The sequence below is a fragment of the Thermothelomyces thermophilus genome, chromosome 4 (genome assembly GCF_000226095.1).
Source record: "Thermothelomyces thermophilus ATCC 42464 chromosome 4, complete sequence".
NCBI lineage: Eukaryota > Fungi > Ascomycota > Sordariomycetes > Sordariales > Chaetomiaceae > Thermothelomyces > Thermothelomyces thermophilus.
Genome location: NC_016475.1, coordinates 4,283,713 through 4,419,094, shown reverse-complemented (window position 1 = coordinate 4,419,094; position 135,382 = coordinate 4,283,713). Strand labels below are relative to the sequence as shown.

The window sequence follows — 135,382 nt, the reverse complement described above, 5'->3', positions numbered from 1 at the left end:
GCCCGACCAGGAAACTCGTCTCCGAGTCCTCAAAGATACCTTCGAGGCCGAGACCTCCATTTTTTGGAACGCCGAGGTACTCCACGGAGACCTGTCACCGCGCAACGTTATGGTTCAGCCTGACGGTAGCGTAGTTATAATCGATTTCAACCAAGCCCGCGTTTACCCGTTCTACTATCGGCCGCACCCAAAGTACGACGAGGGCGCCCATCCACTCCCCCCCTCACCCATCAAGCGCTACTGGCCCTTTGCCCCTGGCGCAGGTACCTTCGCAGATCCGGGGAACCAGTGGGCAAGTTGGGTCCCCCAGAGCTGGCTCGAGAACCCAGAATTGGCCGCTGAGTGGCTACTGAAAACATGGGGAAGCCCTACGCCAGGCAAATATGCACCCTTGTCCGATTATTTCCTCAACCACCCGGCCCATGCTGAGAGGAGCAAGAAACTACAGGCAGCTTTGGAGAAGCTGGGTCGCAAACCAGCAAAGAAGTAAATATAGGCACACCGCTAGTCACAATGACACAATATATAGATCACAACCTCTTGTTCGACTGCTTGGAGGATAGGAGCTAGTTAGTTATTTGGAGGTGGAGAACCGATTTCGTTCTTATCGTGTTCTTCGTCTGTTTTTCCTCACGTCGCTTCCGAGGGCTCTTCTAGCGTCTACTAGGTTGCGGACCGCAAGTGAATTCGTTATCACTAGTCAACAATATTGGATGATCTAGGGACCAGCCAGGAGGAATGATTGGTGATTGAGATATAATTATTAGGAATTAGAAGACGTTGGTGGGATCGGAAGCAGTACGAAGTCTTAGCAAGGAGAAAGGTCGTCCTTTTATACCGCCGCCGAGAGGCCCCCGCCTGCTTGCCACCCAGCATGCCGCCCAACCGCATGGCATGCGCGGCGCGGCCGCGGGACGTGATCTTCCTCACCCGACGCCCTCAGCCCCTTTTCAGCTCGACAGGGTATCAACATGAACACCAGCATAGGGGTCAAGGGGCACCTGTTCGCTGGCTGCAGCATCCACCCCAAACACCCCACCTTGTGTGGGCGTTGCACCAGGTCAAGGCAAACACACGACGTGATCGAGCACTAGGTGTTACTCTATTGCTATATATCAGTTCTGCTAGGATCAGTCCGTCCTCCCTCGCCTCCCCTACCCCCCTTCTTCACCTCCCCCCTTCACTATCTAGCCAGGCTTCTTCAAGCCCCTTCTCGGGGCTATTTGTCAACCTCGTCCGTATAGACAACCTCGTTATCGGTCAGGGCGTCCACGGCGGAGACATCGGATTCGGATAGGCAAGGCCCGTCGCAGGACTGGTACAATGGCCATACCATCGTCGGGTACGCCGCCTTGTCCTCGGAAGTCGGGCACATCTCGGTGCTCTTAGGGGCAGGGCTCGTCCTTAGAGACGAGGGTCTTTCTGAATTGATCGAGACAGCAATGGAGATCACGAGCTTGCTGTCGCAGCGCTTCGTTGTTCTCGGTTCAGAAATCAAGGGCATGGTCGAGGCAGCAGCGAAGGTCATGAATTTGTGTCCGAAGCGCGTCATTGTCTGCCGAGAGCAGTCGTATCTCTATATCCTTCTAGTTTGTCATGGTCATTCCAGAATAGTGCCCAACTTTTCCAGTACATCGCAGGCATGTCGCCCAGCACGGGTCACTGCCGAGGTGCATGCCCAGGCGTAGCCTAGAGAGCTCGTCCACTCCCGAGACTTGAAGTCCGGTGACCCCTGCGTGGGCACGATGTAATCGTTGACGAAGTCCTCGAGCACGCGAGCAGTCGTGGACATCTTGACGGTTGTTTCGGTGGATGGATGGTCGGTAGATGGTGAATTTTGATGGTTGGGCTGCAAATGTTCGTGGTATATGTGTGTAAAGCTTCTCATGTTTTATATTTAATTATATGACCGTCAAGCTCTGAAGTCAGCCGCGCTACGCCGAGTCCAGTTGACCGCGCCGCGCCGAATCGAATCGTCCAAAGTCCGTTGCCACTGCGCCACGCCGAGTCGAACTTAGCCGCGCCGCTGGTTCAGTCGTTACGCGAGAAACCTATTCCGCCCGTTTTTCGCTCCGCCGAACTAGTACTCAGGTCGGTGACGACTGGGGAGTCCTCGGTGTTATATGTATGTTTTTGATTCCGTTTCTTTTTACTTTCGCCTTGTGCATTATATATTTACACAGCTTTCGCTTTCCATCGGCGCTAGCGGGCCAGGTTTACACCGAAGGTGCTAGTGAGTGAGCGGTTGGGTGGTCATGTATATATAGGATGGTGCCGAGGCGGCTCGCTTACCGATTACATTAGACCACACAAGTGTGGTCAACGCGTTTTAAGAGTAGAACGAGTTTGATTCTATATACCCTTTTCTCGGGAGGTCCAGTAAATAGGCGACCATGCCGCTGTGGAAAGTTGTACTATATGTGTGCGTATCACAGCCATCGGTCATTGACTATGAAATGAATAGTACTGCCTCTGGCCAAATAGGCGTCTCCCAGCACATGCACGAAAAGCTTGAAGCCATCACTATTGAGGACGAAAGCGGCTATTAATTAGCCCCACGCCTCTACATTGCCCTTGATTATCATTATGGTAGTTCTACTTTGGTGTGGACGTTCGTCAAAGAGATCAGCATTTAGCAACAACAGCGCCCACGTTTGAATCAGTTGGCAAGCGCTATAGAAACGACTCTGAATGGCATCATCGCAGTTCCTACGCTCTGCGTGGCAGTTTGCTCCTCAGCTGAAACTGGCTCTAGCTTGTGTTCTGTCAGGTCGGTAACAATGTCAGAGAATTTCTTAAGGGGTCCCAGATTACCAAACGCAGTGATGAGCTTCTAGGAGCGTTAAAAGCAGTGTCTATAGTAGGTAGCTATACAAAGGAAAGAGTGCCTTATTAAACTATCTACAAAGGAGACAAAAACGACTAATATTTATAGACAAAGGAACTGGCCAATGCGTTAAATAGCCTTATACAGCTATGGCATATATATAGCTAATACGTTTAGAAGCTCTATAGCTTCCGACACACCCCCTAGTTAAACGCGGTAGTCGTTTAACTACGCTTTGTAGTAATACTATTCTTGGTGTTATATCCTTTGTCGCTCCTACCTTGATAGCTCCTTTAGGGGGCCTGCCTTCCGTATTCGGAAGCCTAAAAGAGTCGAGTATAGTAGAGCGATTCCTTTAAAGCTATAGATCAAATATAGCCATTATAACCGTAGTAGTAATAGTATTACTAGTTTTAATCGCTATAATAATAAGATAGCGCCTCTTATGCTTAAATCAATAGATGACTTATTAGGTATGCCTGTCGCGAATACTATAACTGCAAGTAGGTCGACTCCTACTCCTGTAATGCCTTGAAAGTATAAGCGTGCTAAAGCATCTAAACCGTAAGTGTTCCTATTATCTCTGTTCGATTGACTTTATTGCTAGTCTTATAGTTTTCTAGCGCTTTGCTAGTCGCGTCAAGATCGTTCGAGCTGACTAAATATAGTGACATTATAGCTGGCGAGCTTTGTAAGGTGCCCTATAGAATATATATATAGTTAGCTCTAGTAGGACGTTCTTTTAGCGAATGTCGTGATCATTCTAGCGCTAGCTCTTACTACTACTATTATACCTATAGTTCCTATAAGTATAGGGATATATACGTTAATCGCCTATACGTCTGATAGCTCTTACGATGCTTATACTAACTATAATGGTAGTCTTGCTTCTTATGTTAGGTCGGCAAAGGATTTGACAAAGGCTTTACTAGATAGAGCTAAGGCTTCTATAAGTCCCTAGATCCTAAACCTCTACCCCTAACGTATAGGCAAATCGCTAATAGTTATATATAGGATTTTAAGAAGTTACGTATAGTTTTTCGGAATGACCTTAAACGTGCTAGTATAGATAATATAGAGGAGTATAAGCTTGATAAGGCTAAACTTACGTGTTTTATAAAGATCGCCTACTCTATATATAATATCTTCTATTAGTTAGGTAAGATCAAAGAAGAATGTAAAGCTCGTATTAGCGCGTCTAATGATATATTAGGCGTTATATCGTCGCCTAGCTAGGATAAAGGCAAGGGTAAGGCTGTTAATCCTAGTAATAGCTAATAGTAGTAGATAGGGAGTATTAGGCAGTATTTTATTTAGCGAATTTGACTTATTTTCTACCCCCCCAGTTATATAAGCCTATAACTAATATCTTAAAGATTAAGGAGAGCCCTCTAGCGCTTAAAGGCTTATTAACTAAGTTGTTTAATAAGCCTATCTACTAATATCTAACTAGTTAATAGATATATAGCTTTAAACATTCCTTTCGCTATTTCCTAGTATAACTATATATTATAGATATCTATATACTATAGGCAAGTATTAATACGTTTGTTCTTAGCTATCACTAGTCTGATCGTTTGCTAATTATCGTAGTAGATGTTCTAGGGTTCCCTAAGCTTAAGATTGATGTCTATAAATAGCCTTTTAAGTGCTATAGCCTCTCTTACTATAAGGGAGAGCATTAGAAGTTCTGCTTTAGTACTCGATGTTGTAATAGTATCCTGGCATGACGCCTTCTATATAATAGGACCTCCGAATAGGAAGAAGATATATCCTTACGACAAATACTATATATCCAGATCATCTACGTACGAAGTGTCCCTAGTGATCATAAGCGTCGGACTTTCTAGCGCTTGCTCGCCTCTATACTAGATTAATAGGCAAGAGCTCCTAAATAGATATCTTACTACTTGCCACGCCTCTAACAAGTAGTCTAGTCCTAGGTTGGTTAGGTATTAAGAGAGTACTAAACAGGTATATACGACGTCTAGATATAGTATAACTATATAGTATAGGATTAATCTAACGAGCTCCTAATACTCCTTGATTTATATACTAGTAATGCTCCCTTCGAACTTCTTAAGTTCTTTATAGCTTAAGGGAGTTAGCTCGTATACGCTAGGTACGTCTAGTCTATATCTTCTCGTTATCTTTCTAATATATTAGTTATAGACTAACTATATCTTATATATAGGTCGGTCTCGAATCACCCTAATGCCAAGGAACTAACTAATATTACCCTGCTTGTAGATATCGTATCAAGCTTTAATTCCTTCTATTACCTACTCGGCCGCTATAGCGTTACTTTTATAGAAGAAGACTAAGAAGTCGTCGATATAGAAGATTAGGATAACACGTTTATTATAGCTTAGGAAGAGGTACTTTTCTTTGCCTAATGGTTCTATACCTAGATCTAATAACGTTTTATAGAACTCCTTATACTATAAGAGTAGCGAGTCTCTTAAGCTATATAGAGCTCTTTATAGCTCTATATATTGCCCTAGCTACTTAAATCCTTCTAGTAATTCGCAGATAATAAGATTATCTTCCGGTCATTTGGTGTTAAGGAACGCTTATACTACATTGAACTACTTAACTTCTAAGTCGAAGTATATAGCGATTGCCATTATTATATAGAATGACTATACTATTAGAGTAGCTATATATGTACTTTCTACTAAGCCAATATCTTATAGATCTCCTCGTACGTAGATCCTTGCCTTATACTTCTCTAAGAAACCGTCCTTGTCAAACTTATACGTAAAGACCCATTTTAAAGGGATAGGTCGCGCTTTCGCCTACTTACACGGTACGATCTTCCACGTTCCCCTGCTCTCCAAGTTACGTATCTCCTCATAAGCCGTATCTTTGAACTATTATCCTAACGGGTGGTTATATAGGTCTCGCTAGTTATTAGGAACACGAGCAAGATCGTCGATATACTAATACGGCTTATTCGGGGCTGCTCTAAGGCGTATAGTATCCTTCTATTATATCGCGGTAGCGAACACTATATATATCATTCTTATACTCTAGTCCTCTAGGTAAGCTTCCTATTAATTAGGTAAGTAAGTCTCATAGAACTATCGCTAGAGTTCCTTAGTTATATAGATAAAGGAATAGTAGTAATTAACCTTCTCTTTATTTTATAGCCGTTCGCTTGACTAGACAGGGTCCCTAGGTATATAAGCCCTCCTCCTACCTCTGCCTCTCCTCGTAGGAGGTTACTAAATAGCTTCTCCTTTACTTCTACCTTTTAGAGGATACGTTAGCTAATCTAGACTTTGCTTAATGCTCTACTCCTCTAGCCTAGCTAGGTATAATATATTGGTAGTACTATCTCTAGCTCCTAGCTCTTCTATTGATATACTATATATATTTAACTCTTCTATAGAAGGCATTTCTCCGTTAGATTCGACGGCTCCCCTACTCTCCCTAGCATCTGATTAGCCAGCTAGTAACTAGGAAGGCCCTAATTCAAACCCTCCTACTTCCTAGTAGATATCCCCTTTATTAGCTAGTATAAGGTAAGTTACTAAGGGCTTAGGCGTATATTTAGGGGTTAAGAGTCTTCTAAAGCTCTCTATCCATTTAGTAAGTTCGTCTATTACTTATATCTCTACTATAGGAGTCTCTAGAACTGATTGCTTACTTATAGGCTACGTATCGGAGAGCTCTCTTACCCCTAAGTCTTGACCCTATTAGAGAGGTTAGTCTATCGCCGGATTCTCTTATAATAGAGGTAGCTAAGCTACTATAATAGAGTCTTCTACTAGTTGTTAGGTCTATTGTAACGCTTCCTAGAGAAAGTCGGTATCCTAGGAATCTTTGCTAAGATCGAATTAATTAACTTCCTAGCTTGCTACTACTAGCGACGACTCTATCGGCTGCTCTTTGCCTAGATAGTAGAAAGTCTTCTTATCGAAGCGAACGTTACAAGTTATAATGACCCTATCGAGCTTAGGTATCTAAATGTAATAGATATTAGATACGCGATATCCTATAAGATACCCTATTAGCCTATATAGTAGTACCTTAAAGTCCTTTATACGCTACTTAGCTTCCCTATCCTTATAGAGGATATATACCTAGTATCTATATATAAAGATACTACTCTAGTCTAGGTATAAGTTACTAATTAACGTAATTATCAAGCTAGGTTTGTACTAGCAAAAATACTATTTAAACTAGCTATAGAGTACTTTGTTAGGAGTTCGGAACAAGTAAGTATAGCTCGGGCTTATTACGTATAGGTACGCTGCTACTTGTACACTTTCTAACTAGAGCTTTATAGGGAGATTCGCGCCGTTAAGCATCTTAATCGAGCATTAGATCAGTTCTTACCCTATTTGCTCTACCAGTCTATTAGGCTTATGGGTATACGAAGATAAGAGTTTAAAATTAATACTACTTTCTATAGCCTAAGTCTAGTAACGTATTAGTATATACCTTACTAAACTAATTGTTATAGTATCATTATTCTGCTTAATCTTATAGATAGTAAGCCTATATTAGCGTCTTACCTAGCTCTCGAAATTCTAGATGACTTCTATAATCTAGTCTAGTAACTTCGTCGTCAAGAGGAAAGGGAAGAGCTTCTTACTATACTTATTAATAATTATAAGTAGTTATCGCGATCTATTAATCGCTTTGGGATAGTCAAATAGATCCTAGGCTACTTGCTAGAACGGGCATATAGACTTCTACTTAGGTAGTGTTTTCCTAGAGATGACCTTACTAGCGTAAGTACAAGTGTAGCTCTCGTACTTAATATATACCGTCCCCTTGATACGGACATTTCTAACGTTATTAACAAGTGCTTTTAATGCTTCTAGTCCGAGGTAGCTAGCTCTCAAGTGCTAAAGATCCTCGGTATTCTCTCTTATAGTAGGTAACGCTCGCATCTAGGACCTTCTACTATATATAGCGAACACATTCTATAAGGATATACGAACGTTTATAATACCTGCTTTACTAATTAAGACGTAGTCTAGGAAGCTCGAGTAGTAGGAAAGTAGCTTATATTCGAGGAAAGTAAGATTATACTTACATTTTAACTTATAAAGGATGACGTTGTTTTCTAGTATTCTAAAACGTAGTAAGTAGTCTAAGCTATAGTATTAAGCGCCTACCTTAAGTAATAGAGCTTCTAAGATAATATTAATATAGAATCCTTTGACGATAGCGATATCCTTAAATGTTAGGTTCTTGGTATATAGTCTATATAGTCTATCTAGAACGTTCTTGATTACCTAAGTGCCCTTCCTACTAATAGGAAAGGTTATTATACCTGCTTTAACAAACTTAGGATCTTCTACCTTAACGAACGTCCTAGGTAAAAGGAACTTCTTGTCGTTAACTAAATAGGTTATACTATATAAGTCTAATAGAGTGCTTTCCGAAAGAGGATAGTATTATAGAGCGACTATACTAAATGCCCTATAGTAAGTCAAGAGCTTGCTAAGTAGTTAAGGGCTAATAATTAATATAATAAGGGAACTAGGGTATCCTACCCCTGACTACCTAGAATAGGATAGCTCCCCTTACTTAGTAATAAGTTGATTTTTCAGTCTAGCCTACTTTGGCTTATTAAGCTCCTAGCAAATCCTTTTATACTCCTTATCGGAAAGGTATAAGCGTTACTTGTTACTATAGACGGTTTACTTAAGCGTGTAATAGTCTACTAGATCCTATAAATATCCTAGACGCTTATAAGGATATCTTATATTACGCCGCTAACCGCTATAAGAGTCTCTATACGAGTCTCTACCTCCCTCCTTACTGCTTTTCTAAGCTATAGGAAGTATTAGTATATAAGTTATTGAGAAGATTCTATACTTCTAAGAGACTCTAGGTTATACGTTATTATTAATTAGGATCTTAGCTATTGTAACGAGGGTACTAAGCTCTAGGAGTGGCTATCCTATGCTATTAACGAGCTTAATTTCTATCTTCTTATTCACTATTTAGGTTAGTAGGATATATATAGTAATAGCATTAAGAAAGGTATAAAGTCCTTATATACCTTATACTTCTAAGATGTCGTATTAGATGGCTTGCTAGAAGGCGACATTAAAGTTACAAATCTAGCATTATAGGTTAACTCCGAAATGCTTAGCTATATCAAGACTAGCTATATATTATATAGTAACTATTATATAGAATATTACGATAGATAGTATAAGTATAGTATAAAGCGCCTAGATAATCCCCTTAATAAGGTTAATATCCTTCTTCCTTTATACTTTTATAGCTTTATGAAGTTTAGGATCTATAGTATATACTAGCTAGCATTATAGCTATCCTATATACTTACTAATGTCTATAGTATATATAATGTCTTTATAAAAGGAGTCTTATAGTTACGTAAATTCGGCTACGACGGCTATATCAGAAGGTATTAAATCTCTAGACATCAAAGGCAATAATTCTTCTAGGAGTTGCTCCTAGGAAGCCAGGATAAGGTTGTTTCTAGCTTGCTTACAGGTTAGGCGCTATAGAACTTCCAGATCTAGCTCGCGGTTGCCGTCAGGGTCGACAAATCCCTATATACTGGCAAATTTAGCCTACGACTACAGTTTAATATACCACGAGTTCCAGGAACTAGGCCCTATAAGGCGTATAGAAGTCTCGACTAGGATCTTAGATATAATAGATGTATTGTCAAAAGCGTATTAAAGCAGGGTAAGAGAGTTTATAATAGAAGAAGCTACCACTAATATTGAAGATACATCGGCAGAGGAGTAGTTAAGGCGCCGGGCTTATAACTGCCGAACGTAGTAATAAGCTTCTAGGAGCGTTAAAAGCAGTGTTTGTAGTAGGTGGCTATACGAAGGAAAGAGTGCCTTGTTGAACTATCTACAAAGGAGACAAAAATGACTGATATTTATAGACAAAGGAACTGGCTAATGCGTTAAACAGCCTTATATAGCTGTGGCATATATGTGGCTAATACGTTTGGAAGCTCTACAGCTTCCGACACAGATTGATGGATAGGTAGGTACCTAATTATAGGAGTTGGAGGTTGAGAAGCGGGTCTGGACTAATTAAGGTATAATTACTAGGTTCATCCCACCCGTTAAGACCGCATTTCGAGAGATACGGATTTAGAAGCGCATGGCTTTTTCGACCGCAAGGGCTGCAGGAGTTGACCTGACCAGTGCGTAAAGCTCGGGTGTAATTAGTCAGATTACTTCCCGTGATGATCGCTTCAGAGATGGGTTTAATCAAGCCAAACCAGTTAAGGTCCGTCAAAGCCACCGAGACCTGCCTCAGTCGAAGTCATCGACAAGTCCCTCCACTTCGTACCCCCTTCCTACCTGCTTATTCGATCCCTTTCGGAGCATGAAGTGGTAGATACACAGATAACCCCACGGAAGAGCGTTGTGATGTGGCTTTTTTGTCAGGTGAGAAAGTTAAGGTATTGGTCAATATCCCACACTTCACGTCATGACTTTGATTCTGAATTATGATCTGCAGACATGTAGCTAATATTACCTAATTAAGGTAAATACATCAAAAGCAGGCGGGAAGCAAGGGCTCGGCCGTAGCATTTGTCATGAATAGGTAATCTACAGAAGTGAGTTCCGGTGTGAACAGATGGTGATATGGAAATTTTTACTGTTCTTGCCAAGTGAAAGGAGGATGCAAGGTTGTATAAAAAAGGGTAGGAAGTTTATGGGAATGTCCCATTTCCTATTTTTAGGAAGGTAGGTGCACAGTTAGGATTCTTAGTAAGCTCATTTGAATAATTGGACTCTCCACCAGAGAGATATCTCATTCTGGAAGTAGTCCAGTTTCTGGGAGTCGTCAGATTGGCGACAAAAGCGGCAGGGGAACCATGCCTAGAGTGGAGCAGATCTGAGGTCGGAGGAACGAAAACAAAGTGAGGAAACGAAAGTGACCGAAAAAGTGCAGCGACCAAGTTGCTTGTGAAGAAGTCTGTCGTCTTCAGACATTGCAAAGTCCGATGCTAGCTAAAGACCAAGGATAACGTTACAAGCGGAGTTAGCGGACAGACATCGGACGTCACCTTTTGATTCTTTTTCAAGTGCCGTTTGTTGACAAGTCTCCGGCCGCCTCTTGTTTGAATTTGCCATAGCGCCATCTTATCAACGGATGAGCAATCGCGGCCTCGTATATTCTGGATGTCCCATGATTTGTTTTTTCCATTTCCGTGGACAACATATTGGCTAATCTGTTTTGCTAAGCGTCCATGCCCAACGTGGGTGACGCTGACTGAATCCTTTGGGGCTTTGTCGCCAGACACGCCGACACAGAGGACAAGCGTATCGAGCTGTTCTGATTCTGACGTTCCATTGCACGGTTCAGGAGACCCCGTCAGGAGCGTAGCAATGCATGTCTGATTCGTAAAGGATATTGGCATCCATCCCGCGGGCCCTGATGGTGGTATGCTTCTCGTGAATGCAGGCGTATATTAAACTCGTCGGCATTTTTGGTGGCAGCCGAGAGCTCAAGGCGAGAGCCGAGATCCGGGTAACAACCCCAACTGCTGCGCTGCTCTTCAGGCTGAATGAGAAGCGACCCAGCACCGCGGTCCCCCGTTATAACCATCTGTAGCTTATATTCATGAGGCTACGACCCAAGAACCGGGGGACACGAAGAGACTTAAATAAACCGCACCAACATCTTTTTTTTCTTCTTTGACAACCAAGGTTTTCGTTCAAGCTAGTTCTTGTATGGGGGGTCAGATACGATCATCCCACTGCCGCCGTATCACGCCAGAGCCATCGGACCAGCTCCCCGCATAGGATCGAGCGGTGTCCCAGCTAGGAAGGTGAGCATGACGACCACCCTGTCAACCAGAGGTCCAGGCTTGGCGCATGTGCGATAGCCCGGTAATGGGCATTCGGCAGTCTGCGGGATACCCCGTCACACGCCGCCGACAGTCCCCCTTGCTCACGCACCTGCAGTTTCCTCCCCACGCACGCCAACTCCTTTCGACTGAGAAACAAAACCCTCAAACCACCCCCTCCCCCCATGTCCCCCTACGCTATGCACCTGCGGAGTACCACTTTCTGTTCCTGTTGGTGTAACGGTGCCAAAAACGGCTTGTGCATGTGTCCCCTAAACCGGATCCTATGACTGCCATAGCGACACCGTAGTGGACCTCACTCACGTAGACCAATGCTGCCCGTCCATGACGTATTGCGTACATTCCTACCGTACTTACGTTTCTGCGCGTGAGGCATGTGTGTATGTACATACACGTACATACATACGCATATACATACATACATACAAGCTGCGGCTCGCTTCCGACGCCAGACCGCCGCGGTATTGTGCTGCCGCCCTTGCCACCACCGCTTTGTTTTACGCGCTGACTGCCCGCGGGGGGGGGGGGGGGGGGTTATCGTCTCCGAACGCCAACAGCATGCCAACCAAACCTAGCGAAAGGTCCGAGGACTGTGACGGCTACGACGGCGTCAAAGTTCCATGCTTTCTGGCTTATACGCAGTCAAGCTGGCTTACATATCACCAATGGCGCCCCCCTGCGCTGAAGCAACCATCCCCATGCATTCATCTCTTGTCGTCCTCGACGGGGTGGCTGGCGCGCGCGGGATGCTGCATTGGACCGCCTGCGGGCTGCATCACGGAATGGTCGAATCAAGCACGCAACATCCAACGGCCCAAACCAAGCCCAAACCAAGCCAATCTCGGTAGGTGAGATTCGTCCAAAGCTCCAGTTCTGTTGAGCAAGTGTGTGTGTGTGTGCAATATATGCGAATGGAGGTCCCGAGGGGCTCTATCGGTCGCGCAGGAACATCACCTTCCCTGTCGTATTCGAAATATCGAGGTGATGTAGGGCAGCATGCGCTCTCCAAAGGGGAAGGTAGCGATAACCATCAAGGTCCCTCTCGAGCCGCTACCTCTTCTCCTCCTAGGGGGTGAGGGATGAATCGAAATAAATAGATGTCTCATCACCCTCAGTCGGGCTGCCAGAGGGAATCTCTCACCATCCAGACACTTGACAATTTTCCATATCAACATCTATTCAACGACATAATTACAAACAACACATAGTAAGGCACATACATACACGCCTCGCCATGCAGCTCCTTAGTCTCGCCGCTCTCCTCCCCCTTGCCCTTGCGGCACCGGTGATCAAGCCTCAGGGGCTCCAGCTGATTCCGGGCGACTACATCGTGAAGCTGAAGGACGGTGCGTCCGAGAGCACTCTCCAGGACACCATCCGGCACCTCCAGGCAGGCGAGGCCAAGCATGTCTACCGCGCACGCCGGTTCAAGGGCTTCGCGGCCAAGCTGAGCCCGCAGGTGGTCGATACCCTGAGCAAGCTGCCCGAGGTTCGTTCGTCGTCTCATGTGTAATTATGTCACAAAAAGGGATATGTAGGATGCTAATTCAGACCCGCAGGTCGAATACATTGAGCAGGACGCCGTCGTCACCATCCAGGCGCTGGTCACCCAGGAGGACGTGCCCTGGGGTCTGGCCCGCATCTCGCACCACGAACTGGGTCCCACGTCGTACGTATACGACGACAGCGCCGGCGAGGGTACCTGCGCCTATGTCATCGACACGGGCATCTATGTGGCCCACTCTGTAAGTCTGGCCGTCAATTCACCCACTCTCCCGCTGCTGCCACCGAATCTCTATTAGTATCTTGACGACTTTGTTGCGGAGACAACGACGCTGACTCTTTTGACTCCAGCAGTTCGAAGGCCGCGCGACGTGGCTGGCCAACTTTATCGACAGCAGCGATAGCGAGTCAGTTTAGCATCCCCCACCCCCTGGTTGTTGCACTTGAATGAGCTGACCTTTCATAAATAAACAGCGGCGCGGGCCACGGCACGCACGTGTCGGGCACGATCGGCGGCGTGACGTACGGCGTGGCCAAGAAGACCAAGCTGTTCGCGGTCAAGGTGCTCAACGCGAGCGGGTCGGGGACGGTGTCGTCGGTGCTGGCGGGGCTCGAGTTCGTCGCGTCGGACGCGCCGGCGCGCGTCGCCTCGGGCGAGTGCGCCAACGGCGCGGTCGCCAACCTGAGCCTCGGCGGCGGCCGGTCCACCGCCATCAACGCCGCCGCCGCCGCCGCCGTCGACGCGGGCGTCTTCGTCGCCGTCGCGGCCGGCAACAGCAACACCGACGCCCAGTCCACCTCCCCCGCCAGCGAGCCCAGCGTCTGCACCGTCGGCGCCACCGACGACAGCGACGCCCGCGCCTACTTCTCCAACTACGGCAGCGTCGTCGACGTCTTTGCTCCCGGCGTCGACGTCCTCAGCAGCTGGATCGGCGGTGTCGATGCCACTGTGAGTTTTTTTTTTTCCTTTTCCCGTTTCTTTTTGCTTCTTGTTTTCTCCCCATTTTGATGTTTTACATTACTTTCCTTCTTCGTTGGCCGGATTCGTTTTCATCCTTTTTTTCTTCTTTCTTCTGTCAAAAGGCGATAACAAGGGATGATGCGGAAAGAGAGAAGAGGAATAAAAACGGGGAACCAGAACAAGAACATACCAGGCTGACTGGAAAACAAACAGAACACCATCTCGGGCACCTCGATGGCGACCCCGCATATCGCCGGCCTCGGGGCCTATCTCCTCGCTCTGCTGGGCCCCAGGTCGCCCGAGGAACTGTGCGAGTACATCAAGCAGACGGCCACCATCGGCACCATCACCAGCCTCCCCAGCGGCACCATCAACGCCATTGCCTACAACGGTGCTACAGCCTAAATATTCCGTAGTCTGCCGTTTGCCATTCTGTTGGCTCGCGATAGTGGCGTGGGAAGTGTTGCGCATTCTTGCCGGGTGCGATTGACGGGGCGGGGAGGAGCGAATGTAATTAGTGATGAGGTGCGAAGGAAGGTGGCAAATGTCGACCTTATTACTTCCGAGTTCGCTCCAGTGTGCTTTCCCTGGACCGTTTCGAAGGCTTACCTGCTTGGCTACCTACCTACCTACCTACCTACCTACCTACCTAGTGTTTAGTTCAGAATCTGGATACTCGTTTACTTGGTGGGCCTTGCCACTCACAAACATCAAAGATTCAAGGGGTAGTCGCCTGAGCATGCACCTTTGTAACGTCGTTGTGTTTAAAGCAACAGCATCATATGCCAGAGCTTAATAATTATTTAACTCCTTGGAAAGCCAAGAAAACTGATAGAAGATGGTTTCCAATTGATGGAAGATGGTGGTTCCAATTGATGGAAAAGTTGGTAAGTTATAAATAGTTTAAAAGAGCGATGTCTTCTTCCTACGTTTGCTAGCCCTATAGCTCTGGTATAAGTAGAGGATTAGGAACAAAGAACCCTCCGTTTGCCAGCCCGTTTACCAGATCTATAGGTCTTATCTTATCTAACCTTATATAATGGACATGTCTATAGATAATGTACAGTGGGGTCAGAAAAGTGTTTGCCCACCTACTTTTTCCACCCTCCAACTTCAAAGACATACAGAACACGCAAAACAGGGCCAAACTACTACCAAATTGATATTACAACTACGGCTATTTTAGTACTTGATTAGGCTACCTTATAATTAAGCCAAAAGATCTATTCTTTTCCCTATACCTATAGTCAAATTGACCAGGAATTTAACAGGTATTTGGCTCTAGACTTCCTATAGTGCTATAGTCATCTAAGCCACTATCTTAATCTAATGCCGCCTTTCAGAGATTTTTACCTTTATCTAGTGCCAGATATTTTCAATTAGACTAAGGTCTAGGCTCTATAGTAGCTATTAGAGTAGCCAAACCTTAGTAGCCCTCTTTAATAGTTAAACAAACCCCTTATAGTAATATATTACCTTATCCTCTTATAATTATACCCTAAAGCTATATATTAACCTTATCTTATTATAAAAAGGAAGGAAATATAGTATAAAGATCTAATTAGTATATTCGAGTTAGTTTAACTAAGTACCCTAGGGTAGGATAATAAGAGGTCCCTTATATAGCCTATAAAAACAGCCCTAAACGCTAACTTTAGTTCGGCCACTCTTAAAGGTAGGGAGCAGATAATTAGGGTAGTATTCCTCTTATAGGCTTTATATAATATAGACCATATAGCTCTCCTAGCTAATTTTAATGTAGGTCTTATCTGACTAGTAAACTAGGGCCTAGGGAGTTTATTTATTCTGTTTAGCGAAGAGGAGCCGTTTTTTTATATTGATAGCTGAAATGTACGGCTTTTTCCGTACCTTATAATAGGCTTTTCTAAACTTCTTAAGGATAGCTCGAATAGTAAAGTTACTAATCTGCTGGCTAGATTTAGAAGGCATTATAAGTGATTTAAGGGTGTCTATTTGGTAGATTATTATATATTATAAAAGGTGCCAGATAGCTTAGTTATCTAACTTAGAAGGTCTTCTAGATCTAGGCTTTGATTAGAATGGCTTGTTAGCTCTATTAGTAAGGTTATATTTAACTTTCGAGATGGTGTAGTTAATAGTCTGTTTTGACAAGCTAGTACGGGCTATAATGGTACCTCCTTCTAATCTGGCTAAATAGAGGCTGTAAATTAGGGATCTTTAGGCTTCTATAAGTTCCCTGCGAGTAGTCTTTAGTCTAGGAGCCATCTTATAGTATTAAAGAGGAGGTTAAAGATAGAAAAGTCGGTGTAACTGTCGTTAAAGTTAATGAGGAGGTAGTTGGTTAACCTGATTTAGAAGTCGCTTACTAGGGTTAAAGTGGGCAAACACTTTTCTAACCCTACTATACTATATCAAGTCCCCTGCCTAGAAGGAAAAACGTAATGCCTATACTATAGCTCTAAATAGCTCTTAAATATGCCTTCTTTCTATAGCAATATTGTAGTGGAAAGTAGTGGCGTTATCTTACTATTATAGTATCCTATATGTCTTCCTCTTAGCTACCTATAGCTAGGCTTAGAACTAGAATCGGGTCCCTCCTATTTGATAATACCTTCTTATAAGGGTGTCTATATAGGCATTTGCCCTACGTTACTTAAGCCGCTATAGGTTAACCTCCTTAACATGCCTAGTATTTGTTAACTAACTTATATATATAATATAGTTAGAAGTCGGTCTTTTAGATGTTATATTTATAGCTAAGTCCTTTCTATTTAATTAGATACTTATACTTACTATATATAAGCTTATAATTCTAGATACGTTTGAGTTTATACTTGTCTCTAGATTCTAAGCTACTATTAGTATAGCTATCCTTAATAAGGTTAGGAGGTAGTATAGTATAGTTATATAGGTCGGTTCTAGGAAGAGTAGGTAATAACTATACTATAGATATTACTAGGTAGATATCTATATTTAGTAGTAGTTAAAGACAGTATACTAGGTAGCTAATACATTTAATAAGGACCTACCCTAAGGACTACGCTTCTCTTGCATCCTTACGAAAACCCCACCAAAACACACGAAACTACCGTCGCTAGAAAGCTCTCGAAAAACGCTATCTAACGGTACCACTTTCAACTACACGCGAGCCGTTGCGGTTATACAACAGGCATCGCAAGCGCGGGAGTGTCACGGAAATATACATACAGATGCCGCCTAAGCCACTGGCACAAATAGGCCAATCAAGTCGAAGGAACGAAAGGACTAATTATAGCATAGGAAGCATAGTGATCACTACGCTCACCAGTGATCAGGGTAATCACTACCATACGATCACTTACAATCACCGTGATTAGGAATGATCACTAGGATTATATATACATATAGATAGTTACTCGTTATAGTAGACTCTAGGAGTTTACCAGTGGTAACAATCATAATCATAGTACTTATACCAAGCATTGCTAATTACTATAAGAGGTAACTCTAATGTTATTATAAACCCTTTAGCTTCACCAAATCCCTTAGACGACCTGCCTACTTGTCCTGCTCAATCTACCTTCGTCTGAACCCTTTTAGAAGAAGTCTAAGCTGGGTTCGTTATATGTTGTTATTACTCCCTTTATTCTATCATGGTTTAGAACAGAGGTAACTTTGACCTCGATATCGACATGGCTATTAACGTTATAGCCGAACAGCTGCTTGCTTAGCTTAGTTAACTCTAGCAGCAGATCTAGGAGTTAGACTAGAGAGACAAGGCTGCTTAAGCTCGAATTAAGGAACTCGAGAACCGTGAAAAGTACTTGTAGAAGTTAGTTAACAAGGCCTATACTAAAATTAAAGCACTCGAGGGCACCAAAGCGAAGCGTATTAAGATCGAATTACCTGGCAAATATAGGGGAACTAAGGAAGATCTTATAGGGTTCCTAACAAACCTCTGATCCTACTTCTGGCTTAATGACGACAAGTTTCCGGACGATAAAGCTAAAGTCCTCTATATAGCTACAAGACTAGAGGGCAAGGTACTTAGATGGTTTGAGCCTACGTAGAACGACTATCTTACTAAGGAAGATAAAGATAACCGAGACGCGTTTACGTAAGTAGTCTTCCGATCTTACGACCGTTTCGAAGAAGAGCTTTAGAAAGTTTTTGGTAATAAAGATAAGAAGATTTATATATAAGAAAGACTTACTAATCTCTGATAGACCAAGTTAATAGCCTCTTACGCTATATAGTTTAGATAGGATATACTTAAGTCTTAGCTTAATGATAAGGCGTTAATATAATTATTTTATAATAGCTTAAAGGAAAAGGTTAAGGACAAGCTATATAAGTACAATCGGCCTAAGACCCTAGACAAATATATTGTATAGGCTATTAGGATCGATGATCGACTCTATATATAAGAGTAGCAAAAACGAGGTCAAATAAATAGAACTACGGTTAAGGCTAACGATAAGAAAAAGCGAGCATACGTTAGTACCTTGTACAGGATATACCCTAGAGCTATAGATATAGACATAATATAGAAGTAAGACTAGAAGAAGACGACTAAAGACAAGTCTAATATTACTTATTATAACTATAGAAAGAAAGGGCACTATAAGCGAGAATGTCGAAGCCTAAAGAAAGAGTAGAAGATAGTCCCTAGAAAGGAAATTATAGCTATTGACGAAACTACTAAGGATATTATCGAAGTAGCGGCTACAAGCTACGAAGATAGGGATAGTAACACGGACAGTCTTAGACACGACGGTGACGGTAAAGACGAACAAGCACTATACTCCGAACTAGTCACTATAGACCTAGAGACAGGTCTTGCCGAATGGGATATAGTAGGAGAATATATACCGCTAGTTTCGATTCTCCTAGCCTTAAGGTAGTAGGGTTTTATAGTTATGTAGAGGTGGGATAGATTGTAGATAACTAATACCTAAGGAATCGAAAGACCTAGACCTAATGTTCTATTCCTCTAGGAACAAATCGAATAGTATTATAACAAAGTTTTTTAGCTTAATATAGAACTACACGAACGGGATAGACGCTTAATTTGACTTGCCTACTAGAGTAATAGAATAAGGGACGAAATGAAGGAACTCCGACGTATTGTAAAAACTATTAAAGGAGAACAGCCTGTAACATATAATAGGCCCGATAGCTACGCTAAGTACCTTAACGATTAGCAACTTAGTAACGACGTATAGAACCTAGAATACCAGTTTATACGAGCAAACCGCAGGAAAAACAAGCATATATAGGAAAGCTACTAGAAGAAACACTCTTATCTTAGCATTAGAGTACCTACGGCCTATATATAGTGGGAAGGATTTGGGAAAGAATTCTAATACCTCCTAAGCGACGCTATACGACTATACCCTTGACACAAGGCATATACGCAAGTGCCCTAGTTCTAGTGTGTAGTATACAAATGCCAATATTACTTCTATAACAAACTCGAAAATAATCATTAGCCAACCCGACAGGAAAACAGGGACGGAAGCTTATACCCTGTGGAATAGGTCTATAATATAGGAAACAGAGCGGCCGAATTGCTCTAGAAGATCGAAACTCGTAATCTAGAAGGCATTACAGTAGTTCCAAAACGAGCCTGGCCTAGGTACTACGGAACTAGATAAGATATATAGGACTCGTGCTAAAGCAACGATTGCCTCTATTACGCGGACGAAAAGAAATTGCGAATTCGGGAGCTTTAGATGAAGCTATGGCACGTACGACGGAAAGTAGAACGGACCTAATGGTAGGAAGCTGCAAGCACTTAATGGCTTACAGAAATGAGCACGATCGACGAAGCCGCTATTAGCCAAATAACCGAAGAGGTTAATACTAACCTAGGAAACGGGTCAGGGCCCTTCGAGGGGCCTAGAAACTATTAACGCCTGTGTAGTAGCGAGTGGTAGCATAGTATAGGAGGAACTAGCATAAGAGACTACTATATTAAGACCTCCTAGCAGAAACATAGGAAATCGCTATAATCTTTAGACGACGGCGGCAAGACAAGCGACTATAGATAATAGCACAATAGAAATAGTATAAAATGCTCGTACTAGTGGATAGTGGAGCAGAGATAAACCTAATATCGCCGACACTTGTAAATTAGCTATAGATACCTTAGAGAATGAAGCGAAAGTATAGTATAGTCAAAGGGCTATTTCTAATGTAATAGGTATATAGGGAGACCGAACCGATTAATATCACTATAGTAAGGAAGACTATAGTAGTCGTATTTAGCATCGTAGATATAGGTAATGATAAAGATATAATATTAGGATTACTATAGTATAAAGATTATAACCTAGACATTAGCTAGAAGAATAGTAGCTACCTACGACCCTAGATAGAGTTATATTTAACTAGCAAGATAAGGAGCGTATAAGGATCGCAAGCAGACAATGCTTAGAGAAAGGTATATCCTACAGATCTACTATAAGAGACAGATAATAGTAGGCAGACTACTATAGACTCTAGAAGAGGTAGTATAACGACATCGATATTACGATAAGAGGAACGAGCTAAACCGCTAATAGCTGTTCTCTCCGTTAACGAATGTAGAGCACTGCAATTGGAGCAGTAGGTTAAGATAAGAGAAATCACTAGTATTGCTATAGACAGAACCAAGTTCGTATACTATTAGAAAACCGAGAAACGGGACAAGACTAGGGAAGTACCGAAGGAATATAAAGGACACCTAGCATTCGAACCAAAGTATCTAGAAGGATTACTAGAATATGGCCTATAGGATTACGAGATCAAGCTTAAGGAAAGAGCACGACTAAAGTTCTTTAAGATTTACTATACGAGTTAGATATAGAACGAAGAACTTAAGTGATATTTAGAGGAGAACCTTCGAAGAGGATATATCTGCCTGTCGACATTGCTAGCAGGCTACCTAATCCTATTTATACCTAAGAAGGACGGAAAGCTGCGATTATATGTCGACTATCGGTAACTTAACGAATAGACTATAAAAAATCGATACCTATTATTACTAATCTCACGGCTCCGAGATCAGTTAGCAGGAGCCTAATATTTTACGTGTCTTGACTTGCTATCGGCCTATAACTATATACAGATCAAAGAAGGCAACGAGTGGAAAATGGCCTTTAGGACACCCTATAGCTACTACAAGTACCTCGTTATGCTATTTGGACTTACGAACGCGCTAGTAACGTTCTAAACCCTAATTAATTAAGCTATCTAACCCTTTCTCGACAAATTTACGGTATATTATCTCGACGATATACTTATCTTCTCTAAGACAATAGACGAACACCGGAAGTATATAAAAGTAGTACTAGACGCGCTATACGTGTATAAGCTATTAGTTAACAAGGAAAAGAGTAAGTTCTATATTAGGAAAACGGTATTTCCAGGATATAAAATATCCCTAGGATAAATCCGGATAGAACCTTTAAAGGTTAAAGCTATTAAGAATTGGCCACGACCGACGTTAGTCATGGAAGTACGAAGCTTTATCGGATTTATAAACTTCTACCGAATGTTTATTAGGAACTTTAGAGCGATCGCACGACCTTTACACGAACTTACTAAGAAGAATGCTAAATTCTAATAGGAAGAGCGACATAAGCAAGTATTTATATAGATTTGTAACGCTATTACTAAAGATCTAGTACTAGTACTACTAGACCCTAAGAAGCCATTTGAAGTGGAAACGGACGCTTTAGACTATGCTATCGGAGGACAATTGGGACAACAAGACAAACAAGGGAAGCTACATCCTATAGCTTTCTTTTTAAAGAAGCTCGACAGACTACGTCTCAATTATCTAATCTATAATAAGGAACTACTTGCGATTGTCGAAGCTTTCAAGGAATAGCGACTATACCTTAATAGTATAATTAAACTAGTATAAGTATATACAGATTATAAGAACCTATGGTACTTTACGATGACAAAAGAACTTAACGGACGACAAATACGATAGGCAGAATTCTTCACGGAATTTAACTTTGAGATCCGCTATAAAAAGGGCAAAGAGAACGTATAAGCAGACATCTTAAGCCGACGAACGGATCATATAGAAGGACAAACAGGAATAATACTACCGTTATTTAAGGAACGAACAGACGGAACGCTATACTACGAAACATAGACACCCGTAGAAGATGATCTACTCGACTCGTTCCTCGAATGCTACGTAATCTTTCAAGAGGAAAGGATCAACGAGGTATAGTATCAAGCAGCACCCGGACTAGTAGTACCTGACGGAGTAGAAGAAAAAGATAGAAAACTCTAGTACCGAGGCAAAGCGTATATCTACGACAAAGACTAATAGCTACGAATGATTCGAGAACTCTACGAGTCAAAACTTGGAGGACATAAGGGAGTTATAAAGACTATCGCACAAGTTAAGAGACATTACGACTTTCCATAGTTAATGGCACGGGTTAAGAAAGTTATATAGAGCTACGACATCTATAATCGAAGCAAAACGGTATAATATAAGCCATATAGGCTACTTTAGCCACTGCTAATAGCTGACAAACTATAGAGTTTAGTTATAATAGACTTTATTATAAAGCTACTAGAATCTAAGGATATAGCTACAGGAGTGACCTATAATAGTATTCTTACTATAGTAGATTGCCTAACTAAATAGGCATACTTCTTTCCCTATAAGGAGTCCTAGATAGCTAAATAGCTAACAGATGTAATCTATTAGCAAGTTACATTAGTATATGCTTAGCCGTAAGAATAGATCACCGACAGAGACACCAAGTTCGTATCAAAGTTCTAGTAAGTATTAATGTAACGATTAGGCGTCAATAGTAAGCTGTTAACAGCATATTACCTACAGACCGACAGATAAACAGAGCGACTAAACCAAGTTATTAAGCAGTACCTCCGCTCTTACGTCAACTACTAGCAAGACAACTAGGTTATACTATTACTAATAGCGTAACTCGCTTATAACACAACGCCAACGGAAACAACTAAAGTTACACCATTCTTTACAAACTACAGATATAAAGCAGACCTTAGGCAAGGACTAGAGGTCATAGTGCCAAGAGCAGCAGTCAAAGTAGAACAAATGTACGTATTATATAAAAAGCTTAAAAAGGAACTCGAGTTTGTCAGGACTAGAATGAAAAACTACTACGATAAATATAGGCTCAAGGGACCTTACCTAGAGAGGGGAGATAAAGTCTACCTAATCGTATAAAACTTACAAACCAAACGACCAAGCGCGAAGCTAGACTTTAAGAAGGTTAGACCCTTTGTTATCAAAGAACGAATTTCGACATCTAACTACCGACTATCGTTACCATTATCTATACAACTACAGACAGATGTTTTTTATATTTCGCTTCTCAAACTAGCACCGAAAAACGCTAAGGTTGCTACGTATATTAAAGCAAAAGACGAAGAAGAAGAATAAGACGTCAAAGAAATTCTAGATTTATGTATTATTAATAGGGAACTATAGTACTTGGTCAAATGGCTTGATTTCAGACTAGAAGATAACTTATAGGAACCTGTTAAGAATTTAAACTGCCCTAAGAAACTAGAACAGTTCTATTGGCAGAACCTGGATTAGCCAAAGGCAAATCTAGGATAGAACCGAAAATAGTGCCCTAGTTAATAACGTCGATACTACTATTAAGCTATATAACGGCCCCTGATTCCTACTATTCTACTGCCTCTAATTCGTCTAGATTCGACAAACCCCGTGTAACTATATCTGCCCCCTTCTCTACTAGGAACTCTCGTTATTTACGGACCCGAGTTAGACAGGCTAACGCCTTGGAAGCTTTGCGTTAATATTCTCGTAGCAAGGCTTCGGCCTCTTTCTCTTTAGCCTTTAAACGACGTTGCTCGTGTATAATACGATCTACTATATTACGATCAGAGATATGCTCTTATAAGGAAACGGGAACTTATAAGAAGAAACTAGAACGCTAGAACTATCGTAAGCACGACCCTAATATACGTAAGCCTTGTAGCGACGAGATTTTTTAATCATTTTATACACTTGGTTATACTCTACGTAATGAGAACACGCTATTACTACAAACCCGTGATCAGAAATAAACTAAGCTAAACGCTTACAATAAATAGATGCTAGGGATCTATACACGTTAGATAGTATAACTAATAGTACAAAGGGCAACAAGAGGCTAAGGAGAAAAACACATATAAGGAATACAAGGGATGTTAGTACTATTTGAGACGGCCTAAAGAGGGCTTTTAGGTCGAAAGCCTCGGAGGGAGGGCATTATGTCACGGAAATATACATATAGATGCTGCCTAAGCCACTAGTACGAATGGGCTAATCAAGTCAAAGGAACGAAAGGACCAATTACAGCATAGGAAGCATAGTAATCACTATGCTCACCAGTGATCAGGGTAATCACCACTATACGATCACTTACGATCACCGTGATCAGGAATGATCACTAGGATTATATATACATGTAGATAGTCACTCGTTATAATGGACTCTGGGAGTTCACTAGTGGTAATAATCACAATTATAGTACTTATACCAAGCATTGCCGATTACTATAAGAGGTAACTCTAGTGTTGTTGTGAACCCTTTGGCTTCACCGAATCCCTCAGACGACCTGCCCGCTTGTCCCGCTTAATCTACCTTCGTCTGAACCCTTTCAGAAGAAGTCTGAGCTGGGTTCGTCACAGGGAGCCAGACCTGACCGCATTCCAACCGCACCTCGTACGCCTGTCAAAATTTGCACCGTACGGACCACCTAGAGCCCCTAAACGCCCCTAAACGCGACGTCGATTTAAAGCTTACCGCTAAGCCACCAAGTAGGGAGGCCTATAGCTTCGAACTAATCAAAGGGAGGCCTACTATAGGCCTACCCTACCCTAGATATTAAGGAGCTAAGGGGTCTTATCGTATAACTAGTTAACCTCGTACTAAGCCCTAAATAGGGCAGGGTGTAGGACCTTGTTAATAGGCTCTTATAGGGCCTTATAACTATTATTATAGGCCTAGTTCTAAACCTATAGGAACTTGTAGCTAAGGAAGTCAAAAAGGGGCTTAAAGAAGCCCTTAAGGCTACCCCCTGCCCTACCTAGGTATAGGTAGCTGTAGGGCCGTAATAGGGGGTAATAGCCCCCTAAGGAGGCCTACCGTCGGCCAAGGCAGTGCCATTATAGGCCTTATAGGAGGTCACGATACGGAATATAAGCCTATAGGAGGACCTTAAAGCCTAGACCCTAGCCGAGATAGTCTAAGCAGTTAATAGGGCTTCTAGCCGCTAAGGAGCCATTATAGCTAGGAAGCTCCTAAGTAGGGATATAGTAATGGTCTTTAAGGATAAGGCTACTAAGGATTAGTATTTGGCTAATAAGCGATAGGTGGCTATAGCCTTCGGAGAGGAGGCTAGGGAGGTTAGTAGGGCCTATATAGTCCTAGCTAAAGGAGTCTAGAAGGAAGAGCTATAGGGGGTTAGTAAACAAGACTTCAAGGGGGCTATAGGCCTATACTTATTCGAAACGGTCAAGTTCCGGCTGCCAAAGAGCCTGTAAAGGAAGTAGGCTATAATACCCCTAGGCCTATAGGACCTCGAAGAGGCCTAGAAGGCCTATAATAAGGGCGTAGTCTAGGATGCCTAGGTGCTAGACTATAAGCCTTACTAGGATGCTCTAAAGCTAAGGCAGTGCTATAGGTGCTAGAGCTTTAGCTATACCTAATGGTACTACTAGCGGCCAGCCTGTTATGGCTATTATGGTATAAAGGCCTATAGGGAGGGAGGGAAGACTAGGGAGGCCTAGTACTTTACCTACTCTAACCAACTCCCTTATAGGTATACGGCCTATAAGGGCCCCTATACGGCTTAGTATAGGGGCTACCTGAAGAAAGTCAAAGCCTAGGAACAGGCTAGGGAGGCCTACTAGTATAGACCCTAAACCTTCTAACCATTAGAGTAACTATATTAGAAGATAGCCTTTAAGTTTAATAGCTAACCGGAAGACGACAACTACTACTAAACTAGGGCTAAACGCCCCTATAGGAGGCCTACCCTAGCTTAGTAGGCGGCTAGGGGTGTCCTATTCGACGTCCGATAGACCTATATTTCCTTTCTATAGCTCGGAACCCCCTCCTTTTTATAACCGGCCGAGGGGGTAATGGCTATAGAGCCTACTACTATACCTTCGGCCTCTGCCCTAGCTACCTCGGATACAAATTAAGATCCTTTAATGGAATACCTAAGGTAATAAATAGGCCTTTAAGGTCCTACTAGAAGAGGCTAAGTACGACCTACTAGCTATCTAGGAGCTATAGATTAACCGGTTTATAAGGTTAATATACTGCTCCTAGGCTTCGAAATACTACCTAGTTTATAAGCCTAAGGGTAAAGCGGTAATTCTAGTAGCTAAGCGCTTCCTAGTTGGCTAGTAGGACTATTTAGTAGAGGAGAACTAGTATAAGGTGACCTTTCCGGCCCTAGGAGAGAGGGGGTTTAAGCTCTAATTAGTCTATAATAATAAGGGAGAGCAGGCCCTCTTATAGGACCTATTAGCCCTACCTTGGCCAACCTACCCCCTAGTTCTTATAGGTAACTTTAACCTATATTACCTAGTCTAGGACCTATTCGATAGGCTTAGCCTAAGGGCTAGGGACCTCCTTAGCCTTGTAGACTAGTAGGACCTTAACCTATATACGCCCTATAGCTAGGTCACTAGGGCCCCCTAGGGGGACTAATGTAGCTAGCCCTCTATGATAGACCTATTCTAGGCCTCGGCCGGACTAGAAGTAACCTATAGAGATATCGTAGAATAGGAGAAGTCCGACCACTACCTATAGGCCCTATATGTCTCCTTCTAAGAGACTAGCAGACCTATACTGGCTAGCAAAGGGTAGGACTAGAATAGCCTAGATAGGGAGGTCGTACGGGCCGAAGCGGCCTACCTCCTACTCTGGCTTGGTAGATAGGTATCGGCCCTAGCCGGGCGGCCTATCTTCTAGGGCCTAGAGGGGCTTCTATAGGCCTTCGACAGGCTTATAAAGGCCCTTAAGGAGATAGCTATAGTCTCGGCCCTGGCAAAGAAGGCTAGTATAGATAGTAAGCAAGCTTAATAGTAGACGAAGGAGGTTCGAGAGGCCTAGAAGAGGGCTAAGGAGGTAGAGAGAGCCTATAGGGGCACCCCGAACCCTTATATATAGGAGGCACTTCGGCAGGCCCTACAGGACTAGGCCAAGACTATTACGGCTACGAAGACCAAGAGCTAGAGAGCCACATTATGGGAGGCAACTAACTAGCCAGACCTGCTATAGAGGCTAGAGCGATGGGTAAGGCTGTAAAGCTACCTACCGGTCGACCTCCTAAAGCTCCCGGCCTTCGAAGGAAGGCTTATAACCTACTAGTAGAAGGCTAGAGTACTAGCCGATAAGTTCTTTCTGAACCCGGAAGCAGACCTCTTAGATATCGACGACCTAGAACTAAATAGTTACTAGGAGCCGAAGTTTAAGATGAGCTAGAGGGTTATAATAGGCGAAGTTAGAGTAGTACTAGCTAGAACGGCCTTATAGAAGGCCCTAGGGGAGGACCTCCTCCCTATAGGCCTACTAAAGGCCTGTAGGCGGCCGCTCTACCGGATATTAGCTATACTAGCCTTAGAGAGCCTACGGCTCGGCTGCTTTCCGGCCTAGTTTAAAAGGGCTAAGATAGTAGTCCTCTATAAGTCTAGCAAACCCCTATAGGCCTACTTTACCCTAGGTAGCTATAGGCCTATAGCATTCCTACTAATAGTAGGCAAGGTGCTGGAAGCTATAGTCGCCCGGAAGGTAACGGCTATCGTAGAGACCTATAGGCTCCTCCTAGCCGAATAGATAGGTAACTAGGAATATAGGTCTACGGAACTAGCTATTCGGCTTGTTACGGCATAGGTCTAGGAGGCCTAGAGGCATAGGGCGGCTACCTCCCTCCTATAGCTCGATATCTTAGGGGCTTTCGACACTATTAACTATACCCGGCTACTAGCCACTTTACAGAGCCAGGGCTTCCCGAAGTAGGTAGTAGTCTAGGTCAGGGAGTGGCTATAGGATAGGGTGGCTATCCTTTACTTCGACGGCCAGGAAACGGAGGATATAGTAGTAAGGGCTAGGGTCCTATAGGGGTTACCCCTCTCCCTTATACTATTTATCCTCTATATAGCCTCCCTCTACTAGGCTATTCGCTAGGCTAGCCCTACGGTTAGTTTGATAGGCTTTGCCGACGATACTAACCTTCTAGCCTTTAGGAGGGCTAAGGAGGCCTATAATGGTTAGCTACAGAGGGCCTAGAAGGCCTATCTATAGTAAGCAAAAACCCAGGGTATAGCTTTCGCCCTAGAAAAGTGTAAACTTATCTACTTTAACAGGGGCCGGGAATAGTGGTCACAGCCGCTAGAGCTCCTACGGCCTAGAGGGGGTACTACTACTATAGCCCCTTCAAAGTCGGCTAGATTCCTCGGGGTCTGGCTAGATTAGAGGCTATAGTAGGAGCCCTATTATATAAAGGTAGCTAAGAAGCTAGAAACCTAGGAGTTCGCCCTAACCAGGCTTGCCACAAAGACCTAGGGCCCTGGCCTCCTATAGGCCTACAAGGTCTATACTAAGTATATCTATAGCGCTCTAGCTTATAGGGCCTCAAACTTCTATAAGCCTACTAAGCCAGGGGCAAGCTAGAAGGCCTTGCTAGGGAACTATCAAAGGCCTAATATAGGGCCCTTTAAGTAGTTACTAGGGCCTATAAGGCTACCCCTATCTAGTACCTCGAAACGGAAGCCTAGGTACTACCCCTTAACCTCTACCTTAATAAGAGGCTAGCCAACTTCGAAGCCAGACTTGACTAGCTACTCCTATAGACCGGGACAGGCCTGGGGGCCCCCTAAGTCCCTACAAGGGCTCTTATCTAACAGGCCTACAATAGGCTAAGCCAGAGGTTCCGGAAGAGAAGGGCTAGGGCAAAGGGCTAGGAGCCAAGGCCTATAGCCCTAGAAGTAGCAAGATCGACAGTCCGGCAATAGGTTTAGAAGGGCTATAGAGAGGGTCGACCCCCCCTATAGACCCTACAAAGAAGGCTACAGGCTATAGAACTGGCCGTAGTAGTAAGCTAGAGCAACCGCTAGAGGGCCGACCAAGCCGGTAGGAGGATATAGCGTATATCGGACAAGGACCCCCTGCGCCTAGTTTTTACAGGGGAAGGCCTACAAAGGTACCAGGGCCTAACGAAGGCCTAAAGCTCCTTACTAGTACAGGCCTACATAGGGGCTATTAGCCTCCGGGACTTCCTATTTAGGGTTTAAGTCCCGGGGGTTAGTACCCCTTACTATACCTACAGCCAGGGGAGGGAGACTGTCGAGCACCTAGTCGTATAGTGCCCGAACCTACCAAGAAGCCGAACATGGGAATCCTAGGAAATACGGTCGCAAAGGGACCTAGACCTCGTTCTATAGGGTATAGGGGCCTGTAACTATCGTTTGGCAAGGAGGGTTCTATAGTGGCTAATAGACCTAGGGAGGCTTCCGGAATACCGCCTTGCGAGGAGGCTAGACTGGGAGGCAAGGCCTCTATAGGGCTGTTTTAGCCACTTCTCCTTTTCTTTGTAGTATATTAGTATTCTGGATTAGGCGTTAAAAGTGGGATAGAGGTTTTTATCTGGCCTATTAGGTATGGTTTTCTTTGTATATAACTAGAGAGGCTCTAGCATGCTTGTTAGTATAGTGGTGTAGGACTAATAATAATAATAATAATAATAATACATTTAATAACTTTAAAAGGTCTAGTATGCTATTAGGATAGTTTATATAATAGCTGTCTAGGTAAGTAGTAACTATAGTAGAGGTATAGATATACTTAGTCCCCTGGCTTAAATTCGATATTATGGTAGCTAGTATTGTATCTATGTTTAGTATAGGCTGCTATAAAGTCTATTGCTATCTAGGCGTCTTAGCGTAAATATTCGTATAAGACTAGAATATCCTATACCATTTTTAATAGCACCGTTAGCACTTCTAGCAGTCTGGCTGGTTTAAAACTATAGAGTAGCTCGTATAGAGATATACTAATAGAGGCGGTATATATGCTATTTAAATGCTACTAAAGCTATAGGAGTATAGTAATCTAATTATTATCTAGTTTCTTATAGATAAAAAAGCGTAAAGCGATTTCTACCGTCTAGTTCTTTCGCTCTATAAGACTATCTCCCTATAGATAGTATATAGTAGTTATTAATAGCTTTATATCCAGCGCTTTCTATATACTAGTCTATAGCTCGGATATAAATTTATAGTTATAGTTAGATATAACGGTAGTTAGTACTCCCTAGTTAGATAAGAATAGTTATTATATTAATATATAGCCCTAGTCTATAATAGTATAGTTAGAGTGGTTAGGTATAAGGAGCATTTATTTAGACAATTTACAAGATACGGTCATTATTAAATCGAACTTATTATACCTATTTAAATGCTATAGCGTTTCGGCTAATAGAACTAATAATAATATTACTATAAAGTCGATAGTAATTACTTGTATAGGTAGCGTATTAGATAGGCAAATTAGCTAGTAGTTATCTATAGGAAGATTATAATCGGTAGCATTAACTTGATAGACAAGGTAGTACTTTATATAGTCCTATATATACCTAGTTTTTCTATCGATCGCGATACTATATAAGTTATATATCATTCTATTAGTTCCAAAGTAATGCTTTTTATCGTAGGCCAAGCTTAGGATATATTATACAAGGCTCAACGGAACGTATAGCATATATATATTATTTAGGCAGATATAATAGAGGAGCTTGTTAATTAGGACAAATAGTAGCCTATAGCGCGAAAAAATAGCAATACCCTTATCATCAATAGTCCTATCTATACGCTTATTTTTAATAAGATCCCTAATAATAGGGGTATACTTAGTATTAGCCTTGTAACCGTTAACGAACTTTACCTTAAGATTAGAATCTATCTATGCCTTAGCGAAAGCGAACTAAATATCGTTAAGTACGGCTAATCTATTTAGTCGTTTAGAAGGTTTAGGGTCTCCTAAGGTGCTTAATCTGCTTAATATGTCTGGTATAAAGTTAAGTCTTCTAGGAAGATGGTAGACTTTGAGGTTATATTACACATTAAGTCGAGAACTTGCTGTTCTGGCCGCCGGATTTGGCAGGGCAGCGCCGCCATTTTCGGGTGCCTCAACAGTGCGGGGCGCCGGGTCACAGCCAGGTACTCGGTACCTCACCACCTGCGCAAGCCCCGACTCCCCTCCCTGTCCTGCTCCACTTAACCCCTGCCGCAGGGCCGCAAAGCCACCCTTCCGATTCTCCACCGCGGTCCTCTGGTCGGTTGGTTTCCGACAAGCAGTCCGCCCAAGAGTCCAGGAATCCGTTTTCTTGAACCTGGCATCCATCTTCGGCGCCCGGCGCAGCAAGCCCTCAAAATGACGACCCTCGCGCTTTCCGTCATGCCCGGCTCGTCGATTTTCTGTCACTGGAGTCGGCGGCTCTGCGCACGACAGTCGACGCCGTCGCCATGGCACCACGTCGCCCGCCGCAGCCGCTCGCAGGAGACCGGCGTTACAATACGGATTTTGTCCAGCGCTTCACGCAACGAGAGGAGGAGAGGCGGGTTGCGAAGCGACCGAAGGCGCTCACGGCCGGGCAGCACGCAGCGCTTCGCGAACAGCTCAAGAACTTCCAGTTCCTCAAGCCTGACTATGCCGACAACACCAAGATCAGCATTGCCGGTATACTACGAAAATGGAAGAGGTAACGAGAAGGCACCCTCGCGTTTTGTATCCGAGTTTTGGCTAATGAAGCTACGCAGTTATTGCAAAGACGCGGAGCGCTGGGGTTCCTGGCAAAATGTGATCAGGAATGCCGACCGGACGGAGGCGATGGATTTCCTCGAATATCTCTGCCAGTCCTACAGGATCAAATCATGGGGCACATCGTGGGAGTATTTCCGCCAGTACAAGCAGCTCTACGCCAGTGTCAGCAGCCGCTATATGGATAGGAACGACAGCAGAGAAGTTCAGAAGGTACGTCCGCATTTCCGGACGCTGGCCCTCCGCCTCTTCTCCCGGCCCGGAAAGTCCGCAATCATGGAGTGGACTACGCTGCTATAGGGCAATGGCTGAGACTTTGCTCGGCTCGCCACGGCGACACATACCACCCCCCAACATCCTCGTTGCTGCCCAGGATCAAACTCATCGACGTCAACGCTCGAGAGGTGGTCCGACATCCCGGCGGCAATATCCCGTACCCCGCTCTCAGTTATATCTGGGGCGGCGCCTCGCAGGTCAGTGTCGGTATCGGCCCGCTGCCTCCCGTGCTTCCCGCCACCATCAACGATGCCATCACGTTTACCAAGGAGCTGGGGTTCGGCTATCTCTGGGTCGATTATATATATGTCGATCAGGAGGACCCAGCAGAGAAAGCAGAATAGAACCAGATTATAGATATTATCCACCGCTGCTCGTATATAACTATCGGTAGCCTAGACTGTGACGGAGAATGCGCCCGGTGCCTTATGCATTCGGATCAGGGGTTAGGATTGGATGCGCATTCCTGGTCATGCACTTGTTGAAAACAGTGGCCTGTGCGCTCACCACACTTATTCCACGGCCCACGCCTGTATTTTGATCTTTTCCCTCTCTTTTCCTCAGCTTACGATTAACGGAATAGGTGGTATTTGCAGTGCCATCGAGCCTCGCGACCCATATCGCTCATCTCTCACATAGACGGTACGAGCGCCGACGCTGGACTACCGCTCGTTGGCGGCTCGGAAGCTTCTCCGCGGCAGTAGGTCGAGTATATTGGCCGCTCTCGGGTACTATCTATACTCCCCAATCTCGACGACCTCTTCATCAATTCTTTGTGGAATACTCGCGGCTAGACCTTTCAGGAGGGCTGTGAGAAATGCGGCACCACGTGCCACCTCCACAGTGTTGTTAGGATGTGGGTTTCGCCCCACTTATCTCTGACATTAACCCCTCATCGCGAGAGCTCTTCCAGCTTCTCTTCCTTTTCTCCCCATCTTGTGATTTTAGAGAATGGAGTAGTATCAGCAGCGAATGTAACGGTCCCAGCGAGTGTATTGCAACTAGCTGGTGACGTCTCAACGAGTACACTGAACATGCAGAAGGAAGAGGAAAACAGAGGAAAATCCGGCTCCAGAGGCACCCTCTATATCTGACCAGAGGGTGGTTAGCGTGCACCGCTCCCCATGGTCCGCATGGGCCGCTCCGAAGGTCTGTTCCGGAGGTCCGTTCCGGAAGCATGACGTGAGGCTCCGTGTGTCACGGGTCTCGCCCGTGCCAGGGTTAGGGTTGGATTAGATAGGAGGTTGGTGTGGTCCCAAGAATCACCATGATCCGAACGGTGGAGTCCATCAGATCTGCTGTCGGTCCAGAACCCCAAGGAGGCAGATGCTCATCTCTGGAGATGAGGATAATGATCGGCTTCAATTACTTCTGGGTGCTCTGAAGCACCCAAACCCACTGTCGTAAGCAGAACATCTGTGTGATCACCGTGGATGCTGGCTGTTGGTTTTCCAAGATCACCCCTACTTAGCTTAGGTCTTCCCGCTTCGTCTCACTGCCACATACGACCATACCTGCCAGAGAACTCGGGATCCCGTCCGCTCTCCCCTAGATAAACTGGCAAGGGCTGGATTAGTAGTTGGGTCGGTGACGACCAGCGAATCCCCGGTGTTGTATGTATTTTTGTTCTTGTGGTTGTATGTATTTTTGTTCTTGTGGTCCCATTTTGACTCCATCGCCAGTCTTGGCGAAGGTTTAGGCAACCGGCTTATCTATGGGAGAGGAAAACGGATGGAAACGGAGAACGGGATACTTGGTGTTGCGTGCACATGCACAAAGATAGCAACACTTTCTTAGGTGGATAGAGACAGTCGATAGCGGCGTCATCGTCGGTGTGGACGTCGCCAGTGTTGTCGAAATGCTCGACGTCGTCACCAAGGTCCTCTGTCGCGGACAGTGTCGATCGCGTCGTCGTCTTCACCACTGTAGTCGATATCCTCATCCTGGAATCCCAGTTCTTATTACCAGAGAGATCGCCATCAAGAACATGTTCCGGCTGAAAGAACGAACTCCCCACGCTGCTCCTGACGGGGGCCACAACAACGCGACTGCGCTAATCGGTGATGACGCTGACACTCGCGGCGGTGGACGTCCGTCTGGGGCAGTACACGGACGACCCGCATCGCCCGTTTGGTGGGATTCCCATGGTCATGTTTTTTTGGCGACTTCTTCCAGTTCGAGCCCGTCCTGCAGACCAGCCTCCTCTTGCCAGTGCCTAGGGACGGCGGCGGACAGAGACGGGAGAGCTCGGCAAAGCACCTAGCTGCACATAAGCTGTTCCTGCAGTTCGCGACCGTCGTCATCCTCCGCGAACAGGTCCGCGCGGCCGGCTGTCCAAGGCTGAGGGGCTTCTTCCGGCGCCTGCGCAACGGCGAGCAGACCGAGCTGGACTTCGAGCGGCTGTGTCGCCGCGTCTATACCCCATCGTCTCGGACCTCCTTCGTAGATGGCCTGAGGGCCATCACGCCTCTGAACTTCGACCGCTGGGACCTGAACATGGCGGCGGTCGTCCAGTGGACCCGTGCCCACGGCAAGCACATCTCCATTTTCGTCGCTAAGCACCACACCGAGGCGGGAAAGCGGCTGTGCGCAGAAGAGCTGCGCAACGTGCTCCGCCACGGAGACGACTCACAGCTGCCGACACCCGGCCTGTTCTTCTATGCCCAAGGGATGCCGGTGGTGGTGACGCGACACCAGTTCGTCGGGCTGAAGGTGGTCAACGGCGCGCCCTTCCAAGCCGCCGATATCTTCCCCGATCTCGCCGCTGGTACCATCGCCCTCGCCAGCGACGCGACGCTCCACCTTGGACCCCCCGTGGCCGTCCTCCTTGAGTCGGATGATAGCGCGGGCCTCGCCATCCCCGGGCTCCCCAACGGCACGATCCTGATCAAGAGCAAGACGGTCGCCATCCCCAATGCTATGCGCGGCAAGGAAGCCAGGTCAAGAGGCAAGCCAGGGTTCAGGTGGGTCACCCACAGGACGGGCCCTCTCTGCACGCCGGCTTTCGCCATGACCGATCAGAAGAGCCAGGGCAAGCAGTTCTCGGACGTCCTCCTCAACCTCAAAGGCGTCCACAGCAGCGGCACGGCGACGCGGCCCAGCTTCATGAGCCTGTACGTGCAACTGTCGAGAGCGGAGAGCTGGGAGGGACTGCACCTGTTCCGGAAACCGGCTCGGGGCGACTTTATCGAGCCGAAGAACGTGCTCGACAAAGACATGAGAGAGGCGGTCCTCAGGCTCGAAAAATTGGGGGACGAGAGCAGGCGCCGCTTCGAACGAAACCACAGACACGAGACGTGGTTTCAGGAATGGGACGCCATGGCCGAATCTGCGCAGGATGCTGAAGCCGTCGACGAAGACGACGCGTCGCTCTGGTCCGAGACGGTATCGTAACTCACCTGTTCACGGTTGCTCCTATAGTGAATATACCACTACATGAGCTGTCACTTTTGAGGCCCGTGTCAACACTCATTCCATGGCCCGAGTGCGGGGCAGCGCTGAAGCAGAAAGGTCCGTGCTTTGAGCAGGTCATGAACATCTCGGAAAGTTCGCTTCGCTTTAAAGTTCCCCCGCGCCTAAGAACGAAAGAAGCAGACGTTAGTCATCAGCTGAATCAGGCCCACTGCAGCCACTTGTTGCGGGCCCCGGGACACTCCGGGACACTGCAGCCACAGCCACTTCCTCACAGATACTCCTATAAATAGTAAGAACACCAGCGCTCCATCATAAATAAACCTGTCAAGACCAAAGCCACCACCTGCTCGCTCTTGGCTGGGATCGGCCCCGGATGTGGCCCCCGGATGTGGCATACCGGATGTGTTGGAGGACCCACTCTGGGTTCTGCCTCTCCAGACCGCCCTGTGTGCCTTGGTTGCCTCGTTGCCCACAACTCGGCAGGAAACAATCACCACGTTCTCTTCCGAATTGCGTCCCGCATCCAACAGGATGTGGCGTCCTGCCAGCCACGAGAGTACAGGCAAAGGATCCCAACGACTCACATAACTACGGTTTTTATAATGGAACCGGAGCCGAAAAAAGACACAAAGAGCTGGTCCGGGCTTGGGTTATTTCTCCCTGCCGTGGACCTCTTGCTCCTATAATCGGGTGCAGCCACTTGTTCGAGTGCCAGGGCACTGCAGCCACAGCCACTTGTGGCTTTGGGCGGGCCGATTCCAGATGCAGCGGAATTATGTGGGTCGTCTCCCAAAGAGGCGAAAAAGAGGCCCGTGCATTTTGTGTCCAGGCAAAGCTCGGAAAAGCTCGGAAAAGGAACCTTTCAGAACATAAATGTTCCTCCAGGCAAAAGGAACCTTTCGGAACATAAATGTTCCTCCAGGCATAAATGTTCCTCCAGGCACAGATGCGCATCTTGTATCTTCTCCTTCTTCCTTTCCTCAGCTTTCGATTAGCAGAATTGAGTAGTACTTGCAGTACCCTTGCGCCTCGCCTACGTATTGCTCGTCTCTCACACGGCGTCCCAGACTTGCGGGTAACCCTAATTTTAGCGCCCGAAATATACGAGCGTCCACGGCCAATAAACCTCCAACCCGGCTTACGCAGCTAACGCAGGTCCGCTAACCAGGGGTATATCTTATACGAATAATAAAACCGGACGCGCGCCGGTTAGGTCGCCGTGCGGGATATGTTGCACCGAGAGAGAGAGATGCAGTGCCATGCGTGATGATCTTGTGTGTGGTGTTGAGAGGGCTGTGGTGCGGAGTGGGAACCCCTGCACCAAGTGTGGGCTGGGCGGTCTGCAGGAGTGTGGGGCACAGAGGGCTCCACAACAGGACAACCTTACTAAGGTCTGGCTACCAGTGCGGTTAATCCGTTCTCAGGTCTTAAGGCAGAATTCTTCGTCGAGTCTTACAGCATTGTTACATTTTGCACACAGTGCTGGCGTTATTTTTATTTTTGTTTTTTTCCTTGTTTTTTGCCTTTTCCTGGCAGTTTACATCAATCCCAAACCAACAAAATGCCGTCTTTCGCAGCAGGGGCTACACCCCGGACCGACTCCGGTCCCTCTCCAACGCGCCAGCGGACGACGATATAATGGAGGATATCCTGCCCAAGCCCACCGCGTCGCACCTATCCAGCTCCCCGACCCTGGTCCCCTCCGACGGCTCGCTGCTCGACTACTTCGACCTGCCCTCGCCGCCCAGCACCCCCCACCGGCCCACCCACAGCCTGAGTTAACTATTCCTCGCTCAGCAGCGCCAGCTTCCCCAGCCCGCCCAGCAGCCACCGCCCCGCCCGCTCCCCGGGCAGCCTCAGCCTGAGCAGCTCCTCCTCGGCCGGCACCGGCAGCCCGCCGCTATTGTCAGGCTCCTCCTCTTCCACCACCACCACCACCCCTCCCTTCCGCTGGCCCACCCTCTCCCAGCGCATCCACACGCGCCGCCTGCCGACCCGGTCCCGGTCCCGGAGCACCACATCCTCCTCAGCCCTCTCCGACCTCTCATCAATAAAAACCACCACCAACACCCTACTCAACGCCGACGCCGACGTAGACGTCGAGATGGGCGGGCTAGGGCCCGGCACCGGCACCTTCAGTACTGCGGGAGGAGGAGGAGGGCTGCCGCTGCTCGTCCGCCCGGCCCGGCGCACGCCCTACTACCCGCCCAACGCGAGCCGCAACGGCGAGCGCGCCCGCGTCTATATGACCCGCGGGCCTTACCACGTGCCCAACTGGACGCTGCTCGGGAGCCTGCCGCGTCACGTGCAGCTGTAGATTGAGGAGCGGATGGTCAAGTTTACGGCGATATGAGCTTTCCTTTTCTTTCTTCTTTTTTCTTTTTGCCTGGTGCGTTGTCCTTAGGAAGAGGGCCGTTTTGGGGACGGTGGGTGGTGGCTGATGGTGTCGTCTGGGTCACCCGACATAGACGGGGTTGTGGCGTCACGGGTGTTTGTTCAGGGCATGCATTCTGATCGGTACGGCTGGCGTTGGCGCTTTGGGATCGGGTATCAGGCGGACACTGCATGGGTTACCAAATAAAGAGGGGCGCTTGGGTTCGGTCATGGGAGATCAGGGTCGTTTCCGTATGGTTGCATGACAATGGACGGCGGCGTCATCATCGGGTATACCGGGACCAGTCATATAGATAGATCATCGATAGCCTGGAACGGCGTATAACGAGGGGCTAAGGAACAAGTCGGGGGGTGGGACTGAACGATAGTGCCAGTTTCAGTTAACTGGTGTTGGGAACACTTGGTCAAGGGTAATACATGCGTATTGAGTTGATGAACCATTGCATCTGTTCTCGGAGACTGTCCGGCTTGTATGTACATACATTTGGTCTGCAGGGTCCGCCCTGCAGCCTCCGCCGTTGACTCTGGCATAACGTGCCTTGCAAACTCAACCAGCCACTGCTCCCTATCTCCGTTCACCCCGTATATAGTGCTTGGCACCGCTCTCATTCAAGCGCCGGCAGTCCCAGAAAATAAAACCCCATTCCTTGAGGCGGTAGTCAATTACGTCGCCGTACTCATTGACATACTTGCCCCTCCACAAAATGACCCACGCCAGCGGTGGCGCGTCTTCCTTGTCGCCCAAAAACGGGAGCCGCTCGCGCCTGGCCTCGGCCCGGTCCTCTTCGGAGGGGTGTTCCCTGCGCCGCAGGTCTTGACTCGTCCAGTTCAGGATGGGCTCGATGAAGACGCACTGCAGCCGCATATACTTCTGCATGCGCTTGACCAGCTTCTCGTGGTCGGTGGTCTGTAACACCTTGGAGAAGACTCGCAGGCCTCGTGCGGCGGTGCCTTGTCTGAGAGATTCGCGGAGGACTTTCAGGTTGTCAGAAAAAAAAACGGAGAGGAAAGAGACCACTCGACTCAAAGTCAACTTACATTCACTACCGAGGTCGAATGAGCCTGGAGGGGTGTCAGGCCGGCGCCAACCGCTGAATCTCGGATTATCCCTGGCGACATCGGCCCGAATGGCATCAAACACGGCCTCGTACTTTTCTCGCATAATGATATAGATACAATGGATCTCCTCGATCTCCCAGGGGCGAAAGACACAGAAGAAAAAAGGCAGGATTTCCGATATGTCCAGCGGCGGCTGTGAGCAATATCCCCGAGGCCCGACACCAAACAAGTTACAATAGAGTTGGAAGCGGTAGAGCGCGCGGAGCAAACGCGTACGCTCGATCCTGGATAGGCTACCGACGGGGAGCGAAGGGTCGAGGTGGCGTAGAAAAAGGGCGGCGAACTGCTGCACAAGCGGGCCTGCAACGGAGCAGTAGAAGCTGGCCATGGCAGCGAGATCGTCCTCGGAGGTGATGACCTCCGCCAGGAGCTGGTTAAGGGACACGGAACGCAAGGCGACGTAATTATCCATGAAGAGACGGACCGTAGTCTCCTCTAGCTGGTACAACCTGTCTGCGGGGTGCTGCTCGTGAAGCAAAGCCGAGGTGCGCACGGCATACGCATCGATGAGGACGTTGCCCAGGGAGGCCTTTAGCGCGCGGCCGAGAAAGGCCTTACGGTCGAGCAAGTACTGCTGGTGGAAGACGGGCGAGGCGAGCACCAACGCCTTCAGATCTTGGATGTCCAAGACCAAGATGAGGATGTTATGTCGCAGCTCGGGTGGCAGCGATTCTAGTGAGATGGGAGTATCAGCAGCCGCCGCCGGGCTGGGTGCTGCCGCAGTGTCTTGTGCTTGGGCGGGCTGGCCTTGTGGTTGCTCGTCGACCGCATTGTTGTTGATGTGTAGATTGGGCGTTTGCGCGGCGTCGCTAGTCGTGACTTTATGCCTGCGCAGTCGCCTGAGGGGCAGGAACTTTGAGAGGGTTGGCATATTTGTGTTGGGTATTGTGAGGTAGTGTGGTGAAGGAATGTTCTTGATCTGGAGAGGGAGAAGTTGGGAACCATGCTTTTGGAAGCGGGGGAAAAGCCTAGTTATAAAGTATAGAACTTTATATAAAGACTATATACGTTTAGGGCGGCCAAGATTATAACAATAGCCGATATTAACGCCTTTAGGAGGTATAAGGAAAGTACTACTATTATATTATATATCTTTTATAAGATTGCTAACTTACTATACTTCTTCTATAATAGTACTAAGTCTAGTAAGGTTAAAGGAGGATCACTAATAACTAGGCAATTAATCGTCGTTTTTACCGTCTTAACTATATATCATATTAATTATTTCCTTTATCTAAGTTACTATCTAGCTAAGCATATCTTTATACTATAATGTATATATTTTTAGATCCTTGATATAATTAAATATTGGTTCTATCGTTATCAAAACATCCTTCTCTAGGCGACTATAAAGTTAATCTTTGACTCCCTTTAGGTAGTTTACAAAGCTATAATCTATCTTAATAATACCTTTTTCAAGCTACTACGATAGTTTATAGATAGTTCCTTTAGTCTTGTTAGAAAAGCGGTCGGTTTATTTCTTTAATTAGTTAAATTAAAGATCTATCTTACCATTTAGCTAGCTTATCGTTTCCTTATTAGCGCTAAAATTATTAGGTTTAGCTTTTATATAGCTTATAATTATTAATAAATCTAAATGGCAATTCTAGTTCCTATAGAGGATCTTTTTCTTATAGTTAGTCTTTAAGATCTAATACTTATACTTATAGTATATAAGGTATCAAAAGCTTCTCTTGTATCTCTGTGAATACCCTACCAAAACATACGAAACTACCACCGCTGGAAAGCTCTCGAAAAACGCTATCTAATAGTACCAGTTTCAACCGCGCGCAAGCCGTTACGGGTATGTAACAGGCATCGCAGGTGTAGGAACCGGACCTGACCACAATCCGACCGCACCTCGCGCGCCCGTTAAATTTTCACTATATAGACCACCTAGTGCCCCTAAACGTAACGTCGATTTAAAGCCTATTGCCAAGCTACTAAGTAGGGAGGCCTATAGCTTTGAACTAATCAAAGGGGGGCCTACTATAGGCCTACCTTACCTTAGATATTAAAGAGCTAAGGGGTCTTATCATATAACTAGTCGACCTTATACTAAGCCCTAAATAGGGTAGGGTATAGGACCTACCTAATAGGCTCTTATAGGGCCTTATAACTATTATTATAGGCCTGGTTCTAAACCTATAGGAACTTGTAGCTAAGGAAGTTAAAAAGGGGCTTAAAGAAGCCCTTAAGGCTACCCCTTGCCCTACCTAGGCATAGGTAGCTATAGAGCCGTAATAGGGGGTAATAGGCCCCTAAGGAGGCCTACCGTCGGCTAAGGCAATACCATTATAGGCCTTGTAGGAGGTTATAATATAAAACGTAAGCCTATAGGAGGACCTTAAAGCTTAAACCCTAGCTAAGATAGTTTAAGCAGTTAACGGGGCTTCTAGCCACTAGGGAGCCGTCACAGCTAGGAAGCTCCTAAGTAAGGATATAGTAGTGGTCTTTAAGGATAAGGCTACCAAGGATTAGTATTCGGCTAATAAGTGATAGGTAGTTATGGCCTTCGGAGAGGAGGCTAGGGAGGTCGGTAGGGCCTATATAGTCCTAGCTAAAGGAGTCCGGAAGGAGGAGTTATAGGGGGTTAGCAAATAAGACTTTAAGGGGGCTATAGACCTATACTCGATCGAAACGGTCAAGTTCTGGCTGCTAAAGAGCCTATAAAGAAAGTAGGCTATAGTACTCCTAGGCTTACAGGACCTTAAAGAGGCCTAGAAGGCCTATAATAAGGGCGTGGTCTAGGATGCCTAGGTACTAGACTATAAGCCTTACTAGGATGCCCTAGAGCTAAGGTAGTATTATAGGTGCTAGAGCTTTAGCTATACCTGGTAGTATTGCTAGCGGCCGGCCTATTATAGCCATTATAATGTAAAGGCCTATAGGGAGGGGGGGAAGACTAGGGAGGCCTAGCACCCTACCTACTCTAATTAACTCCCTTATAGGTATACGGCCTATAGAGGCCCCTATATAGCCTAGTATAGGGGCTGCCTAAAGAAAGTTAAGGCCTAGGAAAGGGCTAGGGAGGCCTACTAGTATAAACCTTAAACCTTCTAACTACTAGAGTAACTATACTAAAAGATAGCCTTCAAGTTCGGTAGCTAGCTAGAAGACAATAACTATCACGGGCCCGGGCTTTACCCGGGCTAAATAATACCAGGCTTTACCTAGCAACGGACTGGACCTACCCGGCAACAGACCAGACCTACTCGACCTACCTAAGCGTATATAATTGGTTTGCGAGACGTTCGTAGGTCGTTCGTAGGGCGCGTGGTCAGGGCCTACTTAGGACCTAACCTAGAGCCTAACTAGGCCCTACCTAGGTCATATACATATATATTAAAAGGCGCTCCTCTATATAACTCTTATATTCTTCCTCTTTTTCCTCCCTAAGGTAGTTAAATAAAACATTATACACTTATTTATAGATGCTATAAGGCTAGTATATTACATTTTAACTACCTTCCTTACTAGCAGTAACTCCCTAAGGGAGTTATTAATAATATAGTCATAGCAGATTTAGGAGTATATAGGCCCTTAGGCTTAGCGGAATTATAGGAGCTTGTCTGCTCCCTTTAAGTAGTAGTAGAATAGTAGAATACTACGATCGAGACCCTCTAGACATCCTAAACCTAACCTGTCTTAACCCCTAAGTCGGCTAGGGTGCCCCTTAAGGCTTAGCGGCCGTAGTAAAAGCGTCTCCTAATTAGATAATCTTTTAATAGTAAAAAGGAACTCTTTATAGCCTAGAAGAGTACGATAGAATATATCCTTATAGCTAATGGAGATTTTATTGGCTCTAATCACAATTAATAGGTCTTTGTCTAGGGAAACCTTATATGTTAGGTGTAGACCTAAGTTACGGCCTACTATAAATCTATAGGCCTAAAAGTTAGGTACGACCTGACTTAGTTCCTCTAATATCTCGAAAGCATCTTCTTTAACCCTTATAAGAAGATGGTAGCCTTATCGGAACTGGAATTCTTATAATAGAAAGACGATAAACCGTTTGCTACCTTTATTATTTGGTTTAAGGCTAAGCTATCAAAGGTAGGTAGCCTCCTTTGGAGTAATAAGCTATACTTGATCAAACTATAATAAAGCCTTTCTCTAAAACTTAAATATATAGTGGTCGGATAAGGAATTCCCTAGGATAATTACGTAATAGCGGTCGAGAAATACTATAAGATTACTATAGATCTTAAGGCTCTTTGACTTGGTAATAAATATTAGTAAATATAAGGGTAGTAGGTAGTACCTAAACTATAGAGAGAAAAGGATATAGAAGGAGATATACTAATAACTAGAATTAACTTGTCATATACTAACCTATAGAGGAAGGGACCTAATAAGGATAGGGTAGGAAAATGTAGGGGTAATACCCTATAGGCGAAATAGGTTAGCCTAGAAGTATATATAGCCTAATAGGTAGCTAGAGTATATATCTAGTATAGGTAGAAAGGTTACTTTATTACTAAGTATAACTTTGCCCCTACCTTAAGGCCAGTATAGTAGAACTAGTTAAGAACTGATATTAATGCCTCAGAGGCTAAGGAATAGAAGGAAGATAACGACCTGTCTAAGAAAGAAGATAGGGAGTAGGGAAAAGAGTAGCCCTTGAGCAAAGTCTTGTAAGGGGGCTAGAGGACTATAACTATCTAGAAGACAAGTTCGTAGAGATTAGTAAAAGAATAGATAGACTTCCTTTTCTTATTCTAATCTTCTTTAACTCTACTAGCTTTATAAACGCTTAAGTAGATAGTAGATATTCTAGCTATAGCGTTATTAATAAGAGAATATACTAGAAGCTTAGAATTAAGTAGATTAGTTTGCCTACTATATATACCTTTAGGACTATAACTAGGCTATAACTAGACTAGAAGATCACTTAGATAGCCTATATTATAATAGATATCGATGGCTAGGAGAGCTAGGCTATGTTCTATATAGTACTAGGACTTATATATGATATTATACTAGGCCTCCTATGGATAGAATACTAGGAAGTTATACTAGATATATATATAGGCGTTTTTAAGATTAGTATATAATTAGGACTACTTATTTATAAGATCTCTTTATAGCTAAGATAGATAAGAATCTCTTAAATTATAGGTATAGTCTTTATAGGTATAATATAAAAGGTATAGAAAAAGAAGACTTCTAATACCTTCCTAGTTACTAGTATCCAGGAAATAATGACTATCTTAGAGTCGAGATACTAATTTAATAGAGATAGTATAGGAAACAAGGGCTCTTAGCCTAAGTCTAGTATAAAGTTAGAAGTTACCTTACTAGACGAACTTTATAACTTTGCTGACCTCTTTGACAAGGAGAAAGCTAGTAGACTCCCCCTACATTATAGTATAGCTAACTATTATATTAAATTAAAGGAAGGCCTAGACGGAAAGATTCCTAAACTTCCTTAGGGGCCTCTCTATAATATACTATAAGATCATTTATTAGAAGTCCGAAAGCAAGTTATTAACCTACTAGATAAGGGATAGATCCGAGCTAGCTCCTCTTCGGCCGCTGCCCTTGTCCTCTTAGTAAAGAAAGTAGATAGAGGATAGAGGTTCTATATCGACTATCGGGCGCTAAATAAGATTATAAAGCAAGATTAGTACCCCCTTCTACTTATTAAAGAGATACTTTACTCCCTAGCTAGAGCTAAGTAGTTTACAAAGCTTGATATCTAGGTAGCCTTTTACTATATCTGGATCGTAGAGGGCTATAAGTATTTAATAGTATTTTAGACCTAGTTTAGCCTCTTCGAGTAGCTTATCTACCCCTTTAGACTTATAGGTATATCTATAACTTTCCAATAATATATTAATAACGCTCTTAGCCTAATACTTAGAGACTTTATAATAATATACCTTAATAATATCTTAGTCTATACGTTAGGTAGTAGAAAAGATTATATAAGGTAGGTAAGGGATATATTCTAAAGGCTATAGAAAGTAGGACTTATATTAGATCTTAAGAAGTATATATTTACTATAAAAGAAGTTAAATATCTTAGTTATATCATAGAGATAGGGGCTTAGGTTTACCTAGACCCTGAAAAGCTAGCTACTATCTATAAGTAGGAGGTACTATATAAGGTTCAGGGAGTATAGAGTTTCCTAAGGTTCATAAACTTCTACTAAGACTTTATCTTTAACTTCTCTAAGTTAACCGTACCCTTAATACGGTTAACTTATAAGAATATCCTATTTCGGTAGGGGACTAAGGAATAAGAGGCCTTTAAAGCTCTTAAGATAGCTTTTATATTGGAACCTGTCCTAGTATAATAAGATCCTAAATAGGAGACAGTACTTAAGGCAGACTACTCTAGGACGGCGTTAGGAAGGTGCTTATCCTAATAGGGAGAAGACGGGATTCTATATCCTATAGCCTACTATTCTATAAAACTATCCCTGGCCGAACGGAACTATATAATCTATAATAAGGAACTACTCGCGATTATCTTATATCTAAAGGCCTAGTTAGCTAAGCTTTATAATGTTACTACCCCCTTTTAGATCCTAACTAACTATAAAAACCTTAAATACTTCTCTTAGCCTTATTTAATTAGCAAATGGCAAGCTTAATAGGCTAAAATACTCTCTCTCTTTAACTTTAAACTTCGTTACTAACTAAGATTATAAGCTTCCTATCCTAATACCCTATCCTACTATAAATAAGATTACCCTAAAGATATATAGTATATAGTATAACTCCTCTTTACTATTTAGATAGATATAACCGGTACCTTGTCGTTACCTAAAATATACTACCTACTAAATAGGAGTACCAGTTTTATAGACGTATAGCTTATAGCCTTATAGGATAAGGGAGTTATTAAGGACGAACATTATATATACTAGCTCTAGGCCGTCCGAGATAGGGCCCGAAAATTTCTAAAGGAGGCAAACGTAGCGTAGACCTAGATCATAGATTACTCCCTTAATATATAAGGTACCCTTTAGTTCTAGGGTAGACTTTAGCTTCCTATATAGGAGCTACTTATAACTACCATTCTTTAATGTATCTATAACTCCCTTATATTAGGCTACCTAGGGAGGAATAGGTTATTTAAAATGCTCTAATAGGACTACTATTAAGACTTTATATCCCTAGACGTAAAGAGATTTATAAGGAACTATTATATATATTAAAGGGCCAAGGTTTTATATTAACTACGATAAGGACTCCTCTAGCCCCTACCTATCGCCGACTGCTTTTAGAAATAGATTTCTATTAATTTTATAGTCGATCTCCTTATATAAGACGAGAATTTACCCTAGTACCTTATAGTAATTATTGACCGGCTATCAAAATACGTCTAGCTTAAAGCTATATCCTCGATAGGAGCCGAGGCGTATACGCTCTAGTTCTAGGATATATAGTAGCGGTTTTACAGATTTCTAATATAAATTATTACTAATTACGGTTTAGACCAGCTTAGTTAGTTTTAGACTACTCTCCATAGAATTATTAGGATCGAGTAACTATTATTAATAGCCTATTATCTATAGACAGATAGAGGTATAGAACGTATAAATTAGGAGGTATAGACTATCCTATGAATTATAATTTCCTTTGCCTAATATAACTAGCCTAAATATCTACCTATATACTAGCTTGTAATTAATAACCGTAACTTAACGGTAACTAGGACAAGCACAAGCTACCTTCTCTATAGTTATAATATAAGCCTAATATAGTTTGCTAACCTATTAAATGCTCCCACCTTAACCTTATAAGGAAGAGCTACTAATTTCTTATATTACCTAGGAGAAGGTATAGAATAGACCTAGGCTACTATTATATATATATAGTAATGCTAGTAAGAAAACGCTAATCGTTCTTAATATCTAGTTAAAAGATTTAAAGTAAGGGATAAAGTATAGCTATCCTTATATAATATTAAGACTAACCGCCCTAGCTATAAACTTAACTAGGTTAATACTAAGTATAAAGTAATTATAGTACTAACACCATTAATAGTAACTCTAAATATTCCCTATAGCCTTTACCCTATCTTCTATATTAACCTTATCAAGTATACTATATCTAACCTACTACTTTTATAATATATATTAGATTTTTAACTAGACCTAGTATTAGAACTTTTTTAGGAGGGACTACTATAGGAAGAATACAAAGTAAAAGCGATCCTTATAGCTAGGAACATAAAGGGGAGAGGAAATCGACGCGACGTACTTATAAAATAAAAGGGATATAATACCCTAACTTAGGAGCCATTAGAAAATCTAGAAAACACTAAGGCACTTAATACATTTAAGTAAGAGTAGGGAGACGTATATTATAATAATAGACTAGTTATAAACAGGAGGTAGGGAAGAGTATAAAAGCAAACAATTTAAAATTTTCGCGTATATAGGTAAACCTAGGGCAAACAGGTAGCAGACGTATATAGACGCGTTACAAATATACCAACCTACTAATTATAAAATAAAAATATAATAACTAGTATATACTATACGCTTACTCTGCGAGTTCCTCCTTAGACTCCTCCTCCTCCTCCTCCTCCTCTGAGATATTAGTAGGCTCCTTACGGTCACGGATCGGGCGCGCTATATGGTCGGTAGGCGAGGAAGAGCGGCAGGTATAAGAGCGGCCAAAGTTAATTAGCATAGGTATAAGGCGCGCGGAGGCGCACGAACGGGCGTAGGAGGTAGGTAACGGCATGCCTAAGATGTAGGTGACAAGGGTAATATTAGTGTCAACCAAAGTCGATATATTCTGATTTATATGCTATATCTGGCGTAGTATGTTATCGTTCTATGCTATAGTATAGTATATAAGCTGCCTAACAGCGTATAGGGTTGGGGTAGGAGTAGCGGCGGCCTAGATAATGTTATTATAGCGAGTAGGGGTATAAGAGGTAGCGACTAGGCCTAGGTCGTTGCTAGAGTAGCAGGAACTTATAGCCTAGGAAGGGGAGAAGGCGGTATAGCTAGGGGAATAGTTAGCCTATACGGCCTCTAAGACTATAGAAAATAAGTATACTAGTATAGAGAACTTAAGTGTTACGATAGCCTTATAGGTACCCTAGTTAGTAGTCTTATAGTAGGCAGGGGAGGCGAGGGTAGTACTAGTATTATAGTAGTATATAATTTTTCTAATACCTATATATAGGTAGGGGTTATTAGCCTAGAGCTATAGATCCTAAATATAGGGGTTATAGGTAGTATAGTGGGTTATATAGGAGGTGCTATAGCTAGGAATATATATAATTTAGTTACTATATAGGAGGTAGTAGATATAATTAAGGTAGTACTACTCCTTCTTAGGTAGTAACTTAAACTCCTTATTAAAGGAGTTACCCTTAATAGTAAACCTGCTAAGGGAAATGTTCTAGTTCTTATACTATAAATAGGGGGACTAGTTAAGGTCCTATACAAATATAAAGCGACTATAGTCAAAATAGCAAAGGGAAAAACTTATATAATAGTCCTTATTCTTATTACTACTAGGATAGTAACTAACTATTACTACTACTACTAAGCAAGCTAACTATAGTTAATATCCTAAATAAACGCAAAAGAAAAAAAGAAAAAAGTCTTATAGGTACGATATAGGTATAGGTAGTAAGAAAAATGCGATATAGAGGGAGGGTAGATAGGAAGTAGGTAGAGGGAGTATCGATTAAGAAGAAGGAAGAAGTAAGAGGAGGAAAGAGAGAGAAGGGGTATTTATACCTATTTAGAGGTAGGGCTAGGAGGGTATAGGCAGAACTTAAAACAAAGACCAGGCCCTATACGTAACTAACTAGCACGTATAGGTCTTGTTACTACGGTGACACGGGGTAGGTCTACCTGGTAACTAACCTAGGAAGGAGGGGGGTATGTTATAGGCCTGGGCTTTACCTGGGCTAAACAATGCTAGGCTTTGCCTGGTAACGGACCGGACCTACCTAGCAATAGACCGGACCTACTTGACCTACCTAAGCGTATATAATTGGTTCGCGAGACGTTCGTAGGTCATTTGTAGGGTACGTGGTTAGGGCCTGCTTGGGACCTAACCTGGAGCCTAACTAGGCCTTACCTAGGTTATATATATATATATTAAAAGGCGCTCCTCTATATAACTCTTGTATTCTTCCTCTTTTTCCTCTTTAAGGTAGTCGAATAAAACATTATACGCTTATTTGTAGATGCTATAAGGCTAGTATATTATAATAACTACTATTAAACTAGGGCTAAATGCCTTTATAGGAGGCCTACCCTAGCCTAATAGGTAGCTAGGAGCGCCTTATTCGATGCCTGATAGACCTATATCTCCTTTTTATAGCCTAGAACCTCTTCCTTCTTATAACCGGCTAAGGGGGTAATAGCTATAGAGCCTATTACTATACCCTTAGCCTTTACTCTAGCTACCTTGAATGTAAATTAAGATCCTCTAGTAGAATGCCTAAGGCAATAAATAGGCCCTTAAGGTCCTATTAGAAGAGGCTAAATACGACCTACTAGCTATCTAGGAACCGTAGATTAACCAATTTATAAGGTTAACCTACTACCCTAGGGCTTTAAAGTACTACCTAGTTTATAAGCCTAAGGGCAAGGTGGCTATTCTAGTGGCTAAGCGCTTTCTAGTCGGCTAGTAAGACTATTCGATAGAGGAAAACTAGTATAGGGTGACCTTTCTAGCCCTAGGAGAGAGGAGGTTTAAGCTTTATTTAGTCTATAATAATAAGGGAGAGTAAGCCCTTTTATAGGACCTACTAGCACTACCTTGGCTAACCTATCCTCTAGTGCTTATAGGTGACTTTAACCTATATTATCTAGTTTAGCACCTATTTAATAGGCTTAGCCTAGGGGCTAGGGACCTCCTTAGCCTTATAAACTAGTAAGACCTCGACCTATATATACCTTATAGCCAGGTTACTAGGGCCCCCTAAGGGGACTAATATAGCCAGCCCTCTATAATAGACCTATTCTAGGCCTTAGCTAGATTAGAAGTAACCTATAGGGATATTATAGAATAAAGGAAGTCCGATTACTACCTATAGGCCCTATATATCTCCCTTTAGGGGACTAGTAGACCCATACTAGTAAGCAAAGGATAAGACTAGAAGAGCCTAGATAGGGAGGTTACGTAGGCCGAGGTGGCCTACCTCCTATACCGGCTCGGTAGGTAGGTATTAGCCCTGGCCGGGCCTGTCTTCTAGGGCCTAGAGGAGCTTCTATAGGCCTTCGACAGGCTTATAGAGGCCCTTAAGGGGATAGCTATGGTCTCGGCTCTGGTAAAGAAGGCTAGTATAGGTAGTAAACTAGCTTAATAGTAGATAAAGGAGGTTCGAGAGGCCTATAAGAAGGCTAAAGAAGCAGAGAGGGCCTATAAGGGCACCTCAAACCCCTATACACAGGAGGTACTTTAGCAGGCCCTATAGGACTAGGCTAAGACTATTACGGCCGCAAAGACTAAGAGCTAGAGAGCTATATTATAGGAGGTAACTAACTAGCTAGACCTATTATAGAGACTAGAGTAATAGGTAAGGCTATAGAGCTACCTACCGGTTGACCTTCTAAAGCTCCTAGCCTTTAAAGAGAGGCTTATAACCTACTAATAGAAGGCTAGAGCACTAGCTAATAAGTTCTTTCCAAACCTAGAAGTAGACCTATCAGATATTAACGACCTAGACCTTAATGACTACTAGGAGCCGAAGTTCAAAGTAAGCTAAGAGGTTATAGTAAGCTAGTGCCAACCCTCTAGGGCACTACTTAGCACTTCCAGGACCAAACCTCCGTCTAGTTAGATAGGGAGGAGCCTCGGCTCAAAATGTCTAGGGTATCTAAGCATTCACGGTCATAGCAGACAAGTCCGACCGTTCAGACGGCAGCGATGACGGAAGCGAAGGTGGCGATAGTGATGTCCCTCTGGACAGACATAAAAGAGTCTACTTACGTGGAAAAAGATGTCTTAACTTACAAAAGAAAGAAGAACTATATCTCGTTACTTAGATCTATTAGAGCAAACGAGTGTTGAAAACTATCTGTTGTCCTTGTCTATCCTCTTGCTTTCCTCCTATTAGTGCCTCTAGATAGGTAACCCCTATTTATATCTATCGTATATAACAAAGTTCTATAGAACCGGAAAAACAAAACTACACCCTATGTCCCTCTGGTTATATTAAGAGCTACTAGCCCTAGTCTAATAGTAGATAAAGTTAGGGTGGTACTGGCTAGAGCGGCCTTATAGAAAGCCCTAGGGGAGGACCTCTTCCTTATAGGTCTATTAAAGGCCTATAGGTAGCCGCTTTACTAGATACTAGCTATATTAGCCCTGGAGAGCTTATGACTTAGCTATTTCCTAGCCTAGTTTAAAAGGGCTAAGATAGTAATCCTCTATAAGCTTAGCAAACCCCTATAGGCCTACTTTACCCTAGGTAGCTATAGGCCTATAATACTCCTACTAATAGTAGGCAAGGTACTAGAGGCTATAGTTACCTAGAAGGTAACGGCTATTATAGAGGCCTATAGGCTCCTCCCGGCTGGGTAGATAGGTAACCAAGAATATAGGTCTATAGAACTAGCTATTTGGCTTATTATAGCTTAGGTCTAGGAGGCTTAGAGGTATAAGGCAGCTACCTCTCTCCTATAGCTCGATATCTTAAGGGCTTTCGACACTGTTAACTATACCTAGCTACTAGCTACCTTATAGAGCTAGGGCTTCCTAAAGTAGGTAGTAGTCTAGGTTAGGGAGTAGCTATAGGATAAGGTAGCTATCTTATACTTCGACGGCTAGGAAATAGAGGATATAGTAGTAAGGGCCAAGGTCCTATAGGGGTTACCCCTCTCCCCTATATTATTTATCCTCTATATAGCCTCTCTCTACTAGGCTATTCGCTAGGCTAGCCCTATAGTTAGTTTAGTAGGCTTCGCCGATAATACTAACCTTTAAGCCTTCGGAAGGGCCAAGGAGGCCTATAACGGTTAACTATAGAAGGCCTAGAAGGCCTACCTTTAGTAGGCAAGGACCTAGGGTATGGCTTTTGCCCTAGAAAAGTATAAGCTTATCTACTTTAACAGGGGCTAGAAATAGTAGTTACGGCTACTAGAGCTTTTATAGCCTAGAGGGGGTACTACTACTATAGTACCTTCGAAGTCGGCTAGATTTCTAGGGGTCTGGCTAGACTAGAGGCTATAGTAAGGCCCTTACTATACAAAGGTAGCTAAGAAGCTAGAGACCTAAGAGTTTGCCTTAACTAGGCTCACTATAAAGACCCAGGGCCTTAGCCTTCTATAGGCCTATAAGGTCTATACTAAGTATATCTATAGTGCCCTTACCTATAAGGCTTCGAACTTCTATAAGCCTACTAAGCTAGGGGGTAAGCTAGAAGGCCTTGCTAGGAAACTATTAAAGGCCTAATATAGGGCCCTTCGAGTAGTTACCAGGGCTTATAAGGCTACCCCTATCCGGTACCTCGAAATAGAAGCCTAAGTGCCGCCTCTTAACCTTTATCTTAACAAGAGGCTAGCAGACTTCGAAGCCAAACTTGATTAGCCACTCTTATAGACTAGGGCAGGCCTAGGGGCTTCCTAGGTCCCTATAAGGGCTCTTATCTAATAGGCCTATAATAGGCTAAGCTAGAGGTTCTAGAAAAGAAGGGCTAGGGCAAGAGGCTAGGAACCGAAGCCTATAGCCCTAGAGGTAGCAAGGTTAATAGTCCGGTAGTAGGTTTAGAAGGGCTATAATAAGGGTCAATCCCCCCTATAGACCCTATAAAGAAGGCTATAGGCTATAGAATTAGCTATAGTAGCTAGCTAGAGCGACCATTAGAGGGCCGACCAAGCTAATAGGAGGATATAGCACGTGTTAGACAAGGACCCCCTATACCTAGTTTTTATAGGGGAAGGCCTACAAAGGCACTAGGGCCTAACAAAGGCCTAGAGCTCCCTACTAGTATAGGCCTATATAAGGGCTATTAGCCTTTATAACTTCCTATTTAGGGTTCAAGTCCTAGGGGTTAGTACCCTTTACTATACCTATAGCTAGGGAAGGGAGACTATTAAGCACCTAGTTATTTGGTACCTAAACCTACTAAGAAGCCAAACGTAGGAATCCTAGGAAATACGGTCGTAAAGGGACCTAGACCTCGTTTTATAGGGTATAAGGGCCTGTAACTATCGTTTGGCAAGGAGGGTTCTATAGTAGCTAATAGACCTAAGGAGGCTTCCGGAATACCGCCTTACAAGGAGGCTAGACCGGGAGGTAAGGCCTTTATAGGGCTATTCTAGCTACTTCTCCTTTTTTTATAGTGCATTAGTATTCCCGATTAGGCGTTAAAGTCAGGATAGAGATTTTTATCTAGCCTATTAGGTACGGTTTCCTTTGTATATAACTAGAGAGGCTCTAGTATGCTTATTAGCATAGCGGTATAGGATTATTAATAATAATAATAATAGTATATAAGGTATCTTATTATGCCTTTATAATACGTTTATAGTGTAGTTAGATAGTTCCTTATATAATAGCTTTTTAGAAGGAGAGTTTAAAGGATAAGAAGGTCTAGGAAGGTCTTTTATAGGAAAGGATCCTAGGGTTAATATAGGGTTTGCCTAGCTACTAGTTACTAAGTTGCTAGGTTTAGAGAGGTAGATAGAAGATTACCCTAGTTACTAAGTCACTAGGAATAGAGTGTAATTATTACAAAAGTGGTACTAAACTAATCGTCAATGTAATATAATTCTAGTACTAATGGTTTTAGATAGTTAGAAGCAGAGTTTCCGCTACCATTTGATAGAAGATAGTTTCTAATTGATGGAAGATAGTAGTTCTAATTGATAGAAAAGTTGGTAAGTTATAAATAGTTCAAAAGAGCGATGTCTTCTTCCTACGTTTGCTAGCCCTGTGGCTCTGGTATAAGTAGAGGATTAGGAACAAAGAACCCTCTGTTTGCCAGCCCGTTTGCTAGATCCACAGGTCTTATCTTATCTAACCTTATATGATGGACGTGTCCGTAGACAACGTACTACATCAAAAACAAACCAACCTTGAACAACCTAAGCTTCAAGAGGCACAAATACAATTAAACTCGCTTGATCCTAACGACGGGTGCAAAGGCCTAAGAATGCGAGCCTTGTAGCCACTAATTACGAAAATCCGTAATTTTCTTGACATTCCTACAACGGCCACGAGAGCCCCCTCGTATAGCATTACTAGTTATAGTCCGAATGTCAACAGCGAGAGCATTCGGCAGCTTCAATAACACTCCTACTGTTCAGAGCGTGAACCGGGAGATTTACAGTACAAGAGACCAAGTTCTTACACGGTGTCCTTCATGGCACGCTGCGCCAGCGTGGGAAGAGGGCCACGCGTTCCGTGACAACCGTTCAAGAAGCACTTGGACTTGACCAACCTTCACTTCTCAGCACAATGCCAGTTTCATTTCAGCCTCAAGAAGTTTCTAGAGTGTGCTAAATTAAAAGGAACTTGATTAATATCTAATACGTCAAAAAAAATTCTTTAAGTATACAATATTGAAGGGAAGGGTGTTCAGTGGCCCTTGGAATCTGTCGCGGCTGTCCCGTCCCTCTTCTTCTGTTGGTTTTCCGTCTATCATCACACTTCAAGGTTGCGCTCGCGACCAGCTTCGCCCGATCTAGTGTGTGGATTGTACAGTACCACCCGGCTTTACGGATTTAAACAATGCAAGTAGGGTGCGTGAAAGTTGTGATGGTGACTCTGACTTCGATATCGTCCCAACTCATCACCCTCACCACAGCCCTTTCTGCCACTCTTTGTTATTTTGTTATTTCCACCTTGTTGTGCGCCATCACAACTTTGCGAACTCGATTTCTTCTTCCTCCCAACCCAACTTCTTTCTCGAGGTCGCATCTAATCTCGCAGCCTATCTCGTCTCTTTCTTCCCTCGCCTGCGCCCTCTTCGGCTCTTTTCTCCTCTGTCGCTTGCGGCTGTCTTTCATTCTCTTTTTTTTTTTTTTTCGTGTACCATTTTTTTCCCCTCATCCTGCTAGCCGCCGCCTGCTTCGCCTCCGCGCCGTTTTCCTCGTCGCCCGTTCCCTTCCCGCTCTCTCCCCAGCGCCGCTTCGACAAAGGCGACGGGGAAGAGACCGGGATGGAAACTCACCGCCCGGAGATGGCTGCCGGGGGCTCCGTTCCGGCTGCGGTTGCGATGGCGCAACCTGCTGCTGCTGTTGCTGCTGCCGGTGCTGCGAGAGCAGCACCCTCGACGCCCGCCGGGCTGTCGTCCCTCCACCCGGGCGACGCCCGGCACTTGATCTCCGAGATCCGGAGGTCCAGCGGCCGCTGCGGCGGCAACGAGGTAAGTCCGTGTCTCCCACGACATCTCTCAGGAGCATTTTTTGTCTTTCCTCACCCCGTGTTCATGTTTTTTTTGGGGGGGGGGGGGGAAGTTGGTGGCTGCGATGGAGTTCTTTGTATTTAGGGCATCTCCGGTCGGCGACGATGCTCCTTGACCCGCAGAGGGGGCTCATACTCAGCGACGGGCGCACTCTTTTGCAATGGAAAAGCCTGATGTTATTTGATCGCTTGTGGTAGGCTCCCTGCTGCTACGAGGGTTCTCTCTACATCGAGATCAGTTGCCTGCCTCGCAACAGTTTCTTTCCGCAGAGACCGGTACTTCTCTTCTAGTTGCGCGAGGGGCTCCGGTGACGAGGGCGTTTTTGAGGTAGTCATAGCGTTCGTACTTTTTATTCTCATTTGTTTCTCTATATTTTTTGCTCTCTTTTTTCCAGCCTACATCCCTGCTTGTCACTCAAAAGGAGATCATGTTCTCATTTCTCCGTCTCGTCTTCCTCGTCAACTGAAGGCTGACAGTCATTTCAAGGGGGAGCTCCGACTCCCAAAAGCACAGTTCAGCTCGCCCCTGGCCAGGAAAGGCCAGGAAGCTTATAAAAACGGCACCACTGGCCAGGACAGTGAAGGCCCAAAGGCAGAGAGATGGGCATCAGCGGGGAGCCGGGCCCAGAACGGTCAGAGCGACCAAGAAGTGGAGGACGCCCTGGACGCTGAGCCGGCCCTGTCAAAGGTGAAGCGGAAGCTGTACCCGGCAGAGAGGCTTGTACCCTCACCCTCGTCTCCCGCTGGCTCTGTCGTACTGCCGCCGTCATTGCATAAAGATCAGACCGCTGGTGGTGCACATGGGACCGAACCGCAGGGGGGCATTCCGGAACTGCCAAGACCTTCCGGATCGCGTGCTCCGGCAGACAAGAATCAGAGTCTGTCCGCCGGGAACCATCAGACAGAGCCGGCAAAAAGGGGGCCGAAGCGAGCCTCACGTTCCGGAAAGCGTGCCCGCAAGCCCGAGCATCAGACAGATCAAGATGGCAACGACACCGAGCGTTCACGGGGCGGTCCAGTGGCAACTGCTTCTTCAAATTCTCGTGAACAAAACGGCACAAGGGCGAGAAAGAGGTCCCGGAAGAACATCCAGGACAAGCCCGATGGCGACCGCCGCAACAAAGCCAGGGGTCAACCCGGCCCTGCTTTGGCCGGTCCTTCGAACGTTGCAGCCGGACATTGTGACGACCAACTCACCATCGACGAGGCTGGAGTCTGCGGCTCCTCACGAGCCGCCACCGAACAACCCGACCGTCAAACCGATGATTCCGCCGCTACCGAGTTCACCCAGAACCTCATCGAGGCCCTGTTCCCGACCGTCCCCGTGGTTTTTGACGTCGGGGCCATCAGGGGCCGAGTCTGGTCGCCGCTGAATGGCAAGGGCGAGTTTGACCCCCATTGGACAACCTATCCGTTGGACCCGTCCCTCCCTGTAAGTCGTCTCTGTTTTCTTCCCCTCAAACCTCTTTGTCTCTCTCTCTCTCTCTCCAACTGTCTTCTTCTGTTCTCCTTTTCTCTCCCTCTCTTTTCTACCTTACACATACGCACTCTCTCAATCACCACAATGACTAACAAATATCCCCCCCAAAACAGCTTGTCCCGGGCGAAGGCTCCTGCTCCCCCGCGGACCTGGACCAGCCGGACAGCGCGCTCCCGTCGACCATACACGCGTGGGCGCTGCAGGAGGCGCGGGAGGGGACGCTGTTCGCGTCGACGGTGGCGCGCGTCCGGGCGACGGCGGCGGCGGTCGAGAGCGGCGCCTTCGACGCCGTCGTCGACGACCCGCCTCCCGTCCCCCCGGACCTCCTCGCCCGCCTCGTCTCGCGCCCCTTCCGCTTCCCGCGCACCGGCACGAATCCGTTCCTGGGCGCCGCCATCGCCGCTGCTGCTCCCCACGCCAAGGATGACGACGACGTCAACGGCAACGATGACGGCAGCGACGGCGGCAATGACGACGATGACCTGCTCGTCCAGCCCTCATGGCCGCCGGCGCCTCCGGCGGAGGGCGTCGAGGTCCCCCCTGCGCTGCCGCACACCATCTGCGACGCCATACAGTTTGACCGCGGCGGCGGTGACGACAAGACGGTGGCCGCCTCGAACCAGTACAAGCAGTCGATAGCCGCGTCGCGAGCTGAGGCACCTTGGGATCCTCCGAGCTGGAAGGGCAAAGGAGTGGATCGGGATATGGGTAGTGCTGCCCGAGTTGCTAGACAGAATGGGCTCGGAAGTGGTGAGGATGCACATGAAAATGACGATGAAGCACCAACTTGCGACACCGATGGTACTCTCCAAAGCATTACGGAGGCAATGAGGCTAGCCTGCACCGGCCCGGCCGTGTTGCCGAGCGCGAGATATTATCAAAGCTGCCGAGTCACGGACAGTCAGATGAATACGGAAAGGAACAACAACGGACAGGCGACAGCTAGTTTTGCGGGTGGTCTGAGCTACACTCCCATTGACCATCTAGGGGTCATCAACAACATTCCCAACTTGAACTCGATTTCTGAGGAGATTAACGAACCTCGGGAGGGAGACCAGCCCAACAACGCGCGTGACGACACTGCTCCTGCCGCTGGAACCGGCCACAACCGAGATCTTGGCATGGAGGTCGTCGACAACCCAAGGGGGCTCACATTTTCTAACCGCCATAACGACAAAGATGAAGATGACAAGTACGGAGACGAGCTCGATGCCGAGTTGGCGCCGCCCAAAAGACCCGCGACTGATGTCAGTACCTCCGTGGTCGCGCAATATCTGACCGAGATGACACCCGCCGCCAACCCGGCCGCCAACAGCGCCATTGCCAGCAGCAGCACCAGCAGCAGCCAGCCAAGCAGCGCCGCAGGTCTGGTCCCCCCGCTGGTGGCCGCGCCTGAGCAGATTTTCGACTTGGATGGTCTGGGCGATGACAACGCAGTCGGCCAGGCGCTCGGCTTGACGCGGGCAGAAATGGACGCCATCCTTTCAGGAGGGCCAGCCAGTCGCCCGATTTCATTTGACCAAGGGATAAATTAATTGGACATCCCCGGGCTCAATCTCTCCGGAACTCCAAGCTGCTCGGTTCACACGAGCCCTCCCAACCTCCTGCTGACCCCGAGGACGTACAGCGGTGCCGTGTCTGTGCTTATTAATATCATCAAGAGGTGGTAGGCCAGGAGGGATGGGATGGATAAAGGCCCAGAGCGAGAACGGAAGAGGATTTTTTTTTAAAAAAAAAAGGGACCGGTATAACCCATAATTAGATCGCCTGGGAGGCAGTGGATGGTACATTTGAGGTTAACCAGGTCGTCTTCGACTGGATGGCCTCATCCCATCTCATGACACTGGGTCCGCGTTGACTTTCTCAGAGAAAAGAGTCATATAAATAATTGGCAGCTCGGTTTGTAAGTTTGTTCAATTACAAGCTTGGCCCGTAAGTGTATTAAACCACCGTGACTGCCTGGGCCGAGAGAAGTGGGTTCACGAGACTTGTGTCGTTTGCGCACCCTAACTAGTGCAGAGAACAACCGTTAAGGGCATATGTTCCGTCTCCATGTCGACCACGTCCCGGTCGACGCCCGACTTGCCCAGCCACAGGTCCTGCAGCGACCGGTCGCAGTCGTTGTAGAGGATCTCCATACCCGGGTCGATGAGGGCGAGGCCTCTGGAGTGCTAAAGAGAAAAGAGACGGAAACACAATCAATACACGGGATATCCTCGCTTTATCTCCTCCCCTCCATACATACGCAGTATTACCGCGTTTCTCAATGAATGATGATTACGTGATAAGAGAGGGTGGGGTTGGTCGGTTGGTGTGTGTGTGGGGGGGGGGGGGGAGGGGGGGGGAAGGGGGAGGGAGAAGGGGGAGAGAAGAAGGAGGGCAAAGAATCAGACGGCCAAAAAGTTTGCTCATCGTACCTTGTCGACCTGGATGAACGGGGGGTAGGCACCTCTGACGGCCTGCAGCAGGGGCTCGCCGTCGAGCGTGATGTTTCCCGCCACGTATTAGATGAGCCCCACCACCGCGGTGGTCTTGCTTTGGGCCGTGAGACGCTGAATAATACAGCATATCGCATTTGAGCCGTGGAAGTCCGAGGCAGATGGTTCTCGCCCGGGCAGTCTTACTGTCGCGAAAGACATAATTCATATTACATCACAACTTGTCCGCGACTAGGATGCCCAAGCTTTCCAGGCTCACAGGCTCTCGCTGCGGTGGCCGCAACAACATCGCGAACTGGGCAAAGCTCGAGACACTCTCGGTACTGGTTGATTCCGGCCGGACCAGGCCAGCACCTGAGCGGACCATCTTAAGTGGTGGAAGAATAAACTGTTATAACGACCAAGAGATTGTAAAATCACGGTCCGTTAATACACTACTGTGGTAATAAAAAAAGGTCTATGGCCTCGGCTTGTAGCAAACATAACCAAATTGCGCAGAAAAGCTTTACTAGAGAATGGATGACACGACAACAAGTGGGGGTTGCTGGTGGACTGGTCGAGGCTACCAGCCAATAATTATATGTTAAAGTACGGACCTACACTGCTGGTAATTCGCCGCCGAGTCTCGCCGGGCAACCAAACGCTCCAACCGAGTTAAGCAAGGTTCCGAAGTGGCAAATGCCGACGGGGCACTCGGAGGTTTTGTCCCCTTAGTGTACAAGCTCCGGGCATCGAAAGAACAGTCGGCCCTTCACCGCACAGCCTAGACTACCCCAAGGCAGCAGCTGGTTGGCCTCATCCCTTGATTATTATTTTTAACATGTCCTGTTGTATCATGGGGCTGATGGATGAATACTGTGCAAGGTTGTACAGTACATACGGGCCAACAGGCGAAAAGCTGCGAGTCGATGGTGTGCATCATTTCAGTATCGCACAGCATTTTATCTCTCGGAACAAATCGAGAAGCTACAGCAGACGGGCGCGGGCTGAGCGCGAAGTGCTGTTGCTGTGCCTTGATTATTCTTTTTCTTGTCTCTGTGTTTTTGTCTCTGTGTTGCTTCGCACGTTCTGCCCCTGCCAAGCCTGGACCTAGCCTAGAACTCGCGGCTTGTGGGTCCAGGGGCTTTGACAAATGGACCCCTCCCTCGGTCCCCCTCCAACCAACAAGACACTATGAAACGAAAAAGTTGGCTCTCCGGTTGGGAGACAAATAAATTGTGCTTTGTTGGCTGTTCACCAGAAGCCGGCTGCCTGCGCCTGCGTGCTGTCTTGGATGGTAGCGCCAGCACTTCGGCGTGCGTCTTTAGCGCGCGTCTCGACGCCCAAAAAAAACCATTGCCGCGCGGGGGCTTCGCAGCGAGACCTCTGGCGCCAAGGACCGGGTAGCGCACACCAATGTTTCAGCAACAACACCTCGGGGGGAAGAATGCAGTCCTGCGTAATTGTAGAGTCTGCCTCGGCTGCCTCGTGTCTCTTTAAACCAAGATGCAAGTAGTAGTAATTACTCTGTACAGACACTGCGCTGCGCCAGTGAAGAGAAAAGTCGAGTTTCTTGAGAGACGACAAGTGTTGCCGATTCAGGCACGGAGTATCCGTACACAGCAAGCGTTGTAGTATCGTCCGATCAGCGCCCCGGCTCCCCCCCGGGGAAGGTGAGGTGATGATGCATCGGTTCCGCATAAGGCGATACTGAGTGATAAGTGTTGCTCGGGCAGTGATCTTCAATCGCCACCGCATCGACGGGCAGTGGATCGGGTATCTTTTTGATACCTGGGTCCTCCTGGAGAGGGGAGTGTGGAGGGGTGTGTGCACCGGGGTAAGGTGCCCTCTTTTCTGCTCTCAGCCCTGTCTGGCCGTTTCGGGCATCGATTTTGGCAGGGGCATGGGCCAAAATTCCAAAGATCCCGCCCGGCGCCTTCCCGAGCGCCACATCCCATTCCCATTTGGTCCGGCATTTCTTCTTCTGGGCCCAGGTTCCAGGGGGGCCCCCCACCTTCAAATGGGAGGGGGCGAAGCTCTGCCGTCCGCTGTTTCATGCCAGCTGCAGAGTTGGCGAAAGGCGCGCCTCCAATCAGAGCTTATTCCTCAAGCTCTTGTCGACCCCCGGTCCGGATCAACACCCATGCCGACATCGATCTCCCCCCTGGTCGGGCGTGCACGGGGCGTGTGGGAGTCAATTTAGACGGCATATATCCAGATGCCCATGTTGGTCCCGGGCTTGTTTTTTTTCTCTCTTGAGGTTATTACCTCTTTTTCCGCCGATTGCGTTCGCTCTCTAGGCGCGCATCACGTTCTCTACTATCAAGCCTGGTTCTTGTTATTATTCATTCCCTTCCTTCCTTTCCCGTTCCCCGGTTCTGTCGATCCGGCTCGTTCCTTTTACTTTGTCCCCAGTTGATAGACCCTATGGGCTCACATTCCCTTCAGTTCCAAGCGCTGGAAACGGCCTACGCCATCGCTCCCTTGCTTACAGAACCACGGCTTCTGCACTCCTTTGTTTGGCTTTATATATACACCTCTAGACCCACGGCTTGGGATCGACGGTCATATCCCAGCATCACAATTCGGTAAATAAGAGAGACAAAAGAGCGAGGCAGAGTGAGAGTGAGAGAGAAAGAGAGAGACAGTGGAAACCGGACGTCCTCCATATCAACAACATCACAATGCGTGCCGCTCTAGCCTTGTTGGCTCTCTACTCGTCGCTGGCTTGCGCCACGCCGGCTCCCGCCTACCCCGGCTTCAAGCTGTTGTGGTCGGATAGCTTCTCAGGTGCCGCCGGAGATACGCCCGACCAGAAGAAATGGAACATCATCACCGAGTACGCGTCTCTCCTCTTCCTCTTCTCCTTTGTTCTCCCTCCCTCCCTCCCTTCCTTCCTCCCTTTCACCCCTTATTGAACTGCCGAAACGAAGGCATGAGCATATTTACTGACTGAGGCGCGCCTATCTTGGGCACCGCCTCTTCTTTAAAGCGTCCAAACCAACGGCGAGGTGCAGAACTACTCCAAGTCGAATAAGAACCTGCAGATCTCGGGGGGTGACACGGTGCAGCTGGTGCCGTTCAAGTCCCCCAAGGGCACGTGGACGTCGGCGCGGATCGAGTCCAAGGAGGCGTTCACGCCCCCGCAGGGCAAGCTGACCATGTTCGAGGCGGCGATCCGGTTCGGCGACACGCCGGCGGTGAACAAGCAGGGCATCTGGCCCGCGTTCTGGCTGCTCGGCGACGCCGTCCACCACGGCACCCCCTGGCCGCGCTGCGGCGAGCTCGACATCATGGAGACGGTCAACGGCCTGCCCGCCGCCTACGGCACCACACACTGCGGCAACGGCGAGCAAGGCGGGCCCTGCAACGAGCCCATCGGCCGCGGCGCCGCCGTCCCCCTGCTCGACTACGGCTGGCACACCTGGACCCTGCAGATCGACCGCACCAACGCCTCCGGCGACTGGAAGGACGAGGTCATCCGCTGGCTGGTTGACGGCAACGTCTTCCACCAGATCCGCGGCTCCGACATTGGCGACCAGGGCATCTGGGGCACTCTCGTGCACTCGCCCATGTTCATCATCTTGAACGTGGCCGTGGGCGGCAACTGGTAAGTTTTTTCACCCTCATTTTCATCTTCTTCATAGAGAGTTCTGTCTGTTGACGGGATGGGGTTGCTAACGGGGTGATACGCAGGCCGGGTGCTCCCAACAGCCTGACGGCCGACGGCTATGGCAGCATGATGGAAGTTGAGTACGTGGCTGTGTACACGTCCTCTTAGCCATCTTACTACCACTAGTGTCGATCTCTTTTTTCCTCGTTTGTTCTTTTTTTCTCTTCCTTGTCTCTTCCTTTCTCTTTCTGGACCGGCTGTCACTTTGACAGCGCAAAAACGGGAAAAGCTACGGACTTTTTCTTGTCTTCGGAAGCGGCAGTTACAAGACAAGGTTGGGATTGATATGTCTAATCTTCTTGCGGGTGCTGTCCCCTGGGCATATCACGGTGTTCCCCGGACTGGTTTCTTCGGAGACATGGTAATATGATACCTTTGCTGCTTGGATACTACCCTAGGCGGCTTACTGTTTATGCACAATGTTGCTGGGCACTTGGCGAACCCTCTTGCATGGACGTTTCAACTACGTGCGCTGCCATGTCCTTCTCCTGCGAGTCACCTGCAGCTTGAAAGCCATGCAGACGGCCCCTCTCTCCGCCCGAGACCCGGGTTGCATAACCTCGCCTTCAATGCCAACAACCCCTTTTGACACGGTGTCGTTCAGTTCCAGCGTCTTTTCCATGTGTTGTGACAGGGGTTCCTCTCACCAGTCCATCCCATTACCATGCAGAACCGACCCATTTCCCGGCCTCCCCTCTTCCCTTCCCTTCCTTCCTTCAAACCTCAACAACCAACTTCTCTCCACTGACCCCGTTCCTCAGGGTCTCCAACGCGGTCTGCAGTCCTTCCAGCCCACCGTCGACGACCCTGGGCGTCTGGGGCACGAACTCGCCCGTCTCGAGCCAGGTTCCGAGCAGGTCGTTGAAGACGCGGGCGGCCAGGTCGCGACGGCTCGTCCAGGCATCGAGGGCCCTCACCGGGACGGCGTCGACGTCAGCCGGCCGCTCAACCTGGTCCGGCCAGGGTCCCAGGTGGGCCAGGCGCAGCTTTTTCCGGCCGGAGGGGCCGGAGGGGCCGGAGGGGCCGGAGGAGCCGGAGGCGGACGAGAGCTCGGCGAGCGCGGCCAGCACGAGCGGGAGGGTCTCGGCGGTGGACAAGGGGTCGACGGCGAGGCGGACGTCGACGCCGGCGCGGCGGGCGGCGGCGGCCAGGTCGCGCGCCGCCGTCGGCGAGCGGTAGTCGACCACCTCGGCCGCGCCCAGCGCCCGCACGGCCGCGTGGTGCCGCGGGCTCGCCGTCGCGAACACGGTCAGCCCCGCCCGCCGCGCCAGCTGGATCGTCGCGTTCCCCGTCGACGACGCGCCGCTCCACACCAGGATGCCCGTGCCCCCCTTACCCTTACCCTTACCACCACCGGAAGAGGAGGGTTCCCCCTGCGGCGATGGAGGCAGCAGGGGCACGTCGAGCGCGCTGAAGAGCGTGACGGTGGCGGTGAGGACGGCCGAGGGCAGCGTGGCGGCCTGCGTGAAGCTGATGGCGTCCGGCAGCTTGGTCGTCGCCGTGGCCTGCACGACCGTGTACTTCTGGAAGCCCGACTGGTCCGGGTTGTTGGTGATGGTGCCCGGGGCGCTGCCGAGCACGCGGTCGCCCTTCTTGAACAGGGTGACGTCGGAGCCGACTGCCTCGACGACGCCCGCGACATCTGTTGAGATCATTGGGGTTGTGTCAGCCGTAAATTAATTATGCTCCCCCGTCATATTAATTGACGGTTCCGCTTCTCAAAAAGTGGCCAGATTGACAAGAAGGAGGAGGAGAAGAAGGAGGAGGAGAAGAAGGAGAAGAAGAAGGAGGAGGAGGAGAAGAAGGAGGAGAAAAAGAAGAGTCTTTCTTACCCATGCCGAGGATCACCGGATACGAACTGATGTACATGCCGAGGAACTGCCGCTTCCAGTCGGCCGGGTTCACCGCAATCGCGTAGTTCCGGATCAGCACCTCATCCGGGCCGGGAGAAGGAATCTGGCGCTCCTGGATGACGAGGCTGCTTCCGGCGGACGGCAGCACCGCGGCGAGGTTGGCAGTCGTTCCAGACATGGTGGGCTGAGGGCAAGAATGTGTTAGGGATAAGTAGCTGAACGTGTTTAATATGTTCGACCTTAATATGTTCGACGTCGAGTATGGCTGATTGTTTGTTAGAGGCTGCTGCTATCTTGAACTAGATAGTTAATATGAATAATTCGTTGCTTTGATTTCGTGAGAGCTGTGATGAGATACGCCGGAGATCATGTCCCTCAACTCAGCTGTTGGCAGGTTCAGGCTTTAGTTATATCTAATTCCCTCCATATCTCCGTACCTACCGAGCCGTGATTACATCCTCTGCTCCGTACTACGTAGCTAACTAGGTACGGTAATTACCTATTCTTGAGCGGCCCCCAACACTCCAGGCTGCCAACATGCCTCATCCTCAAAGGCCAAGGTCACAAGGTCGGTCACCTTGTTTACCGACGTGAAAAGGCTCCGAGTAGACCGGACCAATCCACTCTCTCTCTCCCCCCTCCTTTCTCACGGGTCGAGAATGACATGGTTTAAGTCCGAGTGAATTCTTAACTCCATGCCTCAGAGTCGTCAAGGTTCGGGAGGATGACAAAGCTAATAATAGACTCTGAATTAGTCAATCGCTACCACGCATTACTTGATCTTCTTCTGGAACCGTAGTGTAAACCTGTAATGCAGACCCGTGGCGCAGTAGACGAGCCATAATTATAATTAATATTAGTCAAGAGGCTCCTTACGTTATGCGTCGCCGCAGATTTGTCAGCCCGGCTCCTTGCTGCGTTCAAAGGCGGGAATCTAAAACCAATTCTAGGTTCAAAGGCCTTCGATTGTACATATGTCCCCGGGGCCGGCCGCTGCCGCTGTCGCTTTTCATTATGTGTCGCAGCTCGAACGATAGTGCAGTTAGCGAACATAGGGCGGCCGAAGCGCGCTAACACACGCCGGCCATTTACACCCTAGCAACGGAGTAGATATGTGCATACCTGGGAGTAGGATAATTAATCAGCGACCGGATAATGTCAACCACTGTATGGTGCAACGGTATGTGCACTGTAACCGAGCAATAATTATATATAAAAAAAAAGTAAGCAATTCTGCCAAAAAAGAGTCGAACGACGCGGGCCTGATTCGAACAGGCGCTCCCGAAGGAACAAGATTTCTAGTCTTGCGCATTAGACCACTCTGCCACCGCGCCTTGGAGTGGACATAGCACAAAACATCCATCATGACTTGGATTTACCCGGTGGCAGAGAGGTCATCGACACTCGTGATTAAAGTAACGGGTTTAGATGTGCACAATTTAACACCCTGATTTTCCTCCTTTCCTTTACCCCATCCCTCTCTGGTTCGATCGAGGCTTAAATCTTCATGTTTGAGCATACTTCTTGTATACGTCTTGTATTTGGAGTTAACTTGGCTGAAGCCTGGCTGTGGCCTAATTAGGAGACATAATGATTAAGTGAATCGCCTCATGGCTTGCTCTCTTGATGAACTCGGACTTTAAGAGCACCGAAACTATTGTTGAAATAATTATTCAAGACAAAGACTATCATAAATCATTAGCTGGCTCAGGGATCGGCCATGGAACTCACTAGACTTCCAGTATCCCGACCTGTCGTCCGTCGGCGCCGACCTGCAGGACCACCACCCGACCCACGAACTTCCTCTTCAACCTCTCTCGCCAGGCCTGCCTTCCCCAACCCGGACACCATCCTCACCGACGCCACCTACAACGCGACCGTCTGGGCCGAGTAATTGCCTCGCCAACAAGACGGGGCCCCATCGCCACGGCGTCCAACAGCCCCGTCGTCTACCGCTCTCTTGCCGGACCTGCACCCGGCGGACGGACCGGGACGCCCCCGCAAAAGAAGAGCCAGCGGCACCAGCACCAGCAGCCGGGATTGGGAGGGGAGTTGCCCATGGTGCAGTTCAACACCGTTCCAGAACCCGCTCGATGCCGAGAACGTGCTGGCCATCGTCCGGGCCGTCCGCGCTTTCTGGGCAAGTCCCGTGCTGGCCGGGGCGACGCTGGGCCCCATCGCGGAGACGATCCCCGGGAAGGGGGTGAAGAAACCAGACGGACGAGGAGGCGCTGCTGGCGCGGCGTCTGCGGCTGCGGCCCGACCGGTCCGTGTTCCGGCCGTCGCTCGCGCACCCGTCGGGCACATGCACCATGATGCCCGCCGATCGGGGCGGGTGCGTTCGACGCCGAGCTGCGCGTCTGCGGCGTGCGTGGGCTGAGGGTCGTGGGACGCGAGCGTCATCCCCCTCATCGTCAGCAGCAGCTTGCAGGCGACCGTGTACGGAGTAGTAAGTAGGCTACACACTGCTTTGCGTTTAGCATTTCCGCTGGCCCAGAGAAGGGGATGACTTACTCTTGAATACATACAGTAAGCCTTGGCTTCCCAAACCTTGTTTTCCTCCCTTTAAGGGGTATGAATAGGGAGAAAGAGACGCGGCATGATGCTTGCTTCATCAGTGTGAACAGAACCAGGGACGGCAAACATCGACCGCGTTCACGCTCACGGTCGCGGTTGGGATACAGGGCGATGGAGGCTCCGTCAGAGTGCGCAACTAACAATAATAAGGTATATATGCCATATCCTCGTCCAGATAGAAAACTCGTAAAGGCACATGATTCCTTTTTTTGTTTTAAGAGATTCGAGGCAACTTGGCTATTAACATGCCTCCGTCGCCACCATCCATCCCCGCGCGCGGTATCACAATCCATCCCAGTGCCAACTTTCACCCCTCCCTTTGGTCGACCCAGCATTAAACAGAATACAGGCCTCTACTCGACACAACCGGACAGCCTAAACACCGAAAAGCAACACAAAACAAAATAAATAAAGCATCCAACACAAGAAAAAGTCCACGACGAATGGGCGAAAGAGCCGCCGATGCCAACACGAGGATGAGCGGAAACCATGCAGCACCACTTCCAACTGTTCGTATCAAAACCGAAGAAGAAAAGGAACGAGTACAATGCCCCTTGAGGTTGGAGCGGCCAGCGCCGAACGAGGCAGCGTGGACGATGCCGCGCGGCAAAGTTGCTAAGTGATAATAAGAAAAGATTCGAGATATGAATGAATGAACCGGCTATGGTGCGGACCGGTGACAAAGGGCGCGCGCTGCCTTCCAGAGACGTTTGTGTATCGTCTCTATGGACGGGCCGACGCGGGCAGCGGTTTCATGGGCCGTACCCATCGCCGCGGGGAGCACACCCCCATTCTCCACCCAGATCACTTGGGAATTGGGGGAACTCCTAATCCGTTGCCCCAATCGAGGTGTCTCCTTCCATCGAGAACCCTGAATTGCCAAAGTCGAAGGTTCCCTCCTCCCCTGGGTTGTTGTTTTGCAGGAATGACTCGAAGTCGAAGTCGGTCAAAACATCGTCGGACTGCATGGGATTGGCGAAGTCGAGGTCGAAGCTCTGGGTTAGAGTCAGTACGCGTCGCATGGCATTTCCCTTGAAACGGGGCGCTTCTCACCATTCCGCCAGTGTCCAGGAAGTTGGTGGACTGATTGGGATCCGGATGCGACGGCGGTGGCACGGGAGCGGGCGGCTGCTGCTGTTGCTGCTGCTGCTGCTGCTGCTGGGGTGCCTGCGCCGGAGGCTGGCCGTTCGGGACGACCTGGCCGGAGTTTACGGCCTGATTCTTGGGGAACCCTTGCGGATTGACAGGCGTGATCGGGGTTGCGGGCGTTGGTCCCTCCTGGGGGGCTTCTGTCGTCTCGGGAGCCGGCGCGGGAGCTGCGTTGTTGACGGTCGGGTTCGTCGTCTTCTTCTGGGCGGTGGCCTGTAGGGGAACACTGGTCAGCTTTACGAAGGGCGAGAGGATGCGGATTACGGATGGGGGGAACGTACCTTGGCCTTCGCGTTCTTGTTCTCTTTCTTCTTGGGAGCCGCCTTGTTTGCTTGCGACGGTGTCGGCGGGGCGGCGTTGGCGACCTGGGGCGAGGCAGTCGGGTTGCGGGCACTGGCGGCCGCGGCCGCGGCTGCCGCCGTTGCCGGCGCGGAGGGCGGAGGCATCGACCGCTGATTCGGAGTCGGGGCCCCCTGGCTGCCTTGACCCTGCTGAGGCTGCGGAGGCTGCCCGGGGACTTGGCCATTCGGAGCCCCTTGCTGCCACTGCATCGGAGTTCCTTGACCACCGGGCTGCTGCTGTGCCTGGCGCTGGGCAGCCATCATCTGCTGCTGGTTCATCTGGCCGTTAAACGGCGGATGCGAGCTGGGAGGCCGCATGCCGCCATTCATCTGGGCCGCCATGTTCATGTTCATGCCAAAGGGCGGGCCGGCATTGGGGTCCATGTTGCCGCCCATGAAGTTCATGGCTCCGGGCGAGTTGCGCGACTGCCCCGCGCCGTCCGGAAGGGGAGATCCCATATTCGCGGCATTGGCCATCTGCTGGTTCGCGCGCTTCATTTGATCGGCGGGGTTTGGAGAGGCACCGTTACGGCCACCGGGCGGCGAGGTGCCCTGAAAGGATTGGGTATTCTGTCCGGGCCCTGGTGGTCCGTCGGTCCTCGGCATGTTGGTGCCGATATCCTGCTCTTGACGAGCCATCATCAACCTCTTCTTATTCTGCTGTTCCAACAGCATCAGCTGCATCTGATAATCCTGCAGCGCGTGGTTACTGCTGCCCGCTGCGCCCTGTCCGTTGGGTGCCCCGGGACGCATGTTGCCGGGGCCCATATCACCGGGGTTGTAGAGCTGCATCAGCGAGTTTCCGTCGGGACCTGGGGGCACCATGGGCGAGCCCTGACCCTGCGGACCAGTGGCGTTGGGCATGGGTTTGTTGGGCATCTGGTTGCCATGGTGCTGCGACATGTTAGTCGAGTACGAGGCAATCTTGGCTTGTATGTGAGGAGGTGCAGAGGCAAAGGCCTGGAGCTGGTCAGGATTCAGCGAAATGGGTTGACGCCATTCTGAAGCAGTGCTCAATGCTAAGTTGGGGCCAGTTCCTACCTGCTGCTGGCCGGGCATGCCCTGGCCCGGTCTTCCGTTGGGCATCATGACGCCCTGGTTGGGGTTGAAGGGAGCACCGCCGTCGAGGCGGGGTCGTTTAGACGGCGAGGGCGCGTTCTCGGCTGATCCGGGGGAGGCAGGTCTGGCCCGGTTCGCATCCATGTCGGAGGGGTCTCGCTGCATCTGGCCGGCCGCCTTTTGCTGCTGGTGAAGCAGCTGCATCGTTTGGGGACTAAAGAACGTTGAATGTCAGTGACCTCGAATGCGGGCGTGGAAAGGCTCGTCGCTCGCAACAATGTCAGCCCACTCACTTTTGGTTGTTCGCCATGGCTGCTCTCTGCAGCTGATTTCCAGGCTTCATGCCCATATTCATAGCGCCATTCGGTATTCCTCGCATCATTTGCTGGTGGAATTGCTGCTGCTGGGCCAGGTCGGGCCGTATCTGGCGGAGCATCTCCCGCTGGTGCTGCTGCCGAAGGTGCGATTGTTGCTGGGTGCGACGTGAGTTACGGCCCATTATACCACGGCTAACAAAGTGACACGTACCTGAGTGTGATGCACGTATTGGTTGACCTGGCCGCTGGAACCCTTGCCTTTCTGGGAATTGAACATATCCCAGAAGAGGCAGAACCATTCATAGAGGAAACAGCTGTCTGGCACCGGGGTCGGTACATTGGGGGCCGGGAGGTCGTCCGGGCGCTTCTGGTCCAGACCGTCCTTGCTGTCCGTGTCCATGCCGTCGCCGAGGCCGTTTCCCAACACGTTGCCGTTCTCGTCGCGCTGCTTCCCTGGACTTTCCTTCATGACTTTGATATTGGGGTCTGCCTCGTAGACGGCACGAGCAGCGTTGAACATGTTGGACCTGATGAAATACTCATAGATGTATGTGTTAAGAAGGGTCCGGCTCGAGTCGCTATGCTGCATCTGGCTCGGCGGCCCCGGCTGAGGCGCGAGCCCGCCGTTGTTCATCATGTTCATGGGCGCGCCCATCGGATTCCCGACGGGGCCACCCATGGAATTCATGTTGGGCACACCAGCCATGTTGTTCATGATTCTCCCCCGCCGCGATGGTCGCAGGCAATGATCGGCGCAACGGAATTACGGTATGCCTGATACAGGTGAAATCGGAAAGGAGAAGAGTCGCGGGGTCGCGCGCCGTGTGGAGAACACAGCGTAATCGTCGATGCGAGAGCGTTTCTGACAATCTTCGTATTGTTCCCAATATTGAGAGCAGATGGTTTGGCTCACCACCAAGGTGTCACACGATCGGTTCAGGTCGGTGGCGGTAAGCGTGTGCGTTCTGCGGCGGTTGGCTCCGATGTCGAGCTTGGCGGCGCGATGCTGTTCGGGTTTGTGAAATGCGATGCGATGTCCGAGCTCAGGTTGTTTGGGCCGGTTATTCTATCCGTGACGTGCTGATGGAAAGGCCGATGACACGAGGCAAAGAAACGTCCGAGAAAAATGCGTGACCGAATTGCAGAAAGGGGGGGGGGGGCTAGGCACGCTACTCCGATGGGAGTGGGATGACCACCGGAACAAAAAGGGCGAGATAATCCGCATGCAAATGCAGTTCACGGTGCTGCAATCCAGTCCGAACGCTGCACGCTGCACACGGCCCAACCTCGGGACGATATCGCGGCCTTCTCTGCCCTTCGCCCTCCGGTGTGGTGGCGTCGTCTAGTGATGAGCGCAATTGTCGTGCTCACCCGCGACGCTCGCTGCGTGACCACTCGGGGCAAAATCGCTGAGGGTCGACGGGGCGGCGTCGGCAACGTCAAAATGGCATGGCTCGGCGAAGCGTTTTGAAGGAGATGCAGAGATTGCAGGGACCAGTGCAAGAGCAGAAGAGGAGAAGGACGGAGGTCGAGGTTGGAAATTTCGGCGACGCCTCGATCGCAATGGGGGGGGCGAGAACCCAAGACCCAGAAGCGACAAGGCGACTGGGGATGGTCTTCCAACCTCTCTCGGGAACAGAGCGGCGGCACTGCGCAGTTTCTGGAACGGGTTGGGTGCAAGACTGCGTAAATCTGAGACTCCAGCCGCACATGCCTTGGTTTTCCCGCTTTTTGAGGCAACGATGCAGCAGGGTTAGGCCGCAATTCAGCTGGCGGGGTCTTGGCGCCCCGATATGCTCAAACGCTTGGTCGGATGGAAATGATGCGAAATGACCTGAAATGACCTGACAAAGATAACCCCTCGCCTTAAACAAGCAAAACTGCCTACACCATGATATGCGGCGGGATCTGATGTCGAGATGAATGAGTCAGGCGGGGTGGACTGACCGCATGGCTCTGGCTACAACACTGCCACGACTGTCAGCTTCGCACCTTCGAGAGCAGCCGCTCGCTATTGCAGCCTGGAATCCCGTCCAACCAATGGCTCGGGTTTGCATCACCATTTCAGCCAAACACCGAAATAAAAATACGTTTTTTTTTCCGCCATCTCGCGCCTCAGAACTTCCTCGATTGCACCCGCTGGACCCTTGGGAGACAGGAGCGACAGGATGTACGGAGTATATCGATGTTTGCTGCCGCGCTAGTGGAGCTTCAAGGTCCTACTCGGTACAAGTGTAGTTTGTCTACCGAGCATCCTGGTGCCACGTTTGCCATGGGTCTCGTTCGAGACCTCTCGCACTACTTTTGGGCTTGCCATCATGTTGGCGTTCACATGCCAGTGTCGTCATCGAACTCAAAACGGCGACCAAACCGTCGGGCTCCCGCCAGGTTGGTTTGCGATCAGTTCTCGGGCGTGCTTCTCACACTCCTTGCCTGTGGAGGTAATGGATCCATGTACGGATTACAAACACACATAACACACTTGGAAAAAGTGCTCTCAATATGTGCATTCAAGATAGCAGAATGGCCTGGACAAGAATCTGCAATCCCCGGTTGCGCCTCGTAACCAGACCTGCGGACTACTGTCTTATGTACGGTATATACCTCTGTTATTTCGGACAAAGCCTCCACGTTGTGCGATCAGCGGCCGCTCGGCGAAGGTGGGCCGACAGTTTTGGCCGGTCACCGAAAAGACGAGGTAAGTGATGCCGCCAGAACTTCACCTCAGTGCAGTATGCTGCTTACAGATACGGAGCGCACTTAAAAGGCGGCCAAGCTTCTTTCCCTTGATAGTGAGACCGGGTTACAGTTTTCAAGACAGCAGCATCTTTGATGGGCACCGGAGCACAGCAGCGGGCTGCGTCAGGTCCATTACCTGTCCATATCTCCGCCGCTTTCCAGTAATGGTCGGTGATGCAACGCCGTACCTTGCATTAGCCGCAACCCTGAACCTGAGCGAGCTTGAGTCCTGCCGAAAAGGCAAAAGTATTGGCCTACGATTCAACCGCCCAGGCTGGTAAACATCCCCGGCCAACATCGACTTTGGACAGCTGTGCGGACTTGGCATTTCTCAACTTCAATGTTCTCAGAAAGTGCGCCAGAGCGTTGTCATGAGGCAGGGAGATTTGGCCCCCCTTTTAATGATCGACGGCGCCACCAGACATTCGGGGTCAAACTGATCCGGGGAAGCCCGCTCAGGCCCACTATTACCCGACGATTTTTTGAAGCACTCATCTCGCTAACCGGCTCAAAAAATGCCGACACCGATACGAAGTGGAACTATATACGGAGTAGCGCACGCTGCATTGAAAAGGGGGAACAGAGCAGAGAGGAAAGAAAAAGCCCCGTATTTCTATTTTCCAGAACGTATGCGGTGTCGTTATGCACAGAGTTCACAAGCAATCCATTCTTTCAGTCTCGGCAGTTGGTGCGGGGATTTTCCGATCGCCTAATTCATAAGCGAGCGGCTTACTAAGTACTGCTGTGGCCGCCAAACGCCTTGTCCTCCCCCCACATACGCGCATGCTACACCAGTTTTGCAGGCCACACTCGTAATAGTAATTGTGAGTGTCGGGAGCAAGCTGGAGGATGGAGGTTTGGGTTGGCATCGGCGATGGGTGATGAGGAAGAGGCGCTGAGGAGGCCGCTTGAGGGAAAGACAGGAGATGAAAAGAGAAACCCGTGGGTTGGAAGTGGTGATTTCTACCTAAATTAGGACGTAACTTGGGCGTGTCTTTTGTGGAGATGCCCATGGTTCCATCTGCAGGCTAGCAGCTAATAGAAAGCACCCCTCTGTATCCTCCAACCGCGTACCCCAAGGACGTGATCCGCCACTGCTCATTCCATGTGGTGGACTGGGCCCACCAGGGCTCCAGCCCTACCGAGGATGCAGCCACCCACATCTTCCTGCAGGCTGGCTCTGGACGCCTCCGTCCTTCTTCCTCCAGAACCATCGCCAACTACCGTAGCAGAGATACGAAGATCGTCAGTTTCATCCGCACAACCACTGCATGATTCCATCACTCAGTACCAGTTCCTATAGTCACGGGTATTTCTGGGCCGCGACGCGGCGGTTGGCACGGTGCGGCGGAGCATGGTCGTGCCTGGGACCGGGTTGAAGTGCAGCTGCGGATTGGCGGGCTTCGTCCAGTTGGGGCGGCAGTACTGGTTGCAGTCGTGCTGACTGAAGAAGGAGCTGATTCCGTCGCGGCCGAGATCGGTGACGCCGTAGTCGCCGGTCCGGGAGAGGATCACCGGGTCGGATAAGACAAGCTCGTGCTGGTAGATGCCGCCCTGCAGGTCGCAGAGCACGTGGTTTCCGCCCGAGACGTGGTAGCTGAAGTCTGACAAGGAGGTACGATCAGTCGGACTGTTTTTTGATCAGTGTTGGGTTGCACCTACGGCTCAGCGCCTGCATGACCTGCGGCCACGCGCCCCAATCGTCCTTCCAACCAGTGTTGCTGTTGAACTTTTGGTAGTTCTGAATGAAGGGCTCAACCAGTGCTTTCTGGCCAGCCCGGGAAGACGTCTTGTCGAAGACCCACACTGAGGGCACGTTGATCTTGATGGTCTTGTTGACGATATTCAGCTCGTTGAAGCGGTTCACAATCTCCAGAGCTCTGTCGACTGCCTTGATGTCCAGAGCAAAGTAGTCATCTTCGAAGACAGCACCCGTCTTGAACCATTTCAAAACGCAGGCCTGGCCAGATCGTGCGCCGCTGGTGTAAACCCCCTTGGCAACCCAACGAAAGGCACCCGATGCGAAAGGGTTGTTGAGAGCATCGTGGGAGAACTTGGCACTGACAGAGTCATTGTACCGGCCGCTGTCGGATTGTTGGGTAGCAGGAGTGTCGGAGGAATGGCCGTGAACGCAGCCGGCGCATCGCGACAGCCCCAAACCCTTGGACCACTGTTTGGAGGTGTAGGAGGTCTGGGGAAGGTCGCGCCCGCAGTCGGCACAAACGCGACCCATGATGAAAGAGTGCCAAGGAATGACTGCCGAGGAATGACGGTGATGCGAACGAGGAAAGAGATCCTCGCCAGAGCGGGGTTTCCGCAGTTTCGTGCGGGGTGGAAGTCAGGTAGCTGAGGGAGAAGGGTGCAGGAAGGCACCTACTGGTTCTGCCACTGCCAGCCAGCAGCTTCCAGGGAGGGTCATTTATTTAGCTCCAGCTACGGAATATTTCCAAGCTGCTCGATAAGCTCCGCGGACGCCATCTCCCATTCAACGATTGGTTATTAGAGCTCCCGGTCAATCAGACAATTTAGCACGACAAACGGACACCGGATAGTCACAGCCCAGTCACATCCAAAGAAATTGGTCAACAAGTTTCATTCCCACCCGCTAATTATCTCCAAGCCAGTACCCCTTGAAGAACTCCACTCCGTCCCTCAACCAATCCTCCTCCACCGTATTGACCGCATCAAACCCATGGCCCCCATTCCTCACCGAATACTTGACCACCCACCCAGGCCTCTCCCTGCCCGCCCTCTCCACCAACTCATCGGCCGCCACTTGGGCACCACAAAGTCATCGTCCCCCTGCACCACCCACACCGGCGGCGGCACCTCCTCCGCCTGCGCCAGCGCGTACCCGACCGTCAGCCGCCCCTCAGGATCATCCCCCAACAGCTCCCGCATCCGCGCGTTCGCGATCCCGCCCTGCAGCAAGTCCACCCTCTCCGGCCACGGCGCCGACGTGACCACCTTCCCTGCGTCCGCTCGCGCCTGATACCCGGCCACGACCTCCTCCAACCCTAGCCGCTCACCGTATAGACTTGTGTTCCATGAGGATGGTTATCACCATTTGCGTTGTAAGTGCATCGATATCCCCGAGTCCAGAGTGGTGCAGATCCCGCATCTCGACCACGATCGAGGGCTACGCCGCCGCCGCCGCAGTCCCCCGGCCCACGAAACACCTCCCGGCGCTGACTCTCCTCTCATCGGCGATGCTCCTGCTGGTCCCTCTCCCAGTGTAACCCGTTTTGAGAATCAAGTTGCTAGGTTTGATCTTGAGAAACGGACGCAATGTGAACATGTCACAACAGCGGCGGTGATGGCACCATTCTGTATCCCCTATTACATAGCATGCCTCGACAGAAAGATTGCCCTCCCATACGAACGACCTAACCCGACGCCAGGAAAAGCGCAGAGCTCGCAAGAACGACGTCAAGCCCCCCCGCCGTCGAGGCACAGGTAGATCTCAAAAGGTGCAACTCCTAGATCCACCACTGATCAGAACGGATGACCTTGCAGTCCTCAGGCAAGGACCGTAATCTCATCGCTGTTGTTGATGTTGACAGGCGTTTTCGTACACCCGACCTGCTGCCCACATGCCCGTGGCCCCCCTCAAGCATTGGAACGCTTGGGTTGATGTACATTCTGGTCGTCCTGGTCTTGGCTGGCGGCCTCAGTGTGGGCGATGGCTGCTTCCAGGTTGTCCACCTTGGCGTTGATAGACTCGGTGATTTTCAGGGACTCGCCCCACTTGAGGAGCCCGCGGATTGTTTAGCTGCGGCAAGTCGCGGTTGGGCAGGGAGGTGGTCTTAGCTTCAGCCATGGTGTCGTCGGTGACCCTGTGAGGCATGTTAGAAGCGCAACGCTGCGATCGAAGATTGACCTTGACGGAACTAAGAGGAGGAGAGACACGAGAGACGGCAGATGCGGAAGTTGGGGCCTGGAATTTCTACACGTGTTATATGCAGCGACAGCGACGCCACGCGTCGCTGGTCTGGATTTTCATGTGCTCGGTAGTTGCCCGGGTGGGGTGCTCGACGAGGACTGGAACCTGAAATGCAACGTCAGACAGAAAAAACGGCCTCTGCCGACCTCTGTCCCCATTAAATACGCCCTGTCCAGGTTCTTTAGCCTTGCTGGGCATCTGAACTTGGCCTAAGCTCCTTGGCTTTGCGGACGGCCATGGCCATGGCGGGGAGGCCACCTAATAACTGCATGGCGGGGCAGTTGTCTCACAGTTGAAACTCTGGACCCCGGACTAGATCCTACAGAAGTGGCTTATCTCCGAGGAGCTAGAGCTCCGCAGGTCCCTGTTCAGGGCTGCATATCCGAACCCCCGTTTTTCAACAACGTCATGTCGCCTAACTGGGCCGGTCTTCCACCGTTCAACAACTTCAACAAGTTGAACAGAACTCGGTCAATTGAACCACTTTAAACGCCCTCAATTTGCATTCAGTTCTATTTGCCAATATCTTCGTATTCTTTCACCTTCGTGGTTCCAACAGCTTATTTCGAAGAGAGCAGGCCTTTTCGGCTCCAACACAACACTCCCGTCCGCGATCACAAAACGCAATGACCGCAAGGCGCATATTTGTCAGCATCTCACCCAAGAGCCGTTTCTAGTCTCTTGCCTGCCAATCGGTCGAGGCACTCGTGGACCTTGCACTAGGTCTGGTCAAGAAAAACGGGCTGATCGGCCACGACGTGGGCGTGGGGGAAGGTGTGAAATGAGTCTCGGCGGCAGACACAGGGGATAGTCAAAGCATCCAACAGATACAATTTGGTTCGGGAACGTCTTTTCACACTTGTCCGTCGTATAACCAGCTCAGATCTGAGCTGTCGGTTAACAGGTGTAATAATGCCCCTTTCCCCTCAACAACCCCAGCATCATCATCACCACCACCACATCTCGTACCGCTCTTTTCTCCATTCCAGCCATTGCACCATCAGGCATCTCTATATACTATGTCGGATATAAACGGAGACAATGAGAAGCCGACCCAAACTCCCCAAACTGCCCGGTGAGTCCTCTTCGAGCTAGCTGACCGAGACTGGGCTGACAGGAGAGCTGAATAGGTCGACCCGAATGGAGACCCGAACAAGGCTGTCCCGCAGGCGGCCAATCCGGCTCCGGATACCACCGGCGGCAGCGGGACTGACTGCCCTGACCAGGGGCCCGCTGTATGTACATGTGGAAGGTGACATTGACCGATAACGTTAGCTTAAGGGTAACTCAAGAAGAGTCAAGTATTCCAGCGGGTGGCCAAAACAACGTAGGGCAGTTGCGACCATGGTTCCTTGACTTCTACGAGCTCAGCCTTGCAGTTGTGGCGTTTCCGCACTTTTTGAAGAGGCGGATCCTGCTTTTGGAACCTCGGATTCTCTGTCGGTTGAAGCGGGGTTGCAGGCCAAAACCCATGATCAAGACTTCAGAAAAGCGCGGACGATGGATTTGTGGGCGCATAACCTCGCATATGTGCTCAAATGCTCTGCACCTGAGCCTGAATTAATGCTTCAAATCATCAAGAAGATGTTCCGGATAATGATCTTATTAATGAAATACCCAGGCTATGCGGCGGCGCCAGTGTAACAGCATGGAGGATCCCCCGAAGGTGAGTAGAGGTATTAGCTACAAGCCCAGGCCTTGGCTACCACACGGTACGCTGTTGTTTCACATTGATCTTTCAATACTGTCACCCCTAACGTCCCATTTCCTGGAGGCAAAGGTTGCCAATGGATAATCTGGACATGGCTGCTCGCTCGCTCAGATGGACGGATTCGATGCGATTGAATCGGGTCCGATAGTTGGCTTCCCAGACAATTTCGGGGAGGAGTTTGGGAGTGCTCAAAACTCAATGGCACCAGCGTCACCGAGTTCGGCCATAGCGTCGTACTATTAGAAAAAGCACCAGGTGATACCATTTCTCACCATATCACTGTTCATGCTCCGGCCCCTCGTGAGGGCTTATTTACATTTCATATCTGCATTGCTTCCCCCCAACCCCTTAACTTTGACGGCGCCGTGCATAAAGCAGTCGAGTCACAGCCTCTAGAATGGAAACCAGCAAATGCCAATGCAGGAATTTATGCCAATCTCCCTCCGACCAGTCTATCAGATCAAACCAAGCCCCCAAAAAACGCCCATAACCATGCAACAAGCCCGGGTAGTAATTAATTAAACACACTTGACCGCACCGTAAATGATTAATAGACAATGCCAGAAACTCCCAAGCACAACATGCAGCGGGCTTTCCCCTGGAAGGCTCTCGCATGATTCACCCCCAAGTCACGGAGAAAGACAAGAAAAGAAGATAAAAAAAGGAGGACAGAGAGAAACTAGAAGTGACGGAACCGGCCCCCCCCCCCCCCCCAAACAAGCCAGGTCAACACACCTAAGTTTGCTCAGCGACGATAAGGTTCTGCGATAGCAAGCAGGACCTCGTTTTCGGAAACACACTTGAACTCGGCGCCCTTTCTGCCAAGGTCACGCAGCAGGTCAGGGAGCGAGAACAGCCGTTGGGTCGACTGTTGCTTCCTCTTGCGCCCCTCTGCTTCTGGATCATAATAATACAGATTCGGGGGCTTCAGGTGTGCCTCTAGCACGTTCATGATGGTTCCCGCGCGGAACTGATGGACGGGCCCGCAGAAATCGATCTCCAGCTCCCACTCCGGGAGGGATCTGATAATAATAAGCTCCTTGTTGTCGATGCGCTGGTTGAGGTCGGCCGCGGGTCCAACGTACCCGACCGTGTTGATGCGGGCGCGCTGTACGACCAGCCTTGTTTCGAGATCGCCGGCAAAAGGGCACGACTCGTTGCGCTTCTTGCATTCCTTGCAGATGATTTCCGTGAGCCTGAAATATGGGCAAGTCTTTGGTGTGCGCTCTTGCTGCGGTCTTTGTTGTTCGTATGGGTAGCAGTTTTGTCGATATGAGTTGGGTATTATTACTTGTTGACGTGGGTTCGGCGGTAGACGCGCGTTCAGAGGTTGGTAATTGTATGGCTGATTGGGCGCTGGGAGGTTCCGGTTCACTTGGTAAGAAGTCTGGCCGCTTCGGGGTGGCGCTCTGTTGTTGCGTGGATCGACTGGGACAGGCCTGTAGGCCGACTGAACGCCAGGCTGTCGACCGTAGTATCTCTCAGGGGGAGAGTCGTCAGGTCGACGCTTAGAGCGTTTCTTCTCCTTGGAGAAGAGGTTGCCCATCCTCAGAGGGTCGGCTTCTTCTGAATAAGGCTCAGGCGAGTCCGGTGATGATGATGTTGGCGAAGAGTGGGCCAGTGGTTGCGGTACATGAACGGCCTGTGGCAGGACGCTGGCGGATGGTAGAAGGTGAAGACTGTGGAATAGAACGGGGCTGCTGCCCAAGCCCGCCGCCATGGCTGCTTTTATTGTCATTCCCGGACACTTCAACGAGACCATCGGCGATGACAGCCACGCGGCCGTGACCGTCGGTTGCTGTCGCGCGAACATTTCGAGGCGCTTGTCTGACAGCGGTGGTTGCTGGTCAGGGCACAATCCGGTGTGGAAGGCTCCGATATTGGGGTCTGTAAAAGGCCGATTATATTATACAACGGTTTCGGATGGTCGATCTGGGGATCGAGACCGGATTCGAGACAGGACAGAGACCGGGTTGGAAGCCGGCCGAGGCCGCCAGAAAGGGCGGCCGTCCCAAGGAGCACAACATCGAGATATGTGTCTCGCGCGACGCTGCTTAACATCGCGGGCTAGCTTGTTGGTCGTGGCGGTGTACATCGCCAGTCAAAGGACATTGGTCCGTATAAGCCGCAATGCCGGACTTAGTCGGTGTGCTCAGCCACCAACGAAGGCGAGCAAGCCTCGGAGTATTACGCATGAGACCAGAAGCAATTTTTTTATTTTGTCTGTTTTCGTCTCTTTCTTGGTGAGATCGCTGATAAGTGTCAGCACAAAATGTCGCTAAAGGAGGCTGGTTTTTTTTTTTTTTTTCCTTTCTGGTGCCGGCGTTGTGCATGAACGAACCCGAGAAGAGGCGACAGATGGCGAGGCATTAGCATGTGCCCAGTTGACCACTCCCAAACAAGTCACAGCGTGCGCATCTTCCGCTATTCAGCTCGGTGGAATATCACATATCATCCTCAATAACAAATCAACCGCAATAAAAAAACATGGAGGACAATCTCCGATTGGGAAACATTTTGTCGAGTCTGCAAGACGAAGTGCAAGACTGACCGGTGTGATGAAGCTAGTGGTGGGGAGGGCGCGGGCTTGGACTTGTGGTCAAGTGGGGCACAGCCCGCTGACCCCGACTCTCTGGGCTTCTCAAAGCCAGATGTTATTGGTGTAAAGCGAAGAACGAAGCTCTATCTAACAGAAAAGTATATTCCGCAAAGGAAGCCGTCAGGTAAGTATGGTACTGATCGGTATCAAACATGTTATGTTCGAGCTGGCTTAGAGCTTGCTCTTATACGATCGCAGCTACTACTCTCAATGTCGGCAGTGTTGTGGTAGGCACTTACTTGCTTTATGAAACAGTCGAGTTTTGAGGTCAAAGTTTCTGGAGACAAGTGGAAGGGGCTCAGCCAATCTACTATTACTGCCTGACCTGATATGCGGAGATTACACAGTAGTGCTATCCGGCCCGTGGTCACGGATGGCAAGTACAGTACCACCACCACCCCTGTCAATTCTAGTCACTATGGAACAATAACTCGGTACTCCGTAGATAGATCCGGAATATGGGTACATGTATTGAAGAAGGCTTGCGAGGTTAACGAACTTGTAAGAAACTCTTCCAAAGGTGTTTGGGTTACTCCCGATCAATTGAGCAAGAAAATTATAACGCCTAGGACGCCAACATGCCTCGGATCTTCAAGGGATCCTCAAACTGCAATGGAATCATGACTGGGCAGTGCGTAGCGTGGAACGACGTTCAATCTGATTCCTCTCTCTCCAACGTCCTGAATGATCAAAGTCCGGGTGGTGTGCTAAGTTTTGCACTGCCGATCCCATTGCGGCAGGGTAGATCTAATAGGTAGTAGGAAATGCGTATTTTATTTTGGTGGTCCCTGTCCACCCACACGGCCCGACAAGGCATCTCCGGGGCGCGTATCTTGCAAAACTCGAAAAATTACCACCGATTGTACTGGTCATCCTGCTCCTTCTTCTTCTCGACGTCGATCAGCTCGACCGCGTCCGAGTCGCTGGCGTGGGGGAGGTACGAGACGGTGTGCGTGACGGTCTTCTGGATGGCGCGGTTGTTCGGGAAGGGCGACCGTTCGCCGCCGCCGCCGCCGATGCGGTAGCTGCCGGCCTTGTAATCGGAGCGGTTGGTGCTGCCAAAGACGGTGGGCAACACGTGCCGGAGGAAGGAGAGCAGCGGGGGCATGCAGCAGCACACGATGGACATGTTGCACTCGATGACGCTGTAAGTGGCCACATTGACATTGTTGACTTTTTTTTTTTTTTTTGGTTGTTAGTGCGTGGTTGTTCGTCATCGGAGTGGTGATAGTGGCCCTTGACTTACAGGTCGGGTTGGACGAGGTGGAATAACTAACAAGTCCCGAAAAGCGGATGATGCTGATGATGGTGATACTATTTTCCCAATTTTCCCGTGAGTAAAGTTGCTGCTCTTAACAGGTTTCTTCATGGGTCCTCAGACATGGGACTTACACAATGCCAACGCTGAACATCAAAACCAGGTAAATCTTCTTCTTCCTTCCCATCTGGAGCCTCAGCAGCTGCGGTATGGGCAGTGCCAGAATCCAGAGATCAGTAGCGATGTTGATGGCCTTGGAGAAGCGCGTTAGCTTCCAGACGTGCAAAGATCTCTTTTCCGAGAATTAATTAGCACCTACAGAATGGGCCCACCAGAAGGCGTTGTTATCAAAGCATACTCCCTCACCGGATCCAGTCCAGGCAGACCAGGCGTATTCGACAGGGACACAGGCCAAAATCGCGGCGATCACCGTCGACACCATGAACAGGACGCAGTGGATGATGGTGCCCCAGCAGAACATGTGGAACTTCCTCGAGGGAAATACGTGCATGAAGAAGCACAGGACGGTGATTTTGGTCAGGATGATGGCCGGGATATAGGACACTTGGGTGATCCATGTGTACTAGATAGAGAAGGGGGGCGGACAAGAAAGTCAGTATTCTCTCCTCCGGCGCCATCATCATCATCCCGATCTCGACCTGGGAACTCCGACTAACCTTGACGACCTCTGTAATTTCTTCGGCCGTGAGCGTCCAGATGTCTCTCCCCATCCCATGGGCCCTCACTGGACATTATCCGTTAGCGGAAGGATTGGCAAGATGAAGGAGTTTTCATGTGTGACATGAAAAAGGGGTAATGGAACGTACTGAAGAATTCACCCACATCCATGGGGATCGAAGAAATCTTGCACGATAGCCGAGAGCACCTTAGGTTAGCCCGGTTCCTCTCAACCCTCGCCCCTCGCTCTTCCCTTGGCGAAAGCGAAATCTGGGTATACCTCCGTGTCACTTACCATGGCCAGGACTGCCCACAAGTCGGCCCAATGGAACTCCTTCTTTCGGAATCCCGACTCGTATACCCTCAGGAGGACGAAGGCGAGGGCCAGGCCACCGGTAATTGCCGTTGCGATGGGAGCGACGTGACTCCTGTCGCGGACGGGCTCCTTGCACAGAGTTGCCGTCGCATTCTTTGCAGCTGTTTAATGGGGCGAAAACGGGGTCAGCGGTCGAACAAGAACAAGCATACGCGCGTGAACGGAGGAGGTGGTACTCACCAAGCCCTTCAAATATGTTACAAGCTCCAAGCGAGCAGGTCTCGACGTTGGCCATGAGCGTCTTGTCTGCGCATATGCAGTCCATGTTGGTCGGATCGCACTTGGACTCGGGAAGATACTTTGCTAGACAGTCGCTCTGTCGCATTTCCCCCGCCCCGCCCCCCCCAAGGTTGCATCGTCAGCGTCATTCGGTCCTCTGTTGGTCTCTCACCGCACCGGAGGGAAACGAAGTAGGCGGGCGTGTGTGTTGTTGCAGACGTACCGCGCATTTTGGCATCTCCTGGGCCCAAGAGCGGGCGGCCAGACCTGCGACGGCCAACGCTGCCGTCCATATGGAGAATCTCATCATGGGCTTGTGGTTGCTTGCGTCTTGTGCAGGTGACGACGGGAGACGACGTTAGTCATTGGGGCACGGGTTTTGGTTAAAAAGAGAGAGTTGATTAATTAGGTAGGTAGGTAGGTTAGCATTGAATCAACTGATTCCTACACCAAGAAAGGAGTCGCGTACCAGGGAAGGACTTGCAACGGCGAGCCAAGAGCGCCACCCCCCAAACTGCTCGGAACGTGCGGCTGTCTGCAATAGAATGAGGAGGGTTCAGTTCAACATGGGTTCAAACACTGCCCCGGTCATCGCGTGCCGGCCGGTGAGAGCCGGCGGATGGACGATCGCCATGCTCCTCGTGAATATTAACGGTAACACTTCCCAGGGTTCAACAAGGGTTGGGAAAATGCTCGGTTCGGCGTCCTCACCTGGGTTGCCGAAGATAATCGGTGTGTTATTGCTCGCCATGCCGTCTCCCCCCTGGCGCCTTGTTGTGCTTCCTCTCACACCGTCCCTCATTGGGTATTATGTTCATACACTCGTCCTTCGTATTTTCGCCAGCCACACAAAACCATCCTAGTAAATCCAGTAACTACCTCCTTTTTTTCCCCAAAGCTTGTGGTCGAGCCGCAAGCTAGCACGCCTGATAAAAATATAAAGGGGAAAGCTGAAGAATAACCCTCCGAGCTATCTCCAGGTATTAGAGCTCTTCATAGCCTTACAACCATCCTTTTACTTTGCACTTTCTGGGGTGTTCTTCCCGCCAGATATCGGGAGCCTGCTTTGATTGTCTCGAGTCTATCAGGGTACAGAGACAGGGAAATCCGTACACGTGGTGCGCCTCAAACGTCTGGGAGTGGTAGGTCTGAAACGGTTTAGTGTTAGCTAAAGCCGAACAAAAGGGAGGGAAGGGGCCTGTCCTGGAGGATTGGCTCCCACCTCCGTACTTGGCCGTTACCATTCAGGTCGCAGATGAAGCAAAACAGGCTCCAGTTCTGCTGCTGAAGGACGAAACTTTAGACCATTTTGATTCTCCGCAGACCTTTTTTTTTGGGCGGAGGTTACTGCTACACTACTACACTACACTACACTACACTACATGTGATCCGTACAACACGGCTACACTACACATCGTGTACATACATACGGACGCACACTCCTACTATACTGTTAACACTCCATACATTCGGGCTGATGTTGGCTCGGCATGGTCCAGGCCTGCACAACCTCTCACCATGGAGGGTTGGGTGGAGAGCCGCTGGCTCGGGTTCTTACGCGAGCCAATGGGTTCTGGTCCGACCCTTGTTGCCCATGCGCCAACTGCATGAGGCTTCATATCTCTGTGGAACCGCTAGGGACCCGGTTGGAGGGAGAGTTACTTTAGAGGCGGTCTTACATACTGTTGGCGCCGGGGCCGTTCACTCGGGAGATCATCCGGTGGTTCTCTTCCGGAACGGTTTGCGGGGTCGCTGCCCACGGCCCTACACTAGTGTAGTGCACACTGACTAGTGCATCCCGTAGTGTAAACGGATTAGTCGGTAGCGGACTGCTAGTCTAAGATATTGTGTATGCATTATTTCGTGTTTGCCGGCCGCATCTGTGCAATTGGGCTGGTTCGCCCCGGACCCCCTTCCCCCCCCCCCCCCCTTTTCCCTCCCTTTGGAGGTAGTTATCAGTTGATCACTATGCCCGCCCTGACGGATTCGGACTGGGACAAATGAGGCAGAACTAGCGGGGAATCCTTCCGGGCGTCCGAGAGGGGAGGGGGAGAGGGGGCTGAAAGCTCGGGGGCCGTGGCAGAAGGATTTAAGGGTAGGAGAGAAGACGCTCTTGGGTACTCCGTAAGCAGCCACGAGGGTGCTGAACCCCCCTCCCCCCCGGTGTGCGTGGTCGCATTGTCTTGGTTTTTTGTCTTGTTTTTCTTTTTTCTTTTCTTTTTTTTTCGGAAGGAGCCGCCATGCCCCTGATTCCAGACATCAAACTCCTCCTCGGCGCCGTCGTCCTCCTGGTCGTCGTCCGGGTGCTCTTCACACGCCGCCCGCCGCACCCTCTGCCCCCCGGGCCCAAGCCGGCGCCGCTGATTGGAAACCTGCACCAGCTGCCCAAGAGCCTCCAGTGGTTTCAGCTGTACCACTGGAGCAAGAAGTATGGTCCCATAATGCATCTCAGCATGGGCGGGCAGCCGCTCATCATCCTGTCGACCCACCAGGCCGCCCACGACCTGCTCAACAAGCGGAGCGCCAGGTACTCGGACCGGCCGCGCATGGTCATGTCGGGCGAGCTGGTCACACGGGGCATGCACATGCTGCTCCGGCAGTACGACGAGCGGTACCGGCTGCACCAGCGAATGGAGGCGCCGCTGCTCAACCTGCGGTCCGCGAGCTCGTACCGGCCGCTGCAGGACATGGAGTCGCGGCAGCTGCTCTTTGACGTGCTGGCCGAGTACGACGAGGTCGGGGCCAAGGGGGTCGACTTCCACCACCACTTCGAGCGGGCCATGGCCAGCTTCATCTACACGGTCAACTACGGCTACCGCCTGCGGACCGGGTACGAGAAGGAGCTCATGGACGGCAAGCGAGTGCAGGCCGAGTTCGCCCGGACCGGCCAGGTGGGCGCCTACCTGGTCGACTCGTTCCCCTCGCTCAACTACCTCCCCCGCTTCCTGGCGCCCTGGAAGAAGGAGGCGGACGAGCTGTACGAGCTCGAGTGCCGGCTGCACCTCGGCAACCTCGACAAGGGCCTGACCAACCCGGGCTGGAACTTCAGCAAGCACATGAAGCAGTCGCCCGAGGGCCGGGACATGCCCAAGGTCGAGCTCGCCTTTGACCTGGGCATCCTCGCCGACGCCGGCCTCGACACCTCCACCGTGGCGCTGGATTGGTTCATCGTCGCCTGGATCACCACGGGCTCGAGCTGGGTCCCCAAGGCACAGAAGCTCCTCGAAGAGGTCGTTGGCAGAGATCGGCTGCCCACGTTCGAAGACCGGCCCAAACTGGCGTACATTGATGCTATTGGTTGGTCCCCCCCTTTTTTTTTTCTAGAAACTTTTCTTCTTTTTTTTTCTTTCTTTTTTTCCCTTTTTCTTTTTCCTTTTTCTTTTTCCTTTTTCTTTTTCCTTTTCTTTGTGGATCTCCCCTTTTCCTAACTAGTACGATCGGCAGTGTGCGAGACGCTGCGGTGGCGCCCCGTGGTGGTCGGCGGCGTGCCGCACTTCATCAAGGTCCAGGACAGCTACATGGGCTATCACATCCCCGCCAACTCGATCGTGCTGGCCAACGCCTTCGCCATCACGCGCGACGAATCCGTGTTTGGGCCCGACGTTGACGACTTCATGCCCGAACGATGGATGGTTGACGAGAAAGACGTAAAGGCCGAGCCGACGATCGACGCGTGCGGCCTCAACGTCTCGGCGCTCAAGGACCTGCCCCAGACGGGCTTCGGGTTCGGGCGCCGCATCTGCACCGGCCGCATCATCGCCCGCAACCAGCTCTTCATCCAGATGGCCCGCATGCTCTGGGCCTTCGACGTCGAGCCGGGCATCAACGAGGCCACCGGCCAGAGGCCAAAGATCACGGCAGAAATCACCCCCGCGAACTGCACAGAGGGCTTCGTCACGCTGCCCAAGCCGTTCAAGGTCGAGATGCGCCCGCGCGGTCAGTGGGTGCGCGACGTCATCCTGCGCTCGGGCACCACCCACGGCATCGACCATGCCGAGGTGCTGAACCAGGCCGCCAAGGACAGGGAGCGTGCTTAGTTTTGGAAGAGTTGGAGTTGGGGCCACCTTGGGTTGGCCTTATCACCTTGCAGGAATCGGCCAACAGCGGAAACAAACAATGCTACCTACCTACCTACTGTACAGTACCTACCCACCTACCTAATCTGTACCAGCGAGAGAGAACTTGACCAAATCAAAAACCATGCTCTCGCTAAAAAAAAAAAAAAATGCCGTCAATTTTTTTTTTCACATTGTCCCTGGTGCAATCTGTTAACTCGGCCAAGCATAGCACATTGTCAGGTGTCCACGATTCTGTGATATAACTACCCAGAACACGGATAATTCCGCGCTTCGAAGTTCGGGCAAGGCTGGCTGGTGGTGCCCCACCACAACAGCCCACACTCTCTCCTCCTTCTTGGCTGGCGTACGCGGGATCGGCCTTCGGCCCGCTCCACCAACAACTTCACCAGTTTACTCTTGGCAACATGAATATTTTCTCTGCGCGCCCTCTTTCCTCGACACATTTCGCTCTTTCTCCTACATTATATTTTCCGTTAACGGTCATATAAAAGCCCTGTAAACTGACGAAAATGCCATATTTCTCGAATTCATTACTATACTCTGCATCTTATTCTTCTCATATTGTGTTCGCTGTCCGAGTTCAAGTCAAGTTGCTCTAAACAGTACCGAAGTATTAGTTCCCAAAGCCAACAATAACTTTCGAGACCGACCCTGGAATAATCAGACGCAAGGCGACTTCGTTGCTTTATTTTCAGCCGCCCCCCGCCCGGTCGGAGACTTGCGTGACACAACGTCCCATCCTGGTGCGGATTGGTAGGAGACAAGCTTTCCCAGGTTTGATACTGCTTGAGCCTGACCGCGCGTCAACGGACGGACCATAAGACACAACTAGAGAAAAATGGCTGGCATGTATTGCGTAGTTCGGACGGCGCACACGGTGTTCTAAAATGGTTGATTTAAACGCGATGGACAGCGCGGTGGTTGAAAAGCCATGTCCCTTTGCACATATCCATGGGTTGGTTGGTTCGCCGATGTGTGTTTCCTCAACCGAAGACACTGCAAGCCATTCTGAAACGGGTGGGCTACCAGAATACGGTTGACGTCGCCTCGCAGGCCGGGTATTCTGTCTCGTAGGTATATATATGCATACCGTGAGCCAAGCGCTAGTTTCATGATCGGTCGGCTCGCTGGGCCGGCTTCCCTATACACCACCGGGACTCGCCGGCCATGCCGATCGGTCGGCGCCGGCACTAACGCCGGCCTAGTGTATAAAATTCACATTGCTTCCACAGGGCCGGCCCGAGGTTTCTCCCTCGATAAGAACGGCTGGCGGGGTAGTTCCACGCCCCCATGACCCTATCCGACTGAAACTCGGAACGGTCGGCCCAAAACGGCCAGCGGCGTCGAGCGGCGCCTTGTTGCGCCTGATCACTTGCCTCTTGCAGAACGCATACGTTCGCTTCGCATGTAAACCAGAACCAATTAATGACCTTCCCCCCACTGAATTACCCCCTGTAGAACACCTAGTCGTCTTCTGGCGGCAGTTCGTCGTCAATGTACCGTATCAGGCTGATGCGCATCTCGGTCGTGTCGTTCCCCCGCAGCACGTCGCTGACGAAGTGGGCCTCCACCTGCATCTGGACCATCTCTAAGGCGCCCCGCAGCACGCCGCAGAGTATGTTGGAGTACCACAGCTCGTCCTGGGCGCGGCCGTCGTCCGGAAGCTCGACAAAGTCGGCGAACGGGTTCTCGTCGAAGACGAGCGAGAACTGCTTGCCGTCGCTCGTCCAGTTCGTTATGGTGGGCGTGATGTTGAGAAAGATCTTGAAACCGACCTGCAAAACCACCCCACCTCCCCCCCATCGGGCCATTGTCAGACTTGAAGTGGCACGGGAATCAAAGCTGTGCGTGCAGCGCAAGGGCGCGGGCGCCGGCCCGAACCCACCTTGGCGATCATCTCTGCTGTTTCCCGAAAGTTGGAACACCGCCTGACCGTGTTGGACTTGGCCAGGTAATCCTCGATCAGCCGCAGGCCAATGTTGTAGCCCATCTTGTCGAGTTGCTTGTTGACCTCGACGTAGTCGCTGTCAAAGTCCTTGCAGAGCTGCGCGACGATGGTGCCGTATGTGAGGACAACCAGCTCGGCGTTGACCTTGTCCATCCGTGTCCTCCGTCTGTTAGCGAGCGGGTTGCGGTGTCGTGGGATCTTGCCATGTTGTTCTTACTTCCAGACCCTAGAATGAAGGAGCGTCGCGATCAGCTTGTGCATATGGAGGGGCAGTTTTGGGGAGTCAGTCGGGGGTGCCTTCTTGCGACGTACTCTTCCCCAAGCCGGGAGGCCTTACTCGACGCCATTGTGGACTGAGGTCAAGGTGCACGTATTCTCAGACAAGGTAGTAAAATGCTCTTAAAGAAACTCCTGAACAAAGCGTGCTAGTTTCGAGAGAGAGTAGCTTGGGTCGTGAAAGCTCGCGGGATGTTGTTGACTGGGATCGATGCGCATTGGTGACTTGTCCGGGGCACTGGGCTTCAGATCCCACCCCCCAGCGGCAAGCTACAAGGGTGCGCATGTGGGGACGGGAGCAGCGCGTTGAATCTGCGAGCACGGGCCATCCATCCAAAATCCAACTTCTTGGGAAGCTTGGATGTTTCTTGTGCGAGACCTAATTAGAGTCGACTTACCGACCAATTCAACAAGTTCCGAGCTCGATTCGCATCTTCACCTCGCCCATCACCCCGGACAAACCACACCGAGCCGCTATCCCATATCAATTTTGAGACCATGTCAGAAAAGAGACCGGCTCCCGACGACCCGAGCGATGGGCAATTGGTGGTCAAGAGGCAGAACGTGGGCTCGAGCCGCGCCCTCACTCGCCCAGGCGCACCGGGGAGCGGCGCGCTCATCCAGGCGGTATGCTCCAGCGTCTTAACAGCAGAGGAACTATGGGCCTGGGTTGTTTGCTGATGGCGGAAATCACAGGCCCCCCGGACGAGCGCGTTACAGGCGCCCTTGATGGAGCTATCCGGCCACACCGGGGAGATCTTTGCGGCCAAGTTCGACCCAACCGGGAACCTGATCGCGTCGGGTTCCATGGACAGGACAATCAGTGCGTGTCTGCGTTGGGTGCATGAGCATGGGAAATGTAGACGCTAATGGATCAACAACGGCAGTGCTCTGGCGGACATACGGCGACTGCGAAAATTACGGCGTGCTCAGCGGTCACCGCGGCGCTATTCTCGACCTCCAGTGGTCCCGCGACTCCGACATCCTCTTCTCCGCTTCCGCCGACATGCATCTTGCGAGTTGGGACCTTACGTCTGGACAGAGGATACGGCGGTACATCGGGCACGAGGAGATCATCAACTCCATGGACATCAGCAAGCGCGGCGAGGAGCTGCTGATCAGCGGGAGCGACGACGGGACGATCGGCATCTGGGATCCGAGGACGAAGCACGCCGTCGATTACATCGAGACCGAGTTCCCCATCACTGCGGTGGCCATCTCCGAGGCCGGCAACGAGATCTACTCGGGCGGCATCGACAACGACATCAAGGTGTGGGACATCCGGAAGAAGGCGCTGGTGCACTCGATGCTGGGCCACACCGACACGGTAACCTCGCTGCGGGTATCGCCGGACGGCCAGCAGCTGCTCTCCTACGCGATGGATTCGACCGCGAGGACGTGGGACATCAGGCCATTTGCCCCGGCCGAGCGGCACATCCGCACGTTTGACGGGGCGCCGCTAGGCTTGGAGAAGAACTTGATCCGCGGAAGCTGGGACTCGGATGGAAAGAAGATTGCTGTAGGTGCCGGCGACGGCACGGTGGTGATCTGGGGCAGCGATTCCGGGAAGCTGCTCTACAAGCTGCCCGGGCACAAGGGGACTGTCAACTGCGCCGAGTTTGCGCCAGGAGACGCGCCCATCAGTCAGTATCCCCGGACCCTACTGCCTCGTTTCCCCCTTTGCTAACATTGTCGCAGTTCTCTCCGCGTCTTCCGATAGGACAATGTTGCTGGGCGAGCTCAAGTGAGACAAATCCACCAAGAAGAGACTCAATATGTCGCCGCACAGGTGGTGCGGGCTCTCTCAGAGCTTCCGGGGACGCCGGTTCTGGAAGGGGAGACCTGGTTCTGTCGCAGCCAGAAGGTCGGACGTTGAATGGCTGGGGAAGGGGTCAAACGAATGATGATGGCAGTGTTTAAGGCCGATGGGAGCGTCCTCTACGGGGAACGGCCTCCAACTGGTCGTCCGTAATGTCTTGGTGCGAAACCCGTTTTCTGTCACCAAGTCGGTTCAGCCGAGTCCCAACGACATGGGAGCCAACCTTATCCTGACGCACCGTCAAGGGAGCAGGAGGCACGAATAGGAGCAGGAACCGGCTTCGACCCAAAAAGGGGGGGGGGGGGGGGGGGGGAAGAGCGGCTCGCGAACATGATACCCAATCTCAACGAGATTCCATCAATCCAGACCGAATCTCTCGAGCTATATCAGGGTGATTGCAACCTCTCGCAAGACGGATTCGCCTGGTGCTTTTGGCAACGCTCAGTCTCGAGTACTAAGCGGGCATTGACCCAACACACTTGACTTGGGCAGTAATACACAGCTGTGGGGCGGACAGGTGTTCGACCCTCGCTCATGGCAGGTTTCTTCGCACCCCTCGCGATGCGTAGAAAGAGTTATTGGCTCGACGTTCCATTGTCTCGCCTACACTAATCATAGCGTCATTTTATTCTCCGAGTTGCCGTCATAGTACTCCGTACTACGCAGTACTACACTAACTTACCTTGCAGTCGTACGAGTATGCCGTGCAACCAGCGGCGCAGCACGGGACAGCCGAGCTCTTGGGAGGCCGGCCGGGGGTCACTCCTGAAACGCTGGTGGAAGCCCCGCCCTTGCTTCAGGCGGTCGGTTTCGTGTGAGCCAATCGTTCGGGCGCAACCGCCCCCTTCTGGCGTACACTATAGTACTGGAGGCCGTGCATCATGAAATCGCCTGCGCCGTTGTCAGCGAATCGTAAAAATACTAGTATGGGACGGGCGGCGAGGGAAGAATGGTTGGCTGGCGATGAACGAGCATAAAGCATCTGAACTGCCGGGCGAGGGGCGAAGCAAAGATGATTCGGGAAGCGGACTGGTCGATGCATACCTACAGTACCTTAGTGAGGCCTTCGCAGCCAGCAAAGGAACTTCTCGCCGAGGGATGGATGCGTGTTGATGAGAGGGAGATGCAGGGCTGTTTTTCTCTGGATGCAGGGGCTCGACATTGTACATACATACACAGTAGTGATATCCCGCGCGTCCGGGAGATTCGCTCGCCCTGCCTTGAACCCTTCCTTCCAAGCCTTTTTTTTGGTGCTGCAACGTTCCGGAAGCGATGGGTGGCTTGCACGCAGCAGTGGCCTCAGCCCCCTGCATCCAGAGTCTCACCTTCGGCCCCGTATCGTCGACTCGAGTCGACGGCGCTCCCCTGCTACAGTATAGCAGAGTCCCGAGATCCATCCATGATATTTCTTTCCATCGCGTCGAACCTGTGATCTGTGCACCCTGTGCTGCAGTGGCTCGCCCGTCTTCGGGACACTGCCAGCCAGTCGACAGCTCGCGGGGGCCTTGGGGCACAACGTCCCCGCATACCCCGAAACAAAACACGGTGGTCCGCCCGCCTATGGAACGCTTCCCGCGTGCACGATCCAGACTTCGATCCCTACTTTCAGGCTTTTGTTCTCTCGTTTGTTGTTGAAGGCCGCAGTCACCTGCATTAGGGCCCGAGTCATCGCTGGCGATGCGTTTTTTTTTTTTGTTTTTGTTTTTGTTTTTGTTTTTTGTTTTCGGTCTTTCGTTTCCACACCCTTCTCCATATTCTTCAACGGGGCGACATACAAGACGGCAGCGCCGGGTTTGTGGCCGTCCAGCATTTCCTTCTCTGTTTTCTGATTCGGGACTGCATTCAGCACAGGGCTCTGGGGGCCTGAGTTCATTGGACGGCGTTGCTTTGCTTCATTTATTCTTTGGGATGCTACCACGGAGCATAAGGAGTTCATGATACCCACACTCGTGTCCCCTTTTCCCTTTCTACACTTGACGAACCTCGACTCGTCGCCTCAAAACATCTAGGCAAGCTCGAACGCCCGTACGAGATAATCCTCTGTGTCCTTATCCACGCCCGCATTTGGCCAGGAGTCGAATATCAACAGACGGAGGAGGCCACGCAGGGCGTCCTCACCACAACAACATTACCAAACAGAGAAGTGAACGCGGGCGAAACCTTGGGAGGAGGAGCAAAACCAGAAGGCGGCAGGGGACCGCATCAAGAGGGAGCACGTCGCGGAGACGCTGCCATCCGATCGTAATATACCTACCTGCTTGTCCAACCCCCGACCGGAAACAAGATGAACGCCTTCAACTTCTTCAACCGCCCCACGGCGGCATCGTCAACAACAACAACAACAACAGCAACTACCAACAACAACTCCAATGCCGATCCCTACGATGACCGCGCTCCGCTCTCACCCCGCCTAAACCCCTCCGACAACCACACCATCCAGGGCTCCTACTCGTCCGACTCGGACGACCTCGAAGCAGGCTTGGCCGCCCCTCCCGCCGCCGCCACCAACACCCCCGAGATGGCCGAGCGCAGGACCCCGAACACGCGCTTCCTGCACCGATTCCGCCCGGCCATCCCCTCCTTCTTCAGCAGCGTCTCCTCCTCTACCCGCCGCCATCAACATCAGGAACAGGAGCACCAAGAACCGCTCTACGGGTTCTCGATCCGCCCCAGCAGCAGCCACTACTCGGGCGTCGGCCTCCGCGGGGCGCCGGACACGGTCATCGACGGCGGCGGGGCGGACCCGGAGACGCCCAAGAGCCCGGAGTTCCGCATCGGCGATCGGGACCTCCGCCTGCCCGGGACCAGGCTGCACCTGCCGAACCTGGACCGAACCTGGACCCAGGGGTCCAACGGCCCGCCCACGAGGCCCGGGACGGCGGGCGTGGCGGTGCCGGAGCCGGCGGTCCTGCGGTCGCGGGCGCGGTCGCGGTCTGAAGGGGGAGGGGGGCATGCGGGTTCGTCGTCTGGCGACGATGAGGACGACGGGACCGGGACCGATAGGGCGCAGCACCGGGAGCGGATGAGGAGGAGGAGGCGACGACGAAGAGAGGGGGAAAGGAGCGGCAGCGGGAGGTCGCGGCGCTCGGAGAGGTCCGGGAGGTCCGGGAGGTCTGGGAGATCGAGACGGTCGGGGAGGTCGGAGAGGTCAGGAAGTCATCGGTCGTCGAGGGATGACGAAAGCCGCAGCGAGAGGAGAGCGCGGCGGGAGAGGAGGCGGAGAGCGGAAGGATCGTCGGCCTCGTCGCCATCTTCCTCGCGGGGCAGCAGGTCGTCGGGCCGGCGCCCGCCGCCCAAGCACTTTTTGTTCTGCTTCCCCTGGATCAAGTCCCGCCGCGTACGCTCGCAGATTTTACGCTGCTTCGTCTCGGGCACGTTTCTCGCACTGACGCTATCCATCTGTGAGTAACAAACAAACCACCCCATACCTACCACGCAGACCACTTGCTTCTCCAGGCAGGGAGAGTCAAAACAAGGGAGCCCGCATGGCTGACGATGGCTGACGATGGATGACGGGACGGGCGCAGACCTCTCGCTGTCTCTGACCAAGCACGTCACGAGCAACGAGTTCACCATCCTACTGATCCTCATCCTCCTCTTCGTCGCCATCTTCTTCTGCCACAGCCTGGTCCGCCTCGGCATGCTGGTGCTCAAGGCGCGTAAGCGCAACCAGATGGTAGAACGGGGACAGATATCCGCCGTCATCGCCCCGGGCGGTTACGCCATCCCGCGCGAGCCCATCCCCGTCGTGCTCGCCCGGGACGAGGAGGCTGCGGGCATCGAGAGCGAGGCCACCAAGACCGGGCCGCCGGCCTACGGTGTCTGGAGGGAGAGCGTGGTAAGTTCTTCTCTCGAATCTTTTCGTCGAGGGGGGCGTTCTGCTAACGAAAAGATAACTCGCTACTGCAGAGGGTCGATCCCGACCGCTTGTACTGGGTGCGCAATGAGCACGCACCACCGCTGGACGAGGTGTCGGAGCTCAGCGGCCCGGACGGCTCCGGCCCTGACGGGAGCACGGCGAGCTCGCAGAGCGGCGCTCGCACGCAGATCCCGCGCCCGCCGTCCTACTCGTCCGATGACGGTGTCAGCTACGTCGTCGACGCCCGGCCGAGGTCCATCGCACCACCAACACCGGCGAATACCGCTCCAGGAGGGCTTCCGCATCCGTCCCAGACCGGGATGTCAGGGACGTGGGTGTGAGATGTGAGAATCCCCGAGATCATCTCGGGACCGGACGGGCTGCTACTGTTCGGGAGCAGGACGGCCCGTGAAGGCGCGTTTTCATACTCGGGTATATCTGGCTGTCGAGACGTAGTTCCTCTTTTGGCGTTTTTTTTTTTTTTTTTTTGGTTGTTGTAACATGTATATACAACACATCCGCTTTCATCCTTCATCCTCTAGCAGCAGCAGCAGCAGCGTACCGGGCGTACGAGTTATAAACCGATTATTCTCGAGAGTTCGAGAGGCCATTGGAAGTTTTTTTTTTTTTTTTTCCTTTTCTTCCTGTTTTCGATTTATTTTGTTGTTGTTGTTGTGCTCGAGGTTCGCGAACGCATATCGGGACAGTTCCGACCCTCGGCGAGAAGCCGAGGCGAAAGACATCCCGGCCGCCCGTTCCGCCAGCACCGAGGCCGGAGCAGCGTGGAACCCCCGAGCCAAGCCCGGCCAGCTGTGATTGGCTTTATCACTCTCCGTGCATCAGACCATAATCAAAACTCCTCCGTCATCTTGAGGAAATGCAACGGTCTCAGCTCGCGGGTCCGACCGCACTCCTCCAGCCACTTCAGCCCACGGGATCAGCTTGCTTTGCAGTCATTAATAATTGACCAACCGCCGCGAGCGCGCCCTCCCCCCTCCCCCCCGGACCACTTGAGGGCAACCCTTTTTACGGGCTTACCCGAATGCAAGATCACCCTTTGTCTACCCTTTTTGGGGTTTTCCGGACCCTCTGACCTCGCTGCTTCCTGCCTGGACGGGTTAAGATGATGCTGAGAATGCGGCGCGGTCGGCTGGGTTGGGCATGATTGGGCAAGGCGAGGGGGGTCGTGGCAGGCAGGGATTTTTTAGCTGCTTTGCAGCGGGGTTCAGCCCGCGCACCAGCACAATCACAAAACGCGGCAAGCTCACTCAGCGCAACCCCGGCGGCCCCTGCCGTGGCGGCAAAACGACGTTCACTACTCTTACTACTGCGTACTAACAAAAAAAAAATAGACAATGTTCTCTGAGTCCCCGTGGCGGAACGCGTGTTTTACAAGGTTAAACTACTTCGTACAACTACTTGTACTGTACGGAGGTACATACATACATATCCGTTGGAAACTGGGATGGCGGGCGCCCCGCCCCAGGGTCCACAACAAGCAACGACGACAAGTCGTGTATTGCCGACATACAACGCAGTAAAAATACACACGGATTACACTACGGATTACACCATTGTATGTACTTCGTACGGTGAGACCCGAAACCAGAGTCCGGCGTCTCGGACCGTGACAAGCGCACATTACAACAAGCCGTTTTCCGAAACAATCGGGGCGTTTGGAAGGTAACAGAGAGAGGAACACCTGCGGGCATTGCAGACGCTGACCAAATACCGAAAAAACATACGGATAAGGGACTTACGAAAATTGATGCAGGAACGGCCAGGCAGTGCGGGTACTCCAGAATAGGACCAATCCCTTCGAGGGAACTATCAGTGTGATCCGGTAGATGGCGGTTCAATGGTGTTTGTTGCTGTCGGGAAGCACGAGTCAGGGGTGGAGCCAATTCACAACCGCGGCTGACCTTCTCCTTCGGTTTCAGTGGGTCAGCATCACGCCGAGGACCAAGAATTTTTAGCCCTCTGACTGCGCAGCGTGCCCATTTCACTGGGAGCTGAGGCTTTCTTGCCCTATGTGCCCTGTGCCAGATGTTCCAGTTCCCACCCAGGCAGCCAGGGTGCTGCAGCGGCAAGCGTGAAGCGGCCGGCCAGACAGACCAGAGGACCATGCTGCGCTTCCGTCATGCTGCGCGCTAGCGTACTGTTAGGGTGCAAGGGCCAACAGCGCTCCACGCCCGCCTAGCCGAAAACTGGAAGTCGCCCTCGCCCCTCGGATGAGGGTACAAGTGGGATACCTTCTCATCTTCCGCCCTATGGCTGCCAAGTCCCGCTTTTGCGTGTAATTGCCCCGCCAATTGCTGGCCGTTTGAGATCGTGGACCCAGACGTGGCAGGTCACTCGCAAGTCTCTTTCCATTTTTTTTTTCCGATTCTTTTTGCTCTTGCCCAAGCTGTGCTATCCCTCGTTTCCCCCCCCCCGACTGCCCGCCTCCCTCGTTGTCCCGCTTGTTCCGTCTCGCTCTCTCCTCCCCCTTCCATCTGCAACAGTGTCCTGTTGTTTGAAGCGCATAAACGAAACCTTATCACCGGTGTTGTCGGTGAGGAAGTCGGAACCGAAGTCGGAAAGGAAGCAAGGTCGAGGCTGCAGTTGTCTGTCGAGGCCGTTGGGCTCATCTATTTGCCATTTTTCGAAAAAGGTCAGTCCAATTCTTCACTATCTTCAGCAGCACCCGCCCATCACCCGAACCTTCGACGTTGTGTGGAAGAGACACGTTTTGCATGCACGCGCATATCGAGACGGTTGTGGCGCCTGGAATTTTCGTCGCATTCGCAAGGCCAATATCGAAGACCCGGTGCTGCTGGATCGCGGAGGCGCCACGAGATGCAAAAACCAGATGCGCACATTATTGGATGGATGGGCCGCCTCGCTCAAACAAACACATCTGTTCCATCCACACCGCTCGTAGCGTGGTTCGACCGCATGCGGCGTGTGGCTTCCTTGGACGGCAATTTCCTCGACCCTGCCGAGCGGTCGGGTTGCACAACGTCCCGACGCTGCGGAACCCGCCTCGCGTGCGCGCCGCAATGAGGAGCCATCGACGCCCCCAGTCCAGACAGCATCCCATCAGGGACCAAGGACACCACCGGGACCAGGGGCAGAATCGGGTTGCTCACCGAGTTGGTGCGCGCCGCAGTTTTGGGACTCCAGGTTCAGCGCCGGCTTTTTAGAGGGACCAATGCGCCGCTTGCAAGCGTTGTCGCGAGGGAATGGGTGGCTAGTTGCGACGGCATGCTAACGCAATCGCAGACCCCCAGTTGATCAAAGATGTCGTCGGTCTCCCGTCGGGCGTGCTACAAGTGCGGTGAGCTTGGTCACCATGCCGAGGCCTGCGCCTCGCCTCACCGGCTCTGCTACAACTGTAGGTCCCCGGCACGGCAATGTGTTATATATATATGTGTGTGTGTGTGTTCTGACCCCGGAGACAGGCAAGCAGCCGAACCACGAGTCGAATGAGTGCCCGATGCCGCGCACCACCAAGGCGAAGCAGTGCTATCACTGCCAGGGTCTTGGACACGTCCAGGCCGAGTGCCCTACTCTCCGCCTGAGCGGCGCTGGCGCCGGCAGCCGGTGCTACAACTGCGATTCCATTGGCCACTTGGCTGTGTGTTCCCCTCTCTTCCTTTCCCCTCCTCTCCCAATAATTGACAGATTAACCCCGCGAGGTATTAACTATCCCTCAGCGCAACTGCCCCAATCCCCCGGTTCCCGGTCTCGGCCGAGGTGGAGTTGTCGGTCGCGGCGGCTTCGGCCCTGGACGGGGCGGGTTCGCCGGCCCCCGTCCGGCGACGTGCTACAAGTGCGGTGGCCCGAACCATTTCGCTCGCGACTGCCAGGCGCAGGCGATGAAGTGCTATGCTTGCGGCAAGCTCGGCCACATCTCGCGCGACTGCACCGCCCCTAACGGCGGGCCCCTCAACACGGCCGGCAAGACCTGCTACCAGTGCGGTGAGGCCGGCCACATCTCGCGTGACTGCCCGAAGCGGGCCGGCGCGAATAACGAGATCCAGCCCGAGGTCGACGTGAACAACGCCCAGGCCATGCCCGCCCCGGCGGTTGCTCCCGTCGCGCCGGTCGCTTAATGCGCATCTTTCGTACCACACATTGGGGAGTCGGTCAAGTTTTCGGGTTCTCTTTGTTCGGCAACGCATGGCTTCTGGTCCATTTACCATCTCCTTAGTCTTTTCCGCTCCGGACACGGGATCAAGACGATACGACATCGGGTTTCTTCCACGGCGTTCTCGGTTTCGGCTCGTATCACGATTAGGCTCACGTTTACTTTTGTCTGGACAATACGATGAAATGGAAAAGAAGTCACGTCTCCTCCTTGGCAACCATCTTTCTCTTCGAACACGACGGGTTCTGGTCAAAAGAGATCCAGCTCGGCCCTTTTTTCTTCTCCGTCGACTGCATTTTGAGAGATTTTTTTCTCCTCTGATTCTTTGCTTTTTGTCAATCTTCTGCTTTCTTCATTTTCGATTTCTCACATCATCATTGCCTCTCCTACCTAGACGCTATTTGGAAACTAGCAAATTTTCAAGAGATACCCCCCTTGGTACGGAAAGACGTTTCGAGGATGGTTGTCGAGGCTCTTGGGCACTTTGAGCAGCACACCGGGCGCGGCGGGTTGTGCCGTGGCGCCATCGGCGCCAGGCAGGCAAAGGGCAGGAGGCAGGCCAGATCGGAAGGGGTAGAAAAGTTGTCTAGTAGGAAGGGTGCAGTGCATTAAGGAAAAAAATTAAAGTTCTACAGGTGTGGACGATGCAGTGCTCGGTGCGGCGTCGTATGCGAACGAAATGCATCATGCACGGATTCGAACAGAGTTTGCTGTGAACCTCCCTCTGCAGCCCAGTGTATCTCTATGTATGCCCAGGCCAGCGAGTGCCAGCCGGTCCCATACTACCTCTTGTCGAGCAGCTTGGAAATCGTTCAGCTGCTCGGCTTCTGTGGTCCCTTGACATGCAGCGCGCGCATTCATCCAGGACATCAATCAACATGAGCCCTCGATGCCACACCACTCTAGCTGCAAACTGGGGGTTCCAGAGCAAGGTTGGAAAAAATTCACAAAAAAAAACTAAGCAAACCGCCAACCTCCTCTGAGGAGGGCTAGCGACGCTTGTTTTGAGGTGTTTGCCTGATACTGGAATCGAACCAGTGATCTTCGCATCTCTAGGGCGGTACGAGTGCGACGCAGTACCACTGTGCCAATCAGGCCTTGTTGTTTCCGCAGTTGGTGCGGCGGGTCTATGGGCGCAAGTTTTCGTGGGACCACGGAAGCGAGAGTGGAGTCTGATGATGGGAGACGGATGTGGCCGAGGGTCTTGAACGGGCACGACTGGCTTCTTTTTGACAAGAGAGCTAATTCCGGATGAGAAACGCCAGTCACGATTAATTGATAGATTGACGTATTAATACGTGTTCTACTTTATGGAACGCGACAGTCCAGAGCCTCTCGCTCGCCCGAGGTTCAGAGTCCAAAAAAAGCACGTCTAGTGTAGTTGAGACTTGTATGGTAATTGGTTCCTGAACAAGTCATCAGTCTGAATTATAGACGGTAAATAGCATCAACTACATTCCGGATCGCAGGCGGGCAGAGGTCGCCCGTCAGCCTTTAATCTCTCTCGTTCTTTCCGGTTCGCCGAAAGCTAGTTACCCGTTATGGCTTGTCAATGGTCATGTCCACTTTCGAGTCGAGAACCAGGGTTTCTCTCGAGGTCACTGCTGACTAAAACTCGACTCCCTTGTGGAGAGGCCGGACTTTCGAGTCCAGAGATATCAGGCGGAAAGCGAGGCTAATAACAGAGTCTAAGTGGAGTTTTAGGTTCTAAGAACTTGTTAGCCAGATATAGGAAGGAAACAACACCATGATTAGCACTTGCTCGATATCAATATCGTTTACGTCTTTCCTTCCTTTCACTACTTCCTTCCTTTTTACCTTTTTGTTTGTTCTTTCCCTCCATTTGGTTTTTGAATCACTTCTGTTTCTCTTCCCTCTATTCTTTTTCCTCCACTTTTGCTTTTTCTCCTTGATCAATCAATATTTCTGAGACATCTGCCACTTGAACCGTTGCACAAGAACTCGAAAAAAGAGGAACCCGGGAAAGACCGTTAATGCCCCTGGCATCGGTAAGCGGCAGAATGATCGGTTGGTTTGGAGCACAATGCCTGTAAATTATGCTATAGGACACCGCTTAACGCTCGTACTAGATCATTCATATCCATGTCATTGCACGTCCGTTTCTCAGGGCAACACGAAGGCCTGAACCGCCAGAAACCCGGATCAAGAGGCCCGAGCTCGCAGATGCCAAGTTGAACCCCGCATGCGAACCGCTGGGGGAGGTGACAATCAATCCGGAAACGGCAATTTGACTCGGCGGAACTGCAGCACTCGCTCGTACCGTTACACCTGGGAGATCATCACCCACACGAGATGACGATGGCCGTGACACCGCAGATCAACAGATCCAACCAGGCGTCACATGGGGATGGACGGCCCATAAACAGTGGCTTTCCATCCCCCATGCCCTCTCTTCGTTGATAAGTTCTACTTTTGCGCGAAAGGATGCCTGTTTTGGATCTGGGCCGGTCGACTGATTGATTTCGACTGAAGCGTTTCTTGTTTGACGGAGGGGTCCCCGAATTGGCTGTATCTCAGCACAGACCGAAGCAAGCCGAGGGCGTCTGCGTATGTACAACGAACCCGAAAGATGAAGACGATCCGGGCTCGTGGGGCCTTCTTGGGCGCGGGCCTCCTCCTCTCCTCGGCCCCGGTCGTCGCGGCCGCCGAGAGGTGTCCCGACTACTCTTCCTACGCACGCTCGCGCCACGAACCTTTCTCGAAGGGGAAGCATGCCCTGTCCTACATGCGCCCTGCGGCCGCATGCCGCACCTTCAACTCGTCCACGGTCGAGACCGTGGTCGCCGACATGGCCGAGATCATCTCGGACCCGGACTTGTACCGCCTCTTCGAGAACACCTTCCCCAACACTGTTGACACTGCCATCCGCTGGCGGGGCCATGCCGCCGACAACCCGGCCGAGGAACTCGCCTTCGTCATCACGGGCGACATCAACGCCATGTGGCTGCGGGACAGCGCCAACCAACTGCAATCGTACCTCTCCGTGCTCGAGCCGGACGCGGCCCCGGGCGAGCCGGACTCGATCGCGAGCCTATACCGCGGCGTCATCAACCTCCAGGCCCGCTACATCCTCACCGCCCCCTACTGCAACTCGTTCCAGCCGCCCCCCGAGAGCGGCATCCCGCCGGCCCCCAACCCGGCCGCATCGGACGACGCCGTAACCCCATCCTACGATCCGGCCAAAGTGTTCGAGTGCAAGTATGAGCTCGACTCGTTGGCCTCCTTCCTGCAGCTGAGCGCCGCCTACTACGCGGCCACCCACGACGCCGCCTTCTTCGGCAATGCCTCGACCTCCCCCAATTGGCTGCCCGCCGTCCGCGCCGTCCTCGACGCAGCCAAGGCCATGACAGACGGCACCTACGCCGACGACGGCTCCGTCCGCGTCCCCGCATACACCTTCACCCGCCGCACCACCCGCGCCACCGAGACGCTGGCCAACGACGGCCTCGGCAGCCCCGCCCGCCGCACCGGCATGGTACGCAGCGCCTTCCGCCCCAGCGACGACGCCACCCTGTTCCCCTTCCTCGTTCCCGCCAACATGCTTTTCGCCCAGGCGCTGCTCGATGCCAGCCTGATCGCGGCCGCACTGGGGGGTAAGGAGGGCGGCGGCGGCAACAGCGACGCGGCCGCGCTGGCCGACGAGATGGCGGCCTTTTCGCGCTCCATCCGCGAGGCGGTGTCCAAGTACGGCATCGTGCCCGTATCCTCAACCGGGAACGGCACCGGCGAGGGGGGCGGGGTCGAGACCGTGTACGCGTACGAGGTGGACGGGTACGGGTCGGCGGCGTTCATGGACGACGCCAACCTGCCGTCGCTGCTGGGCGCGCCCGTGTACGACTACCTGGCCCGGGGGGACAAGGTATACCAGCGGACGCGCGCGAGGCTGCTGAGCCCGGAGGGGAACCCGTACTTCATGACCGGGTCCGTTATCAATGCCATCGGGGGCCCGCACGCCGGGCCCGGCATGGCGTGGCCGATGGCGAGCATCGTGAGGATCCTGACGTCCGACGACGACGACGAGATCGTCAAGGTCCTGCGGGAGCTTCTGAGCTCGACGGACGGGCTGGGGCTGATCCACGAGAGTATCAACTCGAATGACGCGAGCCAGTGGACGCGCGAGTGGTGAGTTACTCCTTCTTGAGACTCCCAATATTTAATTAGTTCCTTCCGAACTCTGGCTGGTCCTGCTCTGTCAAGGGAAGGCCTCGCAATCGGCTTGACTGACTGACCGAGTCGGTAGGTTCTCCTGGGCAAACGGCCTTTTTGGACAGATGATTATTGATTTGCAGCGCCGAAAGCCGCATATCCTGAAGCAAAGTTTCCAATAAACACCTACGACATATAGCTTTTGGGCAATCAACTAGGAATAATCCTCAGAGAAAGTCAATAATGAAAAAAATGGGTGTTTAAAAGTTGTATGACACGCCATTGGCGCTGACTTGATTTCCAGGTCTATCAGTCCCGTCTAACGTCTATAACGACATGAGACCCACATATCTAGGTTCGAATGAATGCTTGTGCCCAAGTGTATCCCCATCCATCCATCCCTTCTGAGCTGTTCCTGTTTCCAAGCCCATGTTTATCCCAGAATCCGGTTGCATACGTGCAACGAGTGCGGTGAAGCCCTGTAATTCACCCATCCAAAAAAAAAAAAAAAGTTGTGCAAAAGGGGAATCCAAAAAAAGAAGTGTTAATATGTACAGCTGAAAACTAAAGAAGCCAAGGAATGGCATACGCTGTGGTATCAATAACGGTTCGTCGTTCAGTCGTCTCAAAATGCATCGCTTGTCGCTGCCTCTCTCTCTCTTTCTCTCTCTCCCCCTCATGCACGCCGCTCCTCTCAGTCTCTCTCATATATAGTCGTCTTCTTTCTCCCCAGGAAGACGTTTTAGACCACCGTGACGAAAGGGTTCTCCCGGACCTCAAAGTCGGGAGTGCGTCCCTCGTCGACGGCCTTCAGCGCAGCGTCATCCAGCGGCAACATGCGACCGCCGGTGTCCTTGCGCGAGCCGGCGCGGGCCATCTCGCGGCGGATGCCGTGATGGACGGCGTCGAGCACCGTGTCGACCAGCTTGCGCGGCTTGTACTTGGGCTCGGTGCCATCCTGGTACACGCCCGTCTTGACGAGGATGCTGTACCACTCGTTGCTCGAGATCTCGTCCATGGCGTTGGTGCCGCGAATGTCGGACTCGGGGGTGTCGCCGACGAAGTAGACGGTCTGCGGAGGTTCCGACTCGGCGAGGCCGTGCTGGGTCGCCCGCCACTGCTGCAGCAGGCGGGTGGCGAACTGGAACGTCGACACCTGCGGCTTGCCGAACGCGTGCGTCTTGAGCTTCTTGCCGCCCGTCGTGTCTTCAAAGACGGTCTCGACGATGCGCCGCAGCGCGCCCATGCCTAGCCGGGCGTGCTCGTGGGCGGCCGACCAGAGGACGTCGTTGTGGCTGAAGTAGATGGGCGGACCCTCGTCGAAAGTCTCGGAGCGCGTCTCGAGACGGCCGCCCTTGGACTGGGCGATGTCGAGGATGATCTGCAAATCCGACGCCCAGTCGCGCGAGTCGGCAAAGACAAAGACGGCCTCGATGACAATGTCGGAGAGCTTGGTGGCGCCGTGGCGAGCGAGGAGGTCACGCGAGTTGGCGTGCTCGGCTTCCGTGAGCTTGCGGAACGGCGCCGTGGCCGCATTGGCCTTGAGAATGTCGCCGGGCGTCACGACGTCGCGGAAACCGTACGACTCGGCCACCTGGCGGCACTTTTCGCCCTCGCCGCCGACGACCAAGACGGTGCCGTACCGGTCGGCAAACTCCCGCATGGGCGTGTGGCCGCAGATGAACTGACCGGGAGAGACCTCGATCTGGAGCTGCTGAGACAAGTCGCGGCAGCGCTCCGTCTCGAACTTGCCGCCGCCGTTGGTCAAGAAGATGTAAGGTCTAGTAACGGAAAAGTTAGCACCCAATACACTGATGCGGGTACATCTCTTGCAGAGCGCCATCACTTACACTTTGATACCCCACTCGTTCTCGCCGTTGAGGACCTTCATGGCCTCGATGGCCTCGGGAATCGGCTTCCCGCCGCGGATCAGCACGCCGTCAATGTCGAAGGCAAAGGCGAAGTTGTCGGCCACGCCATCGACCATGGGTGTGGTCGGGGCCGTCATGGGGGTGGCTGGGCTCAGGGGTGATGATTCCTCCGACGGAGAAAACGGAGTGCTCTCACCGGTCGCAGAGCTAGACGAGGACAGCGCCGGCGACGGCACTTCGTCCTCACCTGGTTCTTGCACGCCCATCTCGTCGAGCTTTCTCCGGGCATCGTCGAAGGCATCGGCGAAGCTGCTGCTCGACGCCCGCCGGGGGCACATAGACGGCCGCTGAGGAGGGACTGAAAGAGACGACATGGTGGATGAGGTGTTTAAAGGAATGAATAACAAATGAGTCTGGAACAGGAAACAAAGGAGAGTAGATAGTGCTTCAACTTGCCTGCATATCAGGTTCCAGCGACAACAGATGCCGGCATGGGCTTGAACTAGTCCGAACGCGGCAGAGTTTGTAGTCCGGAAATCCGTGCCCTTATATAGACGGAAACCATCCATAAGACGCCCTCCTCGACGGCGTCAGAGCACCACATGGATGGTGGACCCCTGCCGAGCAATCAGGACGTCTCTTCACCGCACGAGACAGGGTCCAAGGGTCCGTCCGGTCCCTGGCGGTGTTCGGTGGGTACGCTTGAGGCGTGGGGCAAGGGGTCTCATCCCATCCACTCCGTTCTTCGACAGCATCTCACGAATAGCAATGTGAAGAGCGGGGTTTGGTCGATAATTCGAGCATCATATCTCGAATTAGTGGGAATTGTCGCGCAACAGGCAAAAGGTCCTGCAGTCCGAGCTTTGCATCGCATCCACTTGCCCCAGACTTCGCTGATAGGGTTAGTATTCGCCCAAGTAGTGGAAGTGGTGGAACACGGCTGCCCCTCGATGACCCCCACCGCGGGGTATTTGAGAGGCAGTGAGAGGTTGACTTCACGCCCGTGCAGGTGGCCACGGTAGCGGTGAGGCGACTACACGGTGAGCTCTGCGAGCCAAGGCGGATAAGACGGCGGGCCGGGCGGCGAGTGGAGGAAGATTGGAAGATGCGGCAGGGCAGCAGCGGTCGGTGCCGATGGTGTGCATCATTCTCGGAACCACAGACACACACGCACACAGTGAGCATCCGACGTGGTTTGAGGCGAATCTCATCCTCCCGGGAGAGGTGAAAGCTGCCGAAGATCAATGATTGCGGCGAATCGGGCGCGCAGACGTGGTCCACGGTGCCCTGTTACTGCCCGTTGTCAAGCAGAGCTGACGCCTGGATGACGGCCGTATTTCATGATACTTGCCAGGCACACAAGGTTCTTTCTCACCTTGCTGCATTTCCACCGTGAAACACAGTGCTAATGCTGCTCATTTCAGGGTCCTGCATGCATCCGCGTTGTGAAGGCGGCCGCCCGGAAAACACGGCGGCGGCTTGGCCACCAAGCCACCGCATCGGACGCATTGTCGATCCCATGACGTCAGTACGGAGCCGCCTGCGTCTGAGATTCGGCCGCAGTGGGCTTCGGCGCCGTGAGCAGCAAAAGCAAAGGGCCCCAAACCAGGGAGAAAAGCCCCACACCTGCCGGGCGTACAGTCAAGACCGGGTTGGTTATCGAAGATCTTGGCCCCTGTTATCCCGCGCCGGCCCTATTCCGTGCCGGTTCCTAACGTGCACCGTGTGCATCTCACACCCACCGCCAAGCGATGAGGCACCACTGACAGGGGCTAACCATTGCTATTGGACGATGTTATCAAATCTCTCAAAACTGGAGCCCTATCCCGCCATCCAGCGGCACCATCGACAGTGTTTGTGGACACCGTGAAATCATCATCAGGCCATTGCATGTGAAGAAGCAGCAGTCCGCGACGTACAGAGACGGTTTGGGATCTGGTTCCGCCCGTCAGACCGTTCGTTGCCTGGCGTGTATGTGGTAATCTGTCGATCAATGTTGTGAGACGTCGATTGTCAAGGGCCAGTGAAACGTTGCCTTTTGTGAGTCGTTGAGAAACGCCATTGAACCAGGCCACTAATGCGGCCATCATGACCGTCGATGTTGAGCTGCTTCTTTCTTATCATGGGGGTCGGATGAGGGCTATGGCAGATGCCGGATTTTAAGTGATCTGGGAGAACGAGTTATGCGTGGCCGTGCTTGAGCAGGCCATTCGTGGATGTCACTTGAATGTCCACTTCCTTGATTATGTTGAGCAGCAGCTTGGCGATGCGGTTATTGAGAGCGCCATGAGATGCCATACTATGTAGAGAGAAATAGAGTACCTGTTTTTGGGTTTCGCTTTCCGGACGAACGCTCTCCACCGATGAAACAAATGGATGGGCCCGCTACTCCGGCGTCAGCTCTGCTCAAGGATGCTTCCCTGCGATGGTGCATAAACGGGGAGGAGACATACTGTGCGTAGTGTAAACAGGAAGGAGATTAGCAGTAAGTCGCAGAAGTCGGCGGGGAGCATCATGCTCCTCCACCGATGACCGTTGTTGGAAGGGGAAGCCCGCAGAAGGCCACCCGGCCGACCGGGCGAAATCGCCCAATTTCCCATCGATACCCGAGGTTCTCGCGCTCTGCCCACTTGCCTTGTTATTGTTCCTTGAAGCCACGCCAGATCAAGGTCATCACAGGCGCATCAGGAGGAGAGGGGTCAATGGTGGAACCATCTCCCTTCTACCCTTTCCATCCCAACATCAACGACCCATTTCTCTCCTGCCGATCGAAAAGCCTCCCCATGGGGAAGTAGCCAGCCAGCCGGCGTCCTCGACCGCTGCTTGCCTCTTTTCCCTGTCATTTAGCGCCTGCTCCGCACTCATATCCCAGAAGGTGGGCACGTCCGCCCGGTCAACTCGTAGCCAACCCTTCCAGTCGGCCGTGACCGCAACCTGCGCGGAGGCGGCGGCAGACGCCGTCCCAGCAGGATTCAGCCCACCACCGATGACGACCGTACCCCACCATTCCCGGGCGCCGCTCCGATGTGAACCATGAAGCATGTACTCCTCAATGGATTTGACGCAATCGGCAATGTGAGAGACGCTACCGCGTGCAGGACGTAAAATGTGAACGTGATCCAAATCGGCACGCCGGACGGTGGGTACGGGTCTCGCCTCGGCGGATGCGAGACCTGCGGCTGCCGCGTCTTGCGCGAGTGGTGCCGCAAGGAGTCGTAGAGGATCGAAACGGCCTTCGAAGTCGACGATGGCCACCGCTTTTTCGAGCGGCGCGGAGATCAAAGTGGCGACCAGAACATAGAGCAGCTCGCGATGCCGACCTGTGAGCGCTAAGGTGGTTGATTGCGTCGCTCGGAAATGTCGGTTGACGAGGTCATTGAGAGGCCGGATCGGAAAAATGGGCGGTCGCGTGGTCGCTAAGTGTAGATTCTCTGCATTGCGGCTGCTTGCGTTTTCGTTTGTTGTCTGGAGGGTTACGCGGAGGGAAGTCAGGACCTGCGTTGGGACGAGGTACGTCAGTAAATTTGTCGTGTCGTGATTTCAACCTTCCAACCTCCGTGCCCGCCATCGCAATAGCCGACTGTTCGCCAACTACCCCACCACGTACCTCGTCTAGCGTTGTGTCCTCGATCTCCCGAAGTACGCAAGAACCCTCGCTCGCGGCCGCCGCGCTTCGCATCGTTTGCATCCCTCCGTTTGTCTGTACCCGGCCGTTCCGATGGCGCCGCCGTGCCCCAACTTTCCCGTCCGACACCTGTCCACGGCCGCTCAAGTTGGTGAGGATGGGAGGGTTCGCAAAACCGAAGACGGCCGCCGTATTGATTTAGCGCGAGATTGTGAGTTGTTCGGCCTCGTGCAATACGAATGCGTCGTTCGGCACCCCGAATTGGCCGACAGCCCGGTGCAGTGTTGGCCAGTTCAGCGATGGTTTCGCAGGTAAGATTGCATCCTCGGCTCGCTTCTTGGTATTCGTCGGGCCAGCATCTGTGCTGGGCGGTTCGAGCAGGATTTCTCTCGATGGTTGTGCAATCGTGTGCTGATACAGGAAGTAGATGCCGGGACAAAAAGGGCAGCTTTACGGCAGAAACAACCGCATGGGAAGGAACAGGTTCGGCCATTACCCCAACCGAACCAGACCCTTTGGAGGGGCAGAGGATGCACAATCTAGCCGGGACATCACAAGCTGCTACAAAGAGCACCACAAAATCCGTTTGAATGATGAAACTCTCTTTTCCCCCAGTTTTTCCGCAAGCAGAACCGTTTCTGGCTTCCGAAACCATTCCCACCGTCTAAGGATACGGACACAAGATCTGCCCACACACTCAATTGTTGGCGTTTGTCTATCCGTATGGTACACACTAAGTCCCACACTTCCTGCCCCTACCACATCGCTGCATATCCTCCCTCTTTGTGCCATTGGCAGGCTACCACTGCTCGGTCATGCTGCCCGAGCGGCTAAGCCCCTTGCCTGGCAGCGCGCTGCTCCTCAAGCTTCTTGTAGTAGTTGTCACGGGCGTTCGTCCGCGGGACGTGGAACCCATACCTAGGGCTAAGTTAGGCGCCAAGATTCCTCTCCAAATGTCGGGAAGAAGATTGGAATGCGTAGGTCGTCATACCAGAAGGCGTTGCTGAAAACGAGACCAAGACCTGCCGGCAGTCAGGACCTGTTGCGAAAGGCCGCCCTAGTCCAACTCCGTCTGGGGAAGTGTTTCGCAAGAACTTACCGAGCGCAATGCTAAGATCGGTAATGAGGCCCCGGCGGAGCATCTACAAGTCTTGTCAGCTCTTCCTCGCACCGCGATCTTTAGGGGGAGGGGCAAACGGCATGGAATTGGCGGCCACCAGGGCAACCGAGGCCGGGTATGTTACGTACACCAGTGATGGGCTTAATGGCGGCCATTTTTTTCAGGTTTTTGTAGCGGTAACCGGTGAGCGGAGAGGTTGTCGCGGCGGTCGGCAATAAGGTGATGCGATGCGATGTTTGACGACATTTGAAGCCGAATTGGAGCTCCGTGGTTCGATGCTTGAGCTAAGCTGCACGTGATTTGGCGGCTTGTCCCGACAACTCTGCAAGAGTTACCTTACGTAATCGTTCAGTTCTTGGCCCGAACCTGGCGCCTTCCTCATCGAGGCAGGAACAAAGAATCGGCTCAACTGGTTACCTACTGGCTGTTCCTAAAACCTGATGCAAAGCCGCTTGCTTTTCTTCTGCCCGAAGACGATGCCAATTGTCGCAGGATTTAGGGCCATGAAACCTTGACGATTCCGAAGACGCTGGCACGGAGTCCGGAAGACAATCGCCTGGGCTGTCACACCATAACGTCAAACGATAAAGCTGTGCGACGCTTTGTATTGTTCTTCCCTCCAAGGTTTACTACACAAAGACGGGACTACGCGCGACAGCAGGGAAAGCCGTACCACTCCTCTCCCCAGATCCATCCCGGCCTCTTTTTGACGTCGCCACGGAGAGCAAAAGGATAGCATGACCGCAAGATGACAAGACACCTAATGTATCCGTGGCCACAACCAACTGCTCTTTTTAGAGGCATTTATCACGACGGACGATAATGTTCCAATGATCAGGGTGGAAGACCTGCCCGGCCACCTGGGTGGGACCCCAGGCGTTTGTTGCGCACAACCCGATGATGTAGCTAACGCCGTCGGCGATGCGCGAGAACGAGTCCAGGTAGAGGTCCTTGGTATTCTGTGTGGTAAATATGGCATCGGCTGTGTCAGTCACCCTCACTCACTGCACGGAAGGGAGGCGTGAAGAAGGAGACGAAAGGGAAAAGAAAGGGAAGTGAGAAAGAGAAAAGCAGGAGAAAAAGAGGCCTCTCAGCCCCTCACGGTCTAGCGAACTCACATCATTGCAGATCCAAACCGCCGCCGAGTACGAACAGCTAACCTGGCTGCACATTCTCGGTCCGGGCGGGACATGCACCTGGCCGTGGAGACTGCGCAGATACCGCAGGCCTTCCCACAATGGCTGGAGCGGGACGTACGGCCAGCGGTGCCCGCAGATGTAGCTTCCGCCGCTGAAGTCGGTGGCGCGCTTTGCGACCATGTCGGTAGCCGCAGTGGCCGCCCTCGCCGCAGCAGCCTGGGGTGCGTGGTCGCGCTTTTCCAGCTGGTCGATCACGGCTTGAACCGTGCCGTTGACTGTCACGGTGTGGCCCGGGGAGACCTCAACTTGCCATTCAGGATCGGCGAGGCGGTAGTCCTGGAAGGGCATTGGGTTGGCTAAGGCCTTGTGTGGGCCAGAGTGCCTTATAACCTACTATCCAAACCATGGTTCCCTAACGGGAGCCGGTTCTCCGTTTTGGGTTCCGACAGGTTATGAGCCCTTGGCGCAAACGTCTGCGCACCCACAACAAAGTGGGAGGTAACCTGTTCGATTCCAATTCGGAGCAGAACGCCTTGGAGGTGGCGTTGCATTTGAAAAAAAAAAAAAAATACCCTAACCATAACAAATCATCAGCCCCCGGCCGCTTGAATGGCCAAAATATTCCAGCCTACACGCTTAAGCCGCCGTGTAGCCTGAGGGGGGGTGTGGGCCAGAGTGCCTTATAACCTACTATCCAAACCATGGTTCCCTAACGGGAGCCGGTTCTCCGTTTTGGGTTCCGACACCTTGTGTTTAAGCATTAATTAGCACTAAAACTTAGTTTCTGTTTCTGTAGAGTATATGATGAGGCAGGGTCGGTCATGCGTACCACTATGGAAAATAGAGCGGCGGTCGCGACGGCCAGCTTCATCTTGAACGAGGAAACTTCTCAAGGGAAGACTAAGAGTTAACTATCGAAGTTAAGGCAGATCTAGGGCTGAGGGATGCTGAACCTGGTGACTTAAAGAGAGGTTCATTGTTGGTAGCGAGGCTGGAGATAGAGATACTTAATTATAGATCGCAAAACCGATGCACTGGCATCACGATCTTTGGACGTTTGCTACTCGGGCCGCCGTGACGACCACCCCATTAGTCCTTGCCGCCTATTCACTTCTTCATTCGTCTTCCTGCCTGTCCACGTTGTTCAATGGCAACAACATCACGCCGGAATAAATGCGCAAGACACAAAGCTGGCGGCTGACGGAGTAAAGTGGCGGTATTGACTTGAATCCGAACATGCCAGACACCTTTATTCGACGCCGCGGTATAAATAGTTTTCCCCCCTTGGCCGCCCAAATATAGGTCTAAATAGGAGATAGGAGGAATGTTGTACACCGTCACTCTGCACGCATGTTAATATTTCTTCGCAATCGAGCCACAACCGAGGAATGTTTACGAGCAGAGTCTTGAAGTGACGCAAAACAACTGGATCTGTCCGAGGTGACCAAGTACAGTTATGTTATCCAGAGACAGCGCTTCTTCTTCCTCTTTCGCCGTAACGGAGCGGGCAGGTCACGTCGTCTTGATTTATATAAGCGACAAGCCTCTTAGTTTGTATACAGTTGAGCACGCTAGGTTTAGTCTATACTCGGGCGAAGAAGTTGACCTTGTTCGGAAGTAGAGCATCGTCCAATTATTGCCACCGAGCGCTAAGGAGATGCAATTGAGTCTATCTAAGTCGGACCCCCTGGATTCGGAACACCCTACCTTTCGTACACTTGGCATTTCTTGGCTTACACACCTACCCATCTTCTTCAACCTTCTATATAACAGTCTGTTTAACCTACCACAATACAGGAAGCCTCTGATTCCGTACTTTCTGACCCGCTCTCTTCAGCTATAGAGCCCTCTATATGGCCGGCTTCAACCTAGGCCTGGTGGATCTGTTTAATTGTAGCGAACTGCTCGTTTGGATCTATAACTACCCTCTTCTTCTTTAACGGCCAAACTGCTTCTAACTATACCTTTAGAGCTTCGTTTTCCTAATGTAGCTAAGCTAATTCGAAGTTCTTCTAGTTAAACGCTTTTTTAACCTTCCTAAATAGGAGCCTATATATAGAGAGATATTAAGTCTTAGTAGCTAGGTTAGTTAGCTAACTATATAAGTCTGACTTCCTTTATAGTGTATTAAAAACTAGGTTAATGGCTCCTTTTAAAGGCTAGGAGTATTAAATAGGTTCTAGAGTCTATATAGAAGCTAGCTATTTGTTAGTATTAACTATATTATTAGAATTTTCTAGTAGAAGTCTATTTATTAGAGGTTTAGCTATATTAATTAGTTATAACCTAGATACCTTCTATCTTGCTTTAATATTCTAGGATATAATAGCCTCCTTCTAAGTCTTTATAATATATTTGATTATTAATTACTTATTAACTACTAATAACTTAGTCTAGGAAGTTATATTATTAAAGAGCTTCTAATAGGTATATTTTAAAGGGGAGAAGACTAATAAATCTAATAATTAAAGGATATAAGAGGTATATAATATTATTATTATTATTAATCTTATATTATTATACTAATAAGTATATTAAAGCCTTTCTAGTTATATATAAAGGAAACTATACCTAATAGGTTAGATAATAACCTTTGTCCTTCCTTAAAAGTATATAATAGTAAAAAGAGTAACTAGATATTATTCTTATAATATTATGATATACTAGCCTTATAGTATCTATAGATAAGTATATAATATTTTATTTAACTACCTTAAAGAGGGAAAAGAGGAAGAATATAAAAGTTATATAAAGGAGTGCCTTTTAACTAATATATATATATATAACCTAGGTAGGGCCTAATTAGGCTCTAGGTTAGGCGCTAACTAGGCCTTGGCTACGTATCTACTAGACAAGTTACGAACAAGTAACGAACGCTCTATAGACCTATAGGGCAGGGTAGGTAGGGTAAGGTAGGTCCGTTCTATACCTAGGTAAAGCCTAGGCATTGTCTAGCCTAGGTATAGCCTAGGCCTATAATATACCCCCCTTCTTTTTTCGTAGTTACTAGGCCGACTTGCCCTATAACATACTATATATATTAGGTATATAAGCAGGTTCCATACTTTCTTCCCTTTATTACTATAATAATATAATCTATATATATAATAGTATATTATATATAAATAGGTAGCTATTTAAGCTCGGATAAAACCTATACCTCCTTCCCTTTGTTATTAGAATAATGTAACCTATATATGTAGTAGTAAGTTACACGTGTAATAAGGAATTTGCCTAGGTCCTATACACTCCCCTACTGCCCTCTTCTAACGCCTATAAATACCCTCTTTACTTCCCTCTCTCTCCTAATTCTCTCTCTTATAACTAACTCTCCTCTTCCTCTATACCCTCTAATTGCCCTTGCCTCCTATAATTACGCTCGTTATCTATACCCTTACTATACCTTTAAGTTTTTTTTTAATCAGTATCTATCTAGTATATTAATAACTACTAGTTTGCTTAGTAGTAGTAATAGTAGTTATTACCTTAGTAGTAATAAGAATAAAGATTACTATATAAGTTTTTCCTTTACCTATATTAATTTGTTAGCTATTATATATATATATATAGGGTATAGATTAACTCTTTATTTTATAGTATAAGAATATTAATCTTTCCTTTAATGGATATACTATTAAAGGTAACTCCTTTAATAAGGAGTTTAAACTATAGCCTAAGAAGTAATAGTATTGCCTATTATATATTAATTAAGTTCTAAGAGGTGATAAGGTTAAGTATATCTAGGGTTAGGGCGCTTCCTATATAACGTATTATAAGAGCTATAGGAGCTACGTTTAGGATCTATAGCTCTAGGCTAATAACCTTTACTTATATAAAGGTATTAAGAAAATTATAGGTTATTATAATACTAGTACTACCTTTACCTCCCTTGCTTACTATAAGACTACTAACTAGGGCGCCTATTATACTATCTTAATGCTTAAGTTCTCTATACTAGTATATTTATTCTCTATACTCTTTAAGGCTACCTAGTCTAACTATATACCTAGATAGGCTACCTTTACCCCTACCTAGGCTGTAAGTTCTCGTTACTCTAGTAATAACTTTGCCCTAATCGCTATTACCCCTGCCCTTAATACCCTTACCTACTATAATAACATTATCTAGCCCGCTACTAGCCCTAACCCTACTCTATAGGCTACTAAGCAGCTTATATACTACACTATAGCATAGAACGATAGTATACTATACTAGATATAGTATATAAATAAGATTATATTAACTTTAATCGATACCAATATTACCTTCATTACCTATATTCTAGGCACTCTACTACCTACTTCCTACACTTACTCTTATACCTTTATATACCCTATACCTATATTAATTAATTTAAATAATATCCTAAAAAGCTTCTCTTACATCTTTGCAAATACCCCACCAAAACATACGAAACTACCATCGCTAGAAAGCTCTCGAAAAACGCTATCTAACGGTAACACTTTCAACTACACGCGAGCCATTGCAGGTATACAACAGGCGTCGTAGGCATAGGAACCGGACCCGACCGCAATCCGACCACACCTCACGCGCCCGTCAAAATTTTCGCCGTACAGACTACCTAGCGCCCCTGAACGTAACGTCAATTTAAGGCCTAACGCTAAGCCACTAAGTAGGGAGGCCTATAGCTTTGAACTAATCAAAGGGGGGCCTACTATAGGCCTACCCTACCCTAGATATCAAGGAGCTAAGGGGTCTCGTTATATAACTAGTCAACCTTATACTAAGCCCTAAATAGGGCAAGGTATAGGACCTTGCTAATAGGCTCTTATAGGGCCTTATAACTACTATTATAGGCCTGGTTCTAAACCTATAGGAACTTATAGCCGAGGAAGTCAAAAAGGGGCTTAAAGAAGCCTTTAAGGCTACCCCCTGCCTTACCTAGGTATAGGTAGCTATAGGCTCGTAGCAGGGGGCTATAGGCCCCTAGGGAAGCCTACCGTTAGCTAAGGCAGTGCCGTTATGGGCCTTATAGGAGGTCATGATATAGAATATAAGCCTATAGGAGGACCTTAAAGCCCGAACCCCGGCCGAGATAGTCTAAGTAGTTAACGGGGCTTCTAGCTACTAGGGAGCTATTATAGCTAGGAAGCTCCTAAGCAGAGATATAGTAGTAGTCTTTAAGGATAAGGCTACTAAGGATTAGTATTCGGCTAATAAGCAATAGGTGGCTATAGCTTTCGGAGAGAAGGTTAGGGAGGTTAGTAGGGCCTATATAGTCCTAGCCAAAGGAGTTTGGAAGGAAGAGCTATAGGGGGTTAGCAAATAAGACTTTAAGGGGGCTATAGGCCTATAATCGATCGAAACGGTCAAGTTTCGGCTGCCAAAGAGCTTATAAAGAAAGTGGGCTACGGTACTCCTAGGCTTCTAGGACTTTGAAGAGGCCTGGAAGGCCTGTAACGAGGGCGCGGTCTAGGACGCCTAGGTGCTAGATTACAAGCCCTACTAGGATGCTCTAGAGCTAAGGTAGTGCTATAGGTATTAAAGCTTTGGCTATACCTAACGGTACTACTAGTAGCTAGCCTATTATAGCTATTATAGTATAAAGGCCTATAGAGAGGGAGGGAAGACTAGGGAGGCCTAGTGCCCTACCTACTCTAACTAACTCCCTTATAGGTATATGGCCTGTAGGGGCCCTTATACTACCTAGTATAGGGGCTGCCTAAAAAAAGTCAAAGCCTAGGAGAGGGCTAGGGAGGCTTACTAGTATAGACCTTAGACCTTCTAACTACTAAAGTAACTATACTAGAAGGTAGCCTTTAAGTTTAGTAGCTAGCTAGAAGACGACGACCACTACTAAACAGGGGCTAAACGCCCTTATAGGAGGCCTATCCTAGCCTAATAGGCGGCTAGGAGTGCCTTATTCGATGCCCGACAGACCTATATCTCCTTTCTATAGCCCGGAGCTCCCTCCCTCTCGTAACTAGCTAAAGGGGTAATAGCTATAGAGCCTACTACCACTATGCCCCTATCCTCTACTCTAGCTACCTTAAATATAAATTAAGGTCCTTTAGTAGAATACCTAAGGTAATAAATAGGCCCTCGAGGTCCTACTAGAGGAGGCTAAATATAACCTACTGGCTATCTAGGAACTATAGATCAACCTATTTATAAGGTTAATATACTACCCTTAGGCTTTAAAATACCACCTAGTCCATAAGCCTAAGGGCAAAACGGCTATTCTAGTGGTTAAATAGTTCCTAGTTAGCTAGTAGGACCATTTAGTAGAGGAGAACTAGTATAGGGTAACCTTTCTAGCCCTAGAAGAGAAGGGGTTTAAGCTCTAGTTAGTCTATAATAATAAGGGGGAGTAGGCCCTCTTATAGGACCTACTAGCCCTACCTCGGCTAACCTACCCCCTAGTTCTTACAGGTGACTTTAACCTTTACTACCTGGTCTAGGACCTATTTAACAGGCTTAGCCTAAGGGCTAGGGACCTCCTTAGCCTAGTAGACCAATGGGACCTTGACCTATATACGCCCTATAGCTAGGTTACTAGGGCCCCCTAAGGGGACTAACATAGCTAGCCTTCTACGATAGACCTACTCTAGGCCTTGGCTAGGCTAAAAGCGACCTATAGGGATATTACAGAACGTAGGAAATCCGACCACTACCTATAGGCCCTAAATGTCTCCCTCTAAAGGACTAATAGGCCTATACTAGCTAGTAAAGGATAGAACTAGAAGAGCCTAGATAAGGAGGTCGTGTAGGCCGAGGCGGCTTATCTCCTACTCTAGCTTGGTAGGTAGGTATTAGCCCTGGCCGGGCCTATCTTCCGGGGCCTAGAGGAGCTTCTATAGGCCTTCGACAGGCTTATAAAGGCCTTTAAAGAGATAGCTATAATCTCGGCCCTGGTAAAGAAGGCTAGTACAGGTAGTAAATAAGCTTGATAGTAGATAAAGGAGGTTTAAGAGGCCTAGAAGAGGGCTAAGAAAGTAGAGAGAGCCTATAGGGGTACTTTAAACCCCTATATATAGGAAGTACTTTAGCAGGCCCTATAGGACTAGGCTAAGACTATTATAGCCGTGAAGACCAAAAGCTAGAGAGCTATATTACGAGAGGTAACTAACCGGCCGGACCTATTATAGAGATTAGAGCGGTAGGCAAGGCTATAAAGCTACCTACTGGTCGACCTTCTAAAGCTCCTAGTCTTTAAAGGAGGGCTTATAACCTACTAATAGAAGGCTAGAGCATTAGCCGATAAGTTCTTTCCGAACCTAGAAGTAGACTTATTAGATATTAATAACCCAGATCTAAATGACTACTAGGAGCCGAAGTTCGAAATAAGCTAGGAGGTTACGGTAGGTAAAGTTAAGGTAGTATTAGCCAAGGTGGCCCTATAGAAAGCCTTAGGGGAGGACCTCCTCCCTATAGGCCTATTAAAGGCCTATAGGCGGCGGCTCTACTAGATACTAGCAAAACTAGCCTTAGAGAGCCTATAGCTTGGCTATTTCCTAGCCTAGTTTAAAAGGGCTAAGATAGTAGTCCTCTATAAGCCTAGCAAGCCCTTATAGGCCTACTTTACCCTAGGTAGCTATAGACCTATAACGTTCCTACTAATAATAGGTAAGGTACTAGAGGCTATAGTTACCTAGAAGGTAATAGCTATTGTAAAGGCCTATAGGCCTCTCCTAGCCGAATAAATAGGTAACTAGGAATATAGGTTTACCGAACTAGCTATCTAGCTTATTATAGCCTAGGTTTAGGAGGCTTAGAGGTATAAGGTAGCTACCTCCCTCCTATAGCTTAATATCTTAAGGGCTTTCAATACTATTAACTATACCTGGCTACTAGCCACTTTATAGAGCTAGGGTTTCCTAAAGTGGTTAGTAATCTAGGTTAAGGAGTAGCTATAGAATAGGGTAGCTATCCTTTACTTCGATAGCTAGGAAACAGAAGATATAATAATAAGGGCTAGGGTCCTCTAAGGGTCACCCCTCTCCCCTATACTATTTATCCTTTATATAGCCTCTCTTTACTAAGCCATTCGCTAGGCTTACCCTATGGTTAGTTCAATAGGCTTTGCCAACGATACTAACCTCCTAGCCTTTAGGAAGGCCGAGGAGGCCTATAACGGTTATCTATAGAGGGCTTAGAAGGCCTACCTATAGTAGGCAAAGACCTAGGGTATAGCTTTTGCCCTGGAAAAGTACGAACTTATCTACTTTAATAAGGGCTAGAAATAGTAGTTATAGCCGCTAGAGCTCTTATAGCTTAGAGGGGGTACTACTACTATAGCTCTGTCAAAGTTAGCTAGATTCCTAAGGGTCTAGCTAGACTAGAGGCTATAGTAGGGCCCTTACTATATAAAGGTAGCTAAGAAGCTAGAAACCTAGGAGTTTACCTTAACTAGGCTTGCTATAAAGACCTAGGGCCCTAGCCTCCTACAGGCCTACAAGGTCTATACTAAATATATCCGTAGCGCCCTAGCTTATAGGGCCTCGAACTTCTACAAGCCTACCAAGCTAGGGGGTAAGCCGGAAGGCCCTACTAGAGAACTATCGAAGGCCTAATATAGGGCCCTTTAAGTAGTTACTAGGGCCTATAAGGCTATCCTTATCTAGTACCTCGAAATAGAAGCCTAGGTATTACCCCTTGACCTCTATCTTAATAAGAGGCTAGCCGACTTCGAAGCTAAACTCGACCAACCGCTCTTATAGACTAGGGCAGGTCTAGGAACCTCCTAGGTCCCTACGAGGGCTCTTATCCAACAGGCCTATAATAGGCTAAGCCAGAGGTTCTAGAAGAGAAGGGCTAGGGCAAGTGTCACGGATAAGCACATAGGCGGCCTGGCAGGCTGCAGCCAGGACGCGGGACATTCCGACAGCCAATCACTCGATAGACCAATCAGAAGATTATCACCACCAAGACTAAGGTCTTCACTAGTGATAATAACATGTCACCGTCGACAACGCAGAATCACGAAGTGAAAGGAGAAGTAGTACTAGTAATAACTATTAAAGAAGGACAGACAATTGTATATATATAGCTAGCTAGTCACTCGTTATAGTAGACTCTAGGAGTTCGCTAGTAGTAATAATCACAATCACAGTACTTATACCAAGTATTGCTAATTACTATAAGAGATAACTCTAGTGTTATTATAAACCCTTTAGCTTCACCAAATCCCTTAGATGACCTGCCTACTTGTCCCGCTCGATCTACCTCCGTCTAGACCCTTTTAGAAGAAGTCTAAGTTAGGTTCGTCACACGTTGTTACTACTCCCTTTGTTCTATTATGGTTCAGAATAGAGGTGACTTCGACCTCGACATCGACATGGCTACCAACGTCACGGCCGAACAGCTGCTTACTTAGCTTAGTTAACTCTAGCAGCGAATCTAGGAGTTAGACTAGAGAGATAAGGCTACTTAAGCTCGAATCAAGGAACTCGAGAACTGCGAAAAGTACTTGTAGAAGTTGGTCAACGAGGCCTATACTAAAATCAAGGCACTTAAGGGCGCCAAAGCAAAGCACATTAAGATCGAACTACCTAGTAAATACGGAGGAACTAAGGAGGATCTTATAGGATTCCTAACAAACCTCCGATCCTACTTCTAGCTTAATGACGACAAGTTTCCGGACGATAAAGCTAAAGTCCTCTACGTAGCTACGAGACTAGAGGGTAAGGCACTTAGATAGTTCAAGCCTATATAGAACGACTATCTTACTAAGGAAGATAAAGATGACTAAGATACATTTATATAGATAGTCTTCCGATCTTATGACCGTTTTGAAGAAGAGCTTCGGAAAGTTTTTAGTAATAAAGATAAGAAGATTTATATACAAGAAAGACTCGCTAATCTCCGACAGACCAAGTTAGCAGCCTCTTATGCTATATAATTTAGATAGGACATACTCAAGTCTTAGTTTAATAACAAGGCATTAATATAATTATTCTATAATAGCTTAAAGGAAAAGGTCAAGGACAAGCTATATAAGTACGATCGGCCTAAGACTCTAGACAAATATATCGTATAGGCTATTAGGATCGATGATCGACTCTATACACAAGAGTAGTAGAAACGAGGTCAAATAAACAGAACTACAATTAAGGCTAACGACAAGAAAAAGCAAGTATACATTAGTACCTCGTACAGAACGTACCTTAGAGCTATAGATATAAACGTAACGTAAAAGCAGGACTAGAAGAAGATAACCAAAGACAAGTCTAATGTTACCTACTATAACTATAGAAAGAAAGGGCACTATAAGCAAGAATGCTAGAGCCCGAAGAAAGAATAGAAACCAGCCCCTAGAAAGGAAATTATAGCTATCGACGAAACTACCAAGGATGTCATCAAAGTAGCGGCCACGAGCTATAAAGACAGGGACAGTGACACGGATAGTCTCGGACACGATGGCAACGGTAAAGACGAACAAGCACTATACTCCGAACTAGTCACTATAGACCTAGAGACAGGTCTTGCTAAATAGGATACGGCAGGAGAGTACGCACTACCAATTTCAATTCTCCTAGCCTTGAGTTAGTAGGGTTTTATAGTCACGTAGAGGCAGGATAGATCGTAGACAACCGATACCCAAGGAATTGAAAGACCCGGACCTAATGTTCTATTCCTCTAGGAATAAATTAAATGGTACCGTAACGAAGTTTTCCGACTTAATATAGAACTACGCGAATAGGATAGACGCTTGACTTGACTTGCCTAGTAGAGCAATAAAATAAGGGACGAGATAAGGGAACTCTGACGTATTATAGAAACTATTAAAGGAGAACAGCCTATAATATATGATAGACCTAATAGCTATGCCAAATACCTTGATGACTTGCAACTTAGTAACGATGTACGGAACCTAGAATACTAGTTTATATACGCGAACCGCGGAAAAGATAAGCATACGTAGGAAAGCTACTAGAAGAAACACTCCTATCTTAGCATTAGAGTACCTATAGTCTATATATAGTGGGAAGGATTTGGGAAAGAATTCCAATACCTCCTAGGCAACGCTACACGACTATACCCTTGACACGAGGCATATGTATAAGTGCCCTGGTTCTAATGTATGGTATATAAATGCCGGTATTACTTCTGTAACAAGTTCGAAAACAATCACTAGCCGACTCGATAGGAAAACGGGGACGGAAGCTTGTGCCCTGTGGAATAGGTCTATGACATAGGAAATAGAGCGGCCGAATTGCTCTAGAAAATCAAAGCCCGTGATCTAGAAAGCATTACGATAGTTCTAAAACGAGCCTAGCCTAGGCACTATAGAATAGGACAAGACATATAGGACTTGTGCTAGAGTAACGATTGCTTCTATCATATAGACGAAAAGAAATCGCGAATTCGGGAGCTTTAGATGAAGCTATAGCATATACGACGAAAAGCAAAGCGGACTTAATGGTAGGAAGCTATAAGCACCTAATGGCTTACGGAAATAAGCACGATTAATAAAGCCGCTATCAGCCGAACAACCGAAGAGGTTAGTACTAACCTAGGAAACGGGTCAGGGCCCTTCGAGGGGCCTGGAAACTATTAATGCCTACATAGCGGCGAGTGGTAGCGTAGTATAGGAGGGACTAGCGCAAGAGACCACTATACTAAGACCTCCCGGCAGAAACGTAGGAAATTGCCATAATCTTTGGACGACAGTAGCAAGACAAGCGACTATAGATAATAGCATAATGGAAATAGTACGAAATGCTTATACTAGTGGATAGTAGAGTAGAGATAAACCTGATTTCGCTAATACTTGTAAATCAGCTACGGATACCCTAGAGAATGAAGCAGAAGCATAGCATAGTCAAAGGGCCATTTCTAATACAATAGGTACGTAGGGAGACCGAACCGATCGACATCACTATAGTAGGGAAGACTATAATAGTCGTATTTAGCATTGTAGATATAGGCAACGACAAAGACATAATATTAAGGTTACTATAGTATGAAGATTACGACCTAGACATTAGCTAGAAGAATGGTAGCTACTTATGACCCTAGACAGAGTTATATTCGACTAGCGAGATAGGGAGTACGCAAGGATCGCGAGCGGACGATACTCAAGGGAAGGCATGTCCTACAGATCTACCACAAGAGATAGACAGTGGCAGGTAGACTACTACGGACTCTAGAAGAGGCGGCATAACAATATTAATATCGCGATAAGAGGAACAAGCTGAACTGCTAATAGCTGTTCTCTCTATTAACGAATGTAGAGCACTATAATTAGAATAGTAGGTTGAGACAGGAGAAATCGCCAGTATCGCCATAGACGGAACCAAGTTCGTATACTATTAGAAAACCGAAAAACGGGACAAGACTAGAGAAGTACCGAAGGAATACGAAGGACACCTAACATTCGAACCGAAGCATCTAGAAGGATTACCAGAACACGGCCTATAGGATCACGAGATCAAGCTCAAGGAAAGAGTATAACTAAAGTTCTTTAAGATTTACTATACGAGCTAGATATAGAATGAAGAACTTAAGCGATATTTAGAGGAGAACCTTTAAAGAGAATATATCTACTTATTGACATCACTAGTAAGCTACCTAATCCTGTTTATACCTAAGAAAGACGGAAAGCTACGGTTATACGTCGATTATTAGTAACTTAACGAACAGACCGTGAAAAATCGATACCTGTTACCGCTGATCTTACGGCTCTAAGATTAGTTAGTAGGAGCCTAATATTTTACGCGTCTTGACTTGCTATCGGCCTATAACTATATACGGATTAGAGAAGGCGACGAGTAGAAAACGGCCTTTAGGATACCCTATAGCTACTATAAGTACCTCGTCATGCTATTCGGACTTACGAACGCGCCGGCAACGTTCTAAGCCCTGATTAATCAAGCTATCTAACCCTTTCTCGACAAATTTACGGTATATTATCTTGACGATATACTTATCTTCTCTAAGATAATAGATAAATACCAGAAGCATGTAAAAGCAATGCTAGACACGCTATATACGTATAAGCTATTAGTTAACAAGGAAAAGAGCGAATTCCATGTTAGGAAGATAGTCTTTTTAGGATACGAAATATCCCTAGGATAAATCCAAATAGAACCTTCAAAGGTTAAAGCCATTAAGAATTAGCCCCGACCGACGTTAGTCACGGAAGTATAAAGCTTCATCAGATTTACGAACTTCTACCGAATGTTCATTAGGAACTTTAGAGCGATCGTACGACCTTTATATAAACTTACTAAGAAGAACGCTAAATTCTAATAGAAAGAGCGACACAAGCAAGTATTTACGAAGATTCGTAACGCCATTACTAAAGATCTAGTACTAGTACTACTAGACCCTAAGAAGCCATTCGAGGTAGAAACGGATACTTTAGACTATGCTATCAGAGGACAATTAGGACAATAAGACAGACAAGGGAAGCTATATCCTATAGCCTTCTTTTTAAAAAAGCTTGACAGACCACGTCTTAATTATCTAATTTACAATAAGGAACTACTTACGATTATTAAAGCTTTCAAGGAATGGCGACTATACCTCAGTAGCACGATTAAACTAGTATAAGTATATACAGATCATAAGAACCTACGATACTTTACGACGACGAAAGAGCTTAACAGATAACAAATACGATAGGCAGAATTCCTCGTGGAATTCAACTTTAAGATCTGCTATAAGAAGGGCAAAGAGAATATATAAGCAGACATCTTAAGCCGACAAACGGATCATACAGAAGGACAAACAGAAATAACGCTACCGTTATTTAAGGAACAAACAGACGGAACGCTATATTATAAAATGTAGACACCTATAGAAGATGATCTACTTGACTCGTTCCTAAAATGCTACGTAATCTTTCGAGAGGAAAGGATTAACGAGGCACAGTATTAAGTAGCACCCGGACTAGTAGTACCTGACGGAGTAGAAGAAAAAGATAGGAAACTCTAGTACCGAGGCAAAGCATATATCTATGACAAGGATTAATAGCTACGAATGATTCGAGAACTCTATAAGTCGAAACTCGGAGGATATAAAGGAGTTACAAAGACTATCACATAAGTCAAGAAATACTATAACTTTCTATAGTTAATGGTACAAGTTAAGGAAGTCGTATAGAACTGCGACATTTGTAATCGAAGTAAGACGGTATGACATAAGCCGTATAGGCTACTTTAGCCACTACCAATAGCTGACAAACTATAGAGTTTAGTTATAATAGACTTCATTATAAAGCTGCTAGAATCCAAGGATATAGCTATAGGAGTGACCTACAATAGTATTCTTACTATAGTAGATTGCCTAACTAAATAGGTATACTTCTTTCCCTATAAGGAGTCCTAGATAGCTAAATAGCTAGCAGATATAATCTATCAGCAAGTTACATTAGTGTATACTTAGCCGCAAGAATGGATCACCGACAGAGACACCAAGTTCGTATCGAAGTTCTAGCAAGCGTTAATACGACAATTAAGCGTTAATAGCAAGCTATTAACAGTATATTACCCGCAGACCGACAGACAAACGGAACGACTAAACCAAGTTATTAAGCAATACCTCCGTTCTTATGTTAACTACTAGCAAGATAACTAGGTCATACTATTGCCAATAGTATAACTTGCTTATAACACGACACCAATAGAAATGACTAAAGTCACACCGTTCTTCGCGAACTACGGATATGAAGCAGACCTTAGGCAAGGACCAGAGGTCACAGTGCCGAGAGCAGCAGTCAAAGTAGAACAAATGTATATACTATATGAAAAGCTTAAAAAAGAACTCGAGTTTGTCAAGACCAGAATAAAGAACTACTATGACAAACATAGGCTTGAGGGACCTCGCCTAGAGAGGGGAGATAAAGTCTACCTGATTATACGAAACTTACAAACCAAGCGACTAAGCACGAAGCTAGACTTTAAAAAGGTCGGACCCTTCATTATTAAAGAATGAATTTCGACATCTAACTACTAACTATTATTACCATTATCTATGTAACTACAGACGGATGTTTTTCATATTTCACTTCTCGAACCTAGTCAAATGGCTTGATTTTAGACTAGAGGACAACTTATAGGAACTAGTCAAGAATTTAAACTGCCCTGAAAAACTAGAACAGTTCTACCGGCAGAACCCGGATCGACCAAAGGAAAACCTAGGACAGAACCAAAGACGGCGCCCTAGTCAACAGCATCGACAGCATTATTAATCTATGACGAGGGCATAGCAGGCGTCTCTTGCCGCTTAACCTCCTCCAACTCGTCTAAGGTCAACAGACCATACGCTACCATATCGGTACCTTTCTCTACTAAAAACTCCTTCTGCTAACGAAGACGCCGGAGCCGTGTAAGCTTTTCGGATAACTCGCGCTAGGCTTCTTCTAGATGGCATTAGGACTTATCTAGCTCAAGTTCGGCATAACGTTTAGCATCCTTGATACGACGCTGCTCCTAAAGAATGTGATCCACTAGAACGAACATTAGGAATCACAGTAAAAAAAAAAAAAAAAAAAAAAAAAAAAGGGGAGACAAGCTTATAAGAAGAAAGCAGGATACTAGAGCTATCACAAGAACAACCTTAACGAATATAGGCCTTATAACGCTTTATACGCGTGATCATTTTGCAGATAAGGCCTTGCGACGTGCACCAAGAGCAAGGCATAACAACAAAACCGTTCTTAGCGATGTTCTAAGCAAGGGAAGCACGGTAACATGCAAAATACAACTTCCGTTTCTCTATCGGCATTTTGTCAACATGGCGACCACAATATAGAAACAGGAAGAATACAGTACTCACAAGCGAAGGGTTATTAGCGCTATTTGAAACGGCCTAAGAGGGCTTTTAGGTCGAAAGCCTTAAAGGAGGGGCATCGTGTTACGGATAAGCACATAGGCGGCCTAGTAGGCTGTAGCCAGGACGCAGGACATTCCGACAGCCAATTACTCGATAGACCAATTAGAAGATTATCACCGCCAAGACTAAGGTCTTTACTGGTGATAATAATATGTCACCGTTGACAACGTAGAATCACGAAGTGAAAGGAGAAGTGGTACTAGTAATAACTATTGAAGAAGGACAGACAATTATATATATATAGCTAGCTAGTCACTCGTTATAGTGGACTCTAGGAGTTCGCCAGTGGTAACAATTACAATTACAGTACTCATACCAAGTATTGTTGATTACTGTAAGAGATAACTCTAGTGTTGTTGTAAACCCTTTAGCTTTACCGAATCCCTTAGACGACCTGCCTGCTTGTCCCGCTCGATCTACCTCTGTCTAGACCCTTTTAGAAGAAGTCTGAGTTAGGTTCGTCATAGCAAGGGGCCGGGAGCCGAAGCCTATAGCCCTAGAGATAGCAAGGTCGACAGTCTAGTAGTAGGTTTAGGAAGGCTATAGGGAGAGTCGACCCCCCCTATAGACCCTATAAAGAAGGCTATAGGCTACGGAACTGGCCGTGGTAGTAAGCTAGAGCAATCGCTAGAGGGCCGACTAAGCTGGTAGGAGGATATAGCATGTATCGGACAAGGACCCCCTATGCCTAGTTTTTACGGGGGAAGGCCTGTAAAGGCACTAGGGCCTAACAAAGACCTAGAGCTCCCTACTAGTACAGGCCTATATAGGGGCTATTAGCCTCTATAACTTCCTTTTTAGGGTTTAAGTCCTAGGGGTTAGTACCCCCTACTATGTCTATAGCTAGGGGAGGGAGACTGTCGAGCACCTAGTCATATAGTGCCTAAACCTATGTCACGGAAATATATATACAGATGCCGCCTAAGCCACTGGCACAAACGGGCCAATCAAGCCGAAGGAATGATAGACTAATTAGAATAGGATCACACTTAGTAAGAAATGATCCTAGCAGAGGATCACTAGCTCACGACATAAGCTAGGTAAGCTAGTATAGAGGATCACCACAACTGCTAGTAATCCCCAGATTATATATATATATAGATAGTCACTCATTATAGTAGACTCTAGGAGTTTACTAGTGATAATAACCTGTCCTACAATTACAGTACTTATACCAAGTATTACTAATTACTATAAGATAACTCTAGTGTTATTATAAACCCTTTAGCTTTACCAAATCCCTTAGATAACCTGCCTACTTGTCCCACTTAATCTACCTTCGTCTAAACCCTTTTAGAAGAAGTCTAAGTTAGGTTTGTTATACGTTGCTATCACTCCCTTTGTTCTATCATAGTTTAGAATAGAGGTAACTTCGACCTTGATATCGATATAGCTACTAACGTCACGGCCAAATAGCTGCTTGCCTAGCTTGGTTAACTCTATTAGCGAATCTAGGAGTTAGACTAGAGAGACAAGGCTACTTAAGCTCGAATCAAGGAACTCGAGAACGGCGAAAAGCACTTGTAGAAACTAGTCAACAAGGCCTACGCCAAAATCAAGGTACTTAAGGGTACTAAAGCGAGCCGTATTAAGATCGAACTACCTGACAAATATGGAGGAACTAAAGAGGATTTCGTAAGATTCCTAACAAACCTCCGATCTTACTTCCGGCTTAATAATAATAAGTTTCTAGACAATAAAGCTAAAGTTCTCTATATAGCTACGAGACTAGAGGGCAAGGTATCTAGATAGTTCGAACCTATATAGAATGACTATCTTACTAAGGAAGATAAAGACGACTAAGACGTGTTTACGTAAGTAGTCTTTTGATCCTATGACCGTTTTGAAGAAGAGCTTTATAAGGTTTTTAGTAATAAAGACAAGAAGATTTATATATAAGAAAGACTTGCTAATCTCCAATAGACTAAGTTAGTAGCCTCCTATACCGTATAGTTTAGATAGGATATACTTAAGTCTTAGCTTAACGATAAAGCGTTAATATAACTATTCTATAACGGCTTAAAAGAAAAGGTTAAAGATAAGCTATATAAGTATAATTAGCCTAAGACCCTAGATAAATATATCGTATAGGTCATTAGAATCGATAATCGACTCCATATATAAGAGTAGTAGAAATAAGGCTAAATAAATGGAATTATAGTTAAGGCTAATAATAAGAAAAAGCGAGTATATATTAATACCTTATATAGGATATACCCTAGAGCTATAGATATAGATGTAATGTAGAAGCAAGACTAGAAGAAGACGACCAAAGACAAGTCTAATGTTACCTACTATAACTATAGAAAGAAAGGGCACTATAAGCAAGAATGTCGAAGCCTAAAGAAAGAGTAGAAGATAGTCCCTAGAAAGGAAATTATAGCTATCGACGAAACTACCAAGGACGTTATCGAAGTAGCGGCTATAAGCTATAAAGATAGGGGCAGTAACACGGATAGTCTCGGATACGATAGTAATAGTAAAGATAAACAAGTACTATACTCCGAACTGGTCACTATAGACCTAGAGATAGGTCTTGCCGAATAGGATATAGTAGGAGAATATATACCGCTAATTTCGATTCTCCTAGCTTTAAGGTAGTAGGGTTTTACGGTTATATAGAGGTAGGATAGATTGTAGATAACCGATACCTAAGGAATCGAAAGACCTAGACCTAATGTTCTATTCCTCTAGGAACGAATCGAATAGTACTGTAATGAAGTTTTCTAGCTTAATACGGAACTGTACGAACGGGATAGACGTTTGATTTGACTTACCTAGTAGAGTAATAAGATAAGGGACGAAATAAGAAAACTCTAATATATTGTAGAAGCTATTAAAGGAGGATAACCTATGATATATAATAGGCCTAATAGCTATACTAAGTACCTTAATGACTAGTAATTTAGTAACAATATATAGAACCTAGAATACTAGTTTATACACGCGAACTATAGAAAAGATAAGTATATATAGGAAAGCTACTAGAAGAAATACTCCTACTTTAGCATTAGAGTACCTATAGTCTATATATAATAGGAAGGATTTAGGAAAGAATTCTAATACCTCCTAGGCGATACTATATAACTATACCCCTAATATAAGGTATATACGTAAGTGCCCTAGTTCTAATGTATAGTATACAAATGCCGATACCACTTCTACGACAAATTCGAAAACAATTACTAGCCAACCTAATAAGGAAATAAGGACAGAAGCCTCTACCCTATAGAATAGGTCTACGATATGGGAAATAGAGCAGCCAAATTGCTCTAAAAGATCGAAGCCCGTAATCTAGAAGGCATCACAATAGTTCTAAGACAAGCCTAGCCTAGGTATTACAAAACAGGACAAGATATATAAGACTCGTGCTAAAGCAACAATTACCTCTATTACGCGGACGAAAAGAAATCGCGAATTCGGGAGCTTTAGATAAAGCTATAGCATATACGATAAAAAGCAGAATAGACTTAATAGTAGGAAGCCGTAAGTACTTAATAGCTTACAGAAATAAGTATGATTGACGAAGCTACTATTAGCCAAATAACCGAAGAGGTTAGCACTGATCTAGAAAACGGGTCAGGGCCCTTTGAGGGGCCCGGAAACCATTAACGCCTACGTAGCGGCAAGTGTTAGCGTAGTATAGGAGGAACTAGTATAAGAGACCACTATATCGAGACCTCCCGGCAGAAACATAGGAAATTGCTACAATCTTTAGACGACGGCGGCAAGATAAGCGACTATAGATAATAGCATAATGGAAATAGCATGAAATGCTTATACTAGTGGATAGTAAAGTAGAGATAAACCTGATTTCGCCAATACTTGTAAATTAGCTACAGATACCTTAGAGAATAAAGCGGAAGTATAGCATAGTCAAAGGGCTATTTCCGATATAATAGGTATATAGGGAGACTAAACCGATCAATATTACTATAGTAGGGAAGACTATAATAATTGTATTTAATATTATAGATATAGGTAATGACAAAGATATAATATTAGGGTTACTATAGTATAAAGATTATAACCTAGATATTAGCTAGAAGAATGGTAGCTATCTACGACCCTAAACGGAGTTATATTTAACTAGCGAGATAGGGAGCGTATAAGGATTACAAGCGGACGATGCTTAGGGGAAGGCATATCTTATAGATCTATTGTAAGAGACGAGCAATAGTAGGTAGACTACTATAGACTCTAGAAGAAGTAGTATAATGACACTAATATTATAATAGGAGGAACGAGCTAAACTACTAATAGCTATTCTCTCTATTAATAAATATAGAGCATTATAATTAGAGTAGTAGGTTAAGACAGGAGAAATCGCTAATATCGCTATAGACAGAACTAAGTTTATATACTATTAGAAAACCAAGAGACAAGACAAGACTAGGGAAGTACCAAAGAAATACGAAGGATACCTAGCATTCGAACCGAAGCATCTAGAAGGATTACTAGAATACGGCCTATAGGATTACAAGATCAAGCTTAAGGAAGGAGTACGACTAAAGTTCTTTAAGATCTATTATATAAGCTAGACTTAGAATGAAGAACTTAAGTAATATTTAGAGGAGAACCTTCGAAGAGAATATATCTGCCTGTCGATATTGCTAGTAGGCTACCTAATCCTATTTGTACCTAAGAAAGACGGAAAGCTATAGTTATATATCGACTATTGGCAACTTAACAAATAGACTATAAAAAACCGATACCTGTTACTACTGATCGTACGGCTCCGAGATCAGTTAGTAGGAGCCTAATATTTTATACGTCTTAACTTACTATTAGCCTATAACCATATACGGATTAAAGAAGGCGACGAGTAGAAAACGGCCTTTAGGATACCCTATAGCCACTATAAGTACCTTGTTATGCCATTTAGACTTACAAACGCGCCGGCAACGTTCTAAGCCCTAATTGATTAAGCTATCTGATCCTTTCTTGACAAATTTGCGGTATATTATCTTAACGATATACTTATCTTCTCTAAGACAATAGACAAATACCGGAAGCACGTAAAAGCAGTGCTAGACGTGCTATATATATATAAACTATTAGTTAACAAGGAAAAGAGCAAATTCTACGTTAGGAAAACGGTATTTTTAGGATATAAGATATCCCTAGGATAAATTCGGATGGAACCTTTAAAGATTAAAGCTATCAAGAATTAGCTATGACTGACGTTAGTTACAGAAGTACGAAGCTTGATTAGATTTACAAACTTCTACCAGATGTTCATTAGAAATTTCGGAGCGATTATATGACCTTCATACGAACTTACTAGGAAGAACGCTAAATTCCAATAGGAAGAATAGTATAAGTAAGCATTTATATAGATTCGTAATGCTATTATTAAAGATCTAGTACTAGTACTACTAGATCCTAAGAAGCTATTTGAGGTAAAAATAGACGCTTTAGATTATACTATCGGAGGACAATTAGGGTAACAAGACAAACAAGGAAAGCTATATACTATAGCCTTCTTTTCAAAGAAGCTCGATAGACTATGTCTTAATTATCCGATCTACGATAAGGAACTACTTACAATTATCGAAGCTTTCAAGGAATAGCAACTATACCTTAGTAGTATAATTGAACTAATATAAGTATATACGGATTATAAGAATTTACAATACTTTACAACGACAAAGGAGCTTAATAGACGACAAATATAATAGGTAGAATTCCTCGCGGAATTTAACTTTGAGATCCGCTATAAGAAGGGCAAAGAGAATGTACAAGTAGACATCTTAAGCCGACGAACGGATCATACGGAAGGGCGAACGGAAATAATACTACTGTTATTTAAGGAATAAATAGACGGAACGCTATATCACGAAACGTAGATACCTATAGAAGATAATCTACTTGACTTGTTTCTAGAATACTATACAATCTTTCGAGAAGAAAGGATTAACGAGGTATAGTATTAAGCAGTACCTAGACTACTAGTACCTAATGGAGTAGAAGAAAAAGATAGGAAACTCTAGTACTAAGGCAAAGCATATATCTACGACCAGGATTAATAGCTATGGATGATTTAAGAACTTTACGAGTCGAAACTCGGAGGATATAAAGGAGTTATAAAGACTGTCGTATAAGTTAAGAAACACTACGACTTTCTATAGTTAACGGTATGAGTTAAGGAAGTCGTACAGAACTACGATATTTGTAATTGAAGTAAAACGGTACGATATAAGCTATATAGGCTACTTTAGCCACTACTAATAGCTAACAAACTATAGAGCTTAGTTATAATAGACTTTATTATAAAGCTGCTAGAATCTAAGAATACGGCTATAGGAGTATTCTATAATAGTATTCTTATTATAGTAGATCGCCTAACTAAATAGGCATACTTCTTTCCCTATAAGGAGTCCTAGATAGCGGAATAGTTAGTAGATATAATCTATTAGTAAGTTATATTAGTATATGCTTAGCTATAAGAATAGATTACCAATAGAGATACTAAGTTCGTATCGAAGTTCTAGTAAGCGTTAATATAATAATCAGGCATTAATAGCAAGCTATTAACGGTATATTACCTGTAGACTGACGGATAAACGGAGCGACTAAACCAAGTTGTCAAGTAATATCTCCGTTCTTATATTAACTATTAGTAAGATAACTAGGTTATACTATTACTAATAGTATAACTTGCTTACAATATAATACTAACGGAAATGACCAAAGTTATACCGTTCTTTGCAAACTACGGATATAAAGCAGACCTTAGGTAAGGACTAGAGGTTATAGTGCCGAGAGTAGTAGTCAAAGCGGAACAAATGTACGTACTATATAAAAAGCTTAAAAAGGAACTTAAGTTTGTTAAGACTAGAATAAAGAACTACTATGACAAATATAGGCTCGAAAGACCTTACCTAGAAAGGGGAGACAAAGTCTACCTAATCGTACAAAACTTACAAACTAAATGACTAAGTATAAAGCTAGACTTTAAGAAGGTCGGACCCTTCGTTATCAAAGAACAAATTTCGACATCTAACTACTAACTATTGTTACTATCATCTATATAACTATAGATAGATATTTTTTATATTTCACTTCTCGAACTAGTACCGAAAAATGCTAAGGTTGCTATATATATCGAAGTAAAGGACAAAGAGGAAGAATAGGACGTCGAAGAAATTCTAGATTTACGTATTATCAACGGGGAATTATAGTATCTAGTTAAATAGCTTGATTTTGGACTAGAGGATAACTTATAGGAACTAGTTAAGAACTTAAACTGCCCTAAGAAACTAGAACAGTTCTACCGGCAGAACCCGGATCGACTATAGGCACTAGCTTAGACAAAATGGCTAAGTCGGCCTCTAATAAATCTAGGCCTAAAGAAGACTAGTCAAACGGGACGTTAGCACCCTAAGACCATATATCACTAATAACGCGTACCTTGGAATCTTATACCCTCCGTTCTTCCGCTTCTATTTCCTCTAGAGACTATATACCTTGACGAAATAGCTCGGAACCCCGCTCCTTTAAGAAACGTTTCTAGTGACGAAGACAAGCTAATCGACCGATAGCTATCTAAAGTTAAGTCTAAAGAACGAAAAGGGCCTCTTTAGCATCGGCCTCTTCTTGTTCTATACGTTTTTATTTAGATATAATCTTCGTTACTATAAAAGATTAGCTATAAATATTGAGGTAATAAACTAGGTTATA

The 135,382-nt window shown here is 48.7% G+C and overlaps 25 protein-coding genes and 2 non-coding genes across 27 annotated transcripts in view; 11 read left to right on the top strand and 16 right to left on the bottom strand.

Moving 5' to 3' along the window:
- MYCTH_2307713 (uncharacterized protein) overlaps positions 1-812 on the top strand; it is a 1,641-nt gene extending 829 nt beyond the window's left edge. Inside the window, exon 1 of the mRNA XM_003664623.1 lies at positions 1-812. This exon is cut by the window's left edge and continues 829 nt beyond it. Within this exon, the coding sequence (XP_003664671.1) occupies positions 1-490 (490 nt within the window). The 3' untranslated portion in view covers positions 491-812.
- Positions 813-1,219: 407 nt separating this feature from the next.
- Positions 1,220-1,792, bottom strand: MYCTH_94567 (uncharacterized protein; the record flags this gene model as incomplete). Its single annotated transcript, XM_003664622.1, has 2 exons — positions 1,220-1,576; positions 1,634-1,792. The coding sequence occupies 2 exons, from the start codon at positions 1,790-1,792 to the stop codon at positions 1,220-1,222; spliced, it is 516 nt and encodes a 171-aa protein (XP_003664670.1).
- Positions 1,793-12,824: 11,032 nt separating this feature from the next.
- On the top strand, positions 12,825-14,692 carry MYCTH_81817 (protease). The gene is made up of 5 exons (XM_003664621.1): positions 12,825-13,152; positions 13,223-13,408; positions 13,518-13,573; positions 13,641-14,115; positions 14,341-14,692. Exons 1-5 carry the CDS (start codon positions 12,898-12,900, stop codon positions 14,530-14,532), a joined length of 1,164 nt encoding a protein of 387 aa, XP_003664669.1. The 5' UTR covers positions 12,825-12,897; the 3' UTR covers positions 14,533-14,692.
- A 16,940-nt stretch (positions 14,693-31,632) lies between these two features.
- Positions 31,633-32,547, top strand: MYCTH_2111617 (uncharacterized protein; the record flags this gene model as incomplete). Its single annotated transcript, XM_003664620.1, has 4 exons — positions 31,633-31,868; positions 31,927-32,092; positions 32,125-32,140; positions 32,228-32,547. The coding sequence occupies 4 exons, from the start codon at positions 31,633-31,635 to the stop codon at positions 32,545-32,547; spliced, it is 738 nt and encodes a 245-aa protein (XP_003664668.1).
- Positions 32,548-33,675: 1,128 nt separating this feature from the next.
- MYCTH_2063966 (uncharacterized protein) lies at positions 33,676-33,879 on the bottom strand (the record flags this gene model as incomplete). Its single annotated transcript, XM_003664619.1, has 1 exon — positions 33,676-33,879. One exon carries the CDS (start codon positions 33,877-33,879, stop codon positions 33,676-33,678), a length of 204 nt encoding a protein of 67 aa, XP_003664667.1.
- A 797-nt stretch (positions 33,880-34,676) lies between these two features.
- MYCTH_2307709 (uncharacterized protein) lies at positions 34,677-35,720 on the top strand. Its single transcript, XM_003664618.1, has one exon. It carries the CDS (start codon positions 34,700-34,702, stop codon positions 35,594-35,596), a length of 897 nt encoding a protein of 298 aa, XP_003664666.1. The 5' UTR covers positions 34,677-34,699; the 3' UTR covers positions 35,597-35,720.
- Positions 35,721-38,380: 2,660 nt separating this feature from the next.
- MYCTH_2307708 (uncharacterized protein) lies at positions 38,381-40,091 on the bottom strand. Its single transcript, XM_003664617.1, has one exon. It carries the CDS (start codon positions 39,999-40,001, stop codon positions 38,577-38,579), a length of 1,425 nt encoding a protein of 474 aa, XP_003664665.1. The 5' UTR covers positions 40,002-40,091; the 3' UTR covers positions 38,381-38,576.
- A 7,634-nt stretch (positions 40,092-47,725) lies between these two features.
- On the top strand, positions 47,726-58,489 carry MYCTH_2128478 (uncharacterized protein; the record flags this gene model as incomplete). Its single annotated transcript, XM_003664616.1, has 4 exons — positions 47,726-47,732; positions 55,129-55,436; positions 55,962-56,906; positions 57,068-58,489. The coding sequence occupies 4 exons, from the start codon at positions 47,726-47,728 to the stop codon at positions 58,487-58,489; spliced, it is 2,682 nt and encodes an 893-aa protein (XP_003664664.1).
- A 471-nt stretch (positions 58,490-58,960) lies between these two features.
- Positions 58,961-59,759, bottom strand: MYCTH_2128477 (uncharacterized protein; the record flags this gene model as incomplete). The annotated part of the gene is made up of 3 exons (XM_003664615.1): positions 58,961-59,125; positions 59,372-59,413; positions 59,652-59,759. The coding sequence occupies 3 exons, from the start codon at positions 59,757-59,759 to the stop codon at positions 58,961-58,963; spliced, it is 315 nt and encodes a 104-aa protein (XP_003664663.1).
- Positions 59,760-61,650: 1,891 nt separating this feature from the next.
- On the top strand, positions 61,651-63,634 carry MYCTH_2134935 (glycoside hydrolase family 16 protein). Its single transcript, XM_003664614.1, has 3 exons — positions 61,651-62,210; positions 62,364-62,981; positions 63,068-63,634. Exons 1-3 carry the CDS (start codon positions 62,056-62,058, stop codon positions 63,150-63,152), a joined length of 858 nt encoding a protein of 285 aa, XP_003664662.1. The 5' UTR covers positions 61,651-62,055; the 3' UTR covers positions 63,153-63,634.
- Positions 63,635-63,760: 126 nt separating this feature from the next.
- On the bottom strand, positions 63,761-65,246 carry MYCTH_2094591 (uncharacterized protein; the record flags this gene model as incomplete). The annotated part of the gene is made up of 2 exons (XM_003664613.1): positions 64,877-65,246; positions 63,761-64,686 (listed from the first exon to the last, which is right to left on the bottom strand). The coding sequence occupies exons 1-2, from the start codon at positions 65,073-65,075 to the stop codon at positions 63,761-63,763; spliced, it is 1,125 nt and encodes a 374-aa protein (XP_003664661.1). The 5' UTR covers positions 65,076-65,246.
- Positions 65,247-66,149: 903 nt separating this feature from the next.
- MYCTH_t119 lies at positions 66,150-66,231 on the bottom strand. Its single transcript has one exon. It is a non-coding gene; the product is annotated as a tRNA-Ser (tRNA).
- A 347-nt stretch (positions 66,232-66,578) lies between these two features.
- MYCTH_2307703 (uncharacterized protein) lies at positions 66,579-66,796 on the top strand. Its single transcript, XM_003664612.1, has one exon. It carries the CDS (start codon positions 66,618-66,620, stop codon positions 66,789-66,791), a length of 174 nt encoding a protein of 57 aa, XP_003664660.1. The 5' UTR covers positions 66,579-66,617; the 3' UTR covers positions 66,792-66,796.
- A 1,403-nt stretch (positions 66,797-68,199) lies between these two features.
- MYCTH_2307698 (uncharacterized protein) lies at positions 68,200-71,315 on the bottom strand. The gene is made up of 6 exons (XM_003664611.1): positions 70,552-71,315; positions 70,317-70,495; positions 70,006-70,237; positions 68,905-69,930; positions 68,528-68,836; positions 68,200-68,469 (listed from the first exon to the last, which is right to left on the bottom strand). The coding sequence occupies exons 1-6, from the start codon at positions 71,044-71,046 to the stop codon at positions 68,302-68,304; spliced, it is 2,409 nt and encodes an 802-aa protein (XP_003664659.1). The 5' UTR covers positions 71,047-71,315; the 3' UTR covers positions 68,200-68,301.
- Positions 71,316-74,227: 2,912 nt separating this feature from the next.
- Positions 74,228-75,548, bottom strand: MYCTH_2307692 (uncharacterized protein). The gene is made up of 2 exons (XM_003664610.1): positions 74,742-75,548; positions 74,228-74,683 (listed from the first exon to the last, which is right to left on the bottom strand). Exons 1-2 carry the CDS (start codon positions 75,310-75,312, stop codon positions 74,364-74,366), a joined length of 891 nt encoding a protein of 296 aa, XP_003664658.1. The 5' UTR covers positions 75,313-75,548; the 3' UTR covers positions 74,228-74,363.
- Positions 75,549-79,442: 3,894 nt separating this feature from the next.
- On the bottom strand, positions 79,443-80,666 carry MYCTH_2307685 (uncharacterized protein). The gene has a single exon (XM_003664609.1). It carries the CDS (start codon positions 80,451-80,453, stop codon positions 79,479-79,481), a length of 975 nt encoding a protein of 324 aa, XP_003664657.1. The 5' UTR covers positions 80,454-80,666; the 3' UTR covers positions 79,443-79,478.
- A 1,663-nt stretch (positions 80,667-82,329) lies between these two features.
- On the bottom strand, positions 82,330-84,170 carry MYCTH_2030430 (uncharacterized protein; the record flags this gene model as incomplete). The annotated part of the gene is made up of 7 exons (XM_003664608.1): positions 82,330-82,477; positions 82,725-82,843; positions 82,910-83,173; positions 83,268-83,335; positions 83,560-83,745; positions 83,825-83,960; positions 84,087-84,170. Coding segments are annotated over 7 exons (1,005 nt in total), but the record flags the coding sequence as incomplete, so codon positions are not given.
- Positions 84,171-85,975: 1,805 nt separating this feature from the next.
- On the top strand, positions 85,976-88,097 carry MYCTH_2307682 (uncharacterized protein). The gene is made up of 2 exons (XM_003664607.1): positions 85,976-87,160; positions 87,308-88,097. Exons 1-2 carry the CDS (start codon positions 86,104-86,106, stop codon positions 87,898-87,900), a joined length of 1,650 nt encoding a protein of 549 aa, XP_003664655.1. The 5' UTR covers positions 85,976-86,103; the 3' UTR covers positions 87,901-88,097.
- Positions 88,098-89,230: 1,133 nt separating this feature from the next.
- On the bottom strand, positions 89,231-90,401 carry MYCTH_2307677 (uncharacterized protein). The gene is made up of 3 exons (XM_003664606.1): positions 90,195-90,401; positions 89,828-90,054; positions 89,231-89,717 (listed from the first exon to the last, which is right to left on the bottom strand). The coding sequence occupies exons 1-3, from the start codon at positions 90,235-90,237 to the stop codon at positions 89,406-89,408; spliced, it is 582 nt and encodes a 193-aa protein (XP_003664654.1). The 5' UTR covers positions 90,238-90,401; the 3' UTR covers positions 89,231-89,405.
- Positions 90,402-90,549: 148 nt separating this feature from the next.
- On the top strand, positions 90,550-91,972 carry MYCTH_2307676 (uncharacterized protein). The gene is made up of 3 exons (XM_003664605.1): positions 90,550-90,793; positions 90,863-90,989; positions 91,054-91,972. The coding sequence occupies exons 1-3, from the start codon at positions 90,665-90,667 to the stop codon at positions 91,851-91,853; spliced, it is 1,056 nt and encodes a 351-aa protein (XP_003664653.1). The 5' UTR covers positions 90,550-90,664; the 3' UTR covers positions 91,854-91,972.
- A 3,419-nt stretch (positions 91,973-95,391) lies between these two features.
- MYCTH_2307672 (uncharacterized protein) lies at positions 95,392-96,195 on the top strand. Its single transcript, XM_003664604.1, has 2 exons — positions 95,392-95,823; positions 95,895-96,195. Exons 1-2 carry the CDS (start codon positions 95,491-95,493, stop codon positions 96,183-96,185), a joined length of 624 nt encoding a protein of 207 aa, XP_003664652.1. The 5' UTR covers positions 95,392-95,490; the 3' UTR covers positions 96,186-96,195.
- Positions 96,196-100,990: 4,795 nt separating this feature from the next.
- On the bottom strand, positions 100,991-101,073 carry MYCTH_t118. Its single transcript has one exon. It is a non-coding gene; the product is annotated as a tRNA-Thr (tRNA).
- Positions 101,074-102,349: 1,276 nt separating this feature from the next.
- On the top strand, positions 102,350-104,131 carry MYCTH_2307666 (uncharacterized protein). The gene has a single exon (XM_003664603.1). It carries the CDS (start codon positions 102,567-102,569, stop codon positions 104,121-104,123), a length of 1,557 nt encoding a protein of 518 aa, XP_003664651.1. The 5' UTR covers positions 102,350-102,566; the 3' UTR covers positions 104,124-104,131.
- A 1-nt stretch (position 104,132) lies between these two features.
- Positions 104,133-106,676, bottom strand: MYCTH_2307663 (uncharacterized protein). Its single transcript, XM_003664602.1, has 2 exons — positions 105,994-106,676; positions 104,133-105,924 (listed from the first exon to the last, which is right to left on the bottom strand). Exons 1-2 carry the CDS (start codon positions 106,386-106,388, stop codon positions 104,886-104,888), a joined length of 1,434 nt encoding a protein of 477 aa, XP_003664650.1. The 5' UTR covers positions 106,389-106,676; the 3' UTR covers positions 104,133-104,885.
- A 1,610-nt stretch (positions 106,677-108,286) lies between these two features.
- Positions 108,287-109,884, bottom strand: MYCTH_2307662 (uncharacterized protein). The gene is made up of 3 exons (XM_003664601.1): positions 109,622-109,884; positions 108,468-109,509; positions 108,287-108,399 (listed from the first exon to the last, which is right to left on the bottom strand). Exons 1-2 carry the CDS (start codon positions 109,691-109,693, stop codon positions 108,757-108,759), a joined length of 825 nt encoding a protein of 274 aa, XP_003664649.1. The 5' UTR covers positions 109,694-109,884; the 3' UTR covers positions 108,287-108,399; positions 108,468-108,756.
- Positions 109,885-110,305: 421 nt separating this feature from the next.
- MYCTH_111770 (uncharacterized protein) lies at positions 110,306-110,960 on the bottom strand. Its single transcript, XM_003664600.1, has 4 exons — positions 110,888-110,960; positions 110,739-110,781; positions 110,631-110,661; positions 110,306-110,557 (listed from the first exon to the last, which is right to left on the bottom strand). The coding sequence occupies exons 1-4, from the start codon at positions 110,912-110,914 to the stop codon at positions 110,470-110,472; spliced, it is 189 nt and encodes a 62-aa protein (XP_003664648.1). The 5' UTR covers positions 110,915-110,960; the 3' UTR covers positions 110,306-110,469.
- Positions 110,961-111,405: 445 nt separating this feature from the next.
- Positions 111,406-112,625, bottom strand: MYCTH_2307660 (uncharacterized protein). The gene is made up of 2 exons (XM_003664599.1): positions 111,878-112,625; positions 111,406-111,718 (listed from the first exon to the last, which is right to left on the bottom strand). Exons 1-2 carry the CDS (start codon positions 112,244-112,246, stop codon positions 111,554-111,556), a joined length of 534 nt encoding a protein of 177 aa, XP_003664647.1. The 5' UTR covers positions 112,247-112,625; the 3' UTR covers positions 111,406-111,553.
- Between the last annotated feature and the right edge of the window lie 22,757 nt (positions 112,626-135,382).

What these genes read in the sequence shown, in the direction of transcription:
- MYCTH_81817 (XM_003664621.1), top strand. Translation starts at nt 12,898, where the DNA reads ATGCAGCTCCTTAGTCTCGCCGCTCTCCTCCCCCTTGCCCTTGCGGCA. An exon ending in GCATCTATGTGGCCCACTCT is followed by an intron (nt 13,409 to 13,517) that starts GTAAGTCTGGCC and finishes TTTTGACTCCAG; the next exon opens with CAGTTCGAAGGCCGCGCGAC. An exon ending in ATCGACAGCAGCGATAGCGA is followed by an intron (nt 13,574 to 13,640) that starts GTCAGTTTAGCA and finishes ATAAATAAACAG; the next exon opens with CGGCGCGGGCCACGGCACGC.
- MYCTH_2307709 (XM_003664618.1), top strand. Translation starts at nt 34,700, where the DNA reads ATGGCGGCGGTCGTCCAGTGGACCCGTGCCCACGGCAAGCACATCTCC.
- MYCTH_2307708 (XM_003664617.1), bottom strand. Translation starts at nt 40,001, where the DNA reads ATGCCAACCCTCTCAAAGTTCCTGCCCCTCAGGCGACTGCGCAGGCAT.
- MYCTH_2134935 (XM_003664614.1), top strand. Translation starts at nt 62,056, where the DNA reads ATGCGTGCCGCTCTAGCCTTGTTGGCTCTCTACTCGTCGCTGGCTTGC. An exon ending in AAATGGAACATCATCACCGA is followed by an intron (nt 62,211 to 62,363) that starts GTACGCGTCTCT and finishes TCTTCTTTAAAG; the next exon opens with CGTCCAAACCAACGGCGAGG. An exon ending in GTGGCCGTGGGCGGCAACTG is followed by an intron (nt 62,982 to 63,067) that starts GTAAGTTTTTTC and finishes GGTGATACGCAG; the next exon opens with GCCGGGTGCTCCCAACAGCC.
- MYCTH_2307703 (XM_003664612.1), top strand. Translation starts at nt 66,618, where the DNA reads ATGGAACTCACTAGACTTCCAGTATCCCGACCTGTCGTCCGTCGGCGC.
- MYCTH_2307698 (XM_003664611.1), bottom strand. Translation starts at nt 71,046, where the DNA reads ATGGCTGGTGTGCCCAACATGAATTCCATGGGTGGCCCCGTCGGGAAT. An exon ending in GCATGCCCGGCCAGCAGCAG is followed by an intron (nt 69,931 to 70,005) that starts GTAGGAACTGGC and finishes AATCCTGACCAG; the next exon opens with CTCCAGGCCTTTGCCTCTGC. An exon ending in ACAAGAACGCGAAGGCCAAG is followed by an intron (nt 68,837 to 68,904) that starts GTACGTTCCCCC and finishes GTTCCCCTACAG; the next exon opens with GCCACCGCCCAGAAGAAGAC.
- MYCTH_2307692 (XM_003664610.1), bottom strand. Translation starts at nt 75,312, where the DNA reads ATGGGTCGCGTTTGTGCCGACTGCGGGCGCGACCTTCCCCAGACCTCC. An exon ending in GGTCATGCAGGCGCTGAGCC is followed by an intron (nt 74,684 to 74,741) that starts GTAGGTGCAACC and finishes CCTCCTTGTCAG; the next exon opens with ACTTCAGCTACCACGTCTCG.
- MYCTH_2307685 (XM_003664609.1), bottom strand. Translation starts at nt 80,453, where the DNA reads ATGGCGGCGGGCTTGGGCAGCAGCCCCGTTCTATTCCACAGTCTTCAC.
- MYCTH_2307682 (XM_003664607.1), top strand. Translation starts at nt 86,104, where the DNA reads ATGCCCCTGATTCCAGACATCAAACTCCTCCTCGGCGCCGTCGTCCTC. An exon ending in GGCGTACATTGATGCTATTG is followed by an intron (nt 87,161 to 87,307) that starts GTTGGTCCCCCC and finishes TACGATCGGCAG; the next exon opens with TGTGCGAGACGCTGCGGTGG.
- MYCTH_2307677 (XM_003664606.1), bottom strand. Translation starts at nt 90,237, where the DNA reads ATGGCGTCGAGTAAGGCCTCCCGGCTTGGGGAAGAGTACGTCG. An exon ending in GCTTGGGGAAGAGTACGTCG is followed by an intron (nt 90,055 to 90,194) that starts CAAGAAGGCACC and finishes TCGCTAACAGAC; the next exon opens with GGAGGACACGGATGGACAAG. An exon ending in CAGCAGAGATGATCGCCAAG is followed by an intron (nt 89,718 to 89,827) that starts GTGGGTTCGGGC and finishes GTGGTTTTGCAG; the next exon opens with GTCGGTTTCAAGATCTTTCT.
- MYCTH_2307676 (XM_003664605.1), top strand. Translation starts at nt 90,665, where the DNA reads ATGTCAGAAAAGAGACCGGCTCCCGACGACCCGAGCGATGGGCAATTG. An exon ending in GCGGCGCGCTCATCCAGGCG is followed by an intron (nt 90,794 to 90,862) that starts GTATGCTCCAGC and finishes CGGAAATCACAG; the next exon opens with GCCCCCCGGACGAGCGCGTT. An exon ending in TTCCATGGACAGGACAATCA is followed by an intron (nt 90,990 to 91,053) that starts GTGCGTGTCTGC and finishes CAACAACGGCAG; the next exon opens with TGCTCTGGCGGACATACGGC.
- MYCTH_2307672 (XM_003664604.1), top strand. Translation starts at nt 95,491, where the DNA reads ATGGATGACGGGACGGGCGCAGACCTCTCGCTGTCTCTGACCAAGCAC. An exon ending in GTGTCTGGAGGGAGAGCGTG is followed by an intron (nt 95,824 to 95,894) that starts GTAAGTTCTTCT and finishes TCGCTACTGCAG; the next exon opens with AGGGTCGATCCCGACCGCTT.
- MYCTH_2307666 (XM_003664603.1), top strand. Translation starts at nt 102,567, where the DNA reads ATGAAGACGATCCGGGCTCGTGGGGCCTTCTTGGGCGCGGGCCTCCTC.
- MYCTH_2307663 (XM_003664602.1), bottom strand. Translation starts at nt 106,388, where the DNA reads ATGTCGTCTCTTTCAGTCCCTCCTCAGCGGCCGTCTATGTGCCCCCGG. An exon ending in AACGAGTGGGGTATCAAAGT is followed by an intron (nt 105,925 to 105,993) that starts GTAAGTGATGGC and finishes TTCCGTTACTAG; the next exon opens with ACCTTACATCTTCTTGACCA.
- MYCTH_2307662 (XM_003664601.1), bottom strand. Translation starts at nt 109,693, where the DNA reads ATGCGAAGCGCGGCGGCCGCGAGCGAGGGTTCTTGCGTACTTCGGGAG. An exon ending in AGGACACAACGCTAGACGAG is followed by an intron (nt 109,510 to 109,621) that starts GTACGTGGTGGG and finishes GTCCCAACGCAG; the next exon opens with GTCCTGACTTCCCTCCGCGT.
- MYCTH_111770 (XM_003664600.1), bottom strand. Translation starts at nt 110,914, where the DNA reads ATGGCCGCCATTAAGCCCATCACTGGT. An exon ending in CGATCTTAGCATTGCGCTCG is followed by an intron (nt 110,662 to 110,738) that starts GTAAGTTCTTGC and finishes GACTGCCGGCAG; the next exon opens with GTCTTGGTCTCGTTTTCAGC. An exon ending in GTTTTCAGCAACGCCTTCTG is followed by an intron (nt 110,558 to 110,630) that starts GTATGACGACCT and finishes ACTTAGCCCTAG; the next exon opens with GTATGGGTTCCACGTCCCGC.
- MYCTH_2307660 (XM_003664599.1), bottom strand. Translation starts at nt 112,246, where the DNA reads ATGCCCTTCCAGGACTACCGCCTCGCCGATCCTGAATGGCAAGTTGAG. An exon ending in CGGTTTGGATCTGCAATGAT is followed by an intron (nt 111,719 to 111,877) that starts GTGAGTTCGCTA and finishes TTTACCACACAG; the next exon opens with AATACCAAGGACCTCTACCT.